The sequence below is a fragment of the Oreochromis aureus genome, linkage group 2, assembly GCF_013358895.1.
Source record: "Oreochromis aureus strain Israel breed Guangdong linkage group 2, ZZ_aureus, whole genome shotgun sequence".
NCBI lineage: Eukaryota > Metazoa > Chordata > Actinopteri > Cichliformes > Cichlidae > Oreochromis > Oreochromis aureus.
Window position 1 is genome coordinate 11,728,761 of NC_052943.1, and position 106,844 is coordinate 11,835,604.

General features: G+C 41.5%; 13 protein-coding genes across 18 annotated transcripts; 7 read left to right on the forward strand and 6 right to left on the reverse strand.

Moving 5' to 3' along the window:
* Window positions 1–4,863: 4,863 nt before the first annotated feature.
* On the reverse strand, window positions 4,864–10,740 carry LOC116324125. Of its 2 annotated transcripts, none has more exons than XM_031744679.2 (10): window positions 10,697–10,740; window positions 10,393–10,529; window positions 7,840–7,988; window positions 7,573–7,705; window positions 7,188–7,457; window positions 6,821–7,105; window positions 6,569–6,720; window positions 6,358–6,468; window positions 6,100–6,144; window positions 4,864–5,945 (listed from the first exon to the last, which is right to left on the reverse strand). In XM_031744679.2, the coding sequence occupies exons 2-10, from the start codon at window positions 10,430–10,432 to the stop codon at window positions 5,766–5,768; spliced, it is 1,365 nt and encodes a 454-aa protein (XP_031600539.1). In that variant the 5' UTR covers window positions 10,433–10,529; window positions 10,697–10,740; the 3' UTR covers window positions 4,864–5,765. The 2 variants fall into 2 exon arrangements, with proteins under 2 accessions (XP_031600539.1, XP_039473828.1); XM_039617894.1 differs by having other exon boundaries at window positions 10,393–10,435; window positions 10,519–10,722.
* A 1,393-nt stretch (window positions 10,741–12,133) lies between these two features.
* On the forward strand, window positions 12,134–18,278 carry LOC116324115. The gene is made up of 11 exons (XM_031744667.2): window positions 12,134–12,242; window positions 12,583–12,640; window positions 13,263–13,277; window positions 13,372–13,502; window positions 13,598–13,733; window positions 14,212–14,496; window positions 14,670–15,008; window positions 15,110–15,294; window positions 16,355–16,456; window positions 16,563–16,661; window positions 16,747–18,278. Exons 2-11 carry the CDS (start codon window positions 12,589–12,591, stop codon window positions 16,966–16,968), a joined length of 1,566 nt encoding a protein of 521 aa, XP_031600527.1. The 5' UTR covers window positions 12,134–12,242; window positions 12,583–12,588; the 3' UTR covers window positions 16,969–18,278.
* Window positions 18,279–18,742: 464 nt separating this feature from the next.
* On the forward strand, window positions 18,743–24,237 carry prpf19 (pre-mRNA processing factor 19). The gene is made up of 16 exons (XM_031744659.2): window positions 18,743–18,950; window positions 19,164–19,313; window positions 19,612–19,688; window positions 20,483–20,624; window positions 20,773–20,846; window positions 20,944–21,009; window positions 21,137–21,178; window positions 21,306–21,380; window positions 21,469–21,544; window positions 21,631–21,740; window positions 21,874–22,029; window positions 22,139–22,208; window positions 22,296–22,469; window positions 22,709–22,791; window positions 23,302–23,407; window positions 23,501–24,237. Exons 1-16 carry the CDS (start codon window positions 18,932–18,934, stop codon window positions 23,596–23,598), a joined length of 1,518 nt encoding a protein of 505 aa, XP_031600519.1. The 5' UTR covers window positions 18,743–18,931; the 3' UTR covers window positions 23,599–24,237.
* Window positions 24,238–25,708: 1,471 nt separating this feature from the next.
* tcirg1b (T cell immune regulator 1, ATPase H+ transporting V0 subunit a3b) lies at window positions 25,709–34,021 on the forward strand. Of its 2 annotated transcripts, none has more exons than XM_031744647.2 (21): window positions 25,709–25,939; window positions 26,956–27,074; window positions 27,229–27,307; window positions 27,391–27,539; window positions 27,641–27,739; window positions 27,829–27,887; window positions 27,963–28,089; window positions 28,184–28,266; window positions 28,368–28,461; window positions 28,620–28,832; window positions 28,933–29,083; window positions 29,189–29,328; window positions 30,225–30,382; window positions 30,571–30,661; window positions 30,765–30,883; window positions 31,031–31,244; window positions 31,728–31,838; window positions 31,919–32,011; window positions 32,111–32,231; window positions 32,442–32,613; window positions 33,162–34,021. In XM_031744647.2, exons 2-21 carry the CDS (start codon window positions 26,958–26,960, stop codon window positions 33,253–33,255), a joined length of 2,484 nt encoding a protein of 827 aa, XP_031600507.1. In that variant the 5' UTR covers window positions 25,709–25,939; window positions 26,956–26,957; the 3' UTR covers window positions 33,256–34,021. The 2 variants fall into 2 exon arrangements, with proteins under 2 accessions (XP_031600507.1, XP_031600508.1); XM_031744648.2 differs by having other exon boundaries at window positions 27,641–27,736.
* Window positions 34,022–34,851: 830 nt separating this feature from the next.
* Window positions 34,852–38,320, forward strand: mrpl18 (mitochondrial ribosomal protein L18). 2 transcript variants are annotated; one of them, XM_031744640.2, is made up of 5 exons: window positions 34,852–34,995; window positions 35,085–35,188; window positions 35,261–35,429; window positions 37,687–37,921; window positions 38,021–38,320. In XM_031744640.2, exons 2-5 carry the CDS (start codon window positions 35,101–35,103, stop codon window positions 38,096–38,098), a joined length of 570 nt encoding a protein of 189 aa, XP_031600500.1. In that variant the 5' UTR covers window positions 34,852–34,995; window positions 35,085–35,100; the 3' UTR covers window positions 38,099–38,320. The 2 variants fall into 2 exon arrangements, with proteins under 2 accessions (XP_031600500.1, XP_031600499.2); XM_031744639.2 differs by having other exon boundaries at window positions 34,901–34,989.
* Window positions 38,310–51,996, reverse strand: si:ch211-203d1.3 (protein phosphatase Slingshot homolog 3). Its single transcript, XM_031744637.2, has 17 exons — window positions 51,560–51,996; window positions 50,341–50,498; window positions 48,904–48,941; window positions 48,607–48,793; window positions 46,681–46,796; window positions 46,476–46,544; window positions 45,558–45,623; window positions 45,240–45,422; window positions 44,821–44,914; window positions 44,577–44,705; window positions 44,302–44,348; window positions 44,012–44,158; window positions 41,505–41,705; window positions 41,184–41,418; window positions 40,995–41,081; window positions 40,810–40,902; window positions 38,310–39,765 (listed from the first exon to the last, which is right to left on the reverse strand). The coding sequence occupies exons 2-17, from the start codon at window positions 50,386–50,388 to the stop codon at window positions 39,619–39,621; spliced, it is 1,887 nt and encodes a 628-aa protein (XP_031600497.1). The 5' UTR covers window positions 50,389–50,498; window positions 51,560–51,996; the 3' UTR covers window positions 38,310–39,618.
* Window positions 51,997–53,007: 1,011 nt separating this feature from the next.
* On the forward strand, window positions 53,008–57,141 carry grhpra (glyoxylate reductase/hydroxypyruvate reductase a). Its single transcript, XM_031744669.2, has 9 exons — window positions 53,008–53,217; window positions 53,425–53,555; window positions 54,340–54,412; window positions 54,497–54,613; window positions 54,736–54,824; window positions 54,936–55,037; window positions 56,049–56,184; window positions 56,300–56,430; window positions 56,534–57,141. The coding sequence occupies exons 1-9, from the start codon at window positions 53,132–53,134 to the stop codon at window positions 56,653–56,655; spliced, it is 987 nt and encodes a 328-aa protein (XP_031600529.1). The 5' UTR covers window positions 53,008–53,131; the 3' UTR covers window positions 56,656–57,141.
* A 177-nt stretch (window positions 57,142–57,318) lies between these two features.
* Window positions 57,319–59,325, reverse strand: LOC116324123 (zinc finger and BTB domain-containing protein 5-like). The gene has a single exon (XM_031744675.1). The coding sequence runs from the start codon at window positions 59,323–59,325 to the stop codon at window positions 57,319–57,321; it is 2,007 nt and encodes a 668-aa protein (XP_031600535.1).
* A 652-nt stretch (window positions 59,326–59,977) lies between these two features.
* tomm5 (translocase of outer mitochondrial membrane 5 homolog (yeast)) lies at window positions 59,978–61,735 on the reverse strand. The gene is made up of 2 exons (XM_031744652.2): window positions 61,526–61,735; window positions 59,978–60,315 (listed from the first exon to the last, which is right to left on the reverse strand). The coding sequence occupies exons 1-2, from the start codon at window positions 61,644–61,646 to the stop codon at window positions 60,281–60,283; spliced, it is 156 nt and encodes a 51-aa protein (XP_031600512.1). The 5' UTR covers window positions 61,647–61,735; the 3' UTR covers window positions 59,978–60,280.
* A 1,045-nt stretch (window positions 61,736–62,780) lies between these two features.
* On the forward strand, window positions 62,781–87,285 carry frmpd1b (FERM and PDZ domain containing 1b). 2 transcript variants are annotated; one of them, XM_031744663.2, is made up of 17 exons: window positions 62,781–63,032; window positions 69,129–69,269; window positions 71,109–71,219; window positions 73,181–73,353; window positions 74,603–74,705; window positions 75,761–75,806; window positions 76,108–76,212; window positions 76,458–76,553; window positions 78,320–78,445; window positions 78,538–78,657; window positions 79,277–79,410; window positions 80,019–80,145; window positions 80,428–80,520; window positions 80,632–80,814; window positions 81,138–81,339; window positions 81,580–82,539; window positions 82,735–87,285. In XM_031744663.2, exons 3-17 carry the CDS (start codon window positions 71,113–71,115, stop codon window positions 85,293–85,295), a joined length of 5,136 nt encoding a protein of 1,711 aa, XP_031600523.1. In that variant the 5' UTR covers window positions 62,781–63,032; window positions 69,129–69,269; window positions 71,109–71,112; the 3' UTR covers window positions 85,296–87,285. The 2 variants fall into 2 exon arrangements, with proteins under 2 accessions (XP_031600523.1, XP_031600524.1); XM_031744664.2 differs by having other exon boundaries at window positions 81,138–81,285.
* A 2,238-nt stretch (window positions 87,286–89,523) lies between these two features.
* Window positions 89,524–93,981, reverse strand: slc25a51b (solute carrier family 25 member 51b). The gene is made up of 2 exons (XM_031744630.2): window positions 93,825–93,981; window positions 89,524–92,282 (listed from the first exon to the last, which is right to left on the reverse strand). The coding sequence occupies exon 2, from the start codon at window positions 92,228–92,230 to the stop codon at window positions 91,298–91,300; it is 933 nt and encodes a 310-aa protein (XP_031600490.1). The 5' UTR covers window positions 92,231–92,282; window positions 93,825–93,981; the 3' UTR covers window positions 89,524–91,297.
* Window positions 93,982–94,193: 212 nt separating this feature from the next.
* On the forward strand, window positions 94,194–101,731 carry ints10 (integrator complex subunit 10). 2 transcript variants are annotated; one of them, XM_039617967.1, is made up of 18 exons: window positions 94,194–94,624; window positions 94,710–94,777; window positions 94,856–94,959; window positions 95,059–95,198; window positions 95,281–95,362; window positions 95,453–95,593; window positions 95,760–95,934; window positions 96,888–97,057; window positions 97,158–97,297; window positions 97,388–97,541; window positions 97,711–97,793; window positions 98,464–98,619; window positions 99,283–99,391; window positions 99,570–99,649; window positions 99,823–99,985; window positions 100,106–100,199; window positions 100,510–100,578; window positions 101,126–101,731. In XM_039617967.1, the coding sequence occupies exons 1-18, from the start codon at window positions 94,496–94,498 to the stop codon at window positions 101,280–101,282; spliced, it is 2,214 nt and encodes a 737-aa protein (XP_039473901.1). In that variant the 5' UTR covers window positions 94,194–94,495; the 3' UTR covers window positions 101,283–101,731. The 2 variants fall into 2 exon arrangements, with proteins under 2 accessions (XP_039473901.1, XP_031600510.1); XM_031744650.2 differs by lacking the exon at window positions 100,510–100,578.
* Window positions 101,732–101,771: 40 nt separating this feature from the next.
* Window positions 101,772–105,959, reverse strand: LOC116324122 (toll-like receptor 1). The gene is made up of 2 exons (XM_039617966.1): window positions 105,849–105,959; window positions 101,772–104,356 (listed from the first exon to the last, which is right to left on the reverse strand). Exon 2 carries the CDS (start codon window positions 104,348–104,350, stop codon window positions 101,897–101,899), a length of 2,454 nt encoding a protein of 817 aa, XP_039473900.1. The 5' UTR covers window positions 104,351–104,356; window positions 105,849–105,959; the 3' UTR covers window positions 101,772–101,896.
* Between the last annotated feature and the right edge of the window lie 885 nt (window positions 105,960–106,844).

The window sequence follows — 106,844 nt, forward strand, 5'->3', positions numbered from 1 at the left end:
AGTTTTCTTTATATGCAATATTGTATAGTTTTCCAACAGGTTGGGGCTTTTTTCAGGACAATAACCAGCCACAGTTACCCCTTATATATCCTTCTCCTGCAGAACTTTAATTAACTTTCATGCACCCTCTGATTGACTATAACACCTTTATGTGTAGTTCATGCTCTGCAGAAAATTCCCATTCAGCTTCAGCATAATGAGCAAATGTTAGGATGGTAGAGTGCCAAATATAATGCAGTCTATGTTGTTCAATTTATTCACTGAACAGGTTTTTATCACTCTGACTGTTCAATAAAATGTGACCTAAATTGAGTACTTATATTTGAGGACTCTAAATTATTTTCTGAACCCTAGTAATTGTTAATTAAAAGGATATTCCCTTGACTTTATGCCTGAGAATCAGCTTAGTAACCACAAGGACTCGTTCTGAGTATGTGAAAACAATTAACTTGGCCCATTATTTTCATTCTTTTCTCCTCCTCCAATTAAGCTTTCAAATCATTGATGATTTATTCTTATTCTTACTAACTGTATAGTCAGACATCTTAATGTAATGCAAACAAACAAGACTGTTGCATGACTTTGGGCTTACATACAAAAACACAGGCTCAGAATACTATTTGTTTTGCATTTATGTTTGCGTTTTTACTGTATAAATAATCTCTGAAACATTCACAGCATTTTTCAAATTGAAATAATAAATGCCCCAAATAAGTGATGTATAGAGCTGAAGGTACAGGATGGAGGTGTGGAACACACAGTAAATTGTCCATTATGATAGGTAAAACTGGCAACATTATCTGTGAGTGGGACATATTTGTCTTACCTCAGGAGAAATGAGAAAGAGTTCACAAACAGCTTCCTCCCCTGGGCCATTCAGACTGTTAACAAACACTATCCCCACACAACCCACCCCTGACCACCCACCTCACCAATCTGAGTAACCTCCACCACTCAAGGCCACTCACACACGGACTCTATTCAGACCAAGTCTTTTCTTTGCACTACTTCCAAGCAATTTGCAACTTGGAATAAGGATTTTCAAATAAACGGTTGATATTAATGCAAACTTTAGAGAATACTTACACTGTAATGAGACGCAAGTGCAGGTGAGGCAGCGGTCTGAGGACATTTTATGGCACTTTTTCAATTTTACACTATGACAACAAACAATACATCAATGCCAATTACTGTAATTTCTGATCAAAATTTGAGTGCACAGAGAAAGCTGGGGTGTTGAGAAGAGTCTAGGGAGTTTATAATAGTTAGAAATCTCCCCCTATGGGGACATATGCTCTTTTGCTTACCCTGGGTCACTTTTACCTGTGACAGGTTGTTTCTAGGGCTCTGAACTCATTTCCAGGATAATTTGTTCATGCTATTTCTTACTGCCTTAATTTCCCCCAAAGAACCAGTTATGTTTTATGATCACCCTGCCTTCAGTCAGTCCATTTCCCCCTCAGGTGTAAGAGTCATAGTCCATATCTTAACATCCAAAGGTACACAATGCAGAAGCGCTCATTCTCCTTTGTGTCACAATGTCTGCTTCTGTTCATGACACATATTAGACTTCATAGGGACATTTAATCTGGCAAAAAAAGGCCAATACCCTAATTCCCATCAAAATCATTTTTAAATGTTCCTGCTGTCAAAAAATTTGGCAACAGGAGCAATTTAAAAAGTGGGGAATTCTGAGTTTTCATGCCTGTGGAGTTTATTATATGGACATGGTGACAGTGAAAAGACGGCCTGTACTTCTGCTTTTCAGATGAATTTTGGGATCGATTTTAACATTGGACTCTATGGAAGAGTTGCAGGGAGGAGGCTGTGCATTGGTGACATTTATGAAAGAACCATAATATATACTACAATAATAATAACATTGGATGAAAGAGGACAGCGATGGCTATGTTTTGATGGTAAAATGATACTTGTAGGGCGAACACTGTGGACACAGCAGCAGTTTAAAGAGAAGATTTTAATACAAATTTTTCCCTTACTCCCACTCCAGCAGTTCAGCTGTCTTACTCTAACCGCCAACATCCCGTTCCATACACAGCCATTATAAACTCTGAAGAAACTGAAGAAAAGGTATAATAGATATTGAAAAGATAAATACAAGTTGAAGAGTTCAATGTCTTGGCATGATACAGTTGAAAGAGGAGTAAGTTGAATGAGAATTTGAAGGGTCTCCCCATTGAAATACATGGTAAATTTTTGTTGAATAAAGTTGAATAATTTAAAAAATATAAAAGTTAATAATGAGAAAAATAGAAGCGGTAATGTCCAAAAGAAGAGGAATCTAACTTTGGTTGAATGGTTTTTCTAAGTTGAACGGTGTTGAAGGAGATAGATGGCAAAAAATGTACAGAATAGAAAATAAAATATTATAATAATAAAGAATGCTTAATCAGCATCCACACCAATAAAGATTTGAATAACAATACTGTGAATGCTTTTTAGCATTCACACTAATAATAATAATAAAATAGTATAATAATAAAGATTTGAATAACAATACTATGAATGCTTATCAGTATTCACACTAATTAAGAAAAAAATCCAATTTAGAATTTTTTTTATTTTTTTTTTTAAACAACAACAAAAAACAGAGTGAACTTGTATTTAGAAATGCACAACTAACAGGGCTCTGGAGGTAGAGCAGGTCATCCACTAATCAGAAGGTTGGTGCTTCAATCCCTGGCTGTTACAATCAGCATGCCAAAGGATTCTTGGGATACTGAACCCCAAGTTACTCACCGATATGATAAGTGTGAATGCTAGATAGAAAGCACTTATGTACAAAAACAGTAGAAAAAAGTACTTCAAGTGGAAAAGTCTATCTAAACAAATCTATTATCAAACAGATTGGTTGATGCAGGATAGTTTAATTCTCATTAAGATTTTCAGTTTCACAACATAGAATAGCTGCTTGCCACCAAATGAGATGTAAAAACAATCCCTGATCGTTCTCTATCACATTTGTAAAACAAATTGAGCCAGGGGAGACTCTGAATTGGGGTCCTTTCCCCAAAATGTAAACATGTATACATTCATTCAGGTGAGAACAGATTCTATTTATCATCACATACCAGGGTTTAATGTTTTCCAACAGAAGACAGACCAGACATGGTCACACAGCACGTGGAGCAGCTTACCTCCAAACATTTACCTCAAATTTTGAGGAGCCTCCTTTATTTGGAGTGAACTGTACTGGTCCATAATAAATAATATGTATATAATCAGATGAAAAGTTTAACCCCATGCCATAGCATGGGGTTAAACCCCCATTGTTATGCTGATGATATTCAGTTGTACATTTCTTTTATGCCTGAGGATTTATCTAAGCTTCAGCGGCTGAATGACTGCTTAGATTTGATCAAACGTTGGATGGCTGCAAATTTCCTCCAACTCAACGAGGGGAAAACCGAAGTCCTCATATGCGCCCCTGATAGATTTCTATCCCAGATAGTGAAAGCCCTTGGTCCTCTCTCACTCTATGTTAAATCCTCTATCAGGAATCTAGGTGTCACCTTTGACTCGAGTCTCACATTGGATGGGCATGTCAATTCTCTGGTTCGGTCTTGTTTTTATCATTTAAGAAATGTGGCTAGGCTAAGCCCGATTTTATCTCGTTCTGAACTGGAGATTGCTATACATGCATTTATTTCGTCATGGTTGGATTATTGTAATTCGCTGTTTATGTGTCTTAGCAAAGGTTCTCTGGATCGTCTGCAGGTTGTGCAAAATGCTGCAGCGAGGCTTTTGACAAAATCCTCCAAGTACTCGCATGTGACACCATTGTTATCTCAGTTACACTGGCTTCCTGTTAAATTTAGAGTTGATTTTAAGATCCTGGTCTTGACATACAGAGCTGTGCACGGACTGGCACCAGCCTACATCTTTGATCTGCTACAGCCCTATGTCCCTAGCAGGTCTTTGAGGTCATCTGATCAGGGCTTACTTGCTATAAAAAATACTAAGAGGAGGACTAAGGGTGACAGAGCTTTTGCCAATGTGGCCCCGAGACTGTGGAACTCTCTCCCCTAAGCATTAAGAACTGTGGACTCAGTAGCTGTTTTTAAAAAACAACTCAAAACTTACCTTTTTAAAATTGCTTTTGGTTAATTATTTGCCTGTTTTATTTTCTCTTTTTAAATCTTTTTATGACTTTTAATCTTATGTGCAGCACTTTGTGATTCTGTCTAGAAAGGTGCTATATAAATAAAAATTTATTTATTTATTTATTTTATAGCAGTTATTCTCAGGCTTTATACCAGGAATGGACCAGGAATGAACAGGTAGACAGGTAGTATTAATGTAAGTTAAAGAATTTTTCATGGAGTTCCACAGAGTTCTGTCCTAGAACCAATACTTTTTACATTATACGTTTCCCCTCATGCAATATTATTAGAAAACACATGCATTTTCATTGCTATGCAGATGACACCAATTTATATTTATCTACGAAATATGATAACACAAAGCAATTACTTAAACTACATGCATGTAGGCAAAGGAACATCCACTGCAGGAATTAACATCTGCACATCAACTTGCTATAAGAGCTGCATAGTAGCAGACTCTCCAAAACCAGCTTTTTTAAATGTCTGTCAACATACAAATGCTGTTATAATTAAATGACTTACAATTGCATTAGAAGCTATTACAACTGTAATGTTGATTGTAATGTTAAAAAATGCCTAACCCTCTAGTTTCCATGCAAATTTTAAGGGGCTCTTCCATTTAGATTTTTTAAAATGTAAGAAGTAGTGGTGTTGTCATTCCACTGTGTCCGTGTGCGCGTGTGTGTGTGTGTGTTAGAGAGAGAGAGTGAGACAGAAAGAGGGAGCGAGACAAAGGGACAGTTTAAAAATTCATGTAAGCTCTTTAAGGTCTTTTTCAAATCATTACACTGATTCCATATTCGGACATCTTCATGCAATGCAAACAACTATCAGAATTTTACATATATTATATAAACAAAACATGTTTTTCAATGCCCGATAAAACTTTTATACAAGCTTCTGTTTAAAGATATACAGAACCGCAGTTATACTTGTATTGCATTTGAGAATTAAACAATATAAAAAGCCACTTTTAAAAATTGCCCAACATCCCTCAAAACGCAACAATAAAAGCCACAAACAAGTGATGTATGGAGCTGAATGCACATGACAGAGGTAGAAAATACCCATACAAGCTAAAGCTAGCAACATTATCTAGTCCGATATCAATGGCAAAGCGTATTACATGCTTTGCCATTATACTGGATTGCATTATCTGTTATTCAGTAAATATCCTTAGCTCCGTGGAGAGAAGCAAAGTAGACACTACATGCAAATAACAATTCTAATTTACAGCATATGCATTTATATTCCACAATATAATAAAACCCTGATTCCTCAGCTGCTTTAGATGTAACAGGGCATTTTGAGGACAACACTGAGTGAGATTTATGTTCTTGTACCTGAGGATAAATTAGGAAGAAAAAAAAATTCAAAGCTTTCCCAGAACCAAACTGTTTTCAAGACACGACTTTACAAACTTACAAGCAATCTTGTTAACTGAAAAAATATCATTGGAATCCATACATTTTATAACAGTACATCTTGGTGTGAAAGATAAAAAGCTGATAATGTATCAACACAGTGCGAGTAACATCTGTCTGCATGGCCTTTTTCCTGTGCATGTATGACAATAGCTTTGCAAAGATGAAAATGGAAAAAATGGAATGAACTCTACCTGAATTTTCAGCATGCTATTTACAGAAAGTTTAGTTTGTCTGAGTTATAAACATCACAGATAGCTGTGTCTGAAGTAAGAGATGGTGCAAAAGGCATGTCTAATCCTTTCAGTTCAAATCGCGGCTCTGGGTCTGACAAGAGGAAGTCTGGGCTGACCGAGGGAGCTGGAGTGGAAGCCTGCTTTCCAGGTACTGCAACCTGGAGACATTGGTAAAACGAAAAAGGTGCATAAGTGCAGTGGGTAAAATGAATCAGTCACTGACAGGCCAAAAATGCCTCTGAACGAGGAAATTCCTGTTCTTGGTTTTATGCATTCATGGGGAATTTTGGATGTTTGTGTGTGTGTATATACCTCAGGCTGAGCGGGGCTCTCATGGATATTCACTTTGTGGTACATCTGTGAAGTTAGAAAAAAGCACAGGAGTCAGAAGAGGAAAGAGGATTGGCGCTATTGTGAGTTGCCCGGCAGGCCCAGATGAGATAAAGACTTAGTTAAACTCAAATGGGCCAATCCACAAACACTACTTCTTTTCAAAACAACAAAAGTGGCTCAATTCCTTTCACCTCACTTTTATCTTTGCCTTGAATTTAAATCAAGCTTTACACCTACCGGTGGCTCAGAGGAGGTAGCTGAAGGCTGTGTAGAAACATGAGAATTCACAGGCTGATAAGACAAAGCTGAAGGATGTGAGTAGCTTGGGCATGCAGGTTCATTCTCATTCTGTAATTGGAATAAGGATTTTTAATGTAAAAAACAAAACAAAAAAAAACATCAAATATTAAAATAATTAATCTTTATTTCCACTTGAAGGAATACTTACATGATAATATACAGCAGGTGCAGGTGAGGCTGCAGTCTGAGGAGCAGACTTGTCCCTTTTACAGCACTTTTTACAACAACAGCAACAGCAGACCATCACCAAGATGACAATCAAGACAGTCACAACCATAAATATAATCTGTGGCAACATTTCTGCAAGAGCACGGAGATAGTTAGGGAATATGGTGTAGAGAGTGGGGGTTAATGTTTGTTAGAACTTCTATTCTATGAGGAGAAATACTCTGTTGCTTACCAGGGATCACTTCAAGCTGAGCACTCAAGATCAGGTCGCCTTCTGGGTCTCTGAACTCAAAGGTGCCAGAGTCTCCAATTTCGGCAGGATCGATTACTATGCCATCTATCACTGCACGGATTCTGCCAGAAAAATGATTATCTTTTATGATCAGACTGCCATCCATCAGTGTTTTGGGTTCCATTTTCCCCTCAGGTGTAAAAGTCATGGTCCACTTCTTAGGACCCCGAGGGTATTCAATGACGAGGTACTCATTCCACTTTGTTTCATAGTGTCTGGTTTGTTCTGTTAGTGAGACAGATCAGACTTCATAAGAACATCTAATCTGGTAAAATGCAGAAATCTCACATGCGGCTTCTCACATCACCTTGTACTTGGAGCAGCACCCTGGCCAACACAGAGTGGTCCTTATCCCTGAAGTTGTAGTAGCCACTGTCTGCATGAGTGAGGTAAGACAGCTGCCAATTACCGTTTCTCACCTCAGCTCTGCTTTCTCTGATCTGAGAGTCTGTGCGATTCCACAGGATCTTTGGCTGGTCCGGACTGTGAAGGGGAGTAAAATCCAGGATTTCAGCCCGTCTAGGGATCGAGTACTCCCACGTATAGTAGTAATCCCTCGTGACCTTTTCGGCACATTCTTAAAATGCACATTAAGAAAAAAAAAAGGAGTGCACTTATATTTAGGACCAGGTAGCTAAAAGGCATACCTAGATATTTTTGATGTAAATATAAAGTACAGTTCAAATTCTCACCCAAGACTTTCAGTTCAACAACACTGTGTCGCTGATGGCCACCAGATGAGACAGAATAAATTCCTTCATCTCTTTCTGTCACATTTGTAACATAAATTGCGCCAAGAGAGACTCTGAAGCGTCCGTCTATTGCCTGAAAGGTAGATAGCACATATATAGTCCTCAGATTAAAACAGATTATATATACTATGATTTAATTGTTTCAAACAGAGGTCTAACATTTATCATCAGAAATGTAATGGTCACATAGAACCTGAAACTGCTCACCATCCCATTGTTTATAACAACTTTCACGGATCCTCCATTACTTTGAGTAAAGTATATCGGTCCAGTATAACGTAAGGGTGTATAATTAGATGGAAACTGCCACCTCCTGCCATAGCACACCTCATCAGTTTGTATACCAGAGGATGAGCCTTTAATCAGAAAGATGCAAGAGAAGAAGAGACAGATGGCGGTAGTGTTAATGTAACTGAAACCACAAACATCTGACGACATAATATTAGTTGTTTCCATTAATATACCAAACACACACACACACACACACACACACACACACACACACACACACACACACACACACACACACACACACACATAAACACACATTTTGTTACACTCTGAAAGTAATTTTGAAGACAAGGTTCTGGAACATCACTGAATTTACACAAATGCAGCAGCATAAAAAAAGCATTCCTAGAGATCTCTCATCCCCAAAGCACGAGGCAGAGTAAAGTATAACTCTCAATCTAATGAAGTAACTCACATTCATCATGAAGCATCAGAAATAAACCAAGTTATTATTAGCTGAATGAAGGAAATACATGAACAACATCTCACATCAGTAAATTACCCTCTTTTCAGCTCAGTCACCACAGCAGCTCCAAACCATTAAACCATTTCTGCCTTGCCTGTAACTTTGTCTCCAAACGGTTCAACCTGATTGGTCCCTCTGATGCACTCACTTCATCAGCCGCTATTCTCAAATCAGCAATGGCTGACCATCTAAGAACAGCAGCATGCAACTGGCCACTTTTAGATATCAGCACTACTGAGCCATTAACTCAAACCCATACATCACAACAGCGAGGTGTATTAATGAAGCCAGATTCATGGCTTGGCCAGCTATGCTGAGATGGCTAAGCTCAAAGTAAGAGTCACTGTGGTAATTTATGCTGGTAGGGAGCAGGTCAGGTTTTAGTTTAAATCCTCCAGAAACGCAACGTGTTCACTGATTCTTTTATTTACAGCATGTTTTAGCTGTTAAGCAAAACCTTATTAAAAACCAATGAATGAAGCACAGAGTGTACAGAAATGTGCACATATAATTAATTAATTCAATATAAAAAGTATAAATGTTGTGTGGTTTTAATCTGTTGCTAAGTTTCTTTAGCACTGCTGGAATTGCAGCTCCATGAACACTGAACATAAACCATGAACACCGTTTCAACTAATAAAATACCAAAAAGTTGACTCTGTTCATCTAGACACAGAATTAACTTTTTGGGATGTCCTTACCTGGATGATTGAGCATGCATCAAGACAACCAATAAAATAATTACACTTTGATCTGCTGACAAACTGATGCGATTCTGCCATTCGGCAGAAACGCTGCCTATTCGGATATTGGACAATGGCCTAACGTTTAAATAGATCCAGTTTAAAGTTTCAGAGCTCTAATCTGCAGCTGTTACCTTAAACAGCAGTGACAACGTGATTAACTTGAATGGATATGCGGTGCACTAAGCCACTAGACTAGACTTTCTGTAGCATTATTCTCTCATCTTATTTGTGCTGTTGCTTTTTACTGATGTATCTTTTTTTTCTTTAAATATTATAAATGACCATTTTAAGCGCCACTCTCATGGGATTATCGCATGCGGACGATGAGACACGTGACTCTGCAAAACGCCCATATTTACGTGTGAGCGCTCACAGAGCCGGAAGCAGAAGACAAATAAATATGAAAAAGTTGATTGCCACCGTCGTGCTACCCGTTCTCTCTGACTGAGGTTATATGTTTTGTCAAACCAGCTGACGGAAAGAAATCTTGGCTGTGCTGAATTTTCTGGTTTCACTTCCGTCGTGTAAACATTTCCTTTCACTTTGCGGCTAAAGACATCAATGATCATGCATAAATACCGTGAATAGTTTAAAACACATAAATATGTAACTGTATATTTATATTTCAATGAAATTAATCAGATTATTGTTTTGTTTTCTTCAATTAAGCCCTAATTGAATTATGTATACATATTTGTATACATAATTCAATTACGTAATTGAATTATGTATACAGAGAAGCCAGAGAGAATCTACAGTCTCGACTCAGCGTTCACTATTTTCAGTCTTTTGTTCAATTAAGGTTTAATTGAAAACGAAAAACAATAAAAACAATATGCTTGCTTATTTGTTTATTTATTTATTTATTTATGGGTGGATGTACGTTGATAGGTGTTTATGTTTCCCAAATAATTTATTGATAAATGAAATGCACCAAGCAGTAATTCTGGGAATAGCAGATGGGTGTGGAGACGATGCGTATTGTTCTTCCTGTGTTCTGCTACTGATTTAAATTGCATTAGTCTACAGCAGCCCCGTCTTTTACTACAACATACACGCACTTTAATTCGCTCCGGCAGAGTGCCACTTAACACCTGGCTCCACGGAGAGATTGGATAACTTTGTACATGCTGTGCCCACGGAGTGTGTGGCATGGAAACCGCTTAACGTTTGTTGTAAATAATTCCAAACCATTGAGCGTTGTATTTCAGATTTCAGGTGTTTATATGTTAGAATGTGGGAATGAGCTCTACTCACCGAAGAAGACAATGGAAAACATCAAAAACACAAGCGACATGTCCTGCAGAGAAAGAGCAGAGATGTGACTTGAGGCTCTTTTTTCTGTGCGTTTTTTTCCCTCAGCTTCCAAGACCAAATACGTACCGCATTCCCTTCTGTAATGAAATGTTCGGATAACACACAAAAATTAACCCCGAAAAAAGCAAATCAGTCCACAATAAACACGTGCTGTTATTGGGAGTGACACGGGTGATGTTCAGTATTAAAAAGCCTGACTAAGAAGAAGTTGTGGACAAACAGAAAAAGAATAACAGCAACCTACTTGTTTTGTGTGATTGAGTTGTGACTGGACTGGGCGTGGCTTAGGCTCCACCTCTCCCACGTAACTGCATACAGGGCCCACCTCCCAGGATACGTTTCAATAACAAACCGGGCGTTTGTGTTGTGTCTGCCTGCAAGATCGCTTTTACAAACCACCACATCATAAATAAAAGCAGTTTAAAGGGGATAAAAAGACAACTTTCGCGTCCTTTTGTTGGCTGCCGTCCCATTTCAAGTGAATTCAGTAGGACTGAATTCTAAAGGAATCGCAGTCAAGACGTTTTTAAAGAGTTACATGCTAAAAACACTGGGAAATAACTGGTCCAGTACCATAAAACATGCTTTATTTTAATCATGCATATAACCTATACTAAAAACATGTTTAAAATGTAAGCATGTGCACTGTTAAGGCCTTTACTTATCTCATGTGACACATAAACTTCCCCAAATAAAGATAAACCACACACCATACACTGCTGAATTTGCAAGTTTGCTTATTTACAAAGACATGAACAGTCTCTAACTTTTATGTTTGTTTCATTTAAACGGAGAGAGACAAACGTCACGGATAAATCAGTTTTGTAATTTTACATTTATTTCTTATCATTTAAGCCAGAAGAGTTGTGCTGACTGATTTCTATCATTAAAATAGAACAAAATGTCTTTATCATGTAGTAAAACTAAGATGTATCAATGAAATTGGACTTCTTTCTTCTTATATTGAGATATCTGAGGGATGTTGTCTGCCTACTTAAGATCAAAGTAGGCTGTATGTGTAATATGGTGTAATAAGAGTTTGACATTCCTGCCATAGAAAATCAATAGAGAGTTTCTGTAAAGAGGAGTAAAAGAGATGAGTCCAAACGTGGTGACCAACTACAAGAAACATCTTACTGCTGCGCTTGCCAACAAGGGTTTCTCCACAAAAAACTTGCTTGTGTTGTTCTTGGGGATAAAACACTTATTTCACTCAATGACATGAAATCAATTTATAATTTTTATGTAATGTGTTTTTTTCCTGGATTTTTGGTCCATATTCTGTCTCTCCCATTAAAATGAAACTACCATCAAATCTAGAGACTCTTTATTTCTGGGGAGCTGGAGATCAAGTAATTTTCCCCCACTGTAGAAAATAACAAGTTAACAAAAGTTAATTGACAAAATTAACTTTTTAACAAGAAGGAAAATTTAAGTGAGATGATTTCCATTTCGCGTTATGATCTCTTATATTTTCTAAGATCATCTCATCATTTGCACGTACAGTCAGATTCTGACGAGTTACTACAGAAGTCTAAAATATAGCAGGCTAAGTAAAAGGGAGGGAAAATATGTCCCCTTGGGCTAACGGTGTATTTACAAGAACTGCAAAATGTGACGCACTTTGCGTATCAGCGGCCGAGAATACGACGTATCCATCGCCATAACAGAAGGGGGAACAGTGGGCATGCGCGCTCTGCGGAGGTCGTCGTTATCCTCTTATCCTCATCCACAAAAACATTTTTTTTTTAATTACCCTCCGGTGGATTTCTGTTTTGCACATCCTGCAGGTGAGTTCACATTACGCGCAAACTGAGTAATCGTTTGTTGATGATCGGTAACTGATGGCCCGGCAGCCTGTAGTAGCGCTGCGATGGTTCAGAAGATGGGAAACATGTTGGACACCTGAGTGGACATGACTTCAAAGAGCGGACAGGACGTCATGGGGGGGACATGAGTGCGCTGTAGCTTGAGTCCGCACGGACATCAGTAGGGCTGTCGCTGAGCTCCCCGCCTTTTGTAGCTTGTTGATTAATGATCGGATGTCCCGTCTGGCCGCTTGTTTTCAGAGGAGGGTTGGGGTGAATGTCAATTACGTTTACAGATGAAACAATCCGCTGTCTTTTACAGGAGAAGATGTCCTCCTGCGTCCTCTACACTGCACTTTTCACCCTTCCTTTTGCACTGGGTAAGTGTGGCACCAGTTTTTAATAAGACTACCCGTAGTTGTTCTGTTTCTTTCTGCTTAAATAATTATTAATAATGCATTTACTGGTGCTTTATATTACGGTTAGGTTATTCATAGTAAAAGTGAAGTCAGTGTTACTATTTAAAAAAGTGACTAATTAATACATTTGTTGATAACGTCACCATTATCTGCAGAATGTTTCTAGAAAGCCATTTCATTAAAGGGTCTTGGATTAAATAAAACAAAGGCAAAGAAGAATGGCCAGCCCAGATTTGAAGAGCAAAGAATGTCGTTTTTTAGCACTTCAACTCACAAATATAAATTTCCAACATGCAAAACTATAATAAATGTGAGAGGTGCCCAGAGAAAATGCAGTGGAAAAATATGCAGTATAAAGGCAGTACGTGAACAGTAAGAATTAATAAACGTGTACATATGCTGAATTAAAGAGCTTAAAAGTCAAATCACATAGCAGACTCTAAAAATCTGTTACAAAATAGATGACCTTAAATGACCTAATAGCATAAAAGTAGGTCAACCTTTTACATCTGTAGGAGAGTTACCATCCATATCTGAGGTCTAAAGAAAATTATTAATTATGTTACTCGTACTTTTCCTGCAGGTTGGGAATTACTAGGTGAGTCAAAAGTATCATTTTACCGCTCATGCATCCTTCATCTGGAGCACGTGGTCTCCAATGATGTTGCTGACTTTCATTTGCACCTCGACAGGTGACCGAGAAAAAGTCCAGACTGTTTGCGTCGGGAAGGAGTTTCGTCTACCGGTGGACTCAACGTCGCGAATCGTGACTTTTACGCCGTATCCCGAGGGGCCGAAACGCATCCTGCTGGAGAAAACCACTGTGAGTGGACGAGTGTTGGCACTTGGGGGTTTTTGTGTGTGTGTGTGTGTTTGGTTGCTGTGTTGCCTAAAAATGGATCTGCCATGCAACTGTAGGTTAAGGACCCACGGTTTGAGTGGACCAAAGATAAGTCGTTAGTCCTGAAAGAAGTGAGTCATGCTGACCAGGGACTTTATGCCAACAAGCTGTCCGTGGGATTCACCTACGAGACTGTCCGTCTGATCGTTTCAGGTATGACAGTTGCCTCTCTTTGGCGAAATACATTGCTTTGTGTCATGATGCGAAAGACCCATAATTTTTCAATCATCTGTCTCTCTTGGCTTGAAACGTTAAGTAATTTAACTTAATGTGTTCGTATGCTTTGATGCCATATAGGCAATGTATTCATTGCTTTAAAGCAGAGAAGTTGTAACAACTATTCTGACTCTGTTTCAGGTGTGTTTGTGTGTGTGTGCATATAACATTTACCAGCCACACCCCTGCTGCATAAAAAGAGGAGAGGTTAATTGGTATAAATGCACAGCAGGTGTGGCAGTACTTTACCTGGCAGTATACTGATGTGTGTTAGGAGTGGGTCTTTTGCAATATCACTTTAATTTTCACCAGTTCAGTTAAAAAGAAAGTAACTTTTGCATTTTAAAATTGTACTTAAATAAACTTGTTCTCTTTCTGTCTTTCACTTATCTCGTGGTTCTTCGTCTTCCTTCAGAATGCATTAAACCCTACCGCAGAAACTATGGGGAGACCTTTGAGCACAGCATCCCCGAAAATGGCTCCTTGTTGGAGTTCTCTCACCGGGGCGCTCCGCCTGAGGCTGTGCCGGTTGTGCTTTGGAACCGGACAGACCCCGAAACCGGTGACGCTGGACGGGGGCGGCTACTAAGAGGGGGGAAGGTCTGGGTGGCGGAGAGAGTGACGCAAGCAGACCAAGGCAACTACACCATGAGAGACGACAACGGGAAGGTGCTGGGTCGTAGCACCCTCACCGTCCGTGGTGAGCAGAGCAGAAACATGTGGGTTTTAAGAAGCTGACTGACTACCTTTAACTTTGTGACTTTACAGTGCTAATGGTTTTGTTTTATCCTTCCCTTTCTATCTGATGCCCTCTCATACTTCCACATTCACCACTACTCCATTTTTCATGATTTTACACATGGATGGATGCAGGGCATTCCTTCAACATCACACGCTTTACCAAAGAGTCCATAATCCTGCCTCTATTTCTTCCTCTTCCTCATGCCCATCTCATTTTTACCCCTGGCCAATTTCCTGATGAATCCTCCCTGGGCCCCTTTGACCCCAAACCCCCGCGTGGCCCTGTGCAGCTCATCCGTGAGGGGCAGATAACGGACCATGACCTGCGCTACAGGGGTATCATCTCACTGAGTAGGAACGGCTCCATCTACGAGGTGGTCATTGCAAGGCTGACCTCAAGGCATGATGGGCTGTATGAAGTCAAAGACAGGAATGGCAACCTGGTATCCTCCACCTACTTGCACGTGATTGGTGGGTATTGTGCGACGTTTTTGGAAGCATGCATCAGTCAGAAGTTGTTTGATCCACAGTTGCCACTCCTCCTAAAATCCATGTGTCTGCTATCTTCCCAGACAAAAGGGGAGGGAGTTGGCGAGCACTCCTCAAGTCCGTCACTGTCCCTTCTGGCATGTTCGTGTCCCTGGCTGGTTTCATCCTGTTCATGAAACGCTACCCAAACTGTAGCCTCTCCCAGATCATCACCTGCTTTAGAACACACCGCACGCCGCCAGCCAACCCCCCGAGGGTCAACATCCAGGTGAGGAAACGAGAAAAAACATCATACTGACTTCCTTTTTTACATATATATATATATATATATATATTTGGACAAGCAAATATTGTCTTTGAAGCCATTTGATCTTCTTGAAGCAGTTCCTGCAGATAAGGGTGCTATAGCTGAACAGAGTCACAGGAAAGTGAGCTTTTTCTGAAGAAGTCACTGCTCCAACCGCAGAAATGACAAATTTTCCACCCAGTGCAAGAAGTTAGAATCCACCCACAACAGTTCAATTTATATATTGTTTCCTACGCCATACTGCTGTACTCCATTTCTTCTCATCCAGCCATTTCTTGGTGGATTTATTAGGGTGATGCACTCTTCACCCTGATGAAACAGATGGCCTCACTCTTTGATATGATGGCGAGTCTACAGCCAAATAAATAAATACAAGCCGTCAAGTCAATCATATTGCAGATGCATGCACTTTGACACCTCCATGAGTCACATGTTGACGTTATTGGACATTTCTCTTTTGCACCAGACAGTCTGATGGGCTGAAGTATCTTTAAGAAGTACGGAGAAAAAAAACTTATGGTAGAAGCTCTTTATTCAGTGGGTATGTTTTATTTCAGATACTTTGTAGATATTTTTATATATTCTGTCCAAAGTAATTTGACTGAAGCTCTGTAGATGTCAGCGTGATGATGCCACACACATCACTAGCAAGGAGCAACCTGATATCCCGGCGAAACGTTTAACAGACACACCAGTCCACGATGCCCATTTCACACTTTGACTCTCCAAAACATGAAACGTGAAAGGAGAGCAGCAGACGGTTACATAAATAGGGCTAGCTGTTTCAGCCTTTCTTTTTAATCTCTATTTGAGCCTTGCCATGCCTTCATGCCATGGCGAGACATATGTCATCTGGCTGTCCCTCCACAATCCACAAGAACCTTGGACACAGTGATCACTCAAGGTCACATTTATTGTTTTTACGAGCAGTAACCGGTGAATTGTGATGGTCTGTGAGCCGGATGAGTTCCTAGGTCATTATCGTTACTGGTTTATTTATGTTTGTGTGTTTTTCTTGCAGCACTACAGTCACCCCTCTCCTCAGCCCTCAGGCCACTACAGCTACTCTCAGCAGCCTGAAACACCAAGAAAATGGACCCCAAGAGCCAGTCCTGTTCACACTGTAAGACGGATTAACTAATATAATCTGTTTGGTTTTTTTTAAGGGAGCTAAAATCATTCAATTGAATTGTGTCTGTGTTCATATCTGTTGTTGTTTGTATTTCCAGGGTTACGTTCCGGTAATGGTAGGGTCTCCGAGAGCCGAGAACCAGGATGCCCACAGAGCGACAGCTGGGAGTTCTCCTAGTCATAACTTAACTGTTGAGGTAATACAGCTCTCCAGCTGTGAATATTTAGATGCCACGGATTAATACGATATTTGCTTAAACTTGTGTCTTCATCCCTTGTTAGGAGGCTAAATCGAATGAGGAAGAGGACAGGATTTCCTTCCCTGTGCCCGGAGCTTCAGACTGCCTCCACTCATCCGAGGACTGCGTTCAGTTCCAAATCAAAAAGGACGGAGATAAGGGAAGGGGGAACAAATCCCATGACTTCTTTTCCACGCTGCCACTAGACACGGACACCTCTGAATCCTTCAGTGTTTACACGTCAAAGAATCTGAACTTTTCATAAAACAGAGAACTGGATCGGAGATAAGGGAAGAAGGATTATTCAGCATGGAGAAATCACACAAATGGTGACGTTATGCTCCTGACAGAGAAGAAAAACCTTGCCTGTGCCTTATGCACGGTTTTAATAGTTTGCTTTGTAATTTTTCTGAAGCATGAGTTGAGCATAATCCTTCCTGTCTCATATTGCACTGCCTGATGGTGCTCCTGAAATCTCCTGCCGTTACCTACCTCCGGACCCTCAGGACCAATATGATCTGCACTGCTCCTGTGTTTAAGACGGTCTCTAGGGCTACCCACCAGTTGTTGTGGTAACGTTTGAAAAAGCTCATTTTTAAATACTGTACAGCAATATTGACTTAAGTTCTCACCCATCATGTTGTCCATATTTAATTATTATTCTAAATAGCTTGTCTGCATTTCTAACGATTTATGCAGTGTATTAAATCTTTGGGGGTAATTCTAGTTATAATAGTTATGTGACATGTTTCACCAAATACTGCAATTAATCTGTGAATTTTGTGTGCAGGATAACCTTTTATCCCCAAAGCTTGTAATATTTTCACAATGTCATAATGTCATCACTCAAAAAATAAAAAAAGTGTCTTTAACAAACACATTTTAGATGATGTCATCTTTACACTGTATGCATGTTCGCCACCCAGGGGTGTGTCCTCTTTGCTTTGCTCTTCTCCCTCCATGCAAATGGCTGTTTCTCTAAAAACCTGTCAGTCAAAATTGTGTTGTTTGATGGGGGTCATTGGTCTTATCAAGGACACAGATGTGGGGTTGAACAGCTGGCCCTGTTGTGTAGTCAGATCAGCCTAGAGCTGAATACGCTCAAACTGTAGCAGTAACAGTGCAGTTGAGGAGGAGTCACTCTCCATTATCCCCACCTGCCACAATGTTCCAAGATCTGAAGTGGTCACTCAGTATAGACACTATCATCAAAAAGGCCGAGCAGAGGCCTGCACCAGCTCAGGAAGTTCAACCTGCCTCAGGAGGTGTTGATCCATTCGACTCTGCATTAATCCAGTCTGTTCTCTGCTCACTCATCATGGTATTGTTTGCAGGACAAGAACAGACTACAATGGACAGTGAAGTCTGCAGGAAATACAAATGTAGAGTCAGGGCACAATCAGGCAATATCACTGCATATCCTCTGGTAGGCGCTACAGAGCACCGTATGCCCAAACAAGCAGCCATCTGTACAGTTCCTTTCCACAGGCCATCACTCTGATAAACATTTAGGACACTCACATGGTCTCTGTATTTAAAAAATCCACCAAACCTGCTGCTGAATCAAAGCATGCTGTATATACTGTTTTGTCCTGTTGTACATACCTATATGCTATATATATATATTTATAGTCAATCCTCATGTGTATACTGTATATATAATAACTAGCTGTCCAGCTCTTATTTATTCCAACAGATTTGCACTCTGCAACTTTGCTCTATGAGTACGCTATAAATGTATTATTGTCTGTGCCGTGTTGGTGTCATGTTGTTTCTCTGTCTGTCTGTTGGCTACTCTGTTATGTACACTGAGTGCAAAAACTCCTTGTACCTGATCAATAAAGCAATAATCAATAACCACTTTCCACCTATGTGTGTGTGTATACATATATATATATGTGTGTGTGTGTGTGTAGATAGATAGATAGATAGATAGATAGATAGATAGATAGATAGATAGATAGATAGATAGATAGATAGATACACATATATTTAGGAAGCTGGAAAGTGGTCAAATGTTCTCCTCGGCGCAGTGACGGTAGGTGGCAGAGTTTGGGACATTGAAGCTAACTCAAAGCGTAGAAGAAGAGTGTTCGTTGTAGCGGCAATGAAAGGACAGCGTGCTACTTCCAAACAGAAGTAAAGTGTACCTTAGCTGCAACAACTTTAAAGTACAGCGCGAGCATAAATCACATTTAACACGAGACTTTTAGGACTCCGCCTGGAACATGGCTTTGGTTTGTGCAAGTAGGTGACGCTGAATTCATTGATATGACGGAGGCCGGTTAGCTCGGTACCGCGCTAATGCTGCTAGCTGATTTAGCTAGCGTTAGCGGCCATGCAGTACCGCCTTCTGCTTTGATATAGTTCATCGATCTCTTTTTTTAATTGTGTGTGTTTTTTTTTAAATTGCTGGGAGTTATGTGTTGTTAAAAAAGCCGGAACTGAACTCTATTACAGTTTCCAACGAAGTGCCAGAGCACCCGTGCGTCTCTCCGGTGTCCAACCAGGTGTTTGAGCGCAGGCTGATCGAGAAGTACATCGCAGAGAATGGGACGGACCCGATGAACGGACAGCCGCTGTCCGAGGAGCAGCTCGTAGACATCAAAGGTGGGTTTCTGGGTGTTTTCTAAGAGGCAGTAGACCTCAATAAAGTTCATGCAGAGTAATGCTACTTCCGTGAGAGAGGTCGTTATCAGTGGAATGATGCTCGGCTTTGGTTTCGTAGGCTGAAGTTTGCAGACGTGTTGCATTGTACTGAGCTATTCTTTGTGATATTCATAGAACCATAGGAAATGATCAAGATTTATATATGAAAAGAAAATCAGTGTGGCATGTGCCCTTAAATACTCAAATCTCATTGCAAATAAGCCTCGATGAATTACTGAAGAGGTTTCCTGTCTTTTAGTGGCTCATCCTATTAGACCAAAGGCACCATCGGCAACCAGTATTCCTGCCATTCTCAAGTCCCTTCAAGATGAATGGGTAAGTCCTGTAAACTCTGAGATAGCAAAGAACAGAGCACTTTATACTGTATCTATTGTATGTATCATTTTGTTTTTAAATTGATTTTTCTTATTACTGTTTAACACTACATCAACAACACATTACAAATACACACAACATTTAGGAACATTTTAAACAAGTAGGGAGTCAGCTACTAATCAACATAAATTAGTTATAAATGTGTAGAACTCAAATCAGATCTGTAGGGTGTTGGATAGTTTAACAATTAAAAGTGTGTTACAGGGAACCATTTATCCCTCTCCAGTAGTTTTTAACAACAGGACTCTTGTTTTGGATTTTTGTTTTTTGTTTGTTTGTTTTTTCTAATTGTGCATTATATGATGGGTTACAACAGCATATTTTTGATCTAATCTGTGCCGCAAAAAAAGAATCTAATAGAAGATTGGCCCCTTTTCTTTCTTGAATTGCAAAGTTTTGTGACAAACCTTGGGTCTTTTGAATTAGTTTGAATTCATGAAAAATGTTTGTTTGGTACATTCATTTAAATAACTTTAATTCTTTAGCTGAGACCAAAAAAGCGAGTTCCATCTTGTTATCTTCCTTATTTCATTTAAACACATGGGTGTAAAGTTATATTCCAGTGAGTTTAATAAATTTTTTTAAAGATATATTTCAAACAAACCAGTATATAGTGGGATTTTTTTGTTTGTTTTTTAAATCTTGACTGCAAAATGCTGGTAGAACCAAAGTAATTAAAACATGTCAATTTGTGTCTGTTTGTGCTCCTTTCTCACTTTTCATTTCTGTTCTAGGATGCTGTAATGCTTCATAGCTTCACCTTGCGGCAGCAGCTGCAGACTACTCGCCAAGAACTTTCACACGCCCTCTATCAGCACGATGCCGCCTGCAGAGTCATCGCTCGACTCACCAAAGAGGTCACAGCTGCAAGAGAAGGTGGGTTGACAGCAGTTTGGGTGTCCGCACAGTTATGAAACGTGTAGAAATGGCTTTAATGTGATCATCAGGTCCAAATGAACCTGGATTCATTGATATTGTGTGTGTATTTTATTTATTTTAATGAGTCGATTTCTTCTTTCCACAGCTCTTGCTACGCTCAAACCCCAGGCCGGATTGGTTGCCCCTCAGGCAGTGCCCGCCTCTCAGCCAGCTGCAGCAGTGAGTAGCTGGGCTTTAGTTTCAGCTGATCAGACAATGATCAGACTGTCACATCATGCCTTTAAACAATATTTAATTCTGCCTTTTTTTACACCAGGGTGCTGGTGGAGAGCCTATGGAGATTAGTGAACAAGTGGGAATGACTCCAGAAATCATCCAGAAGGTAATATTGATATATTTTTTTTGATTGATTATTTTTTTTACCATTATGACCGTTTGTAATAATTTCTTTGGTTATAAAGTGCTTTTCTTGAGCTTGATGTTTTTAAATGTTTTTTTTCTGTTTGCAGCTCCAAGACAAGGCTACTATCCTCACTACAGAGAGAAAGAAGGTATTAAATTTCTCTTTTATTTAGCTGCTAATGTGCAAACACTTGTTTTACTTGTTTTGCCACAAGCTCTGTTTGTGCATAATTTACCCTCGTTCTCATTTAATTGCTTTACTGTGGTTCTCTACAGAGAGGCAAAACTGTCCCAGAGGATCTGGTTAGAGCCGAGGATCTCGGCAAATACCGCCAAGTGGCCTCTCATGCTGTAAGTATTGATTATGCAGGATCATGAGGATGCATCGGTTTCACCAAGCAATCCAATTTATCAACGTTCTCTCCTATGTTGCCTTCAGGGTCTTCATAGTGCCAGTGTGCCTGGTATTCTGTCTCTGGATCTGTGTCCCTCAGACACCAACAAAGTGCTCACCGGTACACTGAATCAATCTTTCATTCTGTATTTCATTTGCTGGGATGCCAGACAAAGAATCTGATATTAAACCTGTTCTATCTCCCAGGTGGAGCTGATAAGAACGTGGTGGTGTTTGACAAGAACGAAGAGCAGATCGTGGCAACGCTTAAGGGTCACACCAAGAAGGTTACCTCTGTCATTTACCACCCATCTCAGGTAACTTGTCCTCTGAGATCCTACATGCAAACTTGCACCCAAAGCTCCTGAAGAATTTTAATGGAATGATGACAAACACAATCGTTCCTTTAATCTGTTGTTCCTCACTCGCTTGCCGTCTTTTCTCCTCTAGTCTGTGGTCTTCTCCGCCTCTCCAGACACCACCATCCGTGTGTGGTCTGTCACCGGGGGCAACTGTGTGCAGGTGGTGCGTGCTCACGAGGCAGGCGTCACTGGTCTCTCTCTTCATGCTACTGGAGACTACCTGCTCAGCTCCTCTGAGGATCAGGTGCGTGCTCGAAATTACCAACAGGCCTTGAACTTTAATCACTGAATGATTGAGCTTTTTGCCGTTAAACTGCTTCACCGCTCTAACTCTTATTACTTTTATCCTGCAGTACTGGGCCTTTTCTGATATCCAGACGGGCAGAGTCCTCACCAAAGTTACTGATGAAAGTGCTGGCTGTGGTAAGTTTCTCTTTGCTTGCTTAATGCATTTGATAGTCATAATAACAGTCCTCTTCCAGGCATAATGTATCTGATTGCACCCCTCAGCTCTCACATGCGCTCAGTTCCACCCTGATGGTCTCATTTTTGGCACTGGTACTGCGGACTCCCAGATTAAGATTTGGGATCTGAAGGAGCGCACCAACGTGGCCAACTTCCCAGGTCACTCTGGACCTGTCACCTCCATTGCTTTCTCTGAGAACGGATACTATCTGGCCACAGGTGAGACTGACTTGATAGCATTTTTTGCGCAGTTTAGCCGTCAGTCTTTAATGTGCACAAACTTGTAGAGCTGCATGGACATTTTCTTTAGAGTATCAAAAGTGACTAGTGCATCAATGACTTGCATAGTTTAGGAGATTTATCAGTGTCTTCAGCCTTATAAGAATAAAAATGGTGTGCCTATAGAAAAAATAAAAATAAAAAAAAAAAATAAACATAATTATCCTTGTTTGCTCCAGGTGCCCAGGACAGCTCTCTGAAACTGTGGGATTTGAGGAAGCTGAAGAACTTCAAGACCATTACTCTGGACAACAACTATGAGGTAAGAAATTTGGGATTTCTCCTTTTTAAAGGATTTTTTTTTTAACTGTTTGAGAAATAGTTTTAGCATCACCTCTAGGCTGTCATTGCACCCAGAGATAAATGGCTGTGGATGAAAAGTTGCATGTATAATTGTCAGGGTGCTGGTAGGTAAATGGTAAATGGCCTGTATTTATATAGCGCTTTACTAGTCCCTAAGGACCCCAAAGCGCTTTACACATTCAGTCATCCACCCATTCACACACTGGTGATGGCAAGCTACGTTGTAGCCACAGCTACCCTGGGGCGCGCTGACAGAGGCGAGGCTGCCGGACACTGGCGCCACCGGGCCCTCTGACCCTCTGAGGTGGATTGCTTTAACTTCAGAAAGAACCAGATTAGCAGTTTTTCCACTGTGTTCTCTTTATTTTTACTAAGCTGAACTCCAGCGTTTCACTGTAGACCAGCTTTGAAGTTGTCCAACTCATTTTAGGTTTTCTTCTGAGCCTAATCCGTTCATTTTTTGTTTCAGGTGAAGTCCCTTGTGTTTGATCAGAGTGGTACCTACCTGGCTGTAGGAGGGTCTGACATCCGTGTCTACATCTGCAAGCAGTGGTCTGAGGTCCTCAACTTCACCGGTATGAAGACAAAAGAAATGTCAAATCTCTTTTGAGATTTTCAACTAGTATGCATGTGACATTTACCCCTGATCTTTTTCTTTTCAACCATAGACCATACAGGATTGGTGACTGGGGTGGCCTTTGGAGAGAATGCCCGGTTCCTGACGTCTACAGCAATGGACAGAAGCCTCAAATTTTACAGTTTGTAGAAAAGCAGAAATTCAAGATGAGGGGAGGAGGGCAACTAAGACGAGAACAGTCTGTGTCAGAGCTGCCGCTACCTCCGACACATTCATTATCAGAAAAAGATGAAAAAAAGAAATCTGTGCTAACTTTGCATCTTTTTTAGTGAGTTAGTCCTCATATCCAGTGAAGAAATCTGTGAGATTGTCAGCAATTTGAAGCAGCATGGTTAGTGCGACATGTTTGTTGGCTTTATGTGTTTGAAATACAAGTGATGGAAAATGACATGAAAAGCCTTTAAGTTCCTTTCCTGTTTGCCAGCAATTATGATTTTACTGTAGTATTTTCTTTTTTTGTGTATGTATGAAAGGGAGGGGGGTCATTTGGAAACTATAATTGCTTCTTAATGTAGACCAGCTTCATTATAGTGTCGTTAGGGTAAGATAAGATACATCTACAGTCATGTACAGTGAGATCAACAGGTGTAGGAAATTGATGTACTTCTGTGAAAAACTTTCGCCACATTTCATATCCTGTTTTATTGATTCCATTTAAACATTTTTGTCTTTTGTTTTCCCCCCAGTTGTGTATTTCTTATTACCTGCTGTTTTACCTGTTGCACATCTGCCCTTTTACAATTAAATAAAATATCTTTTGTATTGCCATATGAGTGTCTGTCACTGTGGGGTCCTCAGCTAGAATGCTTGCTTTGTCTTTACAAGATACATCCAAAATATAAAGTTCCTTTTGAATCAAAATGCATTTTACTCATTGCTTTCTTGATGTTTGAGCTTTATACCAGACAATGAAAATGATCTTTATTTTTGATACAGTTGTGGTCACCGGTTTACATACAAGGAGGATTGGATTTTTTTTTAAATTTATTTTTTTACCCTCTCTTTTAACTTCTTACACTGATATTTGGTTAAATGTTTCCTTAGAAGGGCTTGCCTTGAGCAGGCAATCTAGGTATCCATCAATAAGCTTTTGGCATAATTCTGGCTGGCTATTTGATGACTATTCTTGACATAAGTGGTAGTTCATTTAAACTGGTTGGTTTCCTGGCATAGATGGGTTTTAAAGGCATTTGGCTTGTTCTTGTGGGAAGCTGCAAATTTCAGTTGAGCTTGAAGGTCTTGATTTTGGATCAGGACCCCCTTTTTTTGACTGGCATCTTCAGTCCATCATGACGTAAAACACTTCACTGTGGACAGTGATGCTGGTGTTCCAGCAGTTTCATTCTAACCAATTCCCTCTTATCTGACAGTGACAGTTTTAAGTAGTGACACATTTACACAACAAATCCCTTTTATGCTGGCAAAGAGGAATTACCTGTTGCAGTGACTCATGATCACATGAACAAGAAGTTAGCATGTTGGTCTTTTCAAGTTAAAAGACACAGTAGAACCTTCAGCACCAATTAATGAAAAGACTCGATCCTGTGTGGATTAGAGGAAATCCACAATAAATTAAAACATGTGCACTGAATTCTTGTTTTTTAAACCATTAAAGATCTATGCTGTACAATCTTTGCACCCTAGAGAAAGAATAGCTCGAAGAAATCAAAAGCCCAAAACGGCCATGGTTTTCACGCCTATGATACATATCTGTATGCTTAGAGGCTGTGATTTCTACACAAATCCTACACAACATCTCAGTTGAACTTTAAGTGTTCATTGTTGTGAACTTCTACATTCTTCCTTTGCCTGCTGCATAATAATGAAACTACTAAGAAAGGAACTATTTTTCAGTTTCTTTAAATGTAACGGAACTGAATTAAAAACAACTTTAAATACTGGTTGACTTTTACTTTGAGTATTGTCCCTAACTTTAGCATGTCTTTTTTGGAGACATCACATGCTACAAATTATGGTTCTGGCCTTGGTTTGTATGTAGTTAATAAAGTTAGGAGAGGAAAAAAACAGAGCACGTCTGGGTTTATCAAACGCACGTGACTGTGGTTTCCAGATGACTGTACAGGCCAAACCAGCTTCTCCAGATATGCTTAACTCTAATATCAAACCGTGAAATATTAATAATAAGCTTCTGATTTCCTGTCAGACTAAAAATCTAATAAAAAAAAACCAAAGAAAAACATCCACTTATTGGACTCGTTACCGCCATTAAAGAGCCTAAAATCTCGACCTCTCGCGGTGGAGCGAGATTCAAACGGTAACTATCACGTGCCTCCTGCAGTAACGTGACTCTCACAAACAGGAAGTGCGGAGCCAGAGAACTTCTACCCCAAGTCTCGTAAACGCGTCTGCTTTGTCCAGGTTAGCAGTCCCGGGTCAGTCCGTCCCCCTCGGTACCAGACTGCCTCACAGACACCAGGTCGGACTGCAGCGGAGGTAAAGAGGCAGACAGGTGAGGTTTCCGACATTCAGCTCAAATCTGTGTTTTTATCAAGCGGGTTTATCTCCTATAGTTGTGGCCGAGACACACCAAGCCCTTCTGTTACTTTTCTTAAATGTGGCTTATATTTATGCGTTAACGCTCCAGTGTTTCGGCTTTTCCTTCACTGGAGTTGTGTGCTAGCGATTATAGAGAAAACGAAACTTTGCCCCAGGCAACAAAAGCTGAGAAGCAGAGACAATAGTCGATAGATCGAAGAAGAGGCGAGGTCAAATGCTTTTTCCTTAACAGCATGGATCTTTTTACAGTTATAGTCTGAAGCCACGCTTCCTTCATGTTACATCTATTTTATGATATAAGTAATTTTGTATATATTCTTAGTGGTCGCTTTCCCACCTTCATGACACTCATCACGCTCAGTTAATGAAGAAACTGTTAGATCCAATTCACTGCTCAGCCCTCCAAATGAGTGAGGTTAGTCTGAATATAGTGCGAGCACCACAAACAACAGTCTAAAGAAATGCTTTGAAAAATGATACAGCGCTGTAAGCTTTTTAACAAAAGATCAAACACTGTAACCATCATAAAGGTGGGGTTTACTGTAGAGCGCTTGTACAAAACTGCTTTCTATGTAGCTAGGGGAAAGCAATAATAATGCACCTCATTGTGCCTTTCTAAAATATAGTAATGCTGTTTCATATATATGTACATCTTTGATTATTTTATTTAACTAAAAAAAGAGCCCCTGTGCTAATTTTGGCAGACACATGTGTGTGCAATAGTGGAAACCCCACCTGATCATCTGGTCAGGAGGACTTGGTGCTTCCTCTTTCTTCAGTTTCCACTTAGATACTTCTGCACTGAGTAGTTTTGATCTCTCTAACTGAAAGTAGATGCCATCTGTTAACACCATTGTCTGCCATTTTTTTTTTTAAATTCATATTCCTCTTTATATACTGCAGTACTTTCACTCAGCTGTATTCAGAGGACGGTGTGTGTGTAAAGTTGTTTTCTTTGGTGTTGTACAGATATGGGCTCCATATTTCGCAGCGAGGAGGTGTGCCTGGTGCAGCTCTTTCTTCAGTCCGGCTCGGCCTATAATTGTGTCAGCGAGCTGGGAGAGCTGGGCCTAGTTGAGTTCAGAGACGTGAGTCTATTAAACCCTTTATGCAGTTTTCTTCTTCTTGGTGCAGTTCATGGAGTCCAGTGCAATTGTTAACCTGCAACAGACTGCATCATGGGTTTTGGTGTAAGTCATGTAGACCCGCTCAGTATCCTTATTCTCTGCTCTCTGCTTTCAGTTAAACCCCAATGTGAACTCCTTTCAGAGGAAATTTGTCAGCGAGGTCAGACGATGCGAGGATCTCGAGAAGACTTTCCGTGAGTACTGACTCATAAGGCTCCTCTTTCCATTCATCTTCTTTATTTTCCATGATTCATTATCCACCCTTTCCACCCTCCAGACTTCTTGGAGCAGGAGATAAATCGCTCCCTATCGCCACCCTCAAAGGGTCCACTCCCTCCTCCGTGTCCGATGCCTTCAGCCCCTCAGCCCCGTGAGCTCATCACCATAGAGGAGGAGAGCGAGAGGCTCGCCAGAGAGCTCAAGGAGGTGAGCGCCGAAATGGAGCCTGAGGAGGGTCTTTTTTCTGCTTAGTGCACCACGAGATAAAGATTTTTGAGACTGATGAAATATCGTTTGTTTCCTACTAGGTGTCCAGGAACAGAGACAGCCTTAGGGCTCAGCTGACGCAGCTCTGTCAGTACCGAGGAGTCCTGACCAGAACTCACTCTCTCACGGCGTCACACGTGGTGAAAAACTCCATTTCTGCACAATTTTCTGTAATTGTTGTTGTGAGGAAAACTAAAAAAGAATGTTCTCCTTTGTCTTGTTCTCACAGGTACCACCTGCAGCGGAGACCCAAGGTCTGTTTGATAACCGCCAAGATGTCCGACTCAGGTAGGTGTCAATTAAATGTTAAAGAGTAAAATGTTGTCTTTTTCCTCTCTATATAACAGTTTTCCTCTCCCTCAGTTTTGTGGCAGGAGTGGTCCACCCCTGGAAGGTGCCCTCGTTCGAGCGACTGTTATGGCGGGCGTGTCGCGGTTACATTATCGTGGATTTTAGAGAAATGGAGGATCGACTTGAGCACCCTGACACGGTAAGAGAAAAGGAGAGGGGATCGCAGAGAGTTTCTGATGTGAGTTTCATTCCAGGTGTTTTACCACAGCAGTTTGCTCTTTCTCCATTTGCAGGGGGAAATGGTGCAATGGACCGTGTTCCTCATTTCCTTCTGGGGAGATCAGATTGGACAGAAAGTCAAGAAGATCTGCGATTGGTGGGGATTTTTTTTTTTTTGTTGTTGTTTTTTGTTTTTGAGATTCTGAAGCTGCACCTGTGTTTTTAACTTGAATTTCTTTGGATTTTCCCTCCTCGCAGCTTCCGCACTGAGACATTTGCATACCCCGAGAGCTCTGCCGAGAGAGAGGAGGTTCTCCAGGGACTTCAAGGGAGAATTGAAGACATCAAATCAGTGAGTGGTTTTCTTTTGGTTTTTGATACTACATATGGGCATCAAAATAATTAAAAGACTGTAATGTCTGGTTTTATAGTTTCTGCATAGGATATTATATTACAGTGCTTCTAGAACATTCATCACGCCTCTTTTTTTGTTTCCTTCTGCGACTTCAGGTTTTGTCACAGACTGAAAGCTTCTTGCAGCAGCTGCTGATGAAAGCGGTGGCCGTTCTGCCCCAGTGGAAGGTGCGAGTCCAGAAGTGTAAGGCGATCCAGTCGGTACTGAATCTCTGCAGCCCCTCTGTCACTGACAAATGCCTGATCGCTGAGGCCTGGTGTCCCACCGCCAAGCTGCCTGAACTGCAGTGTGCGCTGAGAGAGGGAGGGGTGAGACAACAGATGAGCAGAAACATAGAGCTGTAAAAAGCACCGATGAGTAAATCGCCTAATTTCCTGTTTTTTATCCCACCCTGTTCTCCAACCTCAGAGGAAAAGCGGCAGTGGGGTTGATTCTTTCTACAACCGCTTGCCTTGCTCTACACCTCCACCTACTCTGTTTCCCCTCAACTCCTTCACAGCAGGTTTCCAGAACATTGTAGATGCCTACGGAGTGGCCGCCTACCGTGAAGTCAATCCAGGTGCGTCATTAGATGACATAAATAATTTCCTCATGAAATGTATTCAAAGTGAAGTCTTTCAGGTATTATTCTTTGGCTAAATCTTGTCTCTCAATGCCCCTGCAGCATTGTTCACCATAATTACATTCCCCTTCCTGTTTGCGGTGATGTTTGGGGACGTGGGCCATGGTTTACTGATGACTCTGACTGCTCTCTGGATGGTCCTCGAGGAAAAAGATCCCAAACTTAGAAACAACAACAATGAGGTAACTTAGAAGAGTAGACACTCTGTATTTAACAAAATGTCTAACTTAAAGGCAACTTTATTTCAGACCAAGCAGCATCAGTAATACAACAGACCACATTTAGATTGTTCCTCTGTTCCACAGGACCTGCTCACCACACTGACTAATAACCAAATGAACTCACTTCTTGTTTCACAGATGCCCCAAAAAATGTACTGAAATTCCAGTATGCTTTCATAATCTGCGTGAGCCAAGGAATCCGCCAGTACCAGTAAATTTTGCATGTGGTTTGAAATTTGCATGCACAGACATGCCTCCAGCTTACAGGTTGACCAACATGAAAATCACCGAAGAGAAAAATAAGAGCAAAAGTAGCAATGTTCCTGTGACCTCAATTCCAAAAATGTCATAGAACCTAAATAACAACAAAATGCATTCATTTGCAATTCTCAGAAACCTATATTTGATTCACAGTATGACATAGAAAACATGTTAACTGTTTAAACTGAAAGCATGTACCATTTTAAGGAAAACAAAACAAAACATGGCAACAAGATGACTCAAAAGATTTAGGCCACGGCCATGTTTCCCGCTGTGCAGCATCCTCTCTTCAGACACTACATGGTTTAGCGTTATCTTGCTGACATATTCGAATACGTCAACTGGACAAGAGCATTTGTTGCTCTAAAAAGTGCATATGCCTTTGACTAAGATGCTGTTGCACATTGTTCCTCCAGCTGTTAAATATTTGACATTTAATATTTGTTTTCTGTGTAAATAAAATGTGGGCGTATTAACAAACTTCCAAATCATTGCATTCTGTTTTTTGTCACACAGCTTCCCATTTATGTTTAAATGTAAAAAATTCAAATAATTATAACGTACTAAAACATGTCCTTGACCGCTTTGTGTGTCAGATCTGGAGGATGATGTTCGGTGGAAGGTATTTGATTCTGCTGATGGGACTGTTCTCCATCTACACGGGAGCCATTTACAACGAGTGCTTCAGCAAAGGGCTCGCCACCTTCAGCTCGGCCTGGCACGTCGGCCCAATGTTTGAAAAAAACATATGGAAGTAAGAACATTTTCGTATATTCACCCTGGAAACTTATTTGCTTTTTTTGCAACAATGTGTTTATTGAGTTTTTAGTACACACAAAATACAGGTCAAATAAATCATAAACAGTAATATAATAAGTAATACTTATTTGCTGTTTACTCCATTTTCGACACACTTTCTTACCTTCGTGTGATCTCTTTCAGTTCATCGGTGCTGGCAGGGAGCCAGTACTTATCCATGGATCCTGCTGTACCTGGCGTTTTCACAAGCCCCTATCCATTTGGCATTGACCCGGTGTGCCCATCATATTCATCGTCTTCCAATCAAACATGCACATAAATATGTATATATGTGTCTCGATTGTAACTCCAGTCATTCTCTCTGATGTTGTCGTCAGGTCTGGGGGATGGCCAACAACAAACTAACATTCCTAAACTCTTACAAGATGAAGATGTCAGTCATCATCGGCATTATTCACATGACTTTTGGAGTCTGCTTGTCATTCTTCAACTACTGGTAAATAATGTTTACCCTTTTGTTGCATGTGTTTTGCTTGCACACCTGTTTTGTGTGTTTCAGATTAGCTCTGTGCCTTCACATCCTCGTGTTCTTATCCTCGTTTCTCCCTGGTTGTTGTTGGTTTTTTTTGTTTTTTTTCTACAGGCACTTTCGCAAGTTCAGCAGTTTGATTTTTGTGCTGATCCCAGAGCTTTTCTTCATGCTGTTTCTGTTTGGCTACCTGGTGTTCATGGTGGTCTATAAGTGGGTTGCTTACGCTCCTTCTCAGTCCAAAAGTGCTCCCAGCATACTGATCCACTTCATAGACATGTTCCTGTTTACGGAAAACCCTGACAACCCTCCGCTTTATCGAGGACAGGTGTGTGCGTCGTTTGTGAGCTTCACTAAAGGGAACATATCGGGTTTGCTTTATGCATTTTCTTAGTTTCCCACTTCCCAAACATGTGTGTTAGTTGGTCACACTGAGCAGTAGTTATCATGAAATCTTATTATAAACTGAATGATAGTCTTTATGTATGTTGTTACCATATTTACATCTTTCAGTGGTTGTTTGTGGGTTTTATTTTGTGAAAGTCTAGCATGTAAATGCAGCACTGCTTTGGCAGGTCAAACCCCAGATGCCACATCTATTACAAGCACATGAACACAATAAGGGACTTTCCAAATATAGTAATCAGCACTTTAACTGCATTATCAAGCAACAGTGATGTGGTTGTGTCTCCGTTTTGTTTTTTGAATAACAAAAATGCTGCATTCATTAAGTAGATAAATACATGCAAGCCCTGAACTGAATAAACTAACGGTCAAATGAGGATAACCTCTTCTCTGTAACTCTGTGCAGGCTATAGTGCAGAAGGTCCTGGTGATACTGGCTCTGTGTTCTGTGCCATTCCTCCTCCTTGGGAAGCCCACGTTTGAATACATTATGTTCAAGAGAAGACGACGTCGAGTCGTGAGTCTGCGTTTGGTTGAATTTTAATTCCTTTTATGTAGCTGCATTTACTTTTCTGACTGATCTTGAATTCTCTGCAGCATCTGGATGAAGACAGGCGTCCACTGGTGTCTGATGAAGGGTCCATCAATGTTCATCAGGGGGAAGTAGAAGGAAGGCCGCTAGTAGAAGAGGTGAGGGTGAAGCTAGAGTAACTAAATTAGTTTACCTGTTTTAATACATCCTGATGAACTCCTTTTGTTTTTTTGGTTTTTTTGTTGTGCTGTCTGTAGGAGTTTGATGTCGCAGATGTGTTCATGCATCAGGCCATCCACACCATCGAGTACTGCTTGGGCTGCATCTCCAACACAGCCTCCTACCTCCGACTCTGGGCTCTCAGCCTGGCACACGCACGTCAGTGGCACTGCACATACAAACACAATGCTTATCTTCATACTCACATGATGCACACACACACACGACTTCCTCTTTTAAACAAAACTTACTCATACTTTTCTTCTTTTTTTTTTTTAATCTATTTTATTTTTCTAGTTATACACACTCATGTTGTTGTTTTCCAGCCAGCTGTGATTCTCTAACAGTGACTCACTTGTGTCTCCACAGAGCTGTCAGAGGTGCTGTGGGAGATGGTCATGCGTAAGGGGCTGACGTGGCAGGGTTACGTGGGAGCTGTAGTCCTCTTTGTGATTTTCGCCTTCTTCGCTGTGCTGACAGTCTGCATCCTTCTGGTCATGGAGGGGCTCTCAGCTTTCTTGCACGCGCTCCGTCTGCACTGGTGAGAGTGACAGAAGGGTTGAGACAAAGGGGGAAAATAGCTTTGGTTAACTAAGATTTGTAAAGGAGATAGGCTGTGTGATTGCACTGGGTAAGATCCGGAACCACTTTTTTATTTATTTTTTATTTCGGAGTGTGTGTCAGGTTTTATGTGTCTGCATTTAAGCCAGCAATCCATGGTCACATGTTTTTGTTACATGCTGGTGTAAACATTGCACTCTATTTGCTGTCTTTTGTGTGACAGATGCAGTGAAGGCAAAGACTGTTCTAAGCAGACTTTACAGCTGCCTCTGGCAATAACCCTGCATGCAAAGTTGAATTTGACTGTAGGATACACCACCTACAGTATGTAGCATTAATGCAGTAGTTTTCTCAGGATGGTGGTGCTGGAGAAAAGATTGACTTAACCTTTAGGAACAACAAACCAGACTATTACCAAAAAAAAGTCCACTGTAGAATAAGAGTAATAATGTTCAAATAAGAGTATGATACGTGCTCTGAGGTTTCTGTTTGTTGTTGGAGATTGACTTATGCCCGTCTCTTTTACAGGGTGGAGTTTCAGAACAAGTTCTACAGTGGAGATGGTTACAAACTCAGCCCTTTCTCCTTCGCATCTATAATAAATGCCTCAAACCCTATATGATCAGCCAGCGGTTTATTCAGGGTTACCAGCAAAGTTAATTTATGTGTCTATGAATCAGAACGACCCTGTCTTAACAACGGTACTCGACCTTTGGTTCCCTTTCGCTATGAAATGGTTTAATTAACTTGCACAATGATCAATGAATGATGAATGCTGTACTGTTATTTTTGCACCGGTAGAATGACTCCCTATACGTTAATTTACCACTATACCATATCATATATAAAACACATATTTTGTAACCCCATGCTATTTTTTTTCAAAGATAATGTACTGCTTTCTAATTACTCTATCAGTAGCATGAGAAATAGTTGGTAATCATGTGCTTTTCACTCTCTCAACATTTATAATAAGCATCAATTTTGAAAAGGGAAAGTACACTAGTGAATGGATTTGTTCTTCAGTTTAAGGGAAAGTTTAAGTTTTGACCTGAAGTATTAAAGTGCAAGTTCTTTAGAATTCTTCAGATATTGATTTGGATGATTTTTATGAGCCAAAGATGTTGTTCCCACATTGTCATGTCTTCCAGCAACACCACAGCATAAGTATTTATTGATAGCTGCATTTTTCTTGGGTGCCTTACTAGGACTGTTTGTTTATGCATTATGTGTTATGGACAGATGGTATCTTCTATTGTTAAACCACCACTTTGTACAAAACACTGCAATGGAATAAATTTTTCCCCTCCCTGTTTACACTGTAAAATTGAACAGTTTTCAGCAGATAATAAATTAAATGTTGAGTTTTATTAAATGAAGCACTTGAAGTATCTGTTGCCGGCTGAGTGATACCATTTATATGCCACAGTACTTTTTTGAGAAGTTACCACAGATGAAAGTGCTGTGCAGAAGTCTAGAGGAGCAAACCGTTATTGTTTCATATTTAGCTTCTGAGGAACATTTTTTGTCTTTAGGCAGTTTTTCTTAACAGCCTGTAACAAAAAAAAAAAAAAAATCAAATTGTTTTCATTTCTTTGATTCTATCCAAGATCAAAGTATATATTTTGATTTTTGTACCACCAAGGTGATTCTCAATCTGTAGCAGCATGACAATGACCCAAAACACAATAGTACAACTATCAGTCATGGATTGACCTCAACATTACTGAAGCAGTGTGGGATCATCTTGACAGCGAACCGAACAACATCCAAATGAGAGCTTTGTTTGTCCTTTAAGACGTCTGGAAAACTATTTCTGAAGACCACTTAAAGAAATTACAAGAAAGCTTGACTAAAAGAGTTCAGTCTGTGTTGAAAAATACAGCTCGTCATTCCAAATTTTGACTTTCAAGCTCATAAGAATTGTAAAAACTCTGTTTTTGTCTGATTGACTGTATTTCCATGCATGTTTTCACGTTTCAATAAATCACTGCACTAATTTCCCATTTTCCTAGCAACATACAGTATAAGGATGAGGGGTGGCTCAAGACGTTTGTTCAGTAGTGTAAAAGATGTAAATACAACAATGTAACAACAACTCATACACATAAGGAGTCTGACATTAAACAAACAATAATAACTTCTTTTCCAGGGAAAAATCTTCAGATCACTGGTTACTCTTGTTGCCTGATAGTTTTAGTAGAATTAAAAAGTTGTTGGCGTTTTCCATCGTTTTAAGTTCCGGAATTACTGTAAACGGAACCTTAAGCGCGAGTTCAGTTTCTATGGGTGCTGTTTCCGAAGTGGCACAGAGTGAACCGGATATTATCGGAATGTCAAAGATGGGACTCCTCATGTAACGGTGGATTTTTCTTGAATAGTATGTTTGCTTGTTTTTGGCGTCTTACCTGATGGTAACACATTGATTGGCCTTTTTATTTGTGAGGTTAGCACTGCTCGGGAGGACATGGCTCTGAGCCAAGTTAGTCGCAGTGTGCGGCTGCTCTTAGGTCAAATTCAACGCTGTCGGCCAGCTCTGCTTTCAAACCAGACGGGTAAGTAAAGCTAGAAAGCCTTAAACTTTCTATCTGCAGTCATAAAAGCTGACCAGACTAATTGTCACACAGCTCGGTGTCTGAGTCAAGCAGCTTCTCAGCCAGAGCCCTCCGCGGATGAAAATGAAGCCGTGAACCCGACCTTTGTAAATAGAAATCCCCGCAACCTGGAGCAGATGGCTCTGGATGTGAAGGATCGGGGCTGGAAGACAACCTGGCCACACCGGGAGTTCTACCACAGGTCTGTAAAAGTTTAAGTTTTTACTGTGAAATCCAGAATCAGACTGAGTAGCACTGCGAGGGTGCATCCTGTTGATTTAGTCCGTGGAAACAGGCGGTTTCTCTATACTGGAATTCTGGATTCAGACAACTATTGCTCATATATGAAATTTTAAAGGGCTTTTACTTTGAAGTAAAAAATCAGAGTAACGTTATACTGACGAGTGATACTCGTTATACTCTTGTTTATTGTTTAGTCTCTTGTTTATCTAAAATCACAATACCAGAGTGTTAAAAAAGAAAAAGAGTGAACCAAACGTAAAAATAAAAAGATTTGACTTTTTTTTTCTGTCCTCAAAGAGATCTCACGCTAAGACAGAGGGAAGGTTTCAGATCACATGACCTCAGGGACCTCCTGGGAATGTATGGATGTTCACTAATGAAGTTCACTAATGTAATACCCCTAAAAGTCAAAACAAGCATCTTAAAATGGACTCCCATTGAATGTGAAGCCAGTGCAGCTGGTTCACCAGTGATGTGACATGAGGGTCCTGAACAACCTGTAGACATTCCAAGGAGGTTTTGCTCGAATGAATTACAATAATCCAAACATGATGAAATAAATGCATGAATAACAACCTCCAGTTCAAAGTGTAACACCATGGTGCTTAACTATCTTAAGCTATTAAAAACAGTATCAAACCAGAAATTTGACATGACCATGCAGAGTGAAAGCAAAGTGAAATGTTACCCCACGGTTCCTGATACAATATTTAGCAAATATCAGAAGGGGACCAATCTGTCAGGGGCACACACAAGGACTTCAGGTTTTTTCATTAAGTAGGAGAAAGTTATCAGCCATCCATCTTTTAATAGTCTAAGCATTTTTTCAGGATCTGTAGAATGGGGCTTAGAAGAGATCTATAACTGAATGTTATCTGCATAGTAGTGATAAGAAATGTTCATGAAGGTGCTCAAAAAGTGCTGAAGACAGAGCAGATATATCTGAAAATTAAGGACCCCAATACAGAACCTTGTGGCACACCATAGGTAATAGAAGTGGAAGAGGGCCTGTACTTAGAAACAGCATTTGAAAAGCTTCATTCGGAGAGCTATAATGTAAACCACTCAACAGCAGGCCCAGATGCACCCACTATCGAGGAACATGTGATGGTCAAGAGTATCAAAAGCAGAGGTTGTCCAACATCAGTAAAACAGAATATTCATCTGCATCACGTTGTATCCAAATGAGACTGGACACTCAAAGAAGAGCTGCTTCAGTAAAATGAGTTCTATGAAGGACAGACTGATATTTATCAAGGACTGTTAATGCTGTAACAGTCCTTGATAATGCTGTAATATGTGTGTAGGTATTAAATAGTTAATACCTACACACATAAGGTTAAACAGCATGGGGACTGGCTTGACAGCAGTCGGTCTGTGCCAGTGGTTGAAATACTGCCCCCCCAGACGTGACTGCATTATAAGAGCTGTAATGTTGCATTAGCTGTTGTATTTTTGTTTTTTCTCAAATGGCAGTTTTTAAAATTCATGCATATTTTAGTATTCCAGACATAAATCTTAAGAGCATAGTCGTGATACAGCTTACTGTAATTTAACAACTTTTGTTAGTGAGGACTTGTGAATTACTTTCTAACTTTGTAGTAACAACTGTTATGCGGTAACACATTACTCTATACAGTAACTATGTTAGTGTAATTAGTAATGTGACAAGTTGCCTTATAAAACTAAATTACACATTTAAAATGACTTCAATCTAAGAAGGATCATGACTTTGTAACAAGCAGTGACACAGTATCTTTGAGACATGTTGATGCATAATCAGAGATCTAAAGAAATAGTCAAAGAAACAAACAAGATGAACAGAGAGAAATATTTATAAAAGTATAGCAGCTGTCGGGAACAAAATTCAAAGAGAAATGGAGACAACAGTCATGTGCATCAACCCCACACTGGGTCACAGCTTACAACATACAAACAAGTATCCATTTATGTAAATTTATTACCTTTTTTCTTAAATTAATGTTAAGTTGTATAACTAAAATTGGGAAACAAAGATAACTCTTTTTATATTCATTGCTATTATTCTAGATTATACAAATATTCTGTATTTGTTCTACCCCATTGGGTTCATAACGGTCAATATGAATGGACAGAAAAATATTGTAATCAGTCAGGTTCTAATGAAACATGGCATATTCATGCATAAAGAACAATTATCTCTATTTAATTTCCTCTCGTGCCTCTTATTGTTTCAGGTTGATGTTCTCCCGTAGCCAACACCATGTGACAGCCCAAGTGTTTTCCAGCTGCTCCCCTATTCCGGTGCTTTCTTGTTCAACCAAAGAGTGGGCTGTGAAGAAGGAGCTGGCTTCTACAAACTGCGTGGCAGCCTGTCAGGCTGTGGGCGAGGTGCTGGCGCAGCGCTGCCAGCAGGCTGGCATCACCAGGATGGTGTATAGGGCGATTCCCTGGACATACCGCTCAGATTCTGTGAGTACAGCAGGGACTAGAAATAAAGTTACTGTAACTTTACTTCACTGAGGTAGCCATTGGCTTCACATCTCTCTCTCTGGCTTTTCTGTTTTGCAGGTTCAGTCTTTCAGAGCTGCAATGAAAGCAGGAGGAATCATTCTAAGTGAACCCAGAAGGAAATATGTTGGGTCCTGACTGTAATTCATCAGTCAAATCCGCTGTTTTGTATAAATCTGTATCCCCATTACTCCTCTCTTTTGTTAACTATTACTGTGCTGATATTAAGATTACAACTGCTACAGTAAAAAATAGGATTCAAAAGAAAGCTTGTTCCTGTGCCATGTCTCTTTTATATTAAGTCATTCTCCTCTGGTTCAATATTTAATCAAAAAATAAAGATTCTTGGTTTGAGTACAATAATTTATTTTTTACTCAGGTGCTTGTAAACAAGAGTGAGGTGCAGGCAGTGGAGAGTCTGTTACAATAAGGAAATGGATGACAATAAAAACCAATCACTGATCATTTTAATCATAGTACAGTGTGAAGTTGGCTCAGGCGGTGGGAACAGTGTGTTGGGATTATAAAGTGCATGTTTTCTTTTTTCCTCTTTTTTTTTTCTAATAGTGAGCATGCAGGTTAAACGTTTTCTTTTTCTTTTTTTTATCTTTTTTTAACTTGGGTTCACTGGATAAAAAGTAATACCAGCATAAAATAACAAATGTCCTCATCAGCATCTAGTGAAAACAGAACATTGAATAATTTAAGTTGATCCCTTCAAAGTCCATATAAATACAAGCTCAAACCCTGAACAGTGTCCTCTCACAGGCTGGTATAAAACACAAAACATGCACCCAGGTCATCAGCAATTATGTGACTATATATACTGTAATTATGCACAAACTTGTAAAGTCACATAATTAATGACATAAAATTTGGAAATGGTACAAGAGAAATGCAATATATTACCACCACCTTGTACTTAAGCTAAAACATTAAAAATATCATTAAAGAATCACTTTTCATTCTCAGGTTGAAGGCACTCGTGTAGCCCTGGAGCCAAAATATAATGGATGAAAATAAAATGGGTGGGAAAGGTTCCTAGCAAACCGACATTTCCTTTAAATATATTCACTGGCACAGAGGAATACAGTTTGGCAAACTGGCATATGCCATAAAACTGGCTCTGACATAATCCATAATGCACAGCTTAGATACAGTGAAATCCTCCATATCTGCACATGGCATGTGTTGTGAGAAGGAGGAAATGAACACTTTCTGCTTTGGGCTGGCAGCATACAGCCTCATATAAGGAAATTAAAACAGTTATTGCATAGATACCTCTGAAGTGTTGAAAGGAGAGCTTAAAAAAACGGAAGAGGGACTGAGGGAGCTCGGCAGGGACATGCTGGTTCATATGTGTTTGGATACCTTCATAAACATAAAACATAATAATACAATAATGCAATGATTTCAGCTATCAGATATCCTGGCTTTCACCGGTACAGCAATACTGCAGCATGGTCCTTATAAAAAAATCAACTATCTATTATAGCTTTTATGAGGTGACATATGCAATCCAAGACCTGGAAAATATAAATTAAGACTTTAGGATCATTATATAAAAACCTTGGCATGTTCCCAGAGCTCACTTTCCTGCTTTTCTCCTCTGTGCCTCGTTTATAGTCCCTCTTGTACCTCCCTGCTTGTTCATCTTTTTAATCACTTTGGGGCTTGCTTTGGCCCGCGCCCGGCCGGCTGGATGGTTCAGGTGAAACATCCACACATGCTTTCTGGTGAGTGAGACATCGGCGCCCATAGCTACGCCTCCGCTGTCCTGGTGACCGCCTCGGACTGCCAGGCATCTTTGAAAAGAACAAAGTGGGAAAGTACAAAGTTATAACATTGGGATTAATTCTTCAGCAAGAAATCTACTCCACAGATACATCGCAACCCCAAACGCCTCTGAACGCTATGTGACTACCTGACGTAAACCTCGGTCGAAATCTAACTACACGTTGTAGCTGGCGACTACCGTGGTTATCCTGCTTCAGTACCATCAATACCTTCTATTTCTGGCTACGTATTCACAACAGTTTTTTAATTTATCAGTGATGGCATAACAGTCCTTGCTTCAACATAAGGAATAACAATGAAAGGACTCACAAATGTCAAAACTATTGGAACTGATGTAAGGAAATGTACAAAGAAGTAGACAAAAACTTGACAGATAAATATTTTTAAATGGAGACTCGGGAGAGAAAAAGTCCCAGCATTTTATTTATTTCGATCATGGTTGGCAGTGCGTGTAAAACACTGGGACGTAACTGTGAGATGATTAGCACATAAAGCAACACAACCATAAATGCTGCCAAAAATAATGTTGACCACTTAAGTGGATTACATCATAATCTCTAGAAAGACTCACCACAGAAGACTAAATCAGCTACTATTTTGGTAGTATAGTTACTGGCAGGACACAAGGTGTGAAAAAGGGGATGGAAGGCCATACAGGTCCTCACATAGAGTCAAACTAAAGATTTTGATTAAAAATGAAACCTAGTTTGTTTTTTTTCCAATATGTATGTCTGTAGAAATACTAACATAATCACAGGACGAAAAAGTTGCTATAAAAACATACTGGCGGCCTCCAGTGTTACCTCTCTGTCTCCTAGTAGTTACGCATAATGACAATATAAAAAATCCTACATCACTTCATTCTTGGGGTGACGACAATACTCCATCAGCCTTTTACAGCTGAGAGATAAGAAGCATGACTCATATATTATTCATGAGTTATTTCAAACAACAGGCTTCGCTACATGTCCTCAATCTAAATGAGCCATTTCCAAACTGTCAGCTTAACTACAAAGAGGAGGCTAGAGAGACCGGCACTCTGCTTCTTTTACCTCATATCCTTTATCCACATCATCCATCTCGCTGATGGACTGCATTAATGAGTAGAGGTTCATTCTGCCACTACGATTAACACTCGGTATGACCTGGAGATTAAAGAGAAGTAAAAAGATGAGTAGCCTTTGATGCACTCTGCGTGAGAATATGAGGACAAATGTGGGTCAGGCAGTCTGCTCACCTTTTCTGGTTCATTTACAGTAATCACAGGGCCTGTCTGCACAGGGTCTTGGATAGTGTCAGACTTTGGGGCAGGCTGTTCAAATACCTAGATGAGGTTGATAAGATATAAAGGAGTTAAAGCTGTAAAGGTAAAAAAATAAATAAATCTGGATTTTAAAAAGTGAAAAATTGCTCAGGATCTGATTACCTCACAGTCTTCCCCTGAGTAATTTTTTTCATCTGGATTATCTACGCCATCATCCTCATCAAGTCCGTCATCTTCCTCATCATCATCTTCCTCCTCCTCCTCCTCCTCCTCATCTTCTTCTTCTTCTTCTTCATCGTCGGCTGTCTTTTCTTCCTCCCCTCTTTCCTCATTTCGAACTGATTTTTGTCTTTGGTCTCTCGACTTTCGCTTCCAGAGAGCACTATGGCGCTGCTGGCTGGAATGATAAATGCACATGCACATTCCTCAACTGAGCTTCCAAACTAAAGAGAACAGGAAAAAAAACAGAGCACTAGGCCTAACCTTGCACTGAGGATGCCGCTGTAGGTGTGGAGCTGCTTCATGAAGCCCTCATTGGGCTTGACGATGGACCGGCGATCCCTGACGTAGTTCAATGCCACATCCAGTGTCCAGTGCTGCTGCTTCATAGCGTAGGCAATCACTGTGGAGGCAGAGCGGGACACGCCCATCTTGCAGTGAACCAACACCGCCTGACCACTCTTCCTGTAATACACAAAGATGAAAAGGAAAACTCGCACAGTGATTTTGGATTTTGCTTAACAAATATTAAGTCATGAAGGGAGAACTACTGGAATGTATACGCACATGCAAAATAACGCTCTGCAGTAAAATGCTTCTGGTTTGTGAACATGTGGCAGCTTTAAAACTGGCCGAGGAGCTGAACAAATTTAAGATTTGCAGCTTTAATTGTAGGGTAGCTTGGCCTTCTCTCAGAGGTTTTGTTTCAAAACTCCAAACTGTAAACTGAAAACACAGAAGCAGTATTTTTCTATTTTCGTGGTGTGAATACTGCCTGTCATGATGTTTCACAACTCAGTCGTCGTTTGTAGACATCATTCACACAGATTAGACTTGAAATGGGAAGCTGAGTCACAGTGTGACAGCTCAGAACTGCAAAATTGATGGCTATGCCAATCTTGATCGAATTCAATATTTGAGGAAATGTAGCCTTTCATTTTCTGTTAAAAGTAGGCACAGAGACCGACAACACTCTCATCAGTGTCCATTAAATATGAAGCTGCGTGAAGTGAGCATAGCTCATTATAAAAACTGGAAACAAAGGGAAGCCCTTCGTCTATAAATGATTACAGTAACACATACAGTGTTCCAGTGCTGTTAAATCTCTCTAACATTTTATATTTTATGCTCACTGGCCACTATATTAAGTACACTGTTCAAACTGCTTGATAATGCAAGATGGACGGAAGAATGGTGATTTCACCACACAACCATCTCTGGGATTTACAGAGAATGGTCTGAAAAAGACAAAATATCCCCTGAGTGGTGGTTCTCTGGATGAAAATGCTTTGTCAGTGTCAGAGGAGACTGCTTAGAGCCGACAGAAAGGCAACAGTAATTCAAATAATAAGTTATTAAAACTAGGGTATGCAAAAGAACGTTTCTGAATGTATAACATGTCAGACCGTGAAGACTTGTGGAGTCTTGTTGCAGACCATGGGAACACAGAGTACTCAGAGCATCTTCAGCTCTGCCACCTCCACCTCAGCCTTCTGTCTTTTTGTCACTGTCAGGTCTCACAACCATCTTGCAAACCTTCCCCATCACTCTTGCTGCTATCATTCTACACAAATCACCCCTGACACTCATCTCCACCCGCTCCACCCTGTCTGCACTCTCTTGTGCATTACAAATCATCTACCTTTATTATCTCCGCTCCTATCTTCTTCACCTTTCCACCTGTCTCTCTCTCATTCACAGTATTTTGTCTAGTTTCTACTGACTTTAATTTCTCTTCTCTCCAGAGCACGCTTCCAGCTCCCTAGCCTTTCTTCCACCAGCTCCTTACTGTCACTACAGATATCATAGACCACAGAGACACCAGCCAGACTTCATCTGCCAACCTATCCATCATCACTTCAAACAAGAAGGGGCCCAGAGCCAATCCTACACCACCTTGAAACCATCTGTCACTCCTACCCAAAACTTTTATACAGTCATTGCTCCTACCGCACATCTCACCACTGTCTCGCTGTCCTCAAACATATTCTGCACCACCCTCACATACTTCTCTGCCACTCCTGACTTCCTCATGCATCTCATGGCTCCCATCATATGTGGTCTCTAGATCCACAGAGAAGCTTCTGACCATCTCAAAACTTCATCAACACTCTCAAAGCAAACATCACATCTGCAGTTTTCTTTCTCAGTGTGGCTTCTTTTCATGAAGCCTTAGTGCTGCTCCCTGATTGTGACTTTCTTCATATCCTAGCTTCAGCCATACCATATCTTTATAGTATGGCTCAACAACTATACAACTGTAGTTACAACTGTAGTTACTACAGCTCTGCAACCTTGATGCTGTCATGTCATGTTTCCAACACCATGCTGAATCTACGTCGCAAAGATTTAAGGCAGTTCTGAAGGCAAAAGGCGGTTCAACCCATTACTAGGTGTATGTAGTTAAAAAAAAAAAAAAAAAAAAAAGTCCAGTGGGTGTATGCTATTCATACAAAAATGTAAGCTTAAATCCCATTAAATTTAAACAAAAGCTCTGCAGATTTTGGAGACTTTCCAGTCTCCACTAAGATAATAATCAGATTATATAATCTTGAGAATGGTATCAATCAGACAAGAAAGCAAAAAAGGATACACAGTAAAGTGGTTTTTGACTTAAAGGACTGTAGGTCTGTGTCACAATACAGGAGTTCATCATAGACAGTCCTCTATGGAGATTTAGATTCACACATTTCAGCCCCTAACAGAGCTTCTGCCCCGGAGGAACAATTACAAACCTTTTTACAAGTCTGGATTGAAAAAGCCTCTGGTACCTTGCAGTGTTGATGAAGTTGAATGTAGCTGGCCAATGGGACAGCAAGTCTGTGGCTTCCACATCGTACACTCTGATGTTCATGTAAGAGAAGGACTCTGGGAAAAAGTTGTCAATCTCCCTCGTCACATTCAGAATGTAGCCCACGCTGAAAAACATGCCGAGACACACTCAGAGCCAGAGCAAAACACAGTGCATAGCTAAATATTACCCTTATTGTGATTTAATGGGAAACAGAGACAGACCACAACACACAGAGCTGCAGAAAATGTTGCAGGTGAAACTACTAACTTGTTTTTCTGCAGCTCCTCAAAGTTCGCTGCATTCCACTCGGAGCCCTGAAAACAAATAAAAATAGGTTAAAGCGAGGTCAGAGAAGACGAGAAGGAAAGGGCTGACAGAGCCATCTTCCCTATCGCTGTCAACACAGATCTGAAAGGGGAAGTTACAGTCACATGACAACATCCTGGCACTAAAACCCATGTCAGTTTTTTTGACCAAAACAAAAGAAAGTGACTGTACATAATATGGCTTTTAGCTCTATCTGACCTTTAACAATGACTCACCAGGTATAGATAGTCAAATATTTTGGAGGGCTTGTCCATCTGAGCCATGGTGACCAGGATCTCATTGTCGATGTACTCCTTGTAGGGTCTCATGTCAAAGCCTATCCTGGACTCCAGGGTAGCGTGCACCTACAGCAGAGAATGAATGCATTTTGTCACATTTTTTCACCTCAGTTATGCTGTAATAATTTCACTTTTTTTTTCTAAAACCAACTTCCTGTCTCTACCTGCCCACACTTCTCACCATTTTGGATGTGAGGTTGTCCAGGTCTTCAGTCCTCATGATGTCTCTCAGGTGTTCTTTGATCAGGATCTCGTTGGAAACTCTCTCTGCCGAACTTCCCAGAGAACAAAAGGGAAATTTTAGTACCAACTGGCAGGGAGGCACAAGCAATAAGAACAGTTTCTTATTATTACTACATTAATAGCAAGATTAAGCGGTGAAAGTGCCATGTTTAATTTAATTTAATTTATTTTCCACGTGATGCTACAGCTGTACTTTTTTTAAAACACAGGATTTTAAGCACACAGGGTTTGCATGTGGTGGATTTTGAATTTTCCAACTCTGGGACCAATAAGTTAATTTATATATAGTAAATTATCTTAATGTATATTTTTTTTCCAGCACATCAACTCCCTTGGCTACTACAAATAAAAGCATACCTCTGTCCATAGCTGTCCTTGCGGATCGACTCCAGGTCATTCATGACCTCCCACTCATTGAGGCAGTTGCGATCGGACTCGATGTGTCGGTAGTAGTGCCGAGCCCATTCCAGCCCAGAGCCTGGGATCAAAGCTGCCTTGATTGCACGCTCACAGCAGCCATGCAACACCTGCAGCACTGACCTTACAGCAGGAGAGAGGGGAGAGGAAAAGCAAAAAGAACATCACTGTGTGTATTAATGACTTATCTTGAGATTTAGAGCAAAGGAAAGCTATTGATATGCAAGGTGAGCAGCTGGGGATATAAGCTTCACTCACCACATAGTCTGCATGGAAACTGGTTTAAAGATTCTGGTCTCTTTTGCTGAGCTCACGCTAAAGCCACTGCAGGAAACACACAGAAATGTGAATGCTCATTATTAAGCCTGACGACGAGAAAGAGAAGAAGGAGAAATAAGACAGTAACAGTGCTAAGAAGCATCGTTGTGCTACATCACAGTCTGACACACAGGAGAGAAATAATTCAGTGTAAATTAGAATTAGTTCTTGTTCTTGTGGAATGAAAACGTGAGGACAGTGATTGAGAGAGACATTAGCACAGTTGGAGGTGTGATCCAGCCTGATGAGGGGGAACATGCTGGTGTGACATGGCAAACACACTTGGATGATGCTAAAGCATGCACGCGCATTTAAAACACAGCAGTTTAAGCACCCTGTCATGTTAGCCCAACTGTTTTTAAATCCGACACCTCTCGGTTTACTGAGAGATCAGCTCTTCTATCTTTTTTTGAGCATCAGCAGCCCAAACTGTTTTAATCAAGATATAGCTGGCTATTTGAAGACACACAAAATGTGCTGGAATGGACCCTTGATGTTCTTCACGCACTACAATGCAGTCACAGAAAAAATTTATTAGACTTTAAAGCAGCAAAACTCACAAATCTTTCAATACACAGTCACATAAAGAAACTAACCATACTTTACTTTCATTTCATTATTAAAAACACATGACCTCCATGCTTATGCAATGATGTGACTGAGTGACAGGAGCTGTTGTAGTTCACAGAGAATGATTCAACTCCAAAAATAAGGACATTACTCATTCATATTATCTCTGGCCAAAATCCCAGAAATCAGGCTGCACCGTCTGTGCAGCAGCCTCCCAATCTCTGCCTCACGCCTGCTTTTACACTTTTAATATAATCCTTAATCCTTCTTTAAAAACATGTTTCTTACCCATCTCCGTCCAGATAAACTTGTGTATTGCTCCATATTGGCAGTACCAGGCCGATGGTGCAATGATCACTAGAAACAAAAAGAGAGGACACATACACACAAGACAAGGGAGGAAATTGTACTTGTTAAAGCTTAACCAGGAATTATTAACAGAACAGAAATCTTATCTTGCGCAACTGTACACCATCATCTTGGTTACACACACCTGTCTGAGTTGGGGAAATCCATGCCCAGCAGGATGCTCTCATGTTTGTTGGCCAGTGTGGAAACAACGATCAGATACCTGACTCTTACTGGGCTAACAGAATCTAACTGCACCGCCTGTATGAAAAGATACAGAGAGGGAGGGATGACGGGGAAACACACAACTTGTGAGCACTGCGTTTTACATGCAAAAATGAATTTAAAAAAAAAATCATAGTTTTCTTTTTAAGTCTAAAGTTGCCAAATAAGGTTGGGTATTTGCAAGTGGTGTAACATGTCCTGCGTAGTTTATTTTCTTTGGCCTTAAAGGAAAACTCAAATCAGGGAAGTAAATGTTGTCTTTACAGAGATCAAGATACTGGCTCCTGTCCGGTTAAAGGCCTCTACCTATAGTCTTGCTGAAACAAGCTGAAACAAGAAAAGCTACAAGTACACTTTGTGACTTGGTGCTTTATAAATTGAATTGAATTGACTGAAATTTTTATGTGACATAAAAATATCATATAGCCATTTCATTGCTATAGCAACACCATGCATTTACATTCCCTAGAGCAAGAATAAGACAAGCCCGGGCACGTCTGAGGGCAAGAGCCCCGTGTCCCTGGCAAAATATGTAAGTAAATTGTTTCCACTAAAGGAGGAAAGAACAAACGTTTTTCACCACTTGAGGCAAAAACACAACCTGGCTATAAAAGTGAAGCAGCTAGTGATGTGCAACACAAAAGTAAACAAATGTCTTACATCAACATTTCTGAAGCAAGCTTCATATGACAGGAAGCACAAACAGTGAATGGAAATTACTCATATATATTGTTTGGTCAAAGCGATGATACCAATCCGAACGGAAAAGGAGGGCTATAAGCAATCTGTTGAAAAGCTCAACCCAAGATACAACAACCCAAATGGAAAACATTTTTTAGTTTTCTTATGTGACAATATTGAGCTCCCTCTGAAGAGTTACAAGATTAAGTTACTTCACTATTATTTACCCAAAGAATAAAACAATTATCTTATACTTTAACTAAAAGTTTTCAGGACAAACACTACCTGACTTTGCCCCTACTTCTGTGTTATAATGCTGCTGCTTTTACCTTGTTTCACAATTCAAATTTGGAAAGACAGTAGCTCATTGGAAAACAAAGTTTGAAAATAGCTTTCATTTAATTACTCTTAAAAATCCAGCTGAAAATAAAATGTTGTTCCGTATTTTTCTCTATATATCCTCAACCTTATCGCAAATTTGCTTGGAATATTGTGATATACTTTCAAGGCTATATTGCTCACCCATCACATGTGATATTTTACTGATGCTTCCTACCAGGCATTTTCACACATGCACTGGTGACTGGATATTTTCTGGATCTTATCCAGGAGGAGCTTTATGTGCTGCTAATTTCATAGTACAAAGTCTGTGTGATGCCTTATTAAGCCAGTTTGAGATTAAAGCAGGTAGTTTTTTGGAGACTTTACAGAAAATTAAATGGGAGTATTGTGCCTTTCTTCTTGAATGCTGTCATCAACACCAAATAATAGCTCTGGACATAGCCACAAATTCTCCTATACCATACTATATAAATATTACTAGAATAATATTTACGCAAGTTAGCTTGATGCTAGTGATACTGAGGACCTAAAAAGTGGTAACTCACTGTCTCTGAAGGTTTAGAACTTGTAGTGAAGTCACTGAAACTTTCCCTTTTGTCACCTACCCTTTGAAAAAGTCAGTATGTGCAACAACACTCACTTTTAGGGTTTCTTAACATCATAAATCATAATATTTACCAAAACTCAACATTTTGGAGTTACAACCTTTGCCAGTGATACAATCTTATAAGTTTACTTGTTGATCAAAGACAAAAAGTAAATTGTTTCAGTGTGACATTTTTCTGATTTTGCTGATATGATTTGTAAAGACACGAGTGCTCACCAGCTTCACTGTATCTTCTGGTCTGAGGTGTTCAATCATTGCACGGAGATGTGTGTGGCGCATGTCTGGCGCGCCGCTGGTTTGCTTGACAGGAGAAGTCGGGGTGCGAGACGTCTCCTGATGAAGGCTCCCGCTCTTGCCATCTTCCAACAGGAGGACTGCCCCTTTAACAAGGGCAAAGCTCTCTCTACAGAGTTACAGAGAGTAGGTTACTGCTGCCGTCATCAAGTAACTGGTTATCGTCTTTCCTAGGTGTGCAGTTTATAACTATTTAAATGTCATGTGGGTTACAGCTACCTTTTCTGAAGTCTTCCTCTTCTTTGGAGGCTTTCATCCTTAGAAAATAAATAAATTCAAAAAATAAATCTTCATCAACAGGAATCATGAACAAAACAAAAGTGTAGTTGGTTTGTATGTGTGCAGTTCACCATGTTAACTTTGATTTACCTATAATTACATTTACAAAGCCTGTAATGATTTTGTTAGGTAGGCTGTTGGCAACTACAATAAAGTGAAAATATGTAGATCCCAAAAGAGGGTCAGAGAAGATGCTGGAGGTTCAAACGTTACTTAAAATGAAAAACGGTTACACAGCGTTTCTAATGCTCTCAGAATTAATTCATTTCAACTTAATAAAGACAACGGTGCTGGAAGAAAGAAAGAAATATCCTGGAAGCACTAGAAGCACTGTGTGTACACATGTATGTACATGTTTGTGTGTGTGATGTTTTTCCTGTTTAAAATTTGCCCACAAAATAGTGGGAAAAAAAAGTTCCTCGGGTGAAATGTGGTACAATACAGATAAGGTGCAGCAGTGAAGAGACAGACACAAAGAGCTAAGTGGGATGGGGGAGGCGGAGTAACAATAAGCAGGTAAACAGTGGAATAACAGAAAAAAATAACAGTAAATGAAAAAGAAATGCAATGCGTTAAGAGGGAAGGGGGGAAAGAAACAAGAGAAGTAGCAGTAGTAACAAGGGTTTACAGAGAAAGAAACTTGAGACAGTAACATTACCTGTTACGCAACTGACAAGTCCAGACAGAGTCAAGAAAAAGAAAAAGAAAAAAAAAGAAACAGAAGAGGAGAAGTGAGCAGGAGCCAGGAGCGGAACGATGAGGGTTTGAAGAAGGAAAAAAAAAGAAGGAGAAAACAAGTTAAGATAGCAGAGTGTTTAAATTCTGTGACATAAATATGCAAAAAATGAGATTTGGAAGCACAGTAAAGTTATTTATGGTTTAATTTGCAATGATAGAGACCAGAGGGGAAACCCAGGGCTTTGACATAATGCTGAAAAAAATATTTATGATGCAGCAGGAGAATGAGAGAAGAGGAGATGTGAGGGACAGAAGCTGATGATAGAGTATTGATGTATGCATTTAACAGGTACAGTGGGCCTTTAGGCAAGTGATTTAATTACTATCTGACAATGCTTTAACAGGAGTTATATCTGTGGTACTGCTACCATGTAAGCCTATCAGTGCGATCGCATCCCTGTCTACAAGTGAAAAACAAATCTGCCTTGTTATCATTCAGGCAAATGTAGTGATGATATCCACAATGGGACACATTCAGGAGCTGCTGCGCTTCATGCCGACCTTTTCAGGGGCTGGCATGAATGACTTGTAGTCAACGTTCTGAATCATTCTTTATAAAAGAAAAGTAAACAACATAATATCTGCTGACACGATGCAAAATGTTTGTGTACAGCAAAACGGGGAGATAACTGAACTCACTGGCGCGGTGGAGATGGATGGGATCCTATGCAGGGTCAACAGAGCCATTGTACAGGTCCGTCTGCACTTAACCTGCTGTTTCTTGCAGGCCTAGACAGGCTCTGCTGGTTCCTCAGCCAAAACTGTGCCGTGGGTGGGGTCAGTACTAGTATTATTTTCTGAAATGACACATGGATGTTTGGAATTTAGTTACGTTCAATAAATAACCTGTGTATCAGTTTGGTTTAGGAAGTCAAAAAAAATTGCTGCTTAATCATTTTCACAAATCCAGTTAAAGCATAGCTGTGTAATATGAGGAAATACAATATCCAAATATTTTTTATATATATAGCATCCACATACTGTCATATTTCTGTTCGTATTACACCACTAATGGCAAACCATGGCTATATTTACAACATCTTACCATAATTGACTTAAAGTACCAAGAATTTTCAGCAATATCTAAAAACAGCATGCTCATCTAATTGTTTTATATAAGAAAAAAACGTCATATTTTATAGCTTGTAACTTTTAATAACAATGGATCAATTTTAAATATAGTACCACCATTCCTCCCACAGAAATCAAACTGCACGCCTTTAGTGCTGCAAAACCCCTATTGTGTACATAACACAAACACGATTAGAAGCAACCACAAAAACAATACTGCAAAACGGCATTATATTAAAACAGATAAACCGATAACTGAGCCTCACGCTCGTTAGTTTTGTGCTGAAACACTCAGTCTATATAAGGATGTGGCTGGGGTAAAAAAATATATTGACCAATAAAGATTAAACAGAAATTTACATGACTGCTGGTTCCTAGTGGTTTGCACGGTCAGACCCGTTCAGCGTAAATGGTGTTGAAGTTAACAGCATATTGAAGTTAAGCAACCAGAAAAAAAGAGAGAGAGAAAAAAAAAAGCTTCTTGCTGCTGCCTTGGCTCTATCACTGACACATGAACACCGCGGTAACGCCTTCGTAATATGACAGCAAATATGCGATACGGCTTCAGCTCGCTGCATGCGGACAATAAAGTTATTTCTTTCCTGGAGCTGTTATCGAGTGAGTTATCGTAACTACATGGTTTTAATACAGACAGACGGGCTCAACGCAAAGAGTAGCTCCTTTTTGCAGTGATCACAAACAAGCTAGCAGTAATATGTAGCCTCTTACAGCCAGTCTTGGCATTCAACAAATAACCTCTATAGTCTCAAGAAGGGTGTTTTCTTACCTCTCCAAGCTGGGTCCTCACTCTAATTTCCTGCTTCGGAGCCTGCGTGTTTTTCTTCCGTACCGAGAGCTCCTTATTCCGCCCTCTGTTGCTTTCTGAGGGTGAGGACTTGACCATTTACAGAGCGCAGAGGCTACTCCTCTGGAGAGTTTTTTTTTTTTTTAACCAGCGAGCGAAGAGCAGCGTCGCGCGGAGATAAGCAGGAGCAGACGGTGACGTCTTACGCAAGCAAACCGTTCAGGCGCGTGAAGAAATTTAAGCGTCTAGTCCATGGCTAGTCTACGAGTCTCTGAAGCAGTAGGCTGAAGGATTTTACTCGTTTTGCTTTTGCTGCTGCAGAATCAAATAATTATGAAGCAGCAAAAGAGGAAATATTAAGTCAAAAGGTTTCCACGCGATAAGTGCGTTTCACTGTAGGGGGCAGCATTGAGCTTATAGGGTGAGTCCCAACAAACTGCATGTGTTGGACATGTCGCTGCTAACACAGAGAAATCATTTTGGATATACAGTGGATACAGTGGATATACGTTTTGAGCCACTCCTTATTCGTTTTTTTTTTTAGGATAGATGGTAGTTTTTGGGGGGTCACAGTTATGCTAGAGGTGGACCATATCAACACCGCTATTGTTATTGGATCGATACTAGTGCGATATTATCCATACTTTGTTTCTTTTTAATATTTTCTTGCATTTAGCATTTGCCTTTATTTGATAGCGATAGTGGAGACAGAGAGAAAGCTGGGAGAGAGGTGGAATGACACGCAGCAAAGGGTCACAGGTCGGATCCAGTGGCCCCGGTTTGGATTAAGCAACCAGAACGCAAACTATGGACCCTGGTTAGCTCAGCAGCCTAAGCTAACCAGGGTCCATAGTTTGTTTCTGTCTTTTTACTTTAGCATGCAATTGTGTGAATTAATTCTTAAATTTTTATTAAACTGAAAAATATACTTGAAACATCCATTATAAAAAATGTCTGTCTTTTTGTGTTGATTGTCAGGTCTATTTTATTTATAGCCTATAGCACATTTAACCAACATAAGTTTTCTGATGATGAATTCATATACACATGCCTGTAAATCTATCAGGAGCAAACTTTACAGTTGTTTGTGTACTTTGACATTACAACGCGCATGCGTTTTACGACCACAGCTTATTGTTACGATTTTGTCCACTCCTTTCATTTTCATCCCGTCGGGTGGCAAGGGGCAAAATCGGAAGAGTGATGTAAACATTCCTTTACTGGGATTCCTGTATGATAATCCTCTAATTGTCCCCCCCAAAATGAATAAAAACACGTGGAAGCAGGCTTTAACCTAGTCTCTAAACTATAACCAATAAGACAACAGGCAGATGGATACATGTCTTTTATGGCTATCATTAAATTTTATTCGAATTGTATGGGAATGCCAAAAGAAGTAGCGAGTATGTGCACCCAATCCCTACCACGCAGGCGCAGTGGTGTGAGTTCGACTACTTCCTGGCGTCTCAGAGTAGCCCGGGCTCTGCTGACGTTGAAGGTTAAAAGCTTCAAGTTTCAGTCTTGAGTGTGCAGGTTTTCTGTCGTTAAAGTGGGATGCAGTCAGCGGGAAAACTCATGAAGGTTTTCATAACGAGGCGCATCCCGCAAGAGGGGATGAAGATCCTGTCAGCGGCTGGAGTGTACGAAGTGTTTTTGTGTGTGAATGAACAGCAAGCTGTCCGTAACAGTGTTGTGCAGATCGGCTCATGCACGCTGTGATTCATGTTTATACACTCCTGTTGCCACACCATTACTCTCAGTTTTCTCTGCTTGCACAAGCTAGCCTGCATGTTTGAGTGAAATGCTACTTCATGCATCTCGTTCTTTTCGTGTCTCGTTGGAAGCAGATGTGAGGTGTCTCAGTGGGACTCCGATGAGCCTGTGCCGAGGGCAGAGCTTCTCAAAGGTATTCAGGGGGCTCACGGTCTTCTGTGCCTGCTGTCGGACAAGGTCGATGCTGAGGTCCTGGAGGCTGCAGGTACTCACTGTCCTCAGGTGGTAGGGTGACCAGATCCAAGCAGACTAAATAAACAGTATGTGTGTGGGTGATTTTTAATAACGGTTTTGATATATTTATCACAAGAAATAATAGTTTTCCCTGTCTCCCTCTATCGGCTAATCACCTCTGGATTTTAGAGATCCATGTGTGTTTTCCTAACTTTCATTCATTGCGGGACAGTAGGGGATATAAATGCTGTGCATTTCCACACAAAGTGGGACACTTGATCACCCTATGTGTAGTACTGATTTGGATTTGTGTGTCAGGGTCTGTAGCACACAATATGAACTGGATGGGAGGCCAACGTTAGCCTGAGAGGGTTTGAACTCCAACACGCTATGTGAAATTACAACCATACACTGTACCCTCATAGAGAAATGTTTACAAAGTTAAAACTAGCTGCTCAAGCACCTGTTTTTGGTTTCAAAGGGTTGCTGGAAGTCTGAGCTGGAAAGACCTGTCCATTCAGCCACCTCAGCCATGCTTTGTTACCACAACTGCTGCAGAAGGAGTAAACTACTTTAAACCATGTGTATGAATTAGTGTAACCTGTAGTTCAAGTGTATCATTAGAATTCAGCTGAGGGGGCACAGTGACTTTATTTGGCAGGCCTGAACCCCTTAGGTCCGTTCATAATCACTGTTAATCATTCAGCTTATATTGTCTGGATGAAGATGGCCATTTTGTTGCTTTTAAACTCGGGATTTGATTAGATTTATTTGACAGCTACGTGACTGCTTAGCTGTTTTGTCTTTGATTTCAGGGCCGAACTTGAAAGTGATCAGCACGCTGTCTGTGGGATTTGACCACCTGGCCATCGATGAGATCAAAAAACGGTGAATCAACTGAACTTCACTGTTAACCAGTAAGAGGACACATTATATGCCTTCTCAGTTATACCTACATTTTGTTTTCAACAGTGGGATTCGTGTTGGATACACCCCGGATGTCCTGACTGATGCCACAGCAGAGCTGACTGTGGCTCTGCTGCTGGCCACCGCTCGCAGATTACCAGAGGGAGTGGAGGAGGTGAAAAAGTCAGTCTCACCTAGTTACACATTTATACTAATGAGTGAAAATCTTATTATTGTTTCTCTACCCTTTCAGCTCAAAATGCTAAGTTTAGTTATACAGTGATCACACTTTTTCTTCCCCTCAGTGGTGGCTGGAGCTCGTGGAAACCTCTCTGGCTGTGTGGTTACGGTCTTTCTGGCAGCACTGTAGGAATCATCGGACTGGGACGCATAGGTTGGCTTTACTAACTTCGTAACCGTATCTAACTTGCAAAATCTGATCAGATTTTCCTCCTAGCATTTAAGACTTGCTGGTAGTTGAGTAACTGCTTGTGTTCGTGTGCAGGCATGGCCATAGCTCAGAGACTCATGCCTTTCGGAGTGAAGAGACTTCTGTACTCTGGGAGAACAGCCAAACCGCACGCTGCTGAAGTGAACGGAGAGTTTGGTAAGGAATGAATAGAGAAATGCACACAGTGAGAGGGGGATGATAAAAAGCATAGCAGGGTAGAAGGGGGAGGGCAGTAGTTGTAAACCTAATTTAACCCTGTGTCCAAAGACATGTGGACACAAAATGTAAATTACATAAAATGCAATGTGTTGCACACCAGTTAAAACCCAGATTTAACTGTAAATGGCTGAATTGAAACAAAGAAGCTACAGTGAAGATGGCATCTGAGCTGTTGTGCAAATTTACGCACAAGGCCTGTCCAAAGGGTTTATTTCTGGCAATTAATGATGTAGATTTAATACGAGGTTGATTTAATGGATAGATAGATGGAATAGAATAGAAATAAAGATGAAATAAAATCACAGTACTCTCAAGTTGTTGAAAGGATTAAATAAATTAGGATAACGCCATTTTACATCATCACTAGTGCATCCACAAGCCTTGGTATTTCCATCGTCTTTAGATGTGACAATAAGTGTAACATATTTACTTCTACTGCAGATTTCTGTCTGTGATAAATGCAGCGCTGCCCAAGGGCCCAAAGATCACAGACACAGCTTTGTCCCTTTTTTGTAGATATTGTTTTGTGAAGCAGACATGATTATTGTACTTTTAATGTTGTGTATGTAGTGTTTACAGAGTGGTGAACCTCTCTGTCTCAGTTTTACTCAGATCCTCTTTTTATACCCAGTCAGGCCTTTTGTTCCTCTCCTTTTAAAGGCGATGCTGGCACCGGAAGCAAACACTTTACAAAAAAACAGGATATGTATTCTCAAATAGGGCTTAGAAAATTACTTTATACATTCACATTTATATTCCAAAAAACAGGGTTTGGGGAAAGGTGTTCATTCAACACAATAATGAAGTGATGTGGATGAAAAGAATAATTAGAATGTAGTTCAGTCACGGTCAGATACATGATCAGTGTTGACTTCATAGTTTCATAGTGGATATTTTATTGATTGTTAATATACGTGTTTGTCCTGTGTCTCCTCTTCTGTTGATCAGTTCCCCTGGACACACTTGTGTCTGAGAGCGACTTCATTGTTGTTTCCTGCTCCCTGACACCAGAAACCCAGGGCATGTGCGACAAGAGTTTCTTCAGCAAGATGAAACCCACCGCAGTCTTCATCAATACTAGCAGGTAGAGCAGTGTGTTTAAAGGGGGTAGAGGATCGGACTGAGACAATAATCTGTGCCCTTGTACTTTTTTAATAACAATAAATCCCCATCATCATACAGTGAATTATTTGATTTAGGGGGGCTGTGGTGAACCAGGAGCATCTATACGAGGCACTGAGCAGTGGACAGATAGCTGCAGCTGGACTAGATGTCACAACACCTGAGCCACTTCCAACAAACCACCGGCTTCTCACGCTAAAGAACTGCGGTGAGCAGAAAGTTTGTTCCCTGCATAGATGTCTGTTTCTGACCTCTAATGTTTAATTTACTGTTTAAAAAAATATTTTATGTCCTGTTTTTATCCCATGCAGTGGTGTTACCTCACATTGGCAGTGCCACCTACTCCACGAGAGGCGTCATGTCGGCGTTGGCAGCACGAAACCTGCTGGGTGGTCTGCAGGGCACAGACATGCCCAGTGAACTCACCCTCTAAGAGCCTCAAACTGAGCCACTGTGCCTCTTCTGCTGACTGCAGAAAACAATAATGAAGTGATTTGGATGAAAAGAATAGTAAGAATGTAGTTCAGTCACGGTTGGGTATATGATCAGTGTTGGCTTCATAGTTTGACTTTAAACTGTCAGTTTTGACACTGAAACCACATGTGCATTTTTGAGGAAGGAAATGATCGGTGCAGTTTTGTGAAATATATTCAAGTACTTTAAAAATGGCCTTAATAACAAACCATCGGTCCTCGTTAACCTTAAAACTTCTCAAAATACACTATAATGTATTCTTAAAACTCATCTCCCCCATTTTAAAATGCAATATTTACCATGATGAACTTCCTTATCTGCACTTTCTCTGCTAATACTTCATGTCTCCCGTTACTGAAATAGCATAACACTCCAGTTTTGTAATGAAATATGATTTTTGTGAAGAATAAAAACCTAACTTTCATGCACAAAAGTGTGTAATTTTTGAATTACCTCATGTTAAAAAATAGATTTGTGATCAATAAAAATGACCAAATGAATCATTTATTCTCATTAACTTGAAGCACAGCAGCAATACAAACCATCATCAGTGTATTTGCATCAGTTTGGATACATTTTATGGATTTAATTTAATTGAATAGTAATAAATAACAGTCCATATTTAGAGCAAAGTGTCTGCCAAAGACTGGTCATCTTTCCAGTTAAGGCAGGTGTTCTTCGAGTGCTTATACAGGTGGGAGGACTGGCTGAAGCGCTTGCCACACTTGGGACAGGGATAGGGCTTTTCTCCTGTGTGGACACGAATATGCTTCTTGCAGTCAGTCAAGTTCATGAAGGTCTTACAGCAGATTTTGCAGGCGTATTTTTTCTCCCCTTCCACCAGCAGCACGTGGTCCTCAGCAGCTGCTTTCTTACACTTGGAGAGAACATCTTCTGAAGCTCGTGTCAGAGGTGGCCGATCTGCGGTGTCCCCCCCAGAGCCATGGGAAAGCTCTGTGCCAGATTCTGATCCAGGTTGCGTTTTGGGGGCGATTCGACGGAAGGTTGTTGCTCCTGAGCTTTTCCCTGCCCTCGAGGGTTGGACGACAGGGGCTCCCACACTGAGTGGTGGTCTGACAGTGCTCAGGAACCCTGTTAGAGAGTTCTGGGTGGGCTGGAGGATGATGGTGTCACTAAATCCTGGGCTCTGAGTTGGGAGAAGCTGCTGCAAGGGGACCGAGGTGACCGGAAAAATAAGTGAAGATGAAGAGTCTGAAGACTGAGCAGTAGAGGTGTTTGCCTCGTCTGACTTTTGATCCTGCTCACCTGCATCTACCAGAGCTGGAAGAGCTTCGCTGGCGGCGGCGGCAGCAGCTGTGGCAGCAGCCGTGAGGCTGGCTAGACTGTCATCTTCTTCCAGAGCTCCCATGACACTTTCAGTGCCAGGATTGAGAAAGCAGGAAAAAGCCAGGTCTGACAGGCTGTCCAGGCCCTCACCATCCGCAGAGTTCTCATCCAGATCTCCAGTTTCTTTCTGCTCCTCGATGCGAAGATCTGTGCACAGCTCTGACTGTAAAGAGCCAACATTACACGTTGCTGGGCTGGCTGCAGCCATCTTCTCACCACTGAGTTGCGCATTCAAATTGTCTGTGCAGGCTTCCAGTGGAGACGGAGGAGAATTACTGGTTAACAAATCTGGAGAATATGAGCTTAGATTTTCCTTTTTCACCTCAATCACTGCCATCTGTGGCCTGTCTCCCTCTTCTTCTCCCACTTTTACCTTGACCACACCGTCTCCATCTGTATCTTCACCCTTCTCCCACACACCTCCTATGCTGCTATCCGACTGGCTCGGCAGCTGGATTTCCTCTAACTCTCCCTTGGGTGCTTTGTACTTCTCCTCATCATCACCTTGGTTTTCCCAGAGTGCGTCAGTTATCTGCAGGCAACCTGTGGACAACAGAGCTTCTCCTCTCTCCTCGTGGCTCACACAGCTCCTGGTAACAGTAGGCGAACACTCCTTATAGTTTTCTCCAGGAAGTCTGGAGGTTCTCTTCCTGTCACTGAGCCTGTCCTCATGCAGCTTTCTCTTATGCCCCACTATCACCACACAGTCTTCATCCCCAACAGACTGACTCACCTCCTCTCCCATTTCCTCTTTATCGAGGTCCTCTTCCAGGCCTGATGTGACCCGTTGCTGTGAACTGCCTGCTAGCTGGGAAGATGGACTTTCCTGTTCCTGCTGCTGCACAGACCTCCAACCTTTAGGCGCAGAGGCAGGGAAGTTTTTCCTGGACAGATGTATCTTGCAGGCCTTGACCACGGCGTTGAGGTGCAGGTGCGATGCCGCCAGTAACACATCCATCACATTGGAGGTCCCTAGGGAAAGAGTGGAGGTGTAAATCATATCGAGCAGGGTGGAGAAAGACTCTGGGGTCACCACCTCTGGATCGAGCTCTATCACATTGGGACCATCTCGACACCTGTCAGCCCCTGAACCTCCAGCCTCATCTGCAGTGTCGCTGGAGGTGAGGAGAGCCCTGAAGTGAGAACTGCATGCTGCCAGGATGGAGCGGTGAGCCTGAAAGGTCTGACCTCCAACCACCACTACACAGTCACACAGCTGAGCTTGGAGGCGCTGGTGGTTGAGCTGCTTGAAAATATGCTGAAAGTGACTTGGAAAGTTCATCACGGCCGATGGTGCTGGTTATTAAACACTAAGGATATCAGATTATCATCGAGAATCCATCGAGAGCCGGTCGATCGATAAGAAACACAGCTTATCTTCTCATCCGCATCTCATCTGCTGGGAACAGCCCCTTGCAGCACAGCTCCAGTGTTTAGCAGCGTTATTGTCTGATTCACCGGCTGCTCTAGAGATGCTCTGGAGTATGGGCGGGCCTGGTCCAACGGTAACACGGAGGAACGCGGAGGATCCCGCGTGCGCACAGCTGATGCTCTCCTCACTAAAAAGAACCTCAAACTGCAGCCGACATCACCCTTACGCGGTTAGTAAGCCACAGAGCTCACACACAATAGCCCGGTTTAGCGTCCATTGCTGACGCCTCCATCACTTGCAGTCTCATCAGTCCGCACACTTGCGTAGCAGCGCCCCCACATGGTATGATTCAGGAAGTGCGGGCACATTCTGTTTGATCACAAACTTGTTTTTTTTTTTAATTGTAGCAACAATACAGCAGTAATTTCTTGAGAGAGCCAGAAATAGTTGTATGCTATCTATAATTTCATACTACATACATATTAGTGCTACTAATATGCGTTGTGTATTAAGTATATCTCTCAAATATTAGGTGTTGAAGAAACACTTGTACACTGGCAACATAAACATGGATTGACTTTATTATGACATCTGGAAGAAACTCTATTAAAGACAAAACATGTATAAACAAAGAGTGACAAGGTGTTTTAATAATAACAGTTAAAAAAAAGAAAAAAGTTTACAAAGTGAAACAAAACTGAATGTGTGTGAGCCGGTTTCTCCGCTGCAGTGATGGACAAATGCTGGTAATTTTCCGCTGTGATTTTGTAATGGAACCAGCCGCCTGCTTCTGGAGATCCATGCTGTCTCTGATGCAATCAGCTCTCTGTGAATGGATGGAGGAGGAGGAGACCAGCTGCTCCGCTCATATGCTGTCCAGCTTCTTTAACACATATGGTGCTGTAAACACAGAATACACGTCATATCAGCTCCACCAGCCCCAGTCCAAACAGATACACAGCTCTCAGATACAGATGAACAGACACCATCTTACCTGCTACAGGTAAACAAATTCTTATGGGAGAACAGGAAAGACAGGCACCAAACACCAACATATACAGTACTTTGCACAAGTATTGAGTGACCCCTCATTTCTTTGTCTTGAATAACATAACTCATTCAAGAAAAAACAGGCACCTAACTCAAGAGATAATTTAATAAACTTAAGCAACTTTGTTACTAGCATCCTGCAGAAAATGCTGCTTTTTCCATTGGTAAATCCACAAAAAAAAGATGTCAAAGATAACACCGTTTGATTGGCAATAAAATGGGATTTTTGTACTAACAAGATGATTCCCAAAGAGCTGCTAGCTGAAAACTTGGTAAACAATGTGCAATGCAATTAAAAAAGGCAGGAAAGTGGACAGACAGAGGACAAAAATAGTAGCAGGTATAAGAAACAATGTGCGGTAGACGAACAGTATCTGAAAGAAATCCTGAGAGATACATTTGGCCCTTCAGTCAATCTAGTGCTCACTGAAACCTCATTGGAAACTGTCTCACTGCAAAGGTGACAGTCAACTATCCATTCAAGAGGGAAAGTAAACAGGGAGAAAAGCCTGAGGTTTGCTAAATTCCACAAGAACTGGACTAAAAATGAGACACAAAAGGTCTTGTAATGAATCCAAATTTGGCATTTTTGGTTCAAATCATTGTCAGTATTTACAGAGGCCAGGAGAAAGCTACACATGTGTCTGTCTACAGCCATCTGTAAAACACGGTGGAGGCTTTCAAACTCATTAGAATTGTACCAACTCTGTTTTTCTGTTATATACACCGTTTCTATGTATGTTCGCACGTTTCATTAAATCACTGCACCATTTCCCTAGCAATACATAAAGAATAAATGATGACCCTACACTTTTCCACAGTACTGTGTATCAAGCTCAGTACTGCTTGGCACGTGAGGTGTATGTGATTTCTAAATACTGTAAACCACAACATAATATACCTGATGGGGGCAACATTTTGATGTGCTCGTGTTACTTCACATGCATGATTATTACAAAGAGAAAGTGAGCAAATGACACAGTTTACTGATAATGAGCTGCATTAAATACCCATGAGCGGGCTACTCAGCTAACTTTCAATGTCATCTGACGCTACTCACTGGCTCTGAGCAGAGCGACGTAAATAAGGAAGTTTCGTAAAGACAAGATAACATCTTGTCGCATTTTCTTCTTCATCTCCTCCGGGTCCATTTTGGGTCCGAGCCCTTCCAGTTTAAACATTGCTGCTGTAATTCTACTCGGTCTGGTTCGCCTGAAAAATTCACCGTTTCAGGCGCATGGACGAATTAGCTAAACCGGAAATACGCAACACCGGAAATTACGACGAAATACGGTGCCTACACAGGGACAAACCATACAAAGGAACCAGAACGCGAAAGTGTATAGTGGAGCCTTTATTAGACTTTAGCGGTTTTATCGTATATTTAGTTAAAATTGGAGTACTTTAGTTATTTTAGTTATTTTTAATTATGTTTTATTTATTATATTATTCTTGTGTATGCTCTGCTGGATACTTAAAATAGTCTTATCCAGTGTAATGCAGAAGAGTTAAATACTCCTTCAGGAAATTGCACATTATAGAATTATGTTAAGAAAAGAAACTTATAATAATAATAATAATAATAATAATAATAATAATAATAATAATTGTGGTTGGTTCCTCGGGTGTGGTCCATAAGGGTCAATTTGACCCTGTTTTTCGGTGATTAGCTTTAAAAACATTTAATTTAGGAAGTGCTTAGATCTTTTTGAGAGTGGCAGCAGCACAGACTCCGCTTTGGGACCATTGATATTTAACTGAGTAATTATGTGTAAGAGGGGTGCAGATGCCAGGCAAAGTTGTAATTAACTAAATTACCTGAGGCCAGCTGAAACAGCCTACAATAAATCGGGAACCCTTTGGGAACCCGGCCGTCTGGGGCCCCCGACGGCCGGGCGTGTGGGCTGCTTTTTAAATGAATATTATTTTAACACACACACACACACACACACACACACACACACACACACACACACACACACACACACTAATAATAATAATAATAATAATAATATACAATATGGTGATTTATTTCACAATAAATCTAATTTTAGGGTTTTGATTTGCTCTATAAGATCTTCAGTTAACATACTAACCGAAGAACTTATCAGAAACGGCCAAATTGAATCGTCACTGACTACAGTGACTATAATAACTTATTTGCTGTAACTAACTGACCTTGTGGAGAAGGTGTGGGATGATCAGGGGGGGGGTGTCCTCCCGGACAGACAGCGATGTAGGCAGCGAGGAGGAGGAGAGAAAGCGAGAGAGAGAGAGAGAGAGAGAGAGACGAGCAGAGGGAGGGGGGTGGGTTATTTCTGAGCTCAGGGCCGAGGATTAGGCAGGGAGCAGTCCCAGTACGATGACAGCATCCAGCTTTTAGCCAAACCCCCCCACACACCACATCACCATCACCATCATCATCTGGCGCGGGAGGATATTTTCGAGAAACGGATTTCGTCTCGTATAAAATCTCTCCTCTTTTAGAAGAAAAGAGGGGGGAAGCCTAACAACCAATCCTCCCCTCCTCAGACTCCCGGTCCGACTGTCTCCCGATCAACCACGAGGTGAGTCCTTTCGTTATTTCACGGCGTTTGCTGTCTGATGAAGGACAGGAGCGCCCGGCTGGTTACGCAGGCGCCGACCGGCACCTTGCGTTCAGACAGTCCTGCCATTTGCACCGATTATCATGTGAATATGAATAATTTAACTCGTGGTCACTTTCACATCACCCGCGGGCTACACCCGGGTCCCTATATTTGAGGGAGGTGGCGGAGATTTAAATCCGATTAAGATTACGCTATAAGGGAAACAACAAAAGAGTGACCTTTTTTCTTCTTCCTCTCTCTTTGTTTAGCCCCCTGGATTGAGGGGCATGGTTGCGGCCACTGATCAAAGTTAGTGTCTGGCCTGTGAGATGGCAGATATCGATGCTTTTAGCGGCATTCATGATGGGTTTGTGAGCGATAAAGAGAGGCGCTGAGGTTAAATCTCACAACCCCCAGTGTATTAATAATATATTAACACCATATAATATACAGTTATAGCAAAATCTCAACAAAATAGCGCCCGGTCTATAATTCACCATATTCTCAAACGCATGTATCGGTATTGGAAATCCACGCTGTCGTGTGCGAAGTGAAATCACCGTCACTAGCTACAGATGGGAAATGCACGGACTAAATCCTGGCTGATCAGAGGAGGAGGGGGTGGGTAGGGGGGATGCCAGGAGTCTGGGTAGTAAAACACGCACATTATGAATGGGCGTAGGCGATGTGCAGCCAGCCTGAGACAGTCGTCTCTTCCGATTTTTCCTTCGCTCGTGTCCTTTGGCCATGCACTTCTCTCCCTGCTCTCTCTCACTCTCCCGTGCCGTGCCGTGTCGGGCATGACAAGCGCAACATAACTAGACCGGAACAATGCGTTTTGCTTGTTCTGGGGCCCTCCGTTTAACGCATGGCGTGATTTAATGTGACCGCTTTGTTGCGGCCCAGACGTGTGTGGTAATGCAGCTTCCACTCATTGCTATCTTCTCATTGATATCTTCTTTCCATGCTTCTGTTTGCGGTCCGTATGGCGTTTTGGCGGATCCTAAACATAAAGCTGCTTTCACTCAGTGTGTATACATGTGAGCACGCCGCCTGCGCTCCTGCCAGCGCTGCAGGCTTTGTGCTATGACTCAGGGATGTATGCTGAAGCATGTGATGGGAATTGCTGCTCTGAGGTCACTCCGCCAGAGGAGAAAAGCGACGGGCAGAACTTGCACATCAGGAAAGACTTGATGCCTGGCTGCATTATCCTCGATCTTCTCTGCTGACTGCTCCTCTGTCCCACTTAACCAGAGCCAGTCTACCATCCTCTCCATCTCTCTTCATCTTTAGTCTCAGCTCCATGTCTCCGGGGCAGACTGTGCTGCTGCTGAGCTTGTGTTTTGCTGCTCCTGCTCCCAATACGCTGACCAATACTTGACCTGCTCAAGAATTCATCTTCGGTTCATGTTATTATAAGGAGGAAGATTTCAGCTAATTAGTAGGTCATGGGTTGCCTAATTTGATTGTAGAGGTTGTTTCTGGTGGATATATGAAGGGATATATCCACGTGTTATAGGGAAGGGTTTATTATTGAGTATTTTACACCTGTTTCCTCCTGGAGTTGTTGCCAGAGGAAACAGGAGACGTGACCTCATTCATGTGACAGCTCTCTGGTGATGCCACCACTGACTGGCAGTGGTATCTTAATGTAGGCCAACTCCCCTTTTCTGTGAACATATAGCAAAAGACTTTGAGAATGAAAAGAATTTTCCTTAAAAGCCCAAGCAAATCATCGGCTCCGAATAATCAGGTTTTCTGTTCTTAGCTGCGATATGAAATATTGAAGGCCTGCTATATCTGCGTTATTACAGAACCCGGGCTTTATTATAGCTTGTAGCAAACAGACTGGACTCTTATTGCTTTTACTTAAAGATAAGACCTGTATTGTGTTCCTCTTAAGGATCACTGACTTGAAGGAAATTGGCTCAGACAACAACAACAAAAAAAAAGTGTTGCAGAAATTCCAGACTTGCTACATCTATCATCCTGGAACATCCAAAAGCTTTCCTCAGACATCAGACATCTCCTCTCTTTTTATGTCTGTCTGCATGTTTCCTTCTCTTTACAACCATGAGAACCATCGATATAGATCTGTGACACAACGCAACGTACCCATTATTTAATAGTGCACAGGGGAGCTCAAGCCTTGCCAGGTCGCTGATGAAAGGGGGAATGAAACAAGCGGTGCACGGTGAGCTCAGTCTCCATAATGCTAATGGAATGAGCTGACAGACGGAATGAGAAACAGAAGATGGGATTATGTCTGGAAGACAGGTTGCAGTAACAAACAACCAGCAAAACACAACATGCCATGAAGTTAAACAAGCAAACAAGCTGTTCCTTTTAAAATCGACCTTATCAGTGATTTTATTCCTTCTTCTTTTTTTTCTTTTTTTTGCAAGTGCATAGCATGGACCACTGCCACATGCTGCATCATATACGGAAAATAAGCCACCTCCACTAACAGAAAGTTAACAAAAAACCCTACAGCTGGCTGCGTTTGGTGATGTTTCTACTTAATTTTATGGCAGACCATCACCTAGAAGTTTTGTACAACATTTTATGCCGGCATGCTTAGTGGATGTTGAATCTAAATATTTAATGGGCACAAGAAAGCATCAGCCTCATGGTAGCACTAAACAAAAAGTCAGAGATTCACCAGAGTCAGCTGGATTCATCCTCCATGTGCCCCAAGAGTATCCACCAAATTCTGTGGTAATTTTTGTAGACATAGATTAACCTGACACATCATGGCGCCCGTGGAGCCCCGGTGCCAATCTGGCAAAAAATACAACACTATGTAGGAGCTTCTCACAAGTTTGGTGGTTTGATCTCTGCCTCCTGCTACTTAGTATCCTTTCACTGGATATTGAAGCACCTCCAAAACCTCTGCCAATCTATGTATGTATGTGTAATACCATATAAATACACACCCTATAACTCTTTACCCCCTGAAAGTCTATTAAGAGCAACACTTGAAACGCTTTTCTGAACTGAGCAGCTTCTGTCATATTTCAGGCCTGCTTATAGAAGAAAATTACTGGGTGTGCATCAGAAATTAGTGAGGGTGGTCTCTGCCTCTGCAGCTACCCTCGGAAAAGGCCGGAAACTGTTCTATTGGGAGTCAAACCACAGCTTTATTGATATACTGAGGTGTCAAAAGCTGTCATTAAGGGTGCGGGGAAGGTCGTCAAATGTCGTCTTTATGGGGGAAAGACTTAATGAAAAACATCTGATGATTCATCATGGAGTCCCTTTTTAATTACTTTAACTCAAGTTGAACATTATTTTAGACATGGTCCATTTTAAGTTCTGTGGTTATACAACATCCACATATTGAGCTTCTTACAGAAAGCAACTTACAGTTCTTTACTTACACACACAGAGCTACACTGAGTACTCAAAAGTGTCTTTTTATTTAGACATTCAAGACATATATTAGCAAATTTAATGAAATAATCAACTTTTTTTTTACTTTCTAAGAACACACTGTGAGTGTTTCCCCACCTTATATATGCATTCAAGCATTTATTTATTTTTAAAGTCCTTCAGTATGAGTAAAGTATCTTGTTGCTCTAAGTAAAAAACAAAGAACAAATCCTGCACCCTGACTGACTCTGGGGGTCTGTGTTGTCTGCTCTGCTTGTTGTTCTTCACGTTTACAACTTTGCATTTATGAAATCTGAATCATTTCAGCTGTCTCACATTAAATCCCCCCCACCACCACCACCTCCAGTCCTCCAAGCATTGAAACACGCAGTATTTTCTGCCAAGCGTGCTGCTGTTGGGCTGAATGTTCCCTGAAGTCTGTGTCCAACTTTATTGGCAACAACTGTGAGCCAAAATGAAATGTGGAGTTGCTGAACCAACCCCTGCTGCCGCTGTCCTGCACCTCATGTGGTGCAGCTGTATCCGGCGTGTCGTGCTCGGCTTGAGAAGGGGGTTGGGGTGTGTATGTGTGCACGGGACAGATTGGGAACAAGATGTCCAAAACAACCAACCGGTCCTTTCTAAATAAAATCTGTTGTCGAGTCAGTGGATTCATGCCCTGATGTGACTTCTCTGTGCCACGTTCAGGTTTTTCTGTACTGACGTGGTTTAGCCCAGCAGTGCTAATTGGGCTTAAAACCATTTTCTCTTCAGATGACTGCACAGGAACTGCCCGTTCAGTACCACCTCTCAGCCCCCCTGAGGATAGAGTGGAGAAGCCTAATTCTATGAACTGCATGCGTCCTCAAACTGGGATTAAGTAACTGGCTGTTTTGTCAGAGACAGAGAGACATTGTGTGAGGAAAATGAGCAGACGGGGGAGGGATTGTCTTAGAGAAATCAGACACAGACAAAAGAGACGAAAAAAAAAGAGAGGGAAGACAGACTTTATTACCTAACAGCATTCTTCTATGTTCGCCATGTAAAGCGAAGGCTGGTGTAGGGGTGAGAAGGTGAAGAGAAAAAGAGGAGGGAGACTGAGTGAAAGGCCAGGCAGGCTCTGAGGCTTGCTGATGAGTTGTTTGCATGGTGAGCTCGGGGATTTCAGGACGTCACAGTGCAGGATGGCATTTAAGATTCACTATTGATTCAGAGAGAGATTAAGGAGTAGACCCGTCACCGTTTTCCACTGTGGCGGGTTTGGATAAAATGAAGATGCTGGCACATCCTGAGAAAACTGAAGTGATCTCACACAGTCAGAGAGGAGGGTTCTACCAATGCTACAGGTCTGAGTGTTGTGTATCTGTTTGTTAACAGCTCCTTCTGTCTCACTGTTTGCTCTCAAACGGTGGTAAAAAACCTCACCTTCACTTGATCACCCATTTTACCCGCTCCTCCTGATGAACGGACTCTGTCACCTTCCATTTTTTCTTCTTTATTTCCCCGTTCTCCTTTCATTTCTTTTGGCGCTGCCCTCTTCACCCTTTTTAAAACTCTCCCCCTTTTCTTTTCCCTCTTCAATATCCTGTCCTTTCTTTCTTTTCTTTGCCCTGACCAATTCTCTTTCTGTATCCCTGCCCCTTTTCTCAGCCCCCTTAGAGCCGCCCCCCCACTCCTTTCTCCCCTTGCTTCCAACCCCCATTCGCCCTCTCTGCTTCTGTGCTCGCTCTTCTTCTCCTTGCCTGTGTTGGCAAAGTGGCAGAAGGAGGCGGTTGGAGGCTGAACTAGCTGCATTAGCCCCATGCATTATTCATGTGCCCTGCAGTCTGTGTGGGTCCAGGTCCTCCTCTGCCTTGTCTGAGGGACACATGGGCCTCGTGAAAGAGCTCTGTGTGTGGGACACAGGGCCCGATGGAAGAGCTACAGTGATGGGACTCTCAGCTCCTTGATTTCTGCTCCCTCTTGTAGAAGAAAGCAACAAAGAATGAGCGTTTACATCACAGATCAACATTCAAGTGCAGAATAAAGTGGTTTCCTTAGATGAGAGCAAGAATGTTTATCCAATGTTTTCTCCTAATTCAAAAGCCGGGCTTGCACACAACAAAGCCCTTTATTTCCACTGCAAACCAGAGTCTGGCTTAGGTTTCCAACATATCTGCCCTGATGTTCACATGAAAGACTTGTCCCCTTTTAATATCGGCCAAGATCGCTGTTTGCCTGGCAGTGGTTCTCTCTCCAGCACATCGGGATTCACAGGCTGTCCTCTCTGCTTTTAGAGCAAACCCAGTTAACTGAACTGTTAACTGAACTGGGCTGTATGAAATTTTAATTTAGACAACCAGACGGAGATGGAGTGCCTCGTCTCTCCATCGCCATGAGCTTTTGAGGCTGTGGAGGAGCAGAGAAAGTCAGTGGATGAGAGCGAGAGAGCCTCTGGGACTAGAGGAGGAGCCTTCTGGAAAACCACAACCAGATACTTGTTTCATGCTCACATCTGCTTTGCCTGACACACTTATGCGTTCACAAAAAAATATACTGACTACTTGAGTAGAATTCACTTTCTTTTAATGAACAGGTTAAAAATTGAGCTAATAGAGGTTAATCAGTCCCAGAAACCGGTTGTTTCCTGCTTCATTCTAATTATAAACTTGTCACGTGGATGTGTTTTGACAGGTTTTCCTGATAGTGTTCTGCTTTGCACAGGTGGTGTAGCTCCGGATTGGCATCGGCCCTGATGATCGCAACAACCCCTCTCCACCTCTTTTCAACCTACCCAGAGCTGATGTCTCAGAGGGCGAGGGGGTATGTTTGTTCTGGAGTCTTGAAGAGACAAGCTACATCACGGTGAGTCACGCTCTCTCTGAGTCTTTAGTTAAAATGTGAAACACCGGGCTGTTTGCTTTCTCTCCTTTTTTTCTAGAACTATGAGGGAAGTGCAGTCACAGTGTATTTCCTCTTGGATCTGCTAGACTAGCTTTACTAGTAAAGCTGCAAATGTGAGCTGCAGTTGATGAACGCCAAGATAGTAAACTTGTTGCTCGAGTGCTTAGGTTGTGTATGTATATAAAAAGTGCTGCCCACAGAGACTGTCACTGGAGATGACTACCTGACTCTGCAAGGGCAATGAAGGTGAGAGAAAGAGGGAGAAAATGACAGACAGAAGAGAGGAAGAATCATCTCACCCATCCATACACCTGCACATTTAACACATAGCGAATGTTTCTTCCAGTGATCAAAGGGGGAGCAGATGTAATACTAAGTGCACTTGGTTCCTCGCGTGCATCTGTCTACTACCTACTCTCACTCAGCCTTCTTCATCCATGTTTATCTGGCTCTATCCGGATAAGCAGGAGGTGCTAAAGTGACACCCTGACCAGTGCGGGCTTGTGCAGAGCGAGTACCTCTAATCCTCTTAAAGGACAAACCTACACTGTATGTTTTACTACCATTAAGGAGGGCTAGTCAGCGCTGGCCTCCGTTCAGCAGAGACACTGAAGCAGAGGTGGGAGAAAGTTGAGTGAATGTGAAGAAATAGACAAATTCCCAAAAATGTACTTTTACACACAGTAGTACTGCTTAATATCTACCGCTTACAGCACAACATGCATTGTTTTTACATTACTCATCAGAAGTACTGTGAGGTAATTCCTACTTTAATGACTCATCCTTCCTCATTTATTGGACACAGGCGTGTTTTTAAAATGCTAGGAACAAGTGTGGCAGACGGCCAGAGCACTGCCTCTTTTAAGCTCTTCACAGAACTGTTGGCATGCAGCAGTTTGATCCATATTTCCGAAGGCCGGTCAGACTGAGCTCTTGGATTGGTTTCCCCCAGGCCAAGGTATGGATCATTAAGTTTCAGGAGGGCATTCATCATCGTTAGCCAAACAGATCAGATCTAGGTCACTGCTTTTCCCGTCCCTGCCAGATTTTCCCCTTTGTTTTCCCTCTTTCAGTGGGTGAAACCGCCCAGCATGGCCACAAACAGCAGATGAAGTATATCACAAAGGAGTATCTGCTGAAAACAAAACTCAGCATAACTTAATTCCCCTTCATGCCGCAAATAAAGGCTATCAAGTAATTATCAGGCGCTCTACAAGCCTCTTCCAGCTGCAGTGTATTGATTGGCTGAAAGAAACAAAACACTTTTGAGGGGCGTCGTAAGTCTTGAGATTTGGTTTGCGTTCAGTCGAACTCCCCAGGGTTAAAATGAGCCCTCCATCGCTCTTTATGTCCTCACCACTCCCTTGTTTAAAGGGCAAGCTAAGCAGAAAATGTACAGCTGCAGAGTGGTGGTGTTGTGAACGTTCATACTGAGGCATACTTGCGAGTCCATTTATTGTGTGATGATGCAGTTGTTGTTGTTTTTGAGAATCAGGTCATTTCGCCATGTTTTGCTGCTCGTGCTGACTAAACTCCACCCCTTTCTCTCACAGCCTGTTTTCCTTTTTTTTGCTTCCTGTTCACACATCTGATTATTCATAGCGTTCGAGGCAGGCTACATGCAGTGCATATAAAAAAGGGCCCGACTAGATGCAAATGTAGCTGGAGCACAATTCTTGCACTGATTGCACAGTCCAAAAAAGACAGAACTGAGCATTTATCCCAACCAAATCCTTTCATCTTCCTCCCACGTTTCCCTGTCCCTCTGCGTCTTTATGTACTTTTCTCTCTTTGTCGCAGATAAATGGAGGAGCAGGAGCGATGCAGGAGCAGGTCTCCGGCTCGGAGGGCCAGTCGGGTGCAGCAGGTGGTGGGGACAATAATACGACGCACTCGAGAGTCACTTAGCAGGTACGGAATTAAAAGGAGTCTGAGCTGAGGGGGAAGATGTTTTTGTGGTGAAATCAGTGCAAAGGTGTTCAGAGGGTAGATTTTCATGGGAAGAAAATGAGTATGCAGTATGACAGAGTTTTAAAAAAACCCACCAACCTATATGCTAAAAATAACTAAACAATGCATAAAGAGTGGAAGAGCAACTTTAAGCACTTCTAAGCCTGGTGCCAGATTCTTGAATGACAAAAAAATGTGGAAAGTGCAGGTGTGTATTTGTTCAGCATGCTGAGGAAATTTACTGACTCATTGTGAGTTAGCAATAACTAAAAAAAGGATAAACAGCACTCAAAAAACAAAAAGAGGCAAAAACTGAAGAAGAAACCGCCTTTCTCAACCTGTTATGGACCCACTAAGACACACATACAAACCAAACCTCCTCCCTACACCCACACACTGAGCCACATAGCTAAGTACATATTCAAACCCGAACTGCCTGACTGTCCCTCTCTCATACACAAACTTGCCCCACGGCGAACCACAAATATGCTTTCAAGAATCCTTCATATTTTCGCTGTCCGCTAAGACTCATTCTCAGCAATGAACCCGTTGCTGAGAAATCCCAGTAAACTTCCTCCTGGGAATTCCTGGGAAGAAGGATATTCGTTATCGTCCCCGAGGCGAATTTTGGTTCGCAAATAGTTGTCATCACTGTCATCGCACATCATAAATAAACGAAAAGCATACATTAAATGCAATCATAAAGAGAGCTGCAAATGCACTGAAAGTCCGCAGTTAAAAACTGTGTACTACCCTGGCCTGCAGCTTGTTTAGCAATCCAACAGCTGACAGAACAAATGATCTCATATATTTATTTGCTTTGGCCCTCCCCAGCCTTCTCATATGACTTGTGTTGAAGCTTTGCATAAAGAGAGTGTTGAAGGCCTGCCAGAGTGACCTTTGCCCTCTGACGGGGTCTTAGTTGCCAAAACACAGCAAAGATCTTTTAAGTCGGTGCCAGTGATCTTTTGGCAGTTTCACAATATTCTCCCGGCTTGTTTTTGTTAATCATGTTGAGGTTGTAAAACGCACAAATCACAGCAAAACCTAAACCGATTCAATAAAAGTGTCAATGTCTGACGTGCCTTTGTGAAAACGAGGCGGCACTGAATTTAATTTTGTCATTCATAAGTAAACCTATTTCCAGGGTGCATTCAAGCTAAGGATGTATGTTAATCTGATTATATGATGCTTTTCTCTAATTATTTATAAATTAAGTGTATTTAATAATAGTGAACAGACAACAACATGTCACCTTGAATTCTATATCATTTTGAGATTCACTTTGGTTCATTTGGACCGTCCATTGCCTTGAAAATGTAAATCCTACACCACAGTATCTGTTGTGACTTGAATAAATGCTGTTATTTTACACCTGTAAAGTGAACCTAGCATGCTTTTCCATTAGTTTTGGTTATATATATACTGTTATGATGGTTAACGTTCATTTATACAAGTTTCTAAATAAAGAGGTTAAATAGAGAGTATTCCTGACCTGAATGATCAAAACACTCGATTTTAGAAAGTTTCTTTCTACTGTGGCTCTCGGCGTGGGTGTAGCAATCCCACTTTTGTGAGGAACAGCCAATCAGAAGAAAGTTGACTTAACTGTAGAGGAGCTAAAATAGGTTGTCTTCAGACAGTGAGTGAAATGAGAGGCTGCATCGAGGCCTAAAATATATACGAGCTGTCTGAACTGTGGAGCCGGAAATACTGTGTAACACCGCAGAGAAGGTTCACTTTACAGGATTTCTGTGCTACGTTTTAATCAGCAGTCACTGTGTAACAAATAAGAAACTTGATCTGGAAGAGCAAAAAGTAAACTTTCTCCTCTTTGAATACACTACTTGAATACATAGTATCTCTTCATGGCTGTCGTCGCCTCCAGTTTGATAACCCATCACCCTGTTTGACTTCCTCAGAGAGCGGTTGCTAGGCGATGGGAGGTCGCAGCGCTCCAACAGTCTGTCCAATCAGAACTTCCAGGCCAAGCTGACATTGCAGATTACCAGGGACCCAGTCCTGGACAGCAGCACTGGACATGGCTTCACCCTCACCACAAACGCACCCCTGCTGGTCAGGGACATCACCACAGGTACATCATCCGTGCAGTGGCTGTGAGTCAGTGTTACCAAATTACCACCTGCTTTATGCAACACTTCTCTGCGTGCACCAAGCATATTTACACTTTACCCCTCTCTCTCTCTCTCTCTCTCTCTCTCTCTCTCTCTCTCACACACACACATAACACGCACACACACATTCCTGGCATTCAGGCCCCGGGGCACGGTGCCAGAGAAGCCACGGAAACAACAGAGCCACCTGCTCATCCTTTTTAAATTCAATCACTTTTCATTTATGCAACTTTGATGGGGGGTTAGAGAGACTGATAAAGAGAGACAGAGTGCAGGGGAGAGAAGGGAGAGATGCTGATCCATTACTTTATGTCTATCCTGTAAAATAAGCTGATAAATGCAGTGAGGAGGGTCCCACCCTGCCACCAGCGCTGTAGCTGCTGCCAAGGAAAAGGAGAGAGGAGTGAGATAGGGAGAGGGAAGTGATAACAGAAGACAAGATTTAATTGAGAGAGAAGATGCCAGCAGGAAGACCCAGAGGGGAATACACAACCAAAGTGCAAACATGGCCAAAGAGAACAAAGTAATGAGTGTGAAAGTGTACAGAAAGCAGAGAGGGGATGAACAGTTGGTGACACTTAGGGATTGGGAATAGTCAGAGAGGCCATGTTGGTAGATTCTGAAGGAAAGTGAAGGATGATGAAGAAGGATAGAAAGAGGAAGAGGAGGAAGCGCTATTATGAAAGCTTAACAGGAGGGGACTTTGGCTTTTGGGTGTGTGTGTTTGTGTGCAAAAGCTTGCCATGCTGTACAGCTTGCCTTCAGTGGGTCACAAATCAGGGACAGACAGGGCTTTGCCAGGCAGACTGGGTGTGTGAAAATTTGTGGGTGCATGTGTTTACGTGCACAGATGCTCAGCATGTCTGTGTGCTTGTGTGTTAGAGTAAGCTGAAACTGCTGTGCCTCAGTCGTGCTCGCTTGCCTGAAGACAAATGAGTATAAATAACTACAGAAAGCCGAGCCGAGCCGAGCTGGAAGACACCCAGAATAACCGTAACCCCTCACGTCCCAGAGAGTTCAGCCGAACGCTGTTGAGTCAGCCATATTGAACAAGCATGTGTGTCATTCTGTGTGTGTGTGTGTGTGTGTGTCTCCCTTTGTCTCCATGTACGCAGCTGTGGGGTTTTTTTGTTTTATGCAAGAGCTCACTCTTTTCATTGTGTGAATTTGTGCATCTGTGTGTGTGTTGATGGGAATGCGTGTGTTTAGGAAGTCCTGCAGATGGGATACTATTCCCAGGGGACCAGGTGCTGCAGATTAATGATACAGCGATGGAGGATTTGAGTGAAGAGCAGGTGGAAAATGTCTTAAGGTGAGGAGATCCATCTATCTATCTACAGTTGTGGTCAGAAGTTTCCATGCACTCATCATGGGCATGAATCTCAGGGTAATTTGGGGCTTTTAATATTTTATTTGAACTTTTCTTTGTCTAGGTTTGAATTAATGCCTTTAAAGACTTTTGAAAGCAAGAATTGGGTGCAAAAATTGTAATTTATTTTCCATTCTTCTAAGTCACAACGGATCAGTGGTATCCATACAGGCTGAAATATATAGCCACACTAATATTTGGTTAAATGTCCCTTCTGCAACTTGTACTTCAACCAGATGCTTTAGGTATCAATCAGCAAGCTTCTGGAATGATCCTGGATATTTGACCAGTTTTTTTGGAAGTATTAGTAGAGTTAATATAAATGGTCTGGTTTCCATTCCAAAACTACTTTTGAAGTGTTTGGCTTGTCTATGTGGGCAGCTGCAAATTTCAGTCGTGCTTGAAGGTGTCGATGTTGGAGTAGTACTCTTTCTTGGTCGCCACCCTCTCAGTTCAAGGTGTTTCAGCAGTTATCAGTTCAAGATTGAGCCTTGGTGTTTCTTGGGTTGTTCCTGAACATCCTCACCAATTTCCTCTCGTTTGAGATCGACGGTTTGGGTCTTCTTCCAGACCAAAGTGGTGACACATCTCAATAATTTATACTTAGGATATGCTTTGAACCGATGATCCTGGAACCACAATTGTTTAGAAATCTTTCCAGCTTGTGTAAATCTCCAATTCTCCTTCTTAGAAAACTGTAGATTTAAGGGGCTGTATTTATATATTTCAGCCTGTATGTATACTTTCGATTCTGTGTAAATTAGAGAAAATCCAAAATAAATTCTATTCTCGTTTTTTACAGTCATTGAAGAAATCACTGACAATTATTTCAGTTGTTTTCTGGGAGTGTGACACTGATTCATGTGTGACTGCGGGTGTAGAAGGATTAGTGAGTTAGTGGCAGAGGTCAGAGCAGAAGATGCTGACTTAATAGCTGAGCAGAAAGGTTATGATCCCTCCTCCGTCTGTGTGAATGAATGCTTCTTCTCTGTGCTCAGGAACTTGGAGGACTGTATCAATGTGACTATCCTGCGGCACATGACAGTGAGTACAAAGAAGACATTAATGAGCTCCTCACTACACAGTCATTATGCCATCGCTCATTTAAACATAAGCTGTCTGTGTGCTCCCAAGCATGTGACTCTTAGCTTGCATCTTCTGACAGGATTAAGCACTTTACATTGTGCTGTGATGTATGTATCGACCGTCTGAGTACAGCTCTGAATGTTTGCATCTTAAAGCCTGCTGGCGTCAGTGTTACTCATGTGTGTCTTAGCTCGTGCTTCATCCTTCATGTACAGTAATGGTGCTGATGTGTGTGTGTGTGTGTGTGTGTGTGCTACAGAATCCCAAGTCATCCATTATGTCAGCAGAGAAGAGAGCTCGTCTGAGGAGTAATCCAGTTAAAGTGCGCTTTGCAGAGGAGGTGGTGGTCAATGGGCACACTCAGGTGAGAAAACCTTATCTGATACAGAAGGAGGCTGCCACACAAAAACAAGCATTTACTGTAAGGGTTTTTTTTCCTATATGTGCTACAAGCCGCTGTTGAATGACTTTCAATTCACAGTCTTCCACATAATGAAATATTCCTCATTAGGGCTTATGGTCTAACATTTCTTGCAATCATTTAATATTTGATCTTTTCTCATCTGATATTGATTCTGTCTGACCACATCTCTCACTTCTCTCCACCAGGGAAACTCTCTTCTCTTCCTGCCCAATGTTCTGAAAGTCTATTTAGAGAACGGACAGACCAAGGCTTTCAAGTTCGACAACAACACCACCGTCAAGGTATGTAATAAACAGGATTACCGGCCTAGTTAGAAAGATTTACCCGAAAAGAGCATTTAGAGCTTTTACTTGGTGGCTTCATTGAGTGGCTCCATCGTATAGTAAGTTACACATTTGCCTAACCAGCAAAAGGGGTTTGATCCTGGGACAGGAGGAGACGCAAATCCATCTAGGGTTATGTTAGAAGTGGCCATATCAAACACGCAAAACTACCTGCTCTGGAAGCCCTCGTGAATAGGAGAACAGCTGAAAGTAGCTCGCTCATTGGCCTGATGGACACAAGAGTTGCTACTTGTTTATCTTTTGATAGATATAGTAACTAAGTGACCCAAGAGATCCCTACATCATTCATGGTTGACATTTTTATTACATAACAGCAGTGTGCCCTAGTAATAAGAAGCCTGACAACAGTTATTTTTAACGTAGTCTTGAGAAATAATTCTTCTGGGTTTATAAAGGTCTTTCAAAGTTTACCTTTGGACTTTTTCACTCATATTCAGTCTAGTCCTTGTGTGTTTACACACAACAGACAATTTGGAATAGACCAATTTCAAACTTGAATTTGAATCTATGAGAAGATAACACAGTTTGACTGGCATAAAATAGTATTTTTGCACCAACAAAAAACCCAATTAGCAATAACATATCTCACCATGGTGTGCAGTGTGCCCTTAAAGAAACTGAGGAAACAGGGTAATAATCTACTCCATGAAGCCTCATCAGAAATGGTGTCAGTAGAAGGATGGCTGTCAAGAAGGCATTTATAAGGAAAGGAAACAGGGAGAAAAGACTGAGGTACGCCAAACTATTCAAGAACTGGACCGAAAATCAGTGTCCAAGTTTTAAATTTTTGATTCAAATGGTCCTCATATGTATGGAGGAGGTCAGGAGTTACAGCCATCTGTAAACTGTTAGCAATTAGCAATGGTGAATGATCCCAAATACACTGCCAAAGCATACCTCGATAGAACAACACACAGTTCAAGTCTATCAGGCATGGATTGGCCTCCCCAGAGTGTGGACCTCAACAATATTGAAGCATTGTGGGATCATTTTGGCAGAGAACTGAGTAAAATGAATCCAACATCCAAAGAACAGCTTTGAATGTCCTTCAAGGAGCCTGGAGAACTGAAGACTACTTAACAAATTACAGGAAAGCTTACCTAAGAGAGTTCAGGCTATGGTCACACCAAATACTGACTTTCAAGCTCATTAGAACTGTATAAACCCTATTGTTGCCCTATATATGGTATGTTCCATGTATGTTTCCATACATTACAATAAATTGCTGCACCTACTTACCAAGAAATGAGGGGTGACTCAAGACTGTCCTCTTATGAGCCAATAAAAAGCCCACACAGTTTCATAAAACCACCACGAGACTAAGCACACAGGTGAATGTAGCTGTGAGAAGCTTGGTAGGACCAGGTGGGAGTATTTTGAAATTAAGTGCACCAGAAGTTAAGGTATGATTTCCCCTAAAGGTGGAACGTTGTGGGTTGGCTATAACAGTTGTAGTTCATTGGGAGATATTGTTTCTGAAAAAGGAAATTATGAAAAGGTCAGTAAGTCACCATCAGTCAGTACATCCTCCTGTCTTTATGAGCAGGGTATTATTTTTACAGCAGCTTTTGTATTTCAGTTTGTTTTCCCAGCTGAAGGAAATCTGAGACAGGGAATCAGATGTGTCCCTTTGCCCTCAGCGGAGTGGGATGAAACCTGTTTGTCTAAGAGTTGTGAGCTGTTGGTTTTTTTTGTCATTGCAGGACATTGTTCTGACTCTGAAGGATAAGCTGTCCATCCGGGCCATCGAGTACTTCGCCCTGGTGCTAGAGCAACAGTACAGCATCACCAAACTGCTGCTGCTGCATGAAGATGAGCTCATTCAGAGGGTGAAGGAAAAGAATCCATGCGGAGATATCTCGTAGATGTGGATGAAGATTAAATGCTACAACTTTCCACCTCTATCTTTTGTCTTCACCAGGTAGTGCAAAAGAAAGACTCCCACGATTACAGGTGTCTGTTCAGGGTTTGTTTCATCCCCAGAGACCCAGGAGACTTACTGCAGGATGACCCCTCTGCCTTTGAGTACTTCTTTTTACAGGTCAGAGAAGCTCCTTTATTTGTTGTCACCATTACTGTCATACTTTTGAGACTTTTGCGCTGAATTATTTCGCAATTAGACTTTGGTCCTTTCTCCGTGTACATACAGAAAATAAAACTTTGTACCCATTTTATGCTGAGTGTGCTCTGAAATTCCTCGAAAATATTACAAAAGTAGCTCTGAAGTCGACATGCAGCTGCTCCTTATATCTTTATGATACCGCTTTTAAAATAGTACTCATTGTATTTTCCACTGTGGCCTTATCCTTATAACACGTTGTTCACATTCTTTAGTCCTTCTTTTGTACAAAGCAGTTACATACTTGCTCTGATGATGCTAAGTCTTGATATTGTTACATGTGACCTGTGCGTGCTTTTGTTGCAAACTAAAGCAATGGGGAGTGCCGCTTATGTCATGCCAATTTACTGTTTCATTGTCTTCGCCCATTGTGTTTTCCCTGTCATTGTCGGGTCGCTGGTTTACTAACAGATATGCTGATGAGCTACGTGCTTTGCAATGTCTGACATGCAGAGTATGCTAGGACAAAAATTCCTATCAGGTCACTGTAAGGTGCATGTGTATTATGTAATCCTAAAACTGTGATTATTTCTGCCTGCAGAGTGTTGGCGATGTGCTACAGGAGCGTTTCGCGGTGGAGATGAAGTGCAACACTGCACTCCGCCTGGCAGCCCTGCACATGCATGAGAGACTAGATAGTTGTGGACAGACCAGAACCTCAATCAAGAGTATTACGTGAGTCATACGCGTGGGAGTGTTTCCATTTAGGGGTCACGCTAGTAGGACACTGTAATTGTGGTACTCCTCATTATAGGTTTTGAGTAATAGGGCCTTGACATTTTTTCACTGCTGCAATTACTGTGATTTGTCTAGGATGAGGCAGCTCACTAAATGCCTAATCTATTAATGTGATGGGAGAGGTTTAGTGTGTGTGTGCAGGATATTTGCCCCATTACTTAAGAGTGGAAGTGTCTCAAAATGCAAAGCAAGCATCCATTTTTTTAAAGGCTTGCGACCTGGTTGTCAACCATTGTTACGTTTATATATTGTAGTACAGAGCAGTCATCTGTACTTTTGTATACAACAGTTATCCCACAAGTTATAATTGTGAAGTCAACTTGCAATTAATGGGATCAAAAGCTGAAATATGACTGTTTAGTAACATCTACTGTTAGTTTTTTTTTTTTTAAAGAAATAAAGCTCAGTGAAAAATATGAATTTAAGTCCCGATACTAAGCGTATCTTTGCCCTTACATTACAAACTCTTTTCACTTTTCATGCATTTCGTTGTAACATTTTATTCACTGAGTACTTTCATGCCTCTGCAAATGTGGCGTTGACAGGAAGGAGTTCGGCTTAGACAGCTTCATCTCTCCTACGCTGCTGGGCAACATGAGGGAGAAGGACCTGAGGAAAGCCATTAGCTACCACCTCAAAAAGATCCAGTCCCTGCTAGAGCCACGCCAGAAGGTAAATGGATAAGTGGAAGGAAAATGTGAGAGGTGTAAAGAGACACATAGTGACAGTTCAGCAGTGACTTCAGGCTACTTTTTAGCTGAGATGTATGAGGACTGCTAATCTTCCTAAGGTTTAAAGCGGTATATGAAAGAACAGCAGCTTGGAGGAAAAATAGATGCTGAGTAGGAGGCTAATTAAAAAGGTGAATAGTCAGTATCAGGCTTGGGTAATGCCACCCACCCCCTTTTTTTGTCTGTCTTGCTCATACTGTATATCTTTTCTGTGGTGTTATAGGTAATATCTGCCACTCAGGCTCGGTTGGCCTACCTCACTCAGCTGGGAGAGCTCATTTCTTACGGAGGACGGTCGTACACAGCCACAATGATGGTAAGGGCTAAAGGCCTCATGTACATTGGTGGGTCCATTTGCTAAAGGATGTAAATTCCAACCAATTAAAATGACTGCAACACTTATTTTCTTTCTTCCTTCTCCTTTCAGCTTCAGGACAGGGAAGTGCTGGTCACGCTGCTGGTGGGAGCCAAGTATGGGATGAGTCAGGTCATCAACCACAAGCTCAACGTGATCTCTACGCTGGTCGAGTTCAGCAGCATCAGCCGAGTGGAGCTGCTCTCGGAGTCGGACAAAGTCAGCCTGCTGCGCATCTCGCTGCATGACATGAAGGTAAGGAGGTCTTGGGTGGGATATACATGTTCATCGAGTTGCAAGGCTGTATTATTCGTAAATGTATAGACGTGACACAGATGTTCACTCACCACACTATATTCATCAACATGACACTAAATATAGGTCAAGCATTCTTTCTCTACTATACGTGCGATATACAACAGCATACAGCCTGAGGCTAGCTATATATAATGTTAATTCATGAACGCAAAGGTGACTGTCTCTCCCTCTTTCTCCCACTCCATCGCCTTTCCCCTCTTACCCTTTGGCTTTAAACACTACTACTTTACCTTTTTTCTGCCATACCCTTCCCCTCTCAGCCATTTGCCTTACTGATGGACTCTCTGGCAGCCAAAGACTTAGGGTGTCTGCTGGGAGGCTACTGCAAACTCCTGGTGGATCCCAATGTCAGCGTCTTCCGTCTGGGGCGCCCAAAAGTGAGGGTGCACCGGATTCCTGCTGAAGAAGGTGTGTGTGGGAGGTTCGCCGTAATAGAGGGCGTGTGCTATGAATCCCTATCAAGTGAGCAAAAACTGTTTCACTTAAAACTTATCACTTTCTGGCTTTGGCCTTTTTGATAGCCCTTTTTTCACCTCACATGTTTATTTATATCACCATCCAGTACGGATACGGATAAAAAAAAGATAAGATGTCATTTTTTTTTTTACTATCAAAAATTAAATATTATTCTTCTTTATGAATGCACTAACATAGTCTTTGCAATGCCTGTCTGGTGTTTGTGCACTTTCTGGGTTTTATTAGGTTATGTGTCTCGCTGCTGCAGTGACTCAGACGACTCAACAGACGAGGATGACCCGATGGATTCTCAGAATTACAAACGCCCAGACCCAGCAAGTCAGGACTGGGAAGAGAGGAGAAGAGAGGAGGAAGAGAAGAGGAGAGAGGAAGAAAGAATAGAGAGAGAGGAGCACAAAGGCAAACAGGAAGTGAGGATAATAGTGACAACAGAAGGTAAAGGAAATGAGAGTCCAGATGAAGGAGGAGCAACAGGAAGTGGTCTGCATAAATTCAGTGTTATGGATGAAGAAATGAACCTGGACTCTTCCTGGTATCACACTGACCCGCGAGTCACCAGCAGCTTCTCCAGCTTGTCCAGCAGTTCCTTGAGCACTGCACTTGAGGAGAGCAGTGCTGCCAGCAAATCCAAATCTCGCCTTCACGGGCTGCACGTAGGCGAGGATGTTCAGAGTTTGGATGTTCACCACCCCTACCTCCTGGAGCCAAAACGCCATCAAGGGCCACTTAGACCCACTAACCTCAATTACCGTGGGAATGACAACTCTTGCCTCTGCTTTGCTGACCTCTCCAAGTCTGACTTCCTACCAAGCCCGCCTGGGGCTACCAGTGATGACGATGATGACGATGAAGAGGAGGAAGATCGGGGCGCTGAGACACTTAGACGTATTTCAAAGATTCCTAGTTCGAGAGATTTGAGAATGATTGACAGCATACCCTTTCAAAGATCACCTATTAAAAGAAAGAAAAAGACCCCTCCCAAAGTCCCAGTAAGAACAAGTTCAATTCCTGGGAACAAAGCAGGAAAGGCTGAGAACCGCCTATCAAAGGATGAAGAGAGCATGTTTCTGACACCTTCACCCAACCCCAAGCCGAATCTTTTAGTCAAAGACAATGTCTCAGACTCTGAGGATGAGTTTTTCGACGCACAAGAGAGATTTACTCCTCCAGTTCCTGATCTCTCAGGTTTGTTTACAGCATGCTTGATAACTTAGTCCCTTGTCTGTGATGGTATATCTATTTGTGTACTGATGACATGTGACAGCACTGTGACTAAGATATGATGAAAGGAGATGGGACAATTGTGAGAAGATGTCTGTCAGTCCATTAATACCTCTCTCCTTCTGTTGTTTTCATTGAATTTTTCTCATTCTCTCACAGATGCTGAGCTGGCTGACCGACGCAATGCTAATCGTTTGAGTGGAACCTGGAACAGTCTTCCAGCTGTCCCGGGGAAAGAGCCGTCATCTCCACTTGCCAATAAAAGCCAATTCTATAAAGCCAAGAAGGAAGCGGAGGCACTTAAAGCCCCTTCGAATCAACTCAACAACCAGCAAGGCAGTCCTTCAAAGCCATCACAGAAACCTGATGTTAAGGTCAAACCACCATTGGCACCGAAACCACAGCTGCCTCCCAAACCTCAGATCATTCCTCCCAAGTCCCCCCAGCATGGGAGATCATATGCCCAATGCAATGGGGATGCCTCTGGACGTTTGTCGTCAGAACTCCTTGAAATGGAGCCAGACACCATGGAGTTCAAGTCGGTCACATCAGGTGGATTGCCTATGTCGTCATCCTTGATCACAGCAGTGCGATATAGCAAGCAATCGCTATCACAAGATGAAGAAAAGGCAAAAAGGCAGGAAAGCAGCACAAAACAAAGTAAAGATCTAGAAAATGGAACGCGTGCTGTTTCCAAAAAAGAAAAATACATTCCTGATGAATCGCAAATTCCTGAAGCTGAGGGGAAAAGCAGTGGAACTGACCTGCTAACAAAGAGGCCAGCAAGCCTAACCCCAATCACTCGCTCTAATTCAGGAACAAAGCTAACAATACCCCCTCCAGTGCCTCCCAAACCCACTTCACCAAGCAATCTTCACCCCTTATCACTACCTGCCAGCTCTCCTGTCTCTCCTACTGATCCAAGCAAAGGGATCTGTAAGGATGGCGTCAGTCCTCCAAATGGAATTCACCCTTGGAGCAGTCGTAATGGGAGCATCCAGTCAGGACCTAGAAGGGTCTCTCTGAGCCACGAGAGCCTTTCACCCAAAAATACAGATGCGCCTCTTACGGTTACCACCTCGCTGACCTCAACCAATTCTAAAGGGGGCCTAGAAAGCAGAGAATCTGGAAGATCTGGTTCAGGATCTGACCTGAGAACCAGCTCCTCCAGTCTAGGAGGCAGACTACCTGCCTCAGCCCTGAGAGGGAAGATTCAGGCCCTTCCTTGGTACATGACCCGCTCCCAGGAGATATTAGGAACTCTGGACTATCCGTCCACTAGTTCCATCAATGGTGACACATCTGGATTTGGGTCTGGTTTGTCTGTAGCCAGTGGTTTATCAGACCTCAACAAAACTCCTGTCAAGGACAAAGAGAGTGTGGCCTCAAAATCAGGATTCAAAGGGACCATTTTAGATGATGGAGCTGAAGTTGTCATAGCAACAATCAAAGAGGCCCAAGAATTGTCGGCACACATCAAAAAGGCCAGTGGCACAAACGGCTCCCACCCTAATCTAAGTTTTAGAGAAAATATTGCACGTAGCAGCAGCGTTTCATCAGAGCAGCCTCAGTCGCGGTCTCATTCAGCAGTCGGGTTGGGAGGTGTGTCCAGCATGGAGATAGGAGGTGACTCACCGACCTCCTCACTGGCAGACAGCACTCCTCCACAGCAACACCGGGAGGCTTGTGGCTGCCGCACTGTTTACGCCAACTGTTTCAGCGGCGACACAGAGGATGGCGTTAGCTTTGATGATGAGCTCACAGTTTATGAGTTCTCCCGTCGCATACGCCCCAAACCTGTCCAGCCGGCACCTGCCCCATCTCCTACAACAACACCCTCTCTCAAACCCAATATTCTTTCACTGCTGAGGGACAACCCTCGCCCGCTGTCTACTTTCTCCACCACCTCTTCTGAACTCAGTCCTCTTGTTTCGTGTCCAGTTTCACCCACAACCTCATTCGGCGGCTCGCTTCGTTCCCTAACTAACAAGAATTATGGTGGGCTGAAAGGCGGCTTTGCCTCTTTGCGTCACGATATAGATCAGCTTCTTCTGGTCTTAGAACGAGGTGCACCTGAGCAAACAAAGCAAACATTGTGCCAAGATGCAAAGCAAGATAGCACAAAGTTAAAAGTAGGGCCTGATCTAAATCATAATGGAACTGAAGACAGCCCTGCCCCAGGAGCAAGCCTAAAGTGTAATAGGACGACACCTGCTACCATGACAGAGGCCGAGAGGAGTCTTCTTCAGGCTGAGGCTCGACGGTTAGCATCTGGATGTCAGCGAGCCACGCGGGTAGGCTGGGCGCCCGATGAAGCCCTGCGTTCTTTATCCAATAGTTTTAGTGCCCTGGTACAGCTGTCGGCAGCCTGTCTACAAACAAACCCTTGCACTGGTTGTGACATGTGCCATAACACAAATCTGGTTCAAAAAGTTGAGGACAATGATGGCCAAGAGGCCATGGACAAGCTGAAAGAGATAGTGGGGCTGTATCGGGAGTTTGTTGGGGCTGTTGAGACAGCTGGAACTGGCGCTGGGGCAGGGGGTAGGAGCGGGGTCGTCACTGGGTCCGTACAGGGTCAGGGAGAGGGCGACGGGGTAAGGCTGCTAGCCAAACGATGCACTGTGCTCATCTCGTCTGTATTCGCACTCACACAGCTCTTCCGGACACCCACGGTAGAGCCCTCGGACACACCCGGACATGTACCTCTAAACTTTTGATCTGTGAACCTTTACCCACTAATAACGCACTGACTCTAGAGGTGAAGACAAGAAGAAGCAGCACAGAGCTATCTGGTGTGTGACGCTTGTGTTCTTGTACAGTAAGTGCCATGCACACCACACCACAGACATCACACACACCCACATTGAAACACAAACACCAAACACACCCCTAAAATGAAGCAATGTCACTTCGTTGCTAAACCTCTCCTTGGACGCATACGGACTATGCATTTGTACATATGAATTTTATAATTATCTTATAATTCTCTTATTTTATGATACAATATGTGTATGTATGTAATGATGAATTACCCATGTATGTATTTATGTATTTATTTTTACAATATTTGCACCATGATCTGTGACTGGCAGGTCTCTGGTGAGGAAAAAAAGAATTATGGATGTCACTGGAACTTTTTTTTTTTTTCCTCCCCTTTGAGACAGTATTACGTTATCTTTTTGCTGCTTTAAATATTGCTCCACTCCACAAGGTGTAATCTGTAAATTGTCATTTTCTACGTTTATGATTACGGTACGTTTACTGACAAACTACAGGAACTATTCTGTATCTCACTTGCGAAATATAGTAATAAACTGATTTGTTTTATATGTGCAGGTTTTGCACCTTTGTAAGGATTTAGTTTTTCAACATTACAGTCACGACTATACCATTACTCAGCAGGGAGAGCACTTTTGACTGTTACAGATTGCACCTTTTTTGAGACATGTATCCTTGTGTAAACTGTTTTTTCTACCCCTTCCCTGTCCATACCTGACTTTGTGTGAATGCTTCCTGGATATAACCCCATTACCCAATCGTATGCAGTATTATAATGTTACTCTAGTTTTCATCCAAAGGACACTACATACAGTATATATTTTCTGGGAATGTGTGGGTGAGGTCCGCCACCTTATTTATGTAGTTAATTTTTCTTTTTTTTGATGAGGCACAAGAGTGACTGTTAAAATCTATCCAGATGTAGCAAAGATCCAAAGTCTTAAAACACTGAGCCACAACTGTTCCCTGCCATGGTTTCGTCTTTGGGTGCACCACTTTATTAACTGAGTACTGACTGATGGATGGGCTGATGGTCAATGCTGGGGTCAGAACTGTAGATATACATTTATATCTCTGTGTCCTATTCTGTCCCTACTTTAGTTTATGGCTATGCAAACATAAACCCCTCAACCCCCCCCCCCGCCCACATACTCTGTTGGTTTTTTGCGCTAACATTAAAAACAAACAGCAGCTGCATTATGTTTGCTTGAATATAATGGATGCTTTCTTTGTTTGGAATGTTGGTTTTTGTCTTGTTTCTGGAAAACGTTCTGCATTAAGGAATGCAACATTTTGCAAGGTTGCATGGCATTAGCATTTTGTCAATATAAAGACTTCTGTCTATACTGATGTCTGTGAACTTTCAGTAAAAGGACTACGTTGCTCAATCGGTTTGCTGATGTACAGTGTTCACTTATCAGCTCCTCCATATCACATGACGCCATCCGATTTGAAGGATTTACTCGAGCCACCTACAAACAACAGGAAGCTAATTAAGCCAAATCAGTCAGCGGTTGCTTATTCAAATTTGATAAGGGGATTAGCTGAAATAAAGACTGCTTAAGTGCTGAGAGACAGCTGGTGAGGGGAAAGGTAGTATATTTAATCTTCCAGACTGATGACTGAGGGAAATTTTGTTAAGATAGTTGTGCAGCGTCCATCACCGTGCTAACGTCAAGACATTGTGTAAAGTCTCAGGAGGGTCTCCTGTTGTTCATTAGGCTGGCTCCATCAGTAAAGAGTGCCTGTGTCACTAACTCTTTCCTGTATGGGAACATTGTATGAACAGCATTTCATAGTCAGAGAGTCCACTGTGTTTCTACAGAAGCAGCCACTTTTCCATCCCCACATAAAACATGAAGTTAATGTACCAAGAAATGTATTGTTTGGGAATAAATGAAACACTGACCTTAATAATGCTGTCTTGAATATTTGGGAACTGTGTGTGCTTTCATTTACTATTCACAAATATTGAGTGTTATTTATGAGATCATAAGAAATATCACTGCACACCAATATTCAACCCCGTGGTGAATATTTCACTTCAGCAGATAAACTAATATTTATGAATTTCATAGCCTCTGTACCATCTTTACACTCCAACTCCAAAAGTCTTGGGTCACCCCTTATTTCTTTATATGTTTCAAGGAAAACAGTAAGTCGGTGCAACAATTTATTGAAATGTATGTAAAGATACATGAAACATACAGCATATAATGATAAAACTGAGTTTGCACAATTCTAGTGAACTTGAAAGTCAATATTTGGTGTGACCACCTTCATTCTTCACCATAGTGTGAACTCTCTTAGTAGAGCTTTCCTGTAATTTCTTTAAGTAGTGTTCAGGAATGGTTCTCCAGGCTTCTTGAAGAAATAGCAAAGCTCTGCTTTGGCTATTAGGTGACTTTTGCTCCCTTCTGTATCAAGATGATCCCACCCTGCTTCAATAATGTTGAGGTCCAGGCTCTGCAGAGGTCAATCCATGACTAATGGCTCCATTGTGTGCTTTGGTTAATTGCCATGCTTAAAAATGAAGCTACTGCCACTGAGATGCTTTCTAGATGGCAGATCAAAATATGATAGGCTTTTCTGCATTTGTAAATCCATCAATTTTGACAAGATCCCCAACACAACTGGCTGAAATGTTCCAAACCATGAGAGACTCCACCACGGTTACACACTCCACACCTTGCAGAGATATGCCAAGTATTCCTCTAATAGCTCTTTGGGAATATCTTGTTTACACCTGTCAAACTTTGTTGTCTGCTGTTTTCCACAGATTTAACTGAGGAAATTATTATGTGGTTTTGCAAAAGGCTACTAATAACAACGTTGCTAAAGATACAATTTAAAATTGGTCTAAGTCAGGGGTCTCGAACTCCAGGCCTCGAGGGCCGGTGTCCTGTAGGGTTTAGATGTGTCCTTAATCCAACACAGCTGATTCAAATGGCTAAATTACCTCCTCAATATGTCTTGAAGTTCTCCAGAGGCCTGGTAATGAACTAATCATTTGATTCAGGTGTGCTGACCCAGAGTGAGCTCTAAAACCTGCAGGACACCGGCCCTTGAGGCCTGGAGTTCGAGACCCCTGGTCAAAGTTGTCTGTCAGATAGCTTAGCACCTCTTGAGTCTGCTGTTATTTTAATGCTTGAATTATCCATAGGTGTTAGATAGCTTAACAAATTAAAAAAGAAACATTGGCCTGAAAATGGTCAGGTACAAGGACTGGACTGAAAATAAGAGAAAAAGCAGCCGACATCAACAACTACCTCTACTGAGCCTGGAGAACCATTGCTCAAGAGCAGGGGTGCCCAATCCCAGTCCTCGAGAGCTACCGTCCTACAGAGCTACCGTCCTACAGCTTTTAGATGCATCCTTGGTCAGACACACCTGAATCAAATGAATGGCTTGTTATCAGGCCTTTGCCAAACTTGATGGCATGCTGAGGAGGTAATCAAACCATTTGATTCAGCTGTGTTGGAGTAGGGATGCATCTAAAAGCTGCAGGACAGTAGCTCTTGAGGACTGGGATTGGGCACCCCTGCTCAAGAGCAATATAACAAATCTGGTTCATTGGAAGCGTAGTATAAAGAAATGAGGGGTGGCTTAAGATTTCTGCACAGTACTATAATGAATGAAGATTGTGTTTTCAGCGTTAATTTCCTACAGTTTCAAAATGGCAGTGTTTATCTATGCATGGGGCCACCCCCTCCCCTTTTTGCTTTTTTTGGTACTGGTCTTCAAACTATGTGGAGAGTCAGTTAGAGTTCGAGCAATATTTCTGCTACTACGATTAAAACTGATTTTTAGATAAGTCTGCACATAAAAGTTAGATTTCATCTAAGACAGCAGTCATAAGGACACTTGATGTGGTGCAAAGAGAGCTGAGAGGCTTTGAAGCAACAGCAGTTCAGTGCTTCTTGATCTAAAGTCCCTCTGTCAGATTGTCCTTAATCTGATCATTATCTGCTGTCTGACTTCTTGACACAGTAAGCTAGAAAGTAGTACTCTGCGCTGACCCAAAACTCAGTCTCACAGTCCCGACTTGATGTCATTTCTTTTAAACAAAAATCCTTGACAATACTTACGCAGTGTGCGTTAAGTGTTGTCACTTCTTTGTCACTTACAAAGAAGGGATTATAATTAATAAAAGGCAAAAACAGCTCAGACAGTTTACACATCATCATTGTATGACTCATAGGTACAGAGCAATGAGACAGAGGTCACAAAACATACACAAAAACAGTTTCATAACATATGTGTGTCTCAGTTACATAAAGAAAAATCTTTCTTCTCTCTAGGTGAAAATATGACAGTCAGCTCATTTTTCCCGAAGTACTTCTGCATTTATTCAGGTTTTAACTGAGAGACTTCAAACATTTTAGCACAATTACTAACGTGACATTTCATTTTCGTAGTGATCCAGAAACTTGTGCTTCAGGAAAGTGATAAACAGCGTTTGATACACTTTTGAAGAGGATATTAGAATGAAAAGACTTGAAGAAATAGGCCAAGTGATCCATTTACATGGCAGCTTGAGCTTTTTGTGCCACTGAACATTACCCTCTGCCCCTGTCTTCTCTCTGTGCCACTATTCTGAAGCCTCTTTCTCAAGTGTCCAAGCAGCATGCCTTTCCTCTTCGGGCTGTCGAACTCAGCAAGAGCTGCAGTATGGTGACTGCAGCTACTCAAGCTTGAAATCTGAGCCCATTATGTCAACAGATGTTACAGACAGAGGGGAGAGCAAGCGTGACAAGAGAAGATATTAAAGTGAGAGCAAAAGGGGGAAGAGATACATAAATAAAATAAATGGCAGTAAGTTTTAAAAAAGGAAACAAACAGTGAGGAACACTTATTTCATAGCCAATAAAAGAGCAGTAGTGATGCAGAACTCAACTACAGGTCTTCTTCTCCTATTTGCTGTCTTACACATCCAGATTGTTTCCCCCGCCCTGTATTTCAATAAAAAAAAAACTGACAAGAGAATACACCACAGGGCACTTGTCAAAACACACACACACACACACACACACACACACACACACACACACACACACACACACACACACACACACACACACACAAAGAAAAACAAAAACAAAACAAAACCACAAAACCAAAAAAAGGAAAAAAAACAAAAAAACAACAACAACACACACTGGCATTAGCACTTCAGAAAATAAATCAAGACAAAACATTATTTAACAAAATATGTCAATTAACTGACTCACGTGTGAAAACTGAGACCTTTTTGATGTAAAAAATAGAAAAAAAAAAAAAGGAAAAAAGCTTCTTATTTATTTTTTCCTTTTGTTGAAAATTCCTAGACTTTGTGCACTGCAAATACTGATTTCAACAGTCACTTAAACATTAGCCTTCTTATGTCTTACTTTACTCTGAACTGGTGAGCACGAGAACAATGCTCTAAACATGAGGAAAAAGCACAAAGCTGTTTAAGTGGCAGAACTTATCTTCACAGGAGGCGGCGCTCTTGGTCAAACAAACATCACAGCAAACAGCATGTCCACAGAGAGGGATTCTCCCACAAAACAGGAAATCACTCAAGTTTTAAAGTTTCCTTTTAAATCTTTGAAAAAGATTGATGGAGTTTTATTTGCGCCCTCAAACTTTACAACACAGACCAAACATGGGCATATTAACTGGACCCTGGCACAAGTTTTGCCTGCTTTTAACACTTTGACAACAGCAGAAAGTAACAATAGCAGGCAGTTATCTTACAGTGACTGTTGGCCCCCAGTCAGAAGTACAACTTGGCTGTTATCATTTAGTTCTGGAAATGTTGGACAGCAAGTGCACCGACTTTACTTTACAACCTCTCATTTGTCACTTTAGACTGGCTCTGTTCCTCCACTCAACACCTCCTCCCTTAAAACACTTTCTCTTCCACTCTAGATCTCATTTGTCCTCTCCATTCCTCTTCTCATAAGAGCTTCAGCAGCAGCTCATAGGTGGCATTGATGATCCCCCAGGAGAGAAGAGAGCGGTGGTAGTTGAGGTGGGCTCCTCTGAACAGCATGGCTATACTGCCACCCCTCTCTCTCCACACTGTTAACAGCACCTCTCTGCAAGGATTGAAGGCTCCACCCACCTGAGACTGAGCCCGCGATTTGACTACATTTAATGGGTAAAACATGATGCCGAGGCCTGCCCCCAGCAACCCTCCGCAAACAAAATCACTAACCAAGTTACCTGCCTTGCTAGTAGCTTCTGGGAGCTGCTCTTTAATGGGGCCCCTGAGCCCAAAGAAGAGAACATTGCTAGGGCCGTTGCGCAGTAGTATGGGCACGAGGCCACGGTAGCACTCTGTCACACCATACTCTGTCACAAGTGTCCGGAAGGTGTGTGCTGTGTTGTTGAAGCGCCCGTGGTGCCGGTGGTCTTGTAGGAGAGTCTGCACACGCTCAAACGGTGTAAGGATGGCCTCTGCAGTTCCTGCCAAAGCTGCAGCAAAGCTTCTTGTAATCAGCTCTGGCACGCCACTGCTCCCAGCCTGGTCTAGTAAGACTCTAGAGAAGTCCTCATACAAGCCAAACATGATGGCTACTGTAGTGCTCTTTTGGAGAAGTGGGGGAAGCAGGCCCCGATAAAGATTCCTCAGCCCATCCCTCTGGAGCTGTCGCACCGCATCGATGGCCAACACGCCATGCAGCTGTTGGCGGAAGAGGACTTTCTGGATCGGAAAGGTCAACACTATATTGGTAAAAGCTGCAAGGGAACCACAAACATAGTGCTTCCCTTGAGGTCCGAACCTGGTGGTCAGAATGCCAGCAGACAACAAGGAATGGCCTCCTTTTGTCAGGGCTTGGGTCTGAGGTGTCCGCGCTGACTCGGAGTCCATGGTGCTAACAGCCATCAGAGGCCCGGTGCACCACAGCCTTATCCTCAAGCATCACATCAACACACTTCTGTAAATTTATGAAACACATTAGAAAGAAGAAATATCAGCAGGTGTTTTTTTTTTTAAATCTCTTTTCACCCAAACAAAGATATTAAGTATGACATTATTTGTGAAGTACAAATAAAAAATAAATCTGTGGCTCATATTATCTAAATGTGGCCTAAAGCTGGGTGAACTTTTCCAACTCAATAACCTGCCTTAGACTTGTACAATTACACTGCCACAACTGCCAACTGATAAGAGTATTACACAACTTAGCAGCCTGATACGTGCACGCTAAGTCATGAGGGAAGCAAACCTGTTAATGCAATGTACAGACTACACCCTGTATTTGCCTTGAGCGTTAAGTTTAGTTATTTATACAAAAGATGCAATGGATACATCCTGTGACATACAACAACAGCAGTACAAATGGAAGTTCCCCAAAAATTATAAGAAACTGTCAAAAACATCTTTAGTATATAAAGCAACAGAAAGGAGAAGTGGTGGTAATGGTGCAAGGTCAGGAGAGGTCAAAGGAAATCTACCAAAAAACTCTTGACACAGTTTTAAGTCAGTATTACAACACAAGACCACCACATGGCTGCTTTTGCATGAAATTGCATTGTGGCATTGAAAACGGCTGCAAGTTTAAAGTAACCAATATTTTGTGTCTCTGCCCCTTTTTTGTTGCAGATTTGCTACCATGATATTTTAGAAGAAATTACCCAACTTCCCTGCAATGAAAAACGTACATTTCATATCCAAGGAGGATACAGGTCACTGCTAGAATTTTGACATCTTATCAGAAATACAGCCGACCATCACTTTTATTATGCTGCATCTTGCATGTTATTGCATAACTATAACAATCAGTAAATTACATTTACTTTGGATATTCGACTGCACCTTCTTGCTTAAAACCTCTACATTTACTTTAAAGTCATAATCTAACACAGTAAGGTATTATTGTCGCACTAAATAAACCATTACACATAATCTTATTTTGATCTTGATATTTTGACTCAAATTTGAGCGGAAGCAAGCAATCTTATCACAACCTAATCTTAGGTGAACACGCCCTCTGTGTACCGTTTCTTTAGGATTCACTAACCTGTCGTGTCATGGCGGTTGTGCAAACAAAATTTTTCCAAGTCTGGTACAAATAGCAAGCTCTCTCGAACATTAAAAAATTCCATTAGTTATTTTCTGTATGAATTATTTAATAAGGACAACCACATCATTGAGGAGTTAGCACGCTTAGCGCAACAGCCACACACAGAAATGCTGGACTGGTTCGCTAGCTCAACAGTGCTAGTACCTGCACCCCTCGCTTACGTATACGTTTAAGATAATATGACGAAGTGATGAGATATATAGTCACTGCATGCTGCGCAAAGACATTTGTCCAACTAGCATGCTAAGTGGCTAGCAAGAAGAAAGACAAACGGACAAGTGTTGTTCCATGTTTGGTTCGAAACATCGTCCGCTGCCACTGAAAGTCAACAGGCAAAATAAGAATCGCCTAGTTTTGGTCACATAAGCACCTGGCCCACAACTGAACCTTTACCTGCAGTGAAACCAGCCGCTGTCCTATCCCTAGACAGGTAGAGTGCTGTTTTCTGCTGGGTAATTGGGCCACTACTGTAGGTCGTGTCTGCAGCCCTAACAAACGCAGGTGACAGCAGTGCTGTTCCACGCCTGCGCACTGCTGTCGATCCGACACCGTATGCATGGAGTAACGGCTGATTCGGAGGTAGTTTTAGGATTTGTTTTGGAATTTCTTGTATTTCACAGTGCAAACCTGAATAATTTTATTTGTTTAATTTTTCCAGATTTTTTTAAGTGCAGCATATCAGAATAGTAGTGTTACAATTGTTCTTATTTTTGTTGTTGCATTTTACCTGATCCGGTAGCAATTCGACGTAGCTGTCGTAAAACGAAACGACGCGTCGTGACGTCACTACCGTAAAGTTAGTGAGTGCGTCGGTAAATAGAGATTTATCTTTTACTTGATTTTGCTTCTCACTATAAGTGTAGTAGTTATATTGAAATAGAATAGTTGGATAATAGGCGGTGGTCTGATGATCAGTTATTGCAAATATGCCAGCTGAAAACCAAATAGCTGACGCTAGCTAGCTAATGTGGCTAACTGTAGCGTTACATTTGGCTGCTACATTAAAACACGCATGCATATTTTGACATTTTGTCACATCCGGCATCTAAACCCAGAAATATAGAATGTCAGCCCAAAAGGACTGTGAGTTTTTGGTGAAAAGAGCCCGGGAGCTGGTCTCTGATGATCCCTGTGCTGCCAAAGCCTGGCTCATCACTGCCAGGACCCTTTACCCTGCAGACTTCAACATACAGGTAACGCAAATCATCTCCTCCAGCTGCAAAAGCTGTCAGTAAAAACATCTTCTTACACCTCGTGTTTCTGGACCTGTTTTTACAGTATGAAATGTACATCATTGAACGCAATGCAGAAAAGACAGCTTCAGCCGGGCGGCTGCTGTACGACATGTGAGTTACATTTTTTGCGTTAATGTCAAGTTTCCTGTCCTGAGTCTGACCTCTTACTTAGTTTTGATTTTTCTTTAGGTTCATAAACTTTCCAGATCAGCCCATTGTTTGGCGTGAGATCAGTGTTATTACAGCTGCCCTGCGGAGTGACTCTCAGGATAAGCAGGCACAGTTTCTGAGAGGTGAGAGGGTTTTAACCCTTCATTACTTGCATTGAAAAGTGTGACAATGAACAGTGCTTCTTGTGAAAATCTAAAGAGTATTTTTTTTTTCATTTTCAGGACTGTTTGAGACGCTGCCTGGTCGAGTGCAGTGTGAGATGCTGCTGAAAGCCACGGAGCAGTGTTTCAACACTTTGGAGAAGGCAGAGATGCTGCTGTTACTGCTGAAGCGCTTTCCAGAGTCTGTGGTTCAACATGGGGTGTGTAATATTACTATTTGCATTGTCTTTTAAAAACTATATGTAATGTTAAAAGCTATTAAAGAACCCGATGTGCTGTTAGGTCAATTTAGGAGAGACATTGCTGGAAGCAGAGGCATCAGAGAATTTGGAGACTCCTGTCAACTGCTTCAGGAAGCTTTTTGGTGAGTAAATACTTTCTTTAAATTTGTTTTATTTCATTTGAAAAACAAACAAAAAAACACTTGCTTCATACAGTTTTTTTCCTCCTACAGTGTGTGATGTGCTTCCTTTGGTTATAAACAACATGGATATGCGCCTGCCTGCCAGCCTAATGCAGAAATACATGTTGAAAGCAGCAGAATTCTACATTGGTTATGTTACCCGTGGGCCCTCGCCTGATGGACAGATACAAGGTGAAGATACACTGTGATGAACTTGTTCTTTGTTTTCTATTTTAGGGCTATCACAGTGGGATCACTTTGACTCTTAAAATTTCCAGTTCTATACTGGGCTTTATAGTGAAACCTTTGAAGTATTTATTTTTTCTATTTACTTTGTTTCTCTTGTTTTCTGTTTCAGGCTCTCAAGAAGGTGGGGCTCTGAAGTCACCAAGTGTGTCACGTGCTTCCCAGCGTTACGTGATTGATGGCCTGACAGAAAAATCGTCGCTGGTGGCAGAACCTTGGGAGAGACTGCTGGATATCCTTGCTGTGGTTGGGGCACGATGTGAGTGGCAGGGAGACAAGGGACAGAGGTAATCTACCACTCTGCCTGTCACATTGTTACTTAGTTACTGCTGTTGTTCCTACACAAAGGTGACATAAAGTGTAGGATAATTTGCTCAGGGATACCTGATCTTATCTGATCTTGGATGCTAAGTAGGGTCAGGCCTGCAGGGTACTCGGAAAGTTTGCCTGGGAATACCAGGTCCTGTAAGTGCATGACCTTTGGGTGGTTGTGGCTCTGGTGGTAGAGAGGGTCATCTACCAATCGGAAGGTCGGTGGATCGACTGAATCCCAAGTTTCTGTCAGAGCGTCCATCAGAGTGCTAGTTGGTGTGTGATTGCTAGAAAGCACTTAGGCATAGGTAGAAAGGCTGTATGAATGTTTGTGCGATTTGGTAGAGCACTTTGAGTGCTCAGCCAGAAAGGCGCTTATCAGTCCATTAGTTTAGTAAGTACACTGACTGTAGCCACTGTCAGTACAAGTGGCATTGTTGAATTTTGTTACTACATTATATGTGATGCAGAATTATAAACGGTACAGGAATGCTGTTGCAGATGTCAATTATGGCTTCCTTTGATTATGTCTTTTTGGATTTCTGTTACGAGGTGTGTTATACTTTGAGCTTTTTATGAGGTATTTATGTTTTCTCTATAAAACTGAATGCTATCTGCTACCTTCTTGTTTTATGTTCATGTGTTGTAAATGTTGGATTGAGTGTTTAAGGACCCCAGGAAGAAGCTAAGGGAATGCCTTTTTAAAAAAAAAATCACATATGAGTTACGTTGTGGGTAATGAGTGAAAAAAATCTTAATTTAATCAAAAACAAACAAAAAAAACACTTAGTAGAACAAATATAATGTGCCACATGTAAAATGTGAATAATAGATGGTTAAAATGTGGATCGGTTCAATGACTTTGAAAGTGATCATTTGAAATTAAATTTTTAAAAGGAATGTTTTCATGTGTTTATTTGCACTGTAGGAGTTATATGGACATGCTGCAGAGGGTGAAGGAGCTGTGTCGCTACCTGCCTGGTCTAGAAGGAGAGACGAGGGCCCGGTGCTGCAGTCAGGTGGTCATCTGTGCTGCGCTTGTCCTCTTCCGTAGTGCCTTCTTCTACGTCTCAGCTGTACAGCCTGCACTGTTCCAGGGTTAGCGTCTACCTTTGTAGATCTCCATCTTCATTTAATATATCTAATCTTTTCAGTAAAATGTTACAATCAGGTTTCAGTGTTATTTTTTTCTTTGTAGGAATCAGTGGGTTGAGTTCAGGGCCGTGGATCCTTGTAGAGGATTTGAGCTCAGTGTACAGTGATGTGGAGGTGGAGCGAGGAGCACTGAAACATGCGCATAAGAAACGCAAACTAGCAGATGGAAGAGAGAAGACTATGGTGAGAAAAGTTTAGATATGAGTAAGATACTTTAATTATCCCAGATTGGGAAATTCTTTTGATTAAATTTGGATCTGTGTGTCTATATAGAGCTCAGATGATGAGGAAGGTTTGGGAAAAGGCCGTGGTCGACACATTGTAGTAAACAAGAATGACATGCCCAACTGGTCAGAGACTTTGGAGAGCTTTCGCACAGCGAGAGAAAGCTGGGACCTTCTTCACTCCCATGATGGTTTGGAAGCTGGTAGGAGATTTTTATGTTCAGTCATATTGTCGCTACATCAAAAGCTCGTTATCAGAACAGCTGCATTAATTGTCCACAAATTCTTTCCGTTTTATTTGTTGCTGTGTAATCATAATTTAATAATTTCATTGTTTTTACCATTTTATTAAATTTTGCATTTCTCTCAAAGAGTTCAAGAAGATCTGCGCCGCGTGGAAGACGGACAGCTGGCTGTGGTTCCGAATATTCCTCACCGACATGATTATATACCAGGCAAGAGTTGTTTTTAATTTACCTTTTCTGTTTGTGACAAATCATCTGCATCCCTTTTATTTGTTAGCAGCAGCATCTTTAGCTTATTATCTTAGCTTTAGGATCAAATATGCCATCATTTTTATACAGCTTTGAATTAAATAGCCCTGATCAATGTTGGGAAATGCGATTATTGCATAAGAAAGAACAGATTATACCGATGCAGGCACTCGCTGACCACTTTGCCTTCAAAAATTCCCTGTGACATGGCATGTTATCCTGCTGGAAACAACCAGAGAAATCAGAAGATGGGTACACTGTGGCAATAAAGGGATGGAGATGGTCAGCAAGAGTACTCAGTTAGGCTGTGGCTTTTAAATGATCCTCGCTGGGGTTTTTTTGAGTTACCATCACCTTCCTATCAGCCATCTGGACCTTTGCCTCTGACCTACAGATATACCTAATAAAGTGGCTGGAGAGTGTACATTTTAATTTATATAGTATTTAAAGAATGAGGCAAATGCACGCACTAAAACTAAACACAACTGGTTGAAGTTGGCAGATGAAACTTTGGCTATTTTATTATAATTTAAATACACTTAAGCTAACACATTAATCAACATTTGGAAATAACATCTTTCTAAGTTGTCTTTGGTTATATACTGATTATGTGTTAATGTATTATCTCCAGGGACAGTACCGTAAGGCCCTCTCTAGCCTGCACCAGATGGCTGCAGTGCAGCAGCCTCAGCCTGGGCCACAGAGTCCCTCAGGTCAGGCCAGTCTGGAGCACCACAGGGCCCTCATACAGCAGGCATCCTGCCACTACGCCCTGGGAGAGTACAGGGTATACACATGCACACAAACACACTCTTAGCATATATTATTTTGGTTGTGTCAGGAGACATGCATATGCTTACATGCCTCTAAATAAATCATATCAAACTTGTTTATATAGTGCGTTTTAAAACAAATGTAGCTGAGAGAAGTGATGAACTGAATTTGGGAATGGGCACACAATATTAAGGCAGAAAACTTAAATAAAGAAAAATTTTATGAATGCACAGCTGGCAGGAAATATACTCTACTGTAACAATTTATTGATTCACATTGAAACTTTTGATCTATAGTTGGTCATATATAATTTATTTGTTGTTTTTTAACATGTATATTTACTTAAAATATTTCATTGCATAATAAATTGTTCTACAAGCCATGAAAAACAAATCAGTGACACCAACTGGCCTGAAGGTGGCACTATAGTTAAAATGGGTTAAAATGTCCCAGATTAAATTCACGTGTTTAGAACAACTTGCAATCACTTTTATGCAGTTTTTTTTAAACCAAGCTGACAGACCTGGTCAATCACAGGTCTGTCATTTAGTCAGTTTTACTATATTAGTATTCTGCTCATCAATAAAAGTTTTAGAAAGTATCTTGGCCTAACAACTAGCCCTTGTCCAGTCAAATTTTGTGTAATAGTTTTGTATGGTGCTGTTTCTTTTGTCAGATGGCCTGTGAGAAGCTGCTTGAAGTTGTCAGTGGCCTAGTACCCCCAAACCAGGAGGCACCAAAGACCCCAGAGGATCAGGTTAGAGTCAAGCCCAAAACGAGGAAAGGTAAAAGTTTCCTGAATCTACTCACTGATTCTGTTTATGAACAGTTTTGATTTATTTTTGCTAATCTGAGATATGAATACGTTTGTGCCGTCTTCATACAGAGTCAGTGTTGCATGCGTCTGTACTTATATGTTGCTTTGAGTACTGTTAACATTCCCTGTTCTTTGGTTTTAACCAGGTAATGACTTGAGATTACTTCCGTGCACCAGCAAATCTGTGCTGCCGTTCTGTCTCCAGCTGATGCTTGCCTGCTTTAAGGTACATAGACAAGATACATCTGTGGAAATAAGTGGGCGCAAGGGTTTGGATAAGTTTTCATAGGCAGACTTTGAGAAGACATGCTCCGTGCTATAAGGCTGAATGAGACTGTGATACAAACCCTGGTTGAACAATCTTTGTTTCCTTTTTTTCCCCCTTTTTTGGCCAATCAGCTCCGTGCCTTCACCGACAGTCGTGACGACCTGTCCCTTGGTCATGTGGTGGTGCTCCTGCAGTACGACTGGCCACAGGGCGAGATGCTGTTTTTAAAGGCAGTGGACAAAATCTGCCAACAAGGCAGTTTCCAGTATGAGAATTTCTTCAACTATGTCACCAGTATCCTTTTTGCCTTCATTTCTTGCCTTTATTTTGTTGTAAATAGACAGTTCTCTTTGTGATTCCTTTATCTTGTTATGTGTTGGATGTTGGTTTCCTTAAACTCACGGTTTTTCTCAGACATTGACATGCTGGAAGAGTTTGCATACCTGCGTACTCCAGAAGGAGGTAGAATTCAGCTAGAGCTGCTGCCCAATCAGGGAATGCTGATCAAGTAAGCAACCTCCTTCCCGTTATGAGCTTTTTTTTTTAGTTGGCATCGTGACTGCACTCTCCCGTTCTGTTGGTGTGTTTTTAAGAGGACAGTGCTACTGACTGATCTACATAGACAAGGCCTGTGGGGAAAATTGACCTTTTAAACTGAAAAAGCTGTAAATGGAGTGGGCGTTTATAAAGAGAGGGAGTTCATGGTTTAAGCGAAGAAAGAAAAAACTGTTTTCAGACTCCTTTGTTCATTACTGTAGAAGTTCAGACGTTTGAATGCACCCTCACTGACAGAGTTGTTGAATGTTGCTGTCCCTCAGGAACCCTAGCCCCGCCCTGGGGGTGGAGTTAAATACTCTCCTGCTACAAGGGGTGCAGACGATGGACAGGTACCCCAGGCCCCTCCTCCCACAGTCCCCATCCCGCCCCCACCACCCCACCAGTCACCCTTCCTTCATCCCCAGCTTCAAGGCTTGTCATCCCCCAGTTTTAATTTGGGCCTGTCATTTTACATCAAGAGTTAGTCGTTCTTTGATTTCTGTCGGCGTTTGTTTATTTGAGCCATTACTCGCCTTTCTGTGGTCATCACTGTTGTTGTTACTGAAGACGATGTTGGTGTTTTTGTATAGTGAATTTAGTTATTTTGCCTTCTCATAACACTTGATCTCATTTCATGTGTGGACATGTTTCATGTGGTTTTGATTATTATTATTATAATGGAATGTTTTTCGTTTTATTTGAAAAGACTAAAAATGCTGTTTGGCTGATTTATGTGTGTGTGTAAGGAAAATGTAACCTGCAGTATTTATGAGTTATTTTTATTGCATAGGTTATATAATCTAAGCCTCTTTTTATTTTAAGGTATCTCATAAAACCATATTTCTGACCATGTCTATGTTTGCATTTATTTAAAAAAAAATCTTTTTCCTCTTCCAGACACCACACAGTGACTCGAGGAATCACCAAAGGAGTGAAGGAGGATTTCCGTCTGGCCATGGAGAGGCAGGTGTCGCGTTGTGGGGAAAACCTGCTCGCTGTGCTTCACCGTTTCTGCATTAACGAAAAAATAATCATCATCCAGTCGCTCCCCTGACACCTGGACTTTAGCTTGTGAGGTTTCAGGCACAATTTAAATGCAAGTGGACTGACTTAATGACCCAGAAAGCTGATTCTCTGCAGACACATTTCCAGCTCTCTTTTCTTTCTCAGCCAGGAGTGAACTCTTAACATGCAGGCTTATTCTTTACCTTCATAGTGAACTTCTCTTTTTAGAGTGTTAGCAACAATACTGATAGACAATTGCTTTCGTTTTCACATTACAGTATGTGTATGTTTTCTTCATCAGTGGTACAAAGTTGAGATGGTAACATAAATAACCACCACATTTCATAATGTGATGTCTTGCAGGAGTCAGTAATGACAGAAGGCTTAAAGTGCATTTTTGATACTATTTGTTAGGTTAATGTTTTTGCTACAATCTTGAATCAAAATGTTAGTTTGTATGGATGTTTCCATTAAATGTTACTTGAATGGTTTAAAGAAGTTTATGTGTTATTTCATAATTTAAACATTGCAATCATATCAGATGGTCATTAAATGCTAATTAAATTAATGAGATAAATTAACCCTAAAAGGTGCCCGGTCTTTAAAGATTCAGGGTAGCTATGACGTATTTCTAGTGTATCCAAATGCTTTTGTAGCCCTTTTTTACCCTATTAACCTCTGTCCCTCTTCAAGTCTTTCCTCTGCCAAATGGTCCTGTACTTGTGTGACTGGAGCATTTGGCAGGTCAGTCTGTAGGGCAGCTCTGAGGTTAGCCCAGAATAACCTTTGTTTTGCCCTGTCTTGAGGCCACTCCAGATATGTGTGGCGGTTCATCATGGACTTCAGCTGGTAGTACTTGGATGGGATTAGGTATTGAGGCAGAGGCTCAAGCAGTACCAGCACAATGCTGTCTGAGCCCAGAGTGAGACGTTGGTGGGTGGCGAAGTAGAGCTCGTAATGACACCACTCGCTCTTGACAAAGTGAGCAGAGAGGACAAACACAGAGCGCCTGCATTTCTCCACACAGCTGATGATGTTCTCAATGATCGTCTTTCCCGGCACAAAATGTTTCTCGTGATGACAGATTCTAAGCCCTCCTGCGGGGCCTTCAAGGTTGGGAAGAAGGGAATTGCGCACCCAGTCAGCATCGTGCTGGCTGTAAGACACAAACGCGTGGAACTCCAGGCCCACCAGATCTTCGGGTCGAGCTTGTTGCATTCTTGCACGATGTTTGGCTCTTGTCCACTGCCAGATCATGCCCATGTACCAGGGGACATCCAAACGGTGACACAGAATTACAACAAAAATAATCAGTGTCCCTGCTGGGACCAAAATTGCGACCACTAGAAGGCCAATGCTGCAGGAAACCTCTGGGATCGAGATGCTTCTTAAAGTTGAGTTTCTAACGTCCTCGGGGTATGTGCAGTAATAGCCCTGTGGCCAATTCAGCAGCTCAATTCCTGATTGGCTGTTGTTCTTTTCAGAATTGATAGCGAGCTTTATGAAACTTGTTAGAGTGCAGGTACAGGTGAAGGGGTTAAAACTGACATCTAGGGTACGCAGTTCGGGACAGCTTTCCAATATGTTCACAGATGGGGCATGGAGAGAATTTGACCTGAGCAGAAGCTTGTGGAGTTTGGGGAAAGTGTGACACAGCGGCAGGTCCCGCAGCCGGTTAGCATTTAGATTCAGAGTTGAAAGGTTCCTCAGTTTGAAGATGGATTGCGGAACCACAGAAATCTGGTTGTTCTGGAGGTCCAGTATCTGTGTCCCATTTGGTAGACATTGAAAAACCGAGTCAGTCAAACTATTAGAAGACAGATTTATATTGGTGATGCTTGCTGGCCAGATGCACTGGGATGACTGGTCATATCTTATGGAGTTGACGCTGAGGTCCAGATGTTGCAGGGATGACATATATTGAAAACGTTTGCTCAGTATCTCAAGTTTTTTAAGACTGTTGCCTACCAGAGTCAAGTTCTTCAGGTTATGCAGGTTCTGACATTCAACTACTTTTTTACCCACCACACTTGAGAAGATGGAATCAGACAGAGCACCAAAGGAAAAATCCAGCTGGCGTATTGGACTCTGTGACTTGGGACAGGTCATGTGTATTATTGATGTGTCAGTAATCGCAACTCTCTCCACTGGCATGCTGATGAAAAAGTTGTATAAAGCCTCCTGTGAGAATTGGAAACTTGTTACCACTGCCTGTCTGGCTGTGAAAGAAATCACCTGTGATGTTTTGATCACTTCAGTTGTGTAGTGAGGAGGATTCTTTACATTCATTTCAGAAACACCAACATGTTTCAAAGTTGTATTTAGAGCCACATTTACATATTCAGTTAAGTCCTGCCATTTAATTGTTATGTTGGTGAGATAAAAACTTGTCGTGTGGATTTTCACTGTCTCTCTTAGCTGCTTACTTAGGTCTCTGTAGCCATCTTCCATATTCATCATCTCCACTTCAGCAAACAGGGACAGAGCATCAGCAGTCAGATTACGGTCAATTTTCTGATCATGTCCAAAGGCTATCTGCAGCCTTTGAGCATGAACATCCTCCAGGCTGCCTGCTTCATAATAAAGTCCATCCTCTAGTAATAACGTCAATGTGCGTAGTTTCACCTTAGCAATGTTCTTGAAGTCACCCACACTGATGTTTTTTGCTCCAACTTTTAATCTCTCCAGTTTTACAAGAGAGCTGAACTCACTCCCCAATGTCATGGTAAGAAATCTGTTAAAGGCCAAGTTTAGCATCAGGAGGTTCACTGTGTGTAGCAGGTATTGTTGACCTGAGAGGTTCTTGAGATTGTTGTGCGACAAGTCCAGATGTTCCAGGAGAGGCGTGTCAAGAAAAGTCTGTGGATCGATCTCCTCCAAACCGTTCCATGACACATTCAGGAACCTAAGGTGAGTGGTCTTTTCAAAGTCTCCATTGTGAAGCTGATGTATGTAGTTGCGAGAGAGGTCTAAAAACTCAGTCGTCTGTGGCAGGTCAGTTGGGACAGAGGAGAGGTTTTGGGATGATCGGTCTACAAAGTTGTCAGGTGATGAAGCGCTCTTCTGAAGTCCCACCAACACGGCTGCTGTCCAGAGTACGGCTGCTGTGACCCTCATTGTAACCTGTATAAGAAAATATAGCTATTAAACGGGTAGCATTTGTCTGTGTGTCATTCTGTCTGTAAATACAATAGCTCAAAATGGTTTGAATAAATTCTGATAAAAGTTTGTAGGGTTATAGAGTGGAGTCATGTTAACAATCCATTAAAATTTGGTTACATTCACCAGGGTTATCAAGGTCAACTTAATAATAATTAATAATATTGATCAAAAATTGAAAAAAAGGGGATTCTAAATATCACATTACCTTGGATGTCTGACTTCTTCAATGTCTATGTTTAACAGACATTGAAGAAGAAGTCAGAAGATATGCTTAAAACTATGTTTAATATTCTACTGCTTTTGTTCATATTGCCAACATTTGGGGAAAGATACTGATATTTTGGGATTTTACTGATCACATTATAGTTTGCATCCAAATATCATTGCAAATTTAACCTCTGATCTCACATTTATATTTCACATTTGCCTTTCTTTTCAAGATTTTTGGAGTCAATACAGCATTGACTCCAAAATGCATATAATAATAACACTTGGAGTCAAGTTCGTGAGATATATACAGTAGTATAATGTCATATAATAGGATTAAGTGATTTGTTTCCAGTCATTTGCAAATAACTAACTTTATCAGTAAACATTTAAATGAATTTTACTAAACAACAAAAATAAATGCCACACATGTACTGCACCCACATGAATACAAATAAGAAAAAATAATTATACTCAGAAAAATGTCAGGTATATTAAAATGGGTTTCAAACAAAACAAATATATACAAAACACAATATTATTTCCTTAAAAGTAAGAAACTACCCAGAGAGTGAGCTGCCTTGGAGTAGTTTTTGTTTAAGATAAATGCTGTTTATCTTTTTGGTGGCTACAATGCTCAGAAACTGCTGAGGAGAAGTAAGGATTTGACTTAACGATCACTTTAAAGGAAGCAGTGTGTGTAACAGTATCCTTTCTAAACTTGTTTAAATAAGACAGGATTGATAAAAGCACAAATCAGGTTTTCATCATCTGAGTGATAACAAAAATTTGGTAGCCAAAACCTCTGCAGAGGGTTGGAAATCATCATCATGTGTCCGTCACGAAGAAATAAATGTGTAAAACTAAATAAATGGTTCTAGTAGCTCATTGGTCAGATGTCGTGCAAATATAAAACAAAGTTTTTGTTAATTGACAGATGTCCCTTTTTCAGAATTGTCTGTAGTAGATAATGAAAAAATAAGAATTTTTCTCCCATTTATTTGTTGATCTATCAGTTAATGACTCTGGTGTAGTATGAAGTACCATGGTGGGGGTCCTTATACAGCTGACATTTCACAGAGCCATCCAGTGTGATGGATTCATGTCTTTACTGGGTCGATTCTGCCCAGAATTTGATTTTATTTATCTTAATCTAAATCTTAAAATAACTAAAATCCAAAACCACATTCACATTAATTCAAAGGAAAACACAATTTTATTCAAAGAAAGATAAGAGTCCACTAACCTGTGTTGCCGTCTGATGGTCACGTTTTAAAGTCTCAAGCACCAAAAATATCAGAGTCACAATGGTTCAAAATCTCTATATGGGAAAAGAAATGGAAATCAGTCAAACAAAACTGACTGATAGAGGAACATGTAGCAGCAAATAAAGTCTGGCTCAAATGTGACCAAAAGGCAAGCATCAGCACTGAGTCAACAGTTGCTAATATTAGTTTCTAAGTTACAGTAAAAAAAAAAAAAAACATGAAGCTGAGCAGAAACAGGCACAGAAATAAAAATAAGTTCCCAGGCTCTTCATCCTCTTTTACCTTCCCTTTTTATGCAACAGTGCATTTTATGGAGAGAAACTTATACGATAATGTATATAAAAAAAATGGAGATAAAGTCCTGAAAATTGGATTCAGTGTATATTATTGCCTTGAGGAGGGTTTTGCTCCTGGTCTCTAGACACATTTTTGTTTGTTTGTTTGTTTGGTTTTTAACACGCTTTTTATTGTCATGGGGAAGCTATGTGTGTGTACAGACAGATGAACAGACACACTCGCATTAACCCACTTCCGAGCAATGTTTTTACTCTGGCAGTGCCAATCTTGCCTTGGGTCAGCGACTGCTACGCATAAAGCAATAGGAGCTCAATTGAATATCATCTTATAAGCCAGTGTCACTAATCTCACCTGGAACAGTTTGATCAAATTCTGAAAGAACACTGCTGATTCGGTTATAGCAGCTTCTGGCTATCAGAGAACAGAAAACTGGCTGTCTTTGTACAGCAAATGTAGTTATTTTGCCTTTTCATAACACTTGATTTCATTTGATATGTGAACATGTTTCATGTGGGTTTCATTATCATGATGCCATATTTTTCTTTTTTTAATTTGAAAACATTACGTTTTGCTAAATATGTGTGTGTGTAAGGAAAATGGATCCTGCAGTATCTATGACTTACTTTTACTTCATATGCCATATAAATTTAAGCCTCTGTTTATTTTAAGCCAGCTCA

What these genes read in the sequence shown, in the direction of transcription:
- LOC116324125 (XM_031744679.2), bottom strand. Translation starts at nt 10,432, where the DNA reads ATGTCGCTTGTGTTTTTGATGTTTTCCATTGTCTTCTTCG. An exon ending in TTGTTATAAACAATGGGATG is followed by an intron (nt 7,706 to 7,839) that starts GTGAGCAGTTTC and finishes TCTACCTTTCAG; the next exon opens with GCAATAGACGGACGCTTCAG. An exon ending in AGAGCCCCGCTCAGCCTGAG is followed by an intron (nt 5,946 to 6,099) that starts GTATATACACAC and finishes CAATGTCTCCAG; the next exon opens with GTTGCAGTACCTGGAAAGCA.
- LOC116324115 (XM_031744667.2), top strand. Translation starts at nt 12,589, where the DNA reads ATGTCCTCCTGCGTCCTCTACACTGCACTTTTCACCCTTCCTTTTGCA. An exon ending in TGTCCGTCTGATCGTTTCAG is followed by an intron (nt 13,734 to 14,211) that starts GTATGACAGTTG and finishes GTCTTCCTTCAG; the next exon opens with AATGCATTAAACCCTACCGC. An exon ending in CACCTACTTGCACGTGATTG is followed by an intron (nt 15,009 to 15,109) that starts GTGGGTATTGTG and finishes CTATCTTCCCAG; the next exon opens with ACAAAAGGGGAGGGAGTTGG.
- prpf19 (XM_031744659.2), top strand. An exon ending in CACCAACAAAGTGCTCACCG is followed by an intron (nt 21,545 to 21,630) that starts GTACACTGAATC and finishes TCTATCTCCCAG; the next exon opens with GTGGAGCTGATAAGAACGTG. An exon ending in CGGATACTATCTGGCCACAG is followed by an intron (nt 22,470 to 22,708) that starts GTGAGACTGACT and finishes TGTTTGCTCCAG; the next exon opens with GTGCCCAGGACAGCTCTCTG.
- tcirg1b (XM_031744647.2), top strand. Translation starts at nt 26,958, where the DNA reads ATGGGCTCCATATTTCGCAGCGAGGAGGTGTGCCTGGTGCAGCTCTTT. An exon ending in GAATTGAAGACATCAAATCA is followed by an intron (nt 28,462 to 28,619) that starts GTGAGTGGTTTT and finishes CTGCGACTTCAG; the next exon opens with GTTTTGTCACAGACTGAAAG. An exon ending in CTACCGTGAAGTCAATCCAG is followed by an intron (nt 29,084 to 29,188) that starts GTGCGTCATTAG and finishes ATGCCCCTGCAG; the next exon opens with CATTGTTCACCATAATTACA.
- mrpl18 (XM_031744639.2), top strand. Translation starts at nt 34,919, where the DNA reads ATGGGTGCTGTTTCCGAAGTGGCACAGAGTGAACCGGATATTATCGGA. An exon ending in CACCGGGAGTTCTACCACAG is followed by an intron (nt 35,430 to 37,686) that starts GTCTGTAAAAGT and finishes TTATTGTTTCAG; the next exon opens with GTTGATGTTCTCCCGTAGCC. An exon ending in GGACATACCGCTCAGATTCT is followed by an intron (nt 37,922 to 38,020) that starts GTGAGTACAGCA and finishes TCTGTTTTGCAG; the next exon opens with GTTCAGTCTTTCAGAGCTGC.
- si:ch211-203d1.3 (XM_031744637.2), bottom strand. Translation starts at nt 50,388, where the DNA reads ATGGCTCTGTTGACCCTGCATAGGATCCCATCCATCTCCACCGCGCCA. An exon ending in AGAGGAAGACTTCAGAAAAG is followed by an intron (nt 48,794 to 48,903) that starts GTAGCTGTAACC and finishes GTAACTCTGTAG; the next exon opens with AGAGAGCTTTGCCCTTGTTA. An exon ending in CTGTAAATGAACCAGAAAAG is followed by an intron (nt 40,903 to 40,994) that starts GTGAGCAGACTG and finishes TTTAATCTCCAG; the next exon opens with GTCATACCGAGTGTTAATCG.
- grhpra (XM_031744669.2), top strand. Translation starts at nt 53,132, where the DNA reads ATGCAGTCAGCGGGAAAACTCATGAAGGTTTTCATAACGAGGCGCATC. An exon ending in TGAAGTGAACGGAGAGTTTG is followed by an intron (nt 55,038 to 56,048) that starts GTAAGGAATGAA and finishes TCTGTTGATCAG; the next exon opens with TTCCCCTGGACACACTTGTG. An exon ending in GTCTTCATCAATACTAGCAG is followed by an intron (nt 56,185 to 56,299) that starts GTAGAGCAGTGT and finishes TATTTGATTTAG; the next exon opens with GGGGGCTGTGGTGAACCAGG.
- LOC116324123 (XM_031744675.1), bottom strand. Translation starts at nt 59,325, where the DNA reads ATGAACTTTCCAAGTCACTTTCAGCATATTTTCAAGCAGCTCAACCAC.
- tomm5 (XM_031744652.2), bottom strand. Translation starts at nt 61,646, where the DNA reads ATGTTTAAACTGGAAGGGCTCGGACCCAAAATGGACCCGGAGGAGATG. An exon ending in CGTCGCTCTGCTCAGAGCCA is followed by an intron (nt 60,316 to 61,525) that starts GTGAGTAGCGTC and finishes CTGTGTTTACAG; the next exon opens with CACCATATGTGTTAAAGAAG.
- frmpd1b (XM_031744663.2), top strand. Translation starts at nt 71,113, where the DNA reads ATGGAGGAGCAGGAGCGATGCAGGAGCAGGTCTCCGGCTCGGAGGGCC. An exon ending in CAGGTGGAAAATGTCTTAAG is followed by an intron (nt 74,706 to 75,760) that starts GTGAGGAGATCC and finishes CTCTGTGCTCAG; the next exon opens with GAACTTGGAGGACTGTATCA. An exon ending in GTGCTATGAATCCCTATCAA is followed by an intron (nt 81,340 to 81,579) that starts GTGAGCAAAAAC and finishes GGGTTTTATTAG; the next exon opens with GTTATGTGTCTCGCTGCTGC.
- slc25a51b (XM_031744630.2), bottom strand. Translation starts at nt 92,230, where the DNA reads ATGGCTGTTAGCACCATGGACTCCGAGTCAGCGCGGACACCTCAGACC.
- ints10 (XM_039617967.1), top strand. Translation starts at nt 94,496, where the DNA reads ATGTCAGCCCAAAAGGACTGTGAGTTTTTGGTGAAAAGAGCCCGGGAG. An exon ending in GGGCGGCTGCTGTACGACAT is followed by an intron (nt 94,778 to 94,855) that starts GTGAGTTACATT and finishes ATTTTTCTTTAG; the next exon opens with GTTCATAAACTTTCCAGATC. An exon ending in CCATGATGGTTTGGAAGCTG is followed by an intron (nt 97,542 to 97,710) that starts GTAGGAGATTTT and finishes TTTCTCTCAAAG; the next exon opens with AGTTCAAGAAGATCTGCGCC.
- LOC116324122 (XM_039617966.1), bottom strand. Translation starts at nt 104,350, where the DNA reads ATGAGGGTCACAGCAGCCGTACTCTGGACAGCAGCCGTGTTGGTGGGA.